This window comes from Mustela lutreola, chromosome 3, assembly GCF_030435805.1.
Source record: "Mustela lutreola isolate mMusLut2 chromosome 3, mMusLut2.pri, whole genome shotgun sequence".
NCBI classification, from domain to species: Eukaryota; Metazoa; Chordata; class Mammalia; order Carnivora; family Mustelidae; genus Mustela; species Mustela lutreola.
Window position 1 is genome coordinate 68,338,093 of NC_081292.1, and position 121,891 is coordinate 68,459,983.

Below are 121,891 nucleotides of genomic sequence, written 5' to 3' on the forward strand. Positions count from 1 at the left end.
CCTTTATCCGCTTTCTAAAAATCAAAGCTAACAAAGAAAAACACTTTTGGTAAAAGGTCATGCAGGCTTTTCCCTTTGTCTTCTCAGTATCATCCTTTCTTTCTCATTTTTTCCAGTGCATACTCTCACTTCTTCTTTCTCAGCCTCGGTGTTTCCCCTCCACCCTTTCACCCCCTACTCACTCCCGTATTCTCCGCACCCCTCTTCTTCCCTCGGCCCCGGGGCAGCCCTGGGGCCCGCACCTGCCTGGGGAGAGCCCCAGCCTGGCCCCGCCAAGGGACTGACAGTGACGTAGCGTGGAGGACGGGGCCCGCGCGGCCCGCTGACGTCACTGCCGCAGCGGTCCCCAGCGAAGCCCAAGAATGGGAATTCAAGGAGGAAAGCACAGCGGTGACCCCGCGGTTAAGGCTGAGCGCTGCAAGTGCGCATGCTTTAGGTTTCTCGGGTCAGAAGGCCCGAGTATCTCTTGTAGCGCAGGCTGAGCCCACTTCACACCCTCAGCGCACTCGAAAACAAGAGTTTCGCGATAAGGGGAATGTCCCCACACCGTGGGGCCTCGTGCGCACGCGCCTTGGGTGGAGGACGGATAGAGGAGAGCTAGGGGGAGCTGGCGGTAGATGTTGGTGGGGGAGGAGGGAGGGCGGCGTGTGGCGGGAGAGGACAGCTACCGAGCTTAGCGTGCAGAACTGGAGAAAGGCAGTTTACCCCCTCCGCCGCTAGTCCGTCTCCCTGGGCGCTGCGGTGGCGCGGGGCCTGCGGCGCGGCGTCCTGACGTCACGGTGGCGGCGGCCGTGGTTGGCGCTCCGTCCGCGGCTGCAAAGTGTGAATTACGCCGGGCTCGCGCCGGCGGCGGAGTGAAGTCAGGCTCCGGGGGAGGGGAGGGGCTGGACGGTGGTGGCGGCCCGAGCTGGTGGCTGGTCCCAAGCCCGGCGCTCCTTGGGTCTCGCCGCTGGCTCCGGCAGTCTTTTCTTGCACCGCTTTCTTCTGTCCTTGCTCCGCTCCTGCTCTGCCTTCCCCGGACCCGCTCCTCCCGGCCGAGGAGCCCCTGGGCGGCAGGGTTCCCCCTCCGACTTTGCCTGTGCTGACCCCGCTTGCACCCCGGAGCCGGGCGCGCGCCGGTCCTCGTAACTGTCGCCGCGGCCGCCGCAGCGTCTTCCCGCCGGCGGCCCGGGCGGAGTGTTGGGGTGGGGAAGGCGTGAGTGCGGCTTCCCGGCCCGGGGTCGGCGGCCGCCGGCCCTGCCCCCGCCTCGGCCCGGCGCCCCCGAGCCGCGGCCCCTTCCCAGCGCAGGGGCCGGCAGCCGCGGCTGGGCGGGCGCCGCGCGGGGGCAGGGCGGGCGTATTCAATGGAAGTATGTTACCAGCTGCCGGTGCTGCCCCTGGACAGGCCGGTCCCCCAGCACGTCCTCAGCCGCCGAGGAGCCATCAGCTTCAGCTCCAGCTCCGCGCTCTTCGGCTGCCCCAATCCCCGGCAACTCTCACAGGTAATTGCCGCCGCCGCCGCCGGGGACCCACACTTGGGGGCTTCTCTCTTTTGTTTCCCTCTTCTCACCCGGCTTCACCTTCGCGACACCCGCAGTCTCCTAGCCATTTACCTCAGACCCAACATTGTCCATTGTTGGGGATTTCTAGGCTGGCCTCTTGGTTCGAGAGCCTTCTCTTTTATCCTCGAGCTTTGCACACTAAGTCCCCCGGCCTTCTCTGATTTCCTCCCCGCGCCCAACCCGGGTGGGCTTTGAAAGCCCTTCAGACCTTCTCCAGGTCCGCCCCCTCCGTGCTCAGCGGTTTAAGCTTTGGGAATGACCGTTTTCCTCCCTTTCTCGAAGTCTGGATCTCGAAGTCGGGCCTCTCCAACCTTAGTTGTGGCCGCGGGCACACCTGTCCCCCTTCCCCCATGCACACACCTGTGCAGCGTTTGCGCCTCGCCTCCCCCCTGCTCCCGCGCGCCCCGTGGCGTTCGGTTGGTCCTGCGGTTCTCTGAACAATAGGCCAATTCCTCGTCGCTGTTCCCCAGCCCCTTCTATTCTGTGATGGACATGAAGTGCTAGCAAAGGAACAAGAATCGGGAGTGCTTCCCCGAAGAGCTTCGGTTTCTGCAAAGTTGATAAACAGGCATCAGTTTTGTTTTAATTTGATAAGGAGATTTTAGGAGAGAAACTGCTAATGAGCACTCACAGGGAGACTTTATTTTGAATGGTCCAATACCAGTCGCTCCTGAGAATTTCGGTTTTCTCCTTTGGTGATGCCGTTGGCCCAACTCCTTAGTTCTGGGTTTTTGATTGCCAGGTTTAAAATAGGCAAAAACAATTTTGTTTACATTTGAACCAAGTACCCTGCATTTCTGCTGCCAGAATGTTACCTGTTCATGATCAATTTTTAATTCAAATATATTTGTTTTTCCTCTTGGTTAGTATCTTTTATGAAGCATATTTTCTCTCCACTTGTAATTATCTTGAGCCGGGTCTATGTATGTATATATATGTTTAAACCCGTAGTGTGGATAGCACCTGGTAGAGATTTTGCGTATGATAGGTGAGTCCAGTAAATATTTGTCATTTGCTTTTTTGCCTGAATGGTAGAGAAAGCAAGAGACCATCTGGATTTCTCTGTAAATTGTTTTTATTTGAAATGAGACTTATTTCACAGGACAAGATGGTATGTTAATGAGGTCAGAGCCAAATTTGTGATTACTATAGTAGTTTAAATAATACTACATTGTTATTTTGAAAGTTAGGTCCATGCTCTGCCTTTATAGTATTTAAGCTTTAAGGCATTTTCAGGTTTCAAAATTAATGTTGAAGAAATGTTAATGCATTGCTGGAAAAGGATTTTAATGTAATTTTTTTCACTTCACAATATTATTTTACCTTCTCAGATCACAGGCACATAACTAATACGCATTTCCAGGTCAGTATAACTAATAAGGATGATCAGTAGTTCTTTATAAAATAATAAAATACCAATAAAGTTACTTGTGCTCCCTGAGGAGAAAATGAATGAGAAAGGAGATTCCAAGAGCATTAAAACAAGCCTCATACCAGGGTTTTACCTGTTGTCGTAATTAATCCTCAGAGACCAATTTGAAGCCCTGCTCCTTCTTGACTCATTTCCTAGCCTTGGGTTTAAATGGGTAATGGAATTTTAAAACTATGGTTGTGGCAGATAAAGCAAATATTGTAGATTTACACCATATTTTACTAATTCCTAAAGCTTAAAAAAAATAAAAAAACTAAACCTCCAAGTGAAATATATAGGAATTTACAAAAATTTGGACAGAAAGTTTCTTGAATTATAACATTTTTTCTAAACATTGTTGCCCAGCATTAAAATGATGTTAAACTTACCATGCGCTGAAATGGGTGTGTATCTATCATTACCAAGACTTAGACTGTTTATCATTACCAAGACTCATGTTGCTAGTGATTTATTTAGGGCTAGATGGGAATGTGTAATAGAAAAAAAAAAGAAAATTTGGGAATCTTTTTCAGAGCTTTATACAATAAATGTTTGATTAAATCAAAACCCTTGAATTTTCAGTTCCTAAGTCTAAAGGTACAAAATTTTTAAAAAGCTGAGGTGGTTTGGTAGTTTCATTTAATACTTAAAAAAGAAAAACCCAAAAAACAAAAAACCCCTCCAAACCTGGCTTCCTTTCTTTTTTTTTAGGTGCTACGAAATTATTTTTCTGAATCCATTTTAGAATATGTTCAAAGGTAGCAATCTTTTCAGTTCTTCAGTTTCACCGTACCGCTGGAGACTATCTCCTAGTAGGTACTTAATACTTGTTGGATGAGTGAATAAGTAATGAAGTTACCTCTGACTGTGCATCAGTTTTAAATATGAAAACAATGCAAGGACTTTTATCAAGGTATAGCACTCCTTTATCCTGAACCTGGTTTGGAACTTGTAACTGCAGACTTCAAAAAGATTCAGGAAATAAGCAGAAGACTGAGCAACCAAAATATAGATTTGATGATCCTCTCAAAGTCTGTGTGTTTTAGGTAAAGTTCTGACAAACTTGTGTTGCAAGCAGTGCAAATTTAAAGGGGTTGGAGGCTGCTAGGATCAGTTTCTCACTGATAATGGCAAAAGTTGAGAACGGACACACCAAAGCTGGAGATCAGAAGAAAAACTCTTCAAAGCCAGCAACTTTTAAAAGGGAACCCTGGGGACATATACTTTAGGAGCTTGAGTGTTATACAACCCAATAATTATTAGTCAAAATAATACTTAATTGAATCTGCTTTTAAAAATGGAAAGATTCCCACTTAAAAAAATCTCCATGCCAAACCAGTGTTGGTGCTTAAATGGGTAAGGGTGAGTTGTCTGAAAAATTCATTTCTGTGGAATACCAACTAACTGTCCCAAGAATGCCAAGTAAATGAGGCATTAACTTTTTGTTTTAAACCAGGTCAGGTACTACTTTCTCAAATGGTTAATATGAGTTCTTTGAATTATTTGAAAAATCAGAATAATAAGAGAAGCTTGTTTTTGCCATTTTAGGGTATCTGTTGTTGATAACTGATATTAAAGTTATCCAAGATTTTTTATCCAAGGTTTTTTCTTGGAGAATAAAGTTCTTACTTAGGTAAAATATTGTGAGAGCAGAACTTGTCTTGCTTGGGGTGCCTGGGTAGCTCAGTCGGTTAAGCATCTGCCTTGGACTAGACTAGGTCATGATCTCAGGGTCCTGGGATCAAGTCCCAGGCTCTCTGCTCAACAGGGAGTCTGCTTCTCCCTCTCACTCTACTTCTCTCTCTCTCTCAAATAAATTTTAAAAACTTTAAAAAAAGAAGAAGAAATTGTCTAGTTCACTACTATGTCCATCGTGCTTTGCTTGGGTAAGTACTTAGTAAGTGTGGAAGCTGAGTTAGTGTATTGATAACATACCAAAGCACTGTGCCTGTGATTATTTTAGTCAGATTTTCTTTTTTTTTTAAAGATTTTATTTATCTATTTGACAGAGTTCACAAGTAGGCAGAGAGGCAGGCAGAGAGAGAGAGAGAAGAGGAAGCAGGCTCCCTGCAGAGCAGACAGCCCGATGTGGGGCTCCATCCCAGGACCCTGGGATCATGACCCAAGCCGAAGGCAGTGGCTTAACCCACTGAGCCACCCAGGCGTCCCTTAGTCAGATTTTCTATGCACTGGAGAGAAATATTATTTAGGTTAGAAATTTGTGATCTTATTTTTAAAATTTATCATAAATTGATGGTATGTATTATTGAACAAAATATTAGGGTCTCTTTCCTGAAGACAGTATCTTTTTAGAGCAGTTTTAAGTTCACAGCACAATCGAGTGCAAGGTAAAGAGATCTCCCATATGCTTTCTGGCCTGGTACATGCATAGCCTCCCCATTATTAGCATCCCCCATCAGAGTAATACATTTGTTACAATTGCTGAACCTACATTGCCTCATCATTACCACCCTGAGTCCATAGTTTACATTAGGGTTCCTTCTTGGTGTCTTTTTCTCCTTTTTTTTAAATACAGAAACTATTCCATAAATATTTACTAAACACCTTCTGAGAATGAGATTCCTTGTATTGAGTACTAAGAAAATGCAAAGAATTAGTAATTGAAAAAAAGAAAAATGACTTGTGAGCCTGCCAACCTAACCACATTTTTCTTTGATGCATTATGTTCCTTATACATAAACATTTTTTACTTACAGTATACATCTCTGTTGTCTTTAGCAATGTTCTTAGTATATGACAATTTTTCAAGTTTCTAGATGTGCCAGAACAGTTCAAAGTCCCTTGGATAAAAGTTGGTTCTTAAAGAAGCCTACAGGATTATGTTGGGGGAAAATGGTATGATTATATGTGACATAATTTTTATATTGGAGTTATCAAGGCATAATGAGACTACAGGAAGGTAAACCCAAATTTCCTGAATGAATCGGGGGAAGCCTCACATAGTAGTTGAGGCTTCAGCCAAAGCCTGAAGATTATGTAGATGTTTCTAGATCAGTGGGTGCATGTTGTGGGGGCGGTTAGAGGATGGTCCGAGAAATTGTGTAGGGCAGCACTATCCAACAGAACTTTTTGTGATGATGGAAAATTTCTCTGCAGTATCCAGTGTAATAGTCACTATCCATATATACCTAGATAAGCACTTGAAATGTGGCTAGTCTGAGGAACTGAATTGTAAATTTAGTTTTATTTAAATAGCTGCATATGGCTAGTGGCTACTATGCTGTCAGAGATCAGCATGGTTTTATGTATATTTAATGATCATTAGTGGTGATGTCATGTTGATCTATGAGTATCACATTATCTGAATGGTGAACGTTAGAACTATTTCAGGTCTTGATGTTGTACACAAAACCTTAACACCTTCATACATGTTTGATAAAATCATTAGAATGGTATCACTGGGTTGGGTCAAGAAGTAAGAACATTTTTTGGCTTTCTAGAATGCTCTGTCCTTTTACAATACTAAGAAAAATGATTATCACTCTTTCATCACCAATCATAGATTACTAGATTATAATATTATATAATTAGTAAGAATTTTATGAATGTTTTATAAACATTTATAGAAATGTTCTTCTAGGGGCACATGGGTGGCTCAGTGGGTTAAAGCCTTTGCCTTCAGCTCAGGTCATGATTCCAGGGTCCTGGGATCGAGCCCCGCATCGGGCTCTCTTCTCCGCGGGGAGCCTGCTTCCTCCTCTCTCTCTCTCTGCCTGCCTCTCTGCCTACTTGTGCTCTCTGTCTGTCGAATAAATAAATAAAATCTTTATTAAAAAAAAAAAATGTTCTTCTATGTTAGATGCACTATGGTATGCTGAGTTTGTTTCAACTTAGACTAAGCAATAATATACACTTTCTGAAGTGTCTGTGCATTTACATTTCCTCTTTTGTCAGATTTCATTTGCATGTCTTGTGCTTGTTTGTAAGGACTGTTATACATCTAATGTCAGTTTGTAATAGTTCATTACTCCAAATTACTGTTAAGATAGTAGTTGCCTCTTCACAAATCTACATTCAGAAGCCAGTACACAGGAAATCATGTGAACAGTCAGTGGGACATCCTGGAGTGGTTCATTTGCTGGGAACTTCCTCCCTATCTACTCCCAAAACACTTGTGTTGGGATCTTGGTTTGATTTTTCTATTTTCAGAAATTTTTCTTTGATTTAAATTTAATAGTATCATATTTTGGCTTTTACTTCTGAAGTAATATGTATCTATGCTATAATTCACATATATGTTCAAACATAATATTAATGTAAATTTATAGTGTATTTGGAGTGTTGTTCTGATTGAGGAGTAGGGTGTTCAAATTGCTAGTTTATAAGTTGTCATCAGGAACACGTTTAGTCTGTGGGATGTGATTGGAAGAGGTTTTAGACCTATGCCCAGGTTTTGTTGCCTTGTTGCTATGCTTAGAGTTTCATCAGCTGTACATACTCTCTATTTAAGAATTCTTTTTTAAAACACAAATGTCCCACGAAAGGTAAAATATTAAGCCTTTTCAGGGAGTTATGAAGAGTAGGGAATTCACTGGATGGAAAGGAGAGGTACCATCCATTCTCTTTGAGGCAATTTGATAAGATGTCTGCTTATACTTTAAGTTTCAACCATTCTTTCCTTCCTTCCTTTTTTTTTGCCCCCTCTTTTCTTTTCATGAAGGACCAGAGTAATTTTAGAGAATTAACTTCTTTCTAGTGATGGTTATAGAGACAAGTTTGGGAGGAGAAGAGCTAAAGAAAAAGGAAGTCGATAAAGATTAGCTTAATTCAGATTTTTGCCTGGGACCATTGATACCCATTTAGTTGGACTAAAGACACTTAGGAAATTTAGGTGATAAGAGAATTCTCATTGCATGCAGATCTTAAGGAATTTTAATTTAATTTTCTGTGTTTATATAAAATCTAATTTTGTTAGAAGTGTCATTCCCTTTGGAATTCCCAAAAACATCAACTATTAATTTTTAATCTTCTGATTTAGAAACAACTTAAAACTTTTTTATTCTACAGATTGTTCATATCTTGTTTAATTTGAATTGAGAGAAAATTGAGTATTTATTCTTTCCCATATTTAACTAGCCTGTTCTTGCCTAAACTCAATATAGACTTTGTTGATTTTTTATATTATTGTTAAAAATATTTTTCAAAGGTTACTCACAAATAAATGATACTTTCACGTATTTGCATTCAGGTACACTATATATACACTATATGAGGTAGTAGTATATGAGGAAAGGAACAAAAACATTTGCAGATGAGCTTTTGAAGCTTACAGAGCTTCATTTTGGCTGCTAGCAAGTTCCCTTCCTAATGGATCTGTTCCAGTGATCAGAAGTTTCTCCTGCTTGTAATTTTAAGTAGGAATTTTGGATTATTGCTCCATGCCTCCACCTACTGGTAGGGAGGGCTCTTCATTTTCTGAAGATGATGGCAAGAGGAGGAGAGGATGAAAGCAGGGCCGGGAGAGTTGGGGGAAGAAGATGAATTGTTAATTGGCTAAGTTTCAGCCAAGCCTCTCTCTCATCCGCGTTTCGGGTAGACCAAACTCGAGCTCAGGACCACGTAAAGTACTTGACAAATGGTGCTTAATAAAGGTGCAGTACTCTTGTTTCAGTCATAATTGTTTCTATTTATTGAGTACCTCTCACATGCCAGATACTGTAATTGATGTATTTAATCTTTACAAAAACTCTATATAAGTGCTGTTACTCCCATTTTTACCTTTTTTTCCCAAGGAGTAAATTGACTTTAGACACAATACATTATTTGCCCAAGGCATCACAAGAACTTTGAGAAAGGCCTCTCATGTTTCATACCCTTACTTTGTATCCTAGTCTGTCTCCCGTGAAGGTGAGTAGAATGTAGTTAGTCTTTATGTTTAATGATTATAGATTTTTGTTGGCTCATAGATGTGGATAAAGAAAACACATTTGATGGTTTGAGGTGATTATTTGAAGTGATAACCTTTATTTTGGTTGTTTCAAATCATATCTGGATTTGGTTCTAGTTGCCACTTTCTAGGAGGACATGACTAAGTTAAATCATACTCTGAAGATATTCACCAAGGTGATGAAGTGATTTCAAAGCACATTGTTTGATATGTGAATGAAGAAATTGGAGACATTAAGTTGGAAAAGGAAAGCCTTAGGATTTGGGCCAAGAACTTGGGGGTGGAGGTGGAAGAGTGGTTGGTAAAAGATGATAGAGCATTGCTCTCTTCCAGTATGTGAATTACTACCATGTGAATGAGAAAAAGGAGGGAATGGTTAAGATTTTGATTGGTTGGGTGTTCTTGATTGGCACACCCTGTTCTACTTGATGAGGGCAGTTGCTAATATATCAGAGAAGATACAAGCTTAAAGTCGTCCCTTGTCCAAAGTAACACAACTAGATAGTAGAAATGGATTAAGCTCTGGGGGCCTTAAAGACTATGTGTTCTCTCCTTCCTTTTATGACACGAGAAAAGGATGTTTCTGTAGAGAGTAGAATAAGACTAATACGTTGAAACAATAGGGACATAGATCTTATGTTTAATCACACTAATAATTAAAGAAACGCAAACTAAAAGAAAGATAAAATAAGTATATAACGTGAAGATTACAAAGTGCCAGTAGGATATAAATTGTAAATTTGCTGAAAAGTAATTGAGCAGTTGAATAAAAAAATTAATACATTGCCTTCACTTTTAATACCGATCATCTATAGTTTGTCCCAATTTTGTTTAAAACTAAATAACAAAATGTATACATATCTATACACCATGCTTACTCACAAAAAAAGAAAAATAAAGGTATAGGTATCCCCAGATGCTAATGGAAGCCATCTCTGGATGTTAAACTAGAACTTAATTTTAACTTTTTGTTTAGAATTTTGTGTAATTTTTCCAATGTCCTTCTTTTAGCATGAATCTTCTTTTTAATCACAATAACCCTAGAAAAAGCGAAACAAGTTGTATTTGGGTTCAAATCTCTGACAGAGATATCCAGAGAGAGAACAGGCTACTTCATGAGATTATAAATTGAGATAGCAGTTTGAAAGATATGGTCAAAGGGATTGACTCTTCCGGTTCCTTCCAATTTCATGATTTTGTAATTTCTTTGGCTAACTCAATTATGCACATTACAGGTAATTTTGCATAGCTCTGACAATTATAAAGTAGTTTCACTCTCCATGGGAGTTGTTGAGAAGTAAATTTAAGTGTAATTATTGTTAGAAAAACAAAGCTAGAGGTATCACAGTTCCAGATTTCAAGTTATACTACAAAGCTGTAGTAGTCAAAACAGTAAGGTACTGGCTCAAAAATAGATCACTGGAACAGAGAATAAACGCCTGAAATAAACTCTTGATTATATGGTCAACTAATCTATGACAAAGGAGGCAGGAATATGGGGAAAAGACTAAGACTTTTCAATAGATGGTGCTGGGAACACTGGATAACTACATGTAAAAGAATAAAATTGGACTACATTTTAACACTATACATAAAAATAATCAAAATGGATTAAAGACATAAATGTAAGACCTGAAACCATAAAAATCTTAGAAGACAACATAGGCAGTAATCTCTTCCACATCGGTTGTAGCAACATTTTCCTAGGTATGTCTCATTAGGGCAATGAAAACAAAAACAAAAATAAACTATTGACAACACATCAAAATAAGCTGTTGCACAGTGAAGGAAACCATCAATAAAACAAAAAGGCAACCTACTGAATAGGAGAAGATATTTGCAAATTATATCTGTGACAAGTGGTTAATATCCAAGATATATAAAGGACTTATACAACTCATCTAAAAAAAATCCAATTAGGAAATGGGCAGAGGACCTAAATAGACATTTTTCCCAAAGAAGACATGTAGCTGGCCAACAGACACATGAAAAGATGCTTAACATTACTCATCATTAGGGAAATGCAAATCAAAACTAATGAGAGATCACCATACACCTGTCAGAAAGGCTAAAATCAAAATGATGAGAAATAAGTGTTGGCAAGGGTGTGGAGAAAAAGTAATTCCTGTGCACTGTTGGTGAAATGTAAATTTAAGTAGCCTCTGTAGAAAACAGTATGGAGGTTCCTTGAAAAATTAAAAATAGAAATGCCATATGATCGGGTAATTCCACTACTTGATATTTACCCAAAGAAAACAAAAGCACTAATTTGAAAAGGTTGAGGTTTCTTGTATCATTAGTTACAATAACCAAGATATGGAAGCAGCCTAAGTGTCCACTGATAGACAAATGGATAAGGAAGGTGTATGCATGTGTATGCGCGCGCATGTGTGTGCACACATACACACACAAACACACACACAGGAATATTGCTTAGCCATAAAAAAAGATGAGATCATGCCATTTGAGACAACATGGATGGACCTAGAGGATATAATGCTGAGTGAAATAAGTCAGAGAAAGACAAATACTGTATGATTTCACTCAGAAGTGAAATCTTTTTATAAAAAAAGAATAAACAAAAAGTAGAATCAGACCTATAAATATAGAGAACAAATTAGTGGTTGCCACAGGGGAGGTGAGTGAGGGGTTGGGCAAAATGGGCAGTAGGAGTGGGAGATACAGGTTTTCAGTAATGAAGAATTCACAGAAGTAAAAGGCATAGCATAAGGAATATAGTCACTGATATTGTAATAGGGATGTTTGGGAGCAGATGGTAGCTACACTTGTTGTGAGCCCCGCATAATGTATAATCTTGTTAAATCGCTATGTTATGCACCTGAAACTAACATTGTATGTCAACTATACTAAAAACAACAACAACAATAACAACAAAACATAGTTACTGTTTTGAAAAGCTATTTGATGATAACCCATGAGGAGATGCTAAACAATGACTGTGGCACAAGGACTAGAAAGTTAGGAGTTAGGACCTAGGAACTGGTTTGATGTGGGAAGTAATTAAAAAAAAAAAAAAATTCCTACTTTTTTTAGTCTTGGAGACCAGGTAGATCATGAAGCTAATAACAAAAATACAGATAGGAAGAGGAGACAGGTTTTGTTTTTTGTGGGGGGGTACTAGGGGGGAAGAGATAATACATTTGCTTTGAATATATTGAGTTCAAGTATCTGGGGATTTTCCAGGTGGGGATATCGAGTAGGCAATATCTTAGGAAGGTTAGGACAAATGATACGTTCTAACTTTCACTCAGAGTTTTTTGCTCATGTACCCCCTTCAAAGAACTGGAAAAACAAACACAAAACTATATACCTTCTCACATATTAAGAATTTTTCCTTTAGGGGTGCCTGGGTGGCTTAGTTGAGCATCTGAATCTTGATCTCACCCCAGGTCTTGGATCTCGGGGTCATGGGTTTAAGCCCCATGTTGAGTTCCGTGCTGGATGTGGAGTCTACTTAAACAAACAAACAAACAAAACAACCTTTCCTCCAAGTTTCAGTATTTGTAAATGATATAATTTTTGGTGTATTACTTAAATCACTATTTAAAATACATCCAGGGAGTTTTTGACAACTTGATACTTTCCACATCTGTTTCAAAAAATATGTGAACAATATCTTAATTTTAACAGTCAGAATTTTTATATTTATTTTTCTCTTGAACTCATTTCTATTTTTCTGTCACTACATATTTTATACTTGGAAGCATTGTACCAATCACACTATCATACTTTTCTACAATTAAAGTGAGTAAATTCATGAATTTAGTGAATGGGAATAAAAAATGTTTAGTATTAATTGTCACCCAGTTCTTCTGAGTTCTGTGCAAAAACAATTATAATTAAAAACATTCAAACTTCCCTAAGTTTGGGGTGCCTAGGTAGCTAAGTCAGTTAATCATCTGGTTTTGGCTTAGGTCATGATATTAGGGTCCTGGGATTGAGTCCTGCATGCAGGGATTCTTCCTCTCCCTTTGCCCCTCCCTGCTCATGCTCTCTCTCTGTTTCTCAAATAAGTCAAAACTTAAATTGCTTTTTTACTTTAATAGTGAACCTGTTGAGAAATCTCATGAATAAAAAGTGCTTTATTTTAGCAATATCACCCATTCTTCCAAGTTGACAATGAAGTGATTGGTCAAATTTATTTTTAATACTTTGTCAGGTAGCAACTGCATTTGGTTTAACTTCTGTATTCATGAAAGTCAGAATTGGTGACCCCTTTACTTGAAAAAAAAAAAAAAAAAAAGGATATCCCAGTCTGTAAAGTCATTAACTTTCTCGCCATGGGTATTTTGAACTCTCCTTTTGGCTCTTTAGATGTTGTTAGACAACAGCTCCACAGTAAGTATAGGGAAGTGTTGAGTGTTGCAGGTTCCTTTGTGAGGTGGTAGAGGAATAGGGATGAAAGGGGAGTGGAGGTAAATAAAAACTGCTATACTGGATTAGCGGAATGGTTCTAGAAAATTGTATATATGGAAGTTGAGTGCTGAGAAATTAATTTCTTTCAAATTCTCCATGCTCTTGTACTTCTAAGGGCTATACGTGCATGCCCCAGTTTGCAGACCACTGGTTTTGTATATTCCACCTTGTTATTATCTTCTGGTTGTATTTTACTCTTTTCCACAGGCATATAGAAATAATATTTCATACATCAATTTTTTTCCCATGGTATATGTTTGCTTCTAATCTTGGTCTTCATGCTTAATCACTTTAGGACTTCTTTGGAAATGGAATCAGGATATTAATGCTTGAAAGGAATCCTGGAAGTCATTTTAAAGATTTGATGGTTGAGATTCAGAAAGATTAAGTGATTTCTCCAAGATCCCACAATTTAGACAGTGGAGAAATTAGAGTTTTAAAACTAGTTCTTCCCAACTTTGTTGCTTCTCTCACTATATCCCCAACTTCCTTGTGAAAGGATTGACCTTTGAATTTCCTTAAATATCAGTCTATCATTACTGAACATTATTCTTTGAATAGCAACTATGTATAATCCAGTGATTATGTAAACAAATCAGAGTACAAACACATTCAATTTAAAACATATGTGAGTTATTTCTTAAAACGTAGTAAGAGATAAAGCCAAACCATTATTAGAAGTGTAATGGGCCAGTTGGGAAGATACCATTTGATTTGTTGAAATGAGAGTTATATACAACAGGAACAACCTTTTATAAAGAAAGATGTATTTCACCTATACTTTAAAAATTAAGAATAACATTTTTTCACATTGAGGAATAAAATAATTAATATTCCTGTTATACAAATTGCTCACTCTATAGCCTTTTATATATGAAATGGTGGGTGATGGAATTTTTTGATAATTTTTTTACTTCATTTTACTTTTTTCATTGAACTCTTTATAGTGGACATTTTAATAAAATTTTAAGAAAAACAGTGAAGCTATTCCAGATAGCAGACCTTTTTTAAAGAGTTAATTTTTTTAGAGCAGTTTTAAGGTCACAGTAAATTTAAGAGGAATGTACAGAGATTTTCCACATGCCTGTAGCCCCAGCACATTTTTAGTCTTCTCCAACTTTATCAACACCCTCCACTAGACAGCCACATCTGTAACAATTGATGAATCTACATTGATATAATCATGCAAATCCATACTATATGTTAGGTTCACTCTCGGTGTTGTACATTCTATGAGTCATATAGTCATATATATCATATATGTCATATAGTTGGATATAGTTGCATTCATATAATCCCCAGATTGGCTTCAGATTGGCTTCTTTCACTTAATAACATGCATTTAAGGTTCTTCCCATTTTGTTTTTGTTTTTGTTTTTTTGTTTTGTTTTGTTTTTTTTTAATGGCCTGATAGCTCAGTTCTTTTTAGCACTGTTTGTTGTCTGGTTGTACCACAGTCTTTCCATTCACCTACTAAAGGACATCTTGATTGCTTCTAAATTTTGGCACTCAGGAGTAAAACTACTACAAACCACTGTGTGCAGATAACTTACTGGAATTTTGATTGGAATTGCATTGAAACTAGATCAAGTTAGGAAGAACTGACATTTTGACAATGTTAAGTCTTCCCATCCATGAATATGCAGTAACTCTCCATTTATTTAGTTCTTCTTTTATTCATCTGAGTTTTGTTATTTTCTCATAGATCTTGTGCATTTTTTGTTAGATATATGCTTAAGTATTTCATTTTTGGAAGTGATAATGTAAATGGTAATTTCACTTTTTCATTCTGATATACAGGAAAGAAGTTGGTTTTGTGTATTAACCTTTTATCTTTTAATTTTGCTATAGCATTCATTTGTTCCAGGTGGATTTTTTCCCCCTATTCTTACAGATTTTCTCTGTAGACAGTCATGTCATCTGTGAACAAAGACAGTTTTATCTCTTCCAGTCTCTACTGTGATCCCTTTTTGTTTTGTCTTACTACATTAGCTAGGATATCTAGTGTGACATTGAAAAGGAGGGGGGAAAGGAAATAACCTTTACCTTGTTCCTAAAGGATTCTTTTAACAGAGCAAGAGCAGTAAGATTTACAGGGAAAAAGAAAAAAAAAAACCTTTAGGAAAATATAAGACTACTCATTAGAAAATTGGTAGAACACTCATCTCCAGGAAGAAATACAAATATAGGAAAACATGTTTAGCTTTGGTAGTAATAAAGGAAATGCCGGAAGAAAGAATGAAAGAAAGAAAGAGTATTTTTGGTGAGGGGAATCATATTTTCATATTGATAAAGACTGGCAAAACCCAGTGTTAGCAGGGTCTGAGAAAAATGGCTTATTCTTATATAAAGAGCTAGGAGCATCATTTGATTCAGCATTTTGGGAAGGCAGCACATCTTTACAAATCCAAATTTTAAGTGTGAATACTACCGTTTGCAGTCATGGAATTTGTCTAAAGGGGTAGTTGCAAAAAATTTGCTAAAACAAATGCACAGAAATTTTTTTGGTAATAATTTGTAACACTGGAATGATGGGTATTTAGATTATTCCAGTGCTCATCAGTGTGGTGGTTGGTTAGAATATGTTGTTTTAATTCAGCATAAAATTCTATCCAGTAAAGTGATGCCATATATCCATATTCGTCTTGGAAAGGTATGCATAACGATTTGGGAAAAAGACTACCTGCAGAGTAACATGTGTATTAGCCTGTTTATGTAACTTTCTACATAACATCTGAGTTTTGTAAATAAAAATATGAAGGATATTATATACACCAGTGTATGCATACATACAAGTCTGATGGGCTGGTCAGCAAAATGTTAACAGTGGCTATCTTTGGGACTGGGACTTCTGGTGATTTTTACTATCTTTGTACTCGTGAAATTTTTTTTTTTTTAATTTTTTCTTTATTTAACAGAGGGAGTGAGAGAGGGAACATAAGCAAGGGGAGTGCGAGAGGGAGAAGCAGGCTCCCCACTGAGCAGGGCTTGATCCCAGGACTCTGGGATTGTGACCCGAGCTGAAGACAGACTCTTAATGGCAGAGCCACCCAGGTGCCTTGTGAATTTTTTTTAAGAGTAAAAATATATCACTTTTGTAATAGAAATCAGTAAAGCTTTTTTTTTTTTTTTTTAACTTACCATTAAGTGACATGTCTGTTATGTAGAAATAATGAAGAAAGGTCTAGCTAGTATAAATAAGTATAAATAGGTGGTTCAGAAGTGGGTTGTTCACTGGCACATACTAGGTATTCAAAGTGGTTTATTAAAATGGAAGTCTAGTGCTTTGATGTGTAGAGGAATACATTGCATTTTTAATGGGAAAATGAAGTAAGTTCGGTGGGAGATAGTTTACAAAAACTATTTTGCCTATCTCAGAACTGAGAAGTTAAGCTTTCTGCTATAGTTTAATTTATTCACATATTTAAGGGTCTCTTTATTAGCATAACATATTTATAAAATGTAAAAAGTCATCAAGAAAATTTATGACCCAGAATCAGAACATTTATGTTAGAAGAGACTATAAAAATGAGTTTACTCAACATACAGTTAAGTAAACTGAAACCACAGAGGTTTTAAAGGACACACAGAGGCAATATAGAAACCTCTTCTTTTGGGTGCCTGGGTGGCTCAGTGGGTTAAAGCCCCTGCCTTCAGCTCAGATCATGATCCCTGGGTCCTGGGATCGAGCCACATATCAGGCTCTCTGCTCAGCAGGGAGCCTTCTCCCCCACCCCCCGCCCCCCAACCCACCGCCTGCCTCTCTGCCTACTTGTGATCTCTGTCTGTCAAGTAAATAAATAAAATCTTTTTTTTTTTTTAAATCTCTTCTGTTGAACATCCATTTTGGCTACTCAGTTTTTGCTTGAACATTTTTGGAATAAGATTACCACTTTATAAGGCAATCCATTGTGGTGTTGAATGGCATGGTGGGTTGAATAGTGTCCACCAGAAATTCATATCTACTTGGAACCTCAAAATGTAACCTTACTTGGTATAAGGACCTTTGCAGATGTAATCAAGTTGAGGTCATATGGGATTAGGACAGGCCCTAAATCCAATGACTGATGTCTTTCTAAAAGGAAAGGATGCACAGAGACCGAGACACACACAGGGAAGACCATGTGAAGATAGAACAGATTGGAGTGATGCAGTATATAAGCCAGAAATGCAAAGGATTGCTGTGATACACCAGAAACTCCTAAGAGGCAAAGAAGGATTCTTCCCTAAAGCCTTCAGAGGTAACAAGCCCTTCCCGGCCAACACTTGATTTTGGACTTCAAGCCTGCAGAACTGAGAGAAAATAAGGTTCTTTTGTTTTAAGCCACAAAGTTTGTGTTATTTCAGTAGCCGTAGGAAATGACTACAAATGGCTTTGATTATTTTAAATGTATTTGTTCATCCTTTGAATTGGCAGACATTAATTGAGCACATTTATATGCCAGGTACTCTGCTAGGTATATCAAAGAGAAATAAAACATGTTTCCTGCCTTGGTTCTTGGAGCTTGGTCTAGTAGGAGGGATAGCTATGTAAATCTAAAATTATAATACACTTTGATGTATGTTCTCATTATGATAGTATGTGAAGTTTAGTAATGGCACAGTTGAGATGGGAGAACCAGGGCAGGTTTTAGAAAGAGAAATCTTTGTGCTGGTCTGAAAGAGTTTGAAAGATAGGTCTGAAGATCAGCCTCTATGGGAATTCTGCACGATTCCACCCCAACTCATGCTATCAGTCCTGCCTAGTTCGAGGCATGTTTGGCCTGCTGTCATAGCATCCTGTCACTAGAATTCTCTCTCCACAAATCTGTCGAAGTAATTTTTTAAATACAGTCAGCTCATGCCACTCTGCCGAAACATCAGTGGGTTCTTACCACAGTGAAAATAAAACCCAAACTCCTTTTCATGCTGTGGCTCCATGTAATCTCACACCTGCTAACTTTTCAGTTCCCTCTTCCACAGTGGGCTTTTTGCTGTGAACACTCCAGGTTTGTTCCCATCTTTGACTTCGCTCTTGTTCTCCTCTCAGCCTCAAGATCCTGTCTTGGCTTTTTGTCCTTCCAGTCGCAGCCCATTCTGCAGAGCAATCTTCTCTGACCACCCTATTTAAAACATCACCCCATCCTCCAGCTGTCCTCTTACCTTGTTTTATTTGTGGCGCACACCGCCAACTTGATTCATTTGTCTGTCTCCGCCTCCCACCCCCACCTGACTCCCCACCCCTGCTACCACAGAATGTGTGGTCAGGAAGCAGGGATCTTGTTTACCCTGTTCAGTGCAGTGTCCCTAGTGTGCAACACACAGGAAATGTTCAATACAGAAGACTGAAGAAAAATTTACTCTTTTACTCTTTTTAGTCTCATGCTATCATGTCAGATCATATGTCACCATAACTCTTTCTGGGATGAATCCCAAATTGTATTCCTGTAATTTCATTTTATAGTCCCACCTACTCCCTCCCCTTAAAATTCCACCTTCATCTTTATACCCTTTCTGAGCTGCCCACTGTGGTATGAAACTATCTTAATCTCTAAATTTATGTAATCTTATTTAAGAATTCTCTGAAGTTTAGAAAACTTGCCCAAAGTAACACAATGTAAATGGTGTTTCTAGGATTTGAACTTAGATCTGTCGTTGACTAGAGCTCCTCTCTGCTGTGCTTTAGTTGGGGGCTGAATGCTTTTGATGAGGGGGAGGTAAAAATCAAGGATTAGAATAGGAGCCCTCTCTTACTTGAAATAGAAATAGCAGATACTTACTTGTTTGAGAGGATCTGAGTGATATTTGTTAAAAGGAATTCTAAAAAGAAACTTGAATTTTGGGAGGATTAAATTTAATACATGCTTATTATTTAAACAGAATATACAAAAAAAAAAAGAAAAGAAAAAAGGAAGGTAAACACAACTTATAGCCCTACCACCGAGGGATAAACACTGTTAACATTTTAGAAAACTTTCATCCAATCATTTCCTGTACAGAAATAAAATATTGTGATGTAATTTTCATATATAAATTTTTCTCCAAATTTTGAAATAATTTCCTAATGTAATTGCTAAATCAGAGCATACTTTCAGATTTCCTTTCCAGAAAGGTGATGATATCAGTTTATATTTCTGTGAGCAGTATGTGAGTGCCTTTTCATACCTTGCTAATATTTTTAGTTTCCTTTTCTTAGATTTTTATTGATAATAAACTTGAAGTAGATGTTTATTACTAATTACCTGCTAGCTATTTTGTTTGACTTGTCTATATCCATTACCTATTTTTCTGGAACTGAAATGTGAAATTGGAGGCAAAAAATTTTATGCTTGGAAAAGTATATTGAAAACAATTGACTTGAGAGCTTCTGAAGGTACTACAGAAGCACTCTCAGTGTTAAAACAGCACAAAATCTCTCCCTCAAGCAATAATTTAAATTTAGTGATACTACCTCAAATTTTTTACTAGTAAAAAAAAAAAAATCAAATAGAACTCATTTTACACAGCTTTTCTAAAAGTCTTGATTTTTAAAGATAATTTCTATCTTAACATTTAGAAGGTTTTTTAGGGCATTAAAATATTAACATGAAGGAGAACAAACTGAAGATAAAAGCAAAGTATATATTATCTGACATGTGTAGAACCAACATTTTAAGAATGTTTCCTTTGTTTCAGAGTGAAAATGCTCCATTCATTTTCAGAGAAAAACTTTCTGGAAGTGACTTAAAGGATTTTTGTGGTTGACCTTAACTCATCTCCAGTTGAGGTGTAGTTTTAGTAACTGTCCAGGCTTTTTTTTTAAATTTCCTTTAGAGTAGGATTCATGTGGGCTATGCAAGAAAAGCCATTGAAGATATAAAAATAAAATTTTAGAACTTTTATTTATATTTTTAGCCTTATTGTTTTAGATCCTAATTTTATTCATGTTGCATAGAGTACATAAAAGTAGGTATATACAGTTCATAAAAAAATTACAAGTTTGGAGACCATTACTTCAGAGCATCTGTTGATTGCTATGAATTCTCCCCCCCCACCCCATCTCACACACACACACACACACACACACATACACATGCATGTGCGCCCCAAATGTAACATTTCAAAGGGTTCTCGGAGTCCATTCATCATGATACCCATTTAACCATAACCTTCTTTACCTCCTGAATCTATTTAGCAGCAACATTTTGTCTACTGATTTGACTTTATTAACCATCTCTGATTTTCGTCCTTGAGATTATAGCTCAGGATTAACTGTCAAAACAGCTGGCCTTGTACACTGATCTGTCCTGACTTCAGTTTGATTAGATTATGAGCTTCTTAAGAGTGGACACTGTTTATTTAGCTGTGTTAATCCTAGTGCTTTACATAAGTAGATACTAAGCAAATGTAAAAAGTAAGTCAGTCAGACCCTTATGAAGTCCTATCTGTGACTCCTACAAAGTCCAGCTTTCTGCTTTACTCACACTCCCTCCCATCCTTTCCTTCCCACAGTGCCTCCTCACACCCTGCTGTGCAAGTTAGTCATTTCTGCCTTAAATCCTCTTATGCCATCCTAAGGTGGTCACTTTTAACTCTTTGATGGCTGAAGGATTTCTGGAGAGTCTCTTGAAGTGGTATTGGGATTCACATTCCCTCATAGAAAGCTGGTAAGTGAGTTGGTTTGAGTGAGGATTAGCTTTCCAGGCTCTGAAGACTTTATAAAAGGTACCTGGCTTTCTTTTGGGCCTTGGTTGTGGTAATAGGTTAGATTCCTGTTGTTGAATAGCCAGATGACTATAGGCAGCCCTTATTTTCAATACCACGCCGGATACAGACCCAGGTTAACATACCCTTTTTGTTTTTAGGATAGGAATATGGAACTAGAGAGTACCAAACCAAAAGAAAATGGTTATAAAATTTTGCTGGTTAGAAATTGGAATGGTTTGCTCAGGTAGAACACCAGGGATAATAAAAAAAAACCATGGCCCCATATGTAATTTGAAGTTTTCCTGGAGCCACATTTTAAACAAGAAAATGAAACAGGTCAAATTAGTTTTAACGTATTTTATTAACCTGCTATATATTAACATGTAATCGGTATTAAGAAGGATTAATTGATGAAGTCCCAGAACCTAAGTCAAGTTCGGTGGGGTGAGGAGGTTCGGAGCCGACGACTAAAGAAAGAATTCTTAAGACGTCGTTGGTGCAAAAGGTGATTTATTAAAGCACGGGGACAGGGCCCGTGGGCAGGCAGAGATGCGGCTGCCCCAGGTTGTTAGGAGTGGTTGGTTATATACACAGGAGTTGGGTAGGTGAGGACAAAGGGGTGTCCAGAAGGGCTATTGGGGCAAAGAATACTACCAGGATATTGAAGGCTTAGTTGCTCCTTGTTAATGAGATTTAGGTTTAGAAGAAATTTGACTTTATTTACTTTTCCTTCTACTTCCACCTCCTTCGGTTTTTTTATGGAGGGGAGGGTGACATTAGGCTTGAGGAACTGAGTTCTGTGTCTTTGGAAATTGGGCTATTGATAAGGTAACTTCTTTGTTGTAATCTCAAGGACATTTGCAAACCAAGGGAGACTCCTGTCTTGCAGGATTGTGATCTCAGCAAGTTAACTATTTATCATTTTATGGCAGTCAGGGGTGCCTGAGGAATGCTACACATATGGAGGGGAGCGGATGAAGGGGGGGATGCAAGGCGCCAGCTCTTGCTTTGTTTTCAGCCAGCCTCCTGCTCCCTCATCATTAATGACCTATTTTTATTATTATATTTTTGGAGAGCGCATTTCAGTTCTAACAAGCACTATCTCACGTACTCTGGAGCCACAGGTGGCTAGTGATTGATGTTTTGTGGTACGTCTTGTTGGAGTCAGGACCGCTTTTTTTTTTTTTTTTTTTTTTAATAATTAGAGAAATGTGTAGTTATATTTTGTGAGTTCTGTACATTTCCCTTGTTCAAGCCTTAAATTTAATTATTAGGAAGTTTGGACATATTAAAACACTGTAAGTTAGCTGCATTTTTAGAGATTGTATAGTTTCAAATATGAGAGGACAGCGAAGTTTTTAGCAGCTCTGTTTTGCTTTCTTTGGCCTTGGGGTTTTTGGGGGGCTCTAGCTTTAATCTTAAAAGCTATGCTTTTCATAGTGGGGCCAGCTTTCATCCTTCTTAAGATATATTTTTAGGTTGATGGAAGCTGCTGGATGAGAAAACACAAAGCTTTTTGTTGGGTCAGTTTCCAGTATATCCCTTTGCATTGAAACTTTGTTTTCTCTTAAGAAATACAGGTATAAAAGATGAAATGAAAAGACTTTTTTTTTTTTTTTAAGTAGAAAAAGTTCACTTAGTTATACAGAGTCAGTCTTACTTGGCTAAGGTTCTAGCTAGTAGTGCCCTTGAGGAACATGAATAGATAATTTTTCATTTATTAAAGAAAGAACACAGTGGCTGGATTGCAGACCAGGCATCTTGGATTAGAACACTGGCCAGAAGATCTGTGTTTTCTACAAATAATGAAATTTTATAGGATAAAGATTCCTTAAATCTCTTGAAATGTAAAAATGATTTTGAAATATTTAATTAACCGGGGCGCCTGGGTGACTCAGTGGGTTAAGCCGCTGCCTTCGGCTCAGGTCATGATCTCAGGGTCCTGGGATCGAGTCCCGCATCGCATCGGGCTCTCTGCTCAGCGGGGAGCCTGCTTCCTCCTCTCTCTGCCTGCCTCTCCGCCTACTTGTGATCTCTCTCTGTCAAATAAATAAATAAAATCTTTAAAAAAAATATTTAATTAACCAATTTAATTAATTTAAATAATTTCAGTGTATAAAATTATCAAAATAATTTAAACAATATTTTTTAAAGTTTGAAAAGGAATAATTCATAATCCCACCATTACATTGTTATTTTTATGTATTTGCCCTATTTACATACATATTTTAAGGTAGCTGTGATGAATCAGTACATTTAATTTTGTAGCTTTTTGGAATGTATTTCTTTTAAAAGTGTGGTTTTGTAATGTCACTTAGTAATATAACATTTTATTTTGTTGTGATATAATTGCCTAGAAATAGGTACAGGTTGGTGAAGTGATTCCATTTCATGGGGTAACACAGGGATCCATTTGTTGTGGCTGTGAGTTGCTTGCAATACAAACTTAGGCCTTAGGGCAGGGGAAAGAGAAGTGGTTCAGGGCCATTTACTGTGGGGGAGGGGGATGGTATCTCTTCTATTCTTCTATTCTTTGTGAGGACTTAGTCACAGGGCTCCACCTAGCTGTGAGGGAGGCACTAAAGGAGAAAACATTGTAGGAACATGCTTTATTTCCACAGCTTTCTCCATGATTTTGGGTTATTTCTTTCGGATGGTTTTATGTAACTGGGATTACTGGTCCAAAACAATATGAATATGTGAATAGATTTTTTATTTCTATGTAACTTTTCAGTACTTGAGAGGTTAACCAGAGGCCAATTGTATGAAACTTTCAAGTATTATGCTGTTGAACTTCAAGTAAGAAAAATGGGAATCTATGGCCTTCTGGCTTGGGACTACTTACTTTCCACCCCACTCTGACCTAGCTTGACTGGCATGGAGGTTCTGCCAGCAAGAAGCAGGGCAGAAAGACCTCAGCTTGAAGAGGGCTCAGTTCTCAGAGTGGTGGGTGATGCCCAGTGGCATCATTTTCGAAGTACAAGGAAGGGCCAATGGCTCAGCTCAAATAGCAGGGGCCTACAGTAATATTTGAGGCAAACATTCTTGATTGAGCCTCCACATAAGCACAGAAAAGCTCTGGGAAGGCTCAAGGTATTCACATACTTTTGATTGACCCTAAAATTGCAGTCATGCACCAGGAGACTTGAAAAGGCCCTATGGAACCTGGGGCAAACTTGAAAACTTGAAAAAAGACTGAACTCAAATGAGCTTACCCACACACATATCCATTGGCAGGGGTGGGAGCCTTAGTAGCTTGAGGTGTTTTGAGATAAACTCTGTCTAACCACAGATTAACCCCTAAGTAATGCAAAGGGATAACCCCTAGGAGACCAGGCTTAAAAATAAAAACAGTATATTTAAAACTGAGCAGAGATATCAGTGAGTGCATACCTCAGGGAGAAAGATTTTACATATTTATTAGCCTAGACGTGATACTAAACAAAATGACAGAAGCAAACAAAAAGAAAGAAGCAACAACACCTATAAGTGGGTAAAGAATAAGAATCCTGAGTTGCTACATTATATTATATAAAATTCTAAGGTTTAACAACAACAAAATTATAAGCCATGTAAAGAAGCAGTGAAGTATGACTCATGCACTGGGAAAAAAAGAAGTGAAAAAGAATCTTCTCTTAATGTCCCCAAATGTTAGAGTTTAATAAAGACTTAAACTATTAAAAATTTGTTACAAAAACTAAAGGAAACCATGTTTAAACATAGGAAATTATAACATAAGTCAACAAATGAAGTTTCTGGATGAGGGTCTAGAAATAATAAAAACAATAACAACAACAACAACAAAACCCTGTACCCTTGATATGATGTCGTGAGAGAGTACTTCACTTCTGTAGTAGTCTTTTCCAAGACTTATAGCCTGAGGCTGATCTTGAAAAACAAAAAACAGGCAAAATGAAACTTAGGACCACTCTGTAAGAGCACCTGACCAGTACTCTTAAAATCTGTCAAGGTCATGAAAATCAAGGAAAAACTGAGAATCTGTTACAAATCAGAGGAGATCAAGGAGACATGATGACTGAATGCAGTAGTCCCGCATTTGGATCCTAGATCAGAAAAAGGAAAGATTAGTGGGGAAACCTATGAAATCTGAACAAAGACTGTAGTTTTGAACCAACGTTAGTTTCTTACTTTTGACATATTGTACCATGTTTATGTAAGACATTAACATTAGGGAAAGCTGGGTGAAGCATATACAGGAACTCTCTGTACTATCTTTGCAACTTTTCTGTAAATCTAAATTATTCCAAAGCAAAAAGTTAAAAAAAATCAAATGGAAATTCTAGACTTGAAGAATATAATGCCTGAAATGAAAAATTCACTTGAGGGGTTCAATAGTAGTCTCAGGGTGCCAATAAAAATAATTAGTGAATTTAAAGAGACCAAGGGGCTCCTGGGTGGCTCAGTGGGTTAAGCCGCTGCCTTCGGCTCAGGTCATGATCTCAGGGTCCTGGGATCGAGTCCCGCATCAGGCTCTCTGCTCAGCGGGGAGCCTGCTTCCTCCTCTCTCTGCCTGCTTCTCTGCCTACTTGTGATTTCTCTCTGTCAAATAAATAAATAAAATCTTTAAAAAAAAAAAATAAATAAAGAGACCAAGAGATATGATTCAGTCTGAAAAACCAATGAAGAAAAAGGGACCAGAGCCTCAGAGATTTGGGGAAAACATCAAGCATACAACATGTCTGTGCTGGGACCCCCAAATGGAGAGAGAGAAAGGTGCAAAAAATAGCCTTTTGGAAAATTTTCCAAATTTGATGAAAAACTATACATCCAGAAGTTCATTGAACTTTAGTTGGATAAATATGAAGGACCTGTGCCCAGAAACAGCATAGTCAGTCTGTAAAAAGATAAGACAAAATCTAGAAAATAAAGAGAAAAATTACTTGTTTCATACAGGGGAGTATCAGTATGATTGATCACTGCCTTCTCATCAGAAACACTGGGAGCTAGCATGGGGTGACATATACAGGTGCTGAAAGAAAGAAAAAACTGTCTATGAATAGTTCTGTATTTAGCAAAACTGTCCTTCAAAAATAAAGGTGAAACAAATACAGTGATATGCAAAGACCGAGACAATTTGTAGCAAGCAGACCTTTACAAGAAATACTCAAAGAAGGAAATGATACCTCATGGTAACTCAGATCCACAAGAAGAAGGGAAGACACTGGAAACGTAAATATATAGGTTAATATAAAAACTTGAAATACTTCTTTTTCTCGTTAATTTTAACAAAAATAACTTGAATCCCATCTGAAAACAAATTCAGTATCTGTAATATTTCATTACCCCCACCCCACATGTTACAGTTCATTCATCCCTGTTGTAAACAAATTGTTCACAGCTGTTTGCCTTTTGGTCTGTAGAATGTCAAAATTTTTGGTTTTGGAACTCCTTTCCATTTTAAGAAGTTACTGAAGACTCCAGAGAGTTTTTGCTTAAATGAGCTTTATGTACTGATATTTTTTGTGTTAGGAAATAAAACTGAGAAAAAATTCAAATGCTGTTTATTTACAAGTAACCATACCAGTTATCTGTTAACATAAATAACATGTTTTTTAATTAGAAGGTGACTATTCACAAGCAAAAAAGAAGAATGGTATTGATTTTATACTTTTCAAATCTCTTTATTGTCTGGTTTTAATAGAAAACTGCTGGGTTCTCATATAGGCTTCTGCATTGAATTTATCAAAATATGTTCATTTGGTGGAAGTATATAAAGAAAATCTGGGGCGCCTGGGTGGCTCAGTTGAAAGCATCTGCCTTCAGCTCAGGTCATGATCTCAGTGCCTGGAATTAGGCACTGCTTAGGACTCCTTGCTCACCAGGGAGCCTGCTTCTCCTTCTTCCTCTGGGGGTCCCCTTGCTCATGTTCTCTTTCTCTCTGTATCTCATATATATAAATAAAATCTTAAAAAAAAAGAAAGACAATCTGGCCCCACTCAGATGTAGTTGGAAAAGGGAGGTGTATAATCATAGCCTTTAATTATAGTTATGGATATTTTTCTTTGATATGATGCCAGAATTCAAGAAATGGTAGTTTTGTAAAGGTTAGTTGCAGTGTGGAATCTGAAACATAAACCAGTGGATTTTTTTGATTCATTGTTATATTAAGCAGTGTACTTTGGTACATCAGAATCCATCCTTCCTATTTAACTCTAAAGGATAAAGGAAAAAACAAAAGTTTTCTGACTGAAATAATCTGGAAAAAAAACTGTTAGGATAATTGAGTGTTGCATAAGAATATCTTGAAATGGCTTTTATTAGTCTTTGAGTTTTCTGAATGTAATGGCTTCTGTAAGTTAGGGCTTAATTTAAAACTACTGGAAGCTGGGACCACAGATTATTATTACTATATATTTAATTTAAATCCTACTTATCTATATATATATCATCATCATCATTGTAAAAGTTACACCTCCTTGTGTAAAGCTAAATAACTTAGAAGGGTGTAAAATGTAATTAGAGTAAACCTCACCTTACCAATTCCCAAGACATAAGCAATGTGAATAGTTTCTTGAGTGCTTTTCCTGAAAATATGTTCACATATAGGTATCTTGGTATGTATTATCTGTATATGTCTTACACATATACATATGAAAATCTGTTTAAGCAAATGGAATCATACATATTGTTTTGTTCTGTAAATATATAAATTTTAGATATTTTTATATAAGTATATATGTCATTCTTTTTAATAATTTATTCAGTTCAGAAAGAGAGCAGTCCCTGCTGAACTGGGAGTCCAATGTGGGACTTGATCCCAGAACCTGGAGATCATGACCTGAGCTGAAGGCAGATGCTTAACCAACTAAGCCACCCAGGCCCCGCATTTCATTCTTTTTTAATGGCTGATTAATATATATGTTACTAGATTGGTTATTATGGGAAAAGTTTTAGTAATGAAAATGTTACTTTTAAAGTTAAAAATTTAATTCTTTCAGTTGTTGCTCCTGATCCTTTGTTAACATTTTTATTGGTCAAAAATAACTCATCACTTGCAAACAAAGCAAAGTCACCTGTAAACTGAAATTGGATGTCTTGGAAAGTGTGCAAATTTTTATGAAGTTCATGGATATGATATTAAAAAATCAGAGCTACTGATAGATAAATGAAACAAAATTCTTAAGGATGACATATGCTTTGAAGGGAGCCTGATTTGATTACAGTGACTTTTGATGTAAGTGATTAAAGAGAGGGCTCCTAGGAAAAATGGCTGAAGCGATTCAGTATTTCTGAAAATAAGATCTTTGCAATCATCTCCAAAGAGAAAAACATGAAAGATGTGGCATATTGTGTTATCATGCAATTTTGTTGAAAAGATTATGCTAAAGAATAAAGTCAATACCTAACTCTTTTTTATTCTAAGAAATTTGTGCATAGTTGAAATTATAACAAGTCTTGTCAAATGTAAGATAACTTAAAACTTATTTTTATATTTTTGTTTTATTTTTCAAGTCAAAATCTTGAAAATCCTATATCATTTTCAATATTTACAATTACATTCTGGTCCTTAGCTTAAATAATTCACTTAAGTGATCTTTTCTCAAAATCTTTTATGTTTAGAAATCTAGGAACACGTGAATTCCATTTGTATGGGTGTACTGTATGTCATTTATCAGGTCCCTGCCAATCAAGGGTATTTAGATCAGCAGTATTTGTGTGTGTGTGTGTGTCTGTCTGTCTGTCTGTCTGTCTATCTTCCGAACAGTGCTATAGAGAATATCATGTACATAATCTTTACATTCCCATGTGAGTGTGTCTGTGGATTACATATCTAGAAGGGGAAGAACTTGGGTCAAGAGCTATGACCATTTTCAATTTTGTTATCTCTAAAAGGATTACATGAATTTACAAACTCACTACAAAACTCTGTATGTACTTTCAGTGTATTCCTTATTTTCCAAACCTTTCCTTGAATTAGCACAGTGAGAATTTGTAGTGTGAGAGTTTGTACAGTGAGAGTTTGGATGTTATCCCAATCTGTTTACTTCCTGAGATTTGGGAAGCTAGAGTAGGAACAGTCCAGATAATAAGAGGTTCATTCGAAAATCTATCCTAATCTGTTTAGCTCCTCAGTTGGATAGTGGGAGTTTGAATAACACAGGGTACCTGTTGTCTCATCATTGATGCTGATGTATTATCAGGCTTTGTAAGTCCTTGCCAGTGTGTGATAGGTTAAAATAAAAATGTCTCATTACTGTGGACTCAGAAACAAACTGAGGATTTTGAAGGGGAGTGGGGTGGGGTGTTGGGTGAGCCTGGTGGTGGGTATTATGGAGGGCATGTATTGCATTGGAGCACTGGGTGTGGTGCATAAACAATGAATTTTGGAAAACTGAAAATAAAATAAAATGAGTCTCTTATAGGCAGCAAAAAAAAAAGTCTCATTAAGTTTGTTTTGCTTCTCTTTAATTGTAAGTCACACTATGCATATTTTAATTTTAATGGCCTTTGTATTTAAGATGTACCTTCCAATTACTTTCTTATTATGAGAGTGGTATTTCCAATATTAGGGAAATAAAGACTTATTACAGTATTACTAATAACCTTATGGTAAATTTTTATGTATTTTGTATCTATTTAGTGAACTGTCTCATTTTATCCTCTTATAAGGCTTCTGGTTCTATATTATAGTTAGACTATTATTTTCTGTGCTTCAGGATAATAAATATATTCTTTCTTGTAATCTTCTATAGCCTTTTACACTGTTCTCTTGATAATTCTATTTCCACAGTTTATTCCTTATGTTTTGATCTTTGCTCCATGTGGGATTTATTGTTATATAAGAAATAAGGCAAGAATCTAGTGCTTTTTTCCTCCACTCACTATCTAGTTTCTCCTAAATCATTTATTATATAATATATCTTTTCCCCATTTATTTAAAGTGTTACCGCTACCATATGTGAAATTCTTGCATCTGTTTGGTCTATTTCTGGACTCTAATTCTGTTTCATTGATCAGTCTATTCATGTGCTAGCATTAAACTTTTAATTATTACAGCTTAATAACATTTTAATATTTAATAGGACCATTCTTTCCCCTCTTTTTTTCCCTGCCTAATCTTGCATTTGTGTTTATTATTCTAGAAGAACTTATTGGTAGTCAGAAACTCCCCTCTGCCCCCTCACTACCCATAAAATATCCTGTTGGTATTTTTACTGGGATTGTTTGATTTTGTAGTTTGGGCAAATTGACATTATGAGAATTAATCCACCTAAAGTGGTTAGAGCAGTGCCTGGCGTAGAGTAAACAGCCAAGAGACTAGCTCTTGTGCTGGATATTCTTTGTGCCTCATCAGATATATTCTTCACTTTCTCTGTCTTGCTCTATGCCCCAGGAGGCTGACCTGTGGAATGCATCATCCAAGCTCTCCAGCCCTCTGGCTTCTTGTTGGATTTGGCCAGTGGGAGGTCTTGTAGGAGATGATGAGTGCGTGGGAGGAAAGAGGGTAGATTTCCCAGCCTCTTACCCTATAGAGTTGTGTTTGTTTACCTAAGGCCACACTTTCTGCCAGGGTTGGTTCCTCTCCCATACCGAGAGACCTTACTAGGGTCTAGTAGTGACAGTGATAACAGCTCCCTGCTGTTGCTAGCCCTGTGAATGTGCCATCATTTTCCTGCTGGGAGCCTGAGTGTTGAAACTGCTCTTATCTTCCCCTTTCTCCTCCTCCTCATTACTACTAATACTGAATCTCCCTATTCCAGTCTTCTTTGAGATCCTTCAGATTAAAATTTTCTTTATAATGCCCTTTATCATTTATTGTTTATACAGAGGTTTACTTTTACTCAGTTGCAGCTATAAATGGAATCTTTTCTCTCATTATGTTTTCTACCTAATTGGATATAAGCAAACTATTCATTTTTGTAGTTAATTTTATAATAACTGTATACTGAATTTTCATACTGTTTCTAACAGTTTTTCAATACCTTATTTCATGATCATCAGCAGTGTATCACTTTCAAACAGTAATTTTGCTATTTTTTATTCATTTGGAGTATTTATTTGGGAATGGTTATATAATACAAATACATTTTTGCACATCTATTGAGATGCTTAAAGTTTTTCACCTTCAGTCTACTAATTTAGTAAATTATCTTAATAGGTAGACTAATATTAACTTACCCTTATATTCCTGGAATAATACTTAATTGGTTGAACTGTATTATTTTTAGGAGTCTACCTGCCAGTGTCGTGGTTTGGATCTTTGCAACAGTATTTCTTACTGAAAATGATCTATAGTTTTCTCTCTCCAACCAATGTCATGTTGTGGTACCAGTGCTTTGTTTACTTCATTCCATTATTTTTAGAGGCAAGTTAAAAACAGTAAAGCAGCAAAGAAAAGGGATTTTACACACATACGCAAATATCTTTGAAGCAGTGTGGAAGTTAACTTGTTACCAGGGAAACTGGCATCATACCTTGCTGATTGTAAGGCTGACTTTTTAATCAGTGTGGAACAAAGTACAATTGTTACCAGACTTAAGATGTGTAGGAAATGCTTTGGTGACGTAAAATACCATCTTTCACTTGATCTTTCATCTACCTTTCCTCATCCTGTGAGGAGAAATGGGTAGGTCTTTGCCCCATTTAACAGATAAGGTTTTGATTCAGAGAGATTGCTGCTTGCCAGAGGCCACATGACTAATCAGGTTTATCTCTAGACCTAGAAAATAAATCTTGTGACACCTGGTCAATGCTCCTTTGCTTCATTACCTTTAGGAGTAGAGTCAGTGAAATCCGATCACGTGCATATTTCAAAATAGGAGAGACCTTGGCTCAGATCTTATTTCCAAAGTGATTGTGTGAACAATGTAGCACTCTTCTTACAATGCAGATTATAATTCAATTTAAGCCTACAACTTCTTTTTGAGGTGGTCAGAGAACATGTATAGCTTAATACTATACATGTCACAATCACCCAATTTTAAAACTACGTACAAGGTTTATATAGGCTCTTCCCAGACAAAAATGGAAGAAAAAATAGTGTGTCTTCATTTACTCATGAATAAAAAATACTGAAATTTTTCCTTTTAAAAGAATGAATTACATTTTTTCTTTATTACTAAGTTAATGCATATTTATGAAGGAAAATTTAGGGAAAAATAAAACAGGCAAAAATATCAAAGTTCTCTGTAATCCTACCACCAGAGATAACAGTGTGAACATATTGGTGTTGAGCCCAACAATTCTAGTATCTATCTAAATGTATTCTTTTTCTCTGCCTCTTACTGTGCATAATGTTTTATAATCAGTTTTTTAAACTTATAGTAATTTTTCATATTATGAAATATAGCAGTATTTCAAATACTAGAGAATTTTTTCTAAATAAAGTCTTATTAGAAACCCAAATTAATGCAGTGTTTTATTGGTAAAATTTTTATATTGCTAATTTACAACTTTACTATGGGAATAAAAATGATTTGATGAACAAAAAAATTTGAAATAGGGTTGTATCCAGTGGTTTTCTAGTAAATGCTTATTACCTACAACTTGGATGAACCTAGAAAATGTTATGCTAACTAAAATAAGCCAGACTCAAAAGATCACTTAGTGTAATGATTCCATTTATATAACAACTATCCAGGGAATACATATAATATATATATAATATAATATAAGGATAAGATGCCTTGGGATCTCTGAAGGAAAAAACCTACCTGATATGTGGTGCTTGCCGATTTCTGCAGTATATTTACAGTAAGATTGAGTGGTTCCAGATTTGGTTAATTTGGCAGCTCAGCAGCATCATCACTGACCTATGTTCGTTCTTTCTATTTTGCTGTCTTCAGTATGTCGGAGTTGTCCTCACGGCAGATTTTGTCATGGTTGCAAAGTGATACAGTTCCATGTATCCAGACATGACAACTTCCAGGGGAAGAGAGGGCTCTTTCCTTTTGTATCATTTTAAGTGCAAAAAAAGAAAAACAAAAACAAAAACCCAAAAAAACAAACAACAACAACAAATTCCATGGGGCTCCTTTAGCAGAGTTTCCATCACACCTGATTATATCACATTGCCATTTTCAAACTAGCCTCTGGCAAGCAAGATGGAACCATTATGATTTGTTTGGACCAGTCGTGGTCCACTCTTCAGGTCTAAAGCTACAGCCGCACCCCCCTGAAGCACATGGATGCTAGACATCTGAACAAAATGTTGATCCTTTTAGGGAGAAGAAGAAAGTGGGTACTGGTCGTATAACCAACAGGGTCTGCTGCACTGGTGTTGGGAATGTCACTTCCAGTTGTATTATCAGCTTCAGTATTTATGTTTCTATTCTGATTGTGTGGTAAGTTTTTCATTTATTCAGAAAAGTTGCAAATGTTTAAAGTATTCTTCCCACCTATTTCTATGAGGCCAATATACCAAAACCCAACAACAAAAAAAATCACAAGGAGACTAAGACCAATATCTGTTATGAATATGGACACAAAAATCCTAAACAAAATACTAACTGAAAATAGCAACATAAAAGAGAATTATATACCATGACCAAGTAGGAATTCAAGGTTGGCTTAGCATCCAGAAATTATTATAAATCATTGTAATGCACCATGTCAGTAGAATAATAAAAGCCAAATGCGTGTATAAATAGATACAAAAAAAGCACTTGGCAAAAATCCAACATCCTTTCATAACAAAACACTCAAACCTAGGAGTAGAGGTGCATTTCCTTAACCTGATCAAAAGGCACCTATGAAAAACCCACAGCTAATATCATACATGATGATAAAAGACTGGTTGCTTTTGCTCATAACATCTGGAACAAGACAAGGATATCCACTCATGCTGCTTCTGTTCAACATTGTGCTAGAGGTTCTAACCAGATCAATTAGGCAAGAAAAAGAAAAGACATCCAAATTGGAAAAGAAGTAGTAAAATCCTACTCACAAATGACATGGTCTATATAGAAAATAATGAAGGAATCTACTAAAGAATTATTAGAACTAATAAATGAGTTCAGCAGTGTTGCAGGATATAAGATCAATATGCAAAATCAGTTATGTGTATTTGAGGGAAAGAAATCAGTTATGTTTCTTTACACTTGAGATGAGTAACCCAAAAGTGAACTTAGAACAATTCCATTTACAGCAACATTTAAAAGAATAAAATACCTAGGAATAAATTTAACCAAAGCAGTATAAAACTTACTCTTTGAAAACCAGAAAAGATTATTTAAAGAACTTGAAGATCCATGTAAGTTGAAAAGTACCCCATGTTCATAAATTAAAATACCCATTTTTGTTAAGGTGGCAGTACTCCTCAGATTGATCTTCAGATTCAGCACAGTCTTCTTTAGAATCTCCGTTAACTTCTCTGTAGAAGTTGAAAAGCTAATTTGAAAATTTATATGGGGGATGCTTGGGTAGCTCAGTTGGTTAAGTGCTTGCCTTTGGCTCAGGTGGTCCTGGGATCAGTTCCCACATGGGGCTCCCAGCTTAGCAGGAGTCTGCTGCTCTCTCTGCTCCCTCTGGCCTCCCCTGCCTCCGTTGTTCTCATGCTCCCTCTCTCTCTTGCAAAAATAAATAGAATCTTAAAAAAAGAACATTGATGTGGAATTGCAAGGGACCCCAAAACAATCTCAAAGAACAAAGTAGAAAGACCCATAGTCTCTAATTTTACAACTTACTACAAAGCCACAGTGATCCAGACAGTATGATAACTCGCACTTATAGTCCTTAACTTAAATACTTACGTTGGAGACCCAGGGATCAGTGAAATAGAATTGAGAGTGGAGAAATAAACCCATGGTCAACTGATTTTTGAGAAGAGTGCAAGACAATTCCATGGGGGAAAGAAATAGCTTTTTCAGTAATTGTGGTAGAACAGTTGTGTAGCCACAGGGAAGAGGATGAAGTTGATCCTTATGACTTAAATTGGATCCAGAACTAATTGTAAGAACTAAACTATAAAAGTCTTAGAAGAAAACATAGAGTAAATTTTTATGACCTTGGATTTGGCAAAGGATTTTTAAATATGACACCAAAAGTATGAGCAACAAAAGAAAAAATAGATGTGTTAGACTTCATCAAAATTAAACACTTGTGCTTTAGAGGACACTATCAAGAAGGTAAAAAGGCCACAAAATGGGAGAAAAATCATTGCAAACATATAAGGGACTTACATCTAGAGTGTATAAGGAACTCTTACGTTCAATAGTAAAAAAGACAACTCAATTTAAAAAATGGGCCAAGGATCTGAATAGGCATTTCTCAAAAAAGATAAATAAATGACTGATAAGCACATGAAGAGATGCTTCCCACATCATTTGCATCAGGGAAATGCAAATCAAAACCACAATGAGAGACAGCTAGAATAAAAAATAATAAGTGCTGGCAAGGATGTGGAGAAATCAGAACCCTCATACACTGCTGTTTGGAATGTAAAATGGTGCAGCCACTTTGGAAAACATTTTGGCAGTTCCTCAAAATGCTAAACATAGAGTTACCAAATGACACAGCAATTTCACTTCTAAGGGAGATGAAAAGAGGTCCACACAAAAACTTATACTTGAGTGTTTATAGGAGTGTTTTTCAAATAGCCAAGAAGTAGAAATAACCCAAATGTCCATCACATGATGAATAAACGAAATGTGGTATATCCATACAGTGGAATGTTATTCAACCATAAAAAGGAATGAATTACTAATACTTGTTACAACTTGGATGAACCTAGAAAACTTTTTCTAAGTGAAATAAACCAGACACAAAAGGTGACAGTGTATGATTCCATTTATATGAAATATCTAGAATGTCCTTACCGGAATAAGGACAAAAAGCAGATTGGTGTTTGCCAGGGACTGGGGGGGAGGGAGGGGGAATGGAGAATAACTGCTTATGAGTATGAGGTTTCCTTTGGGTTGATGAAATATTCTAAAATTAACAGTGATGATGTTTGCACCTATCTAAGTATACTGAAAACCATTGTACTGTGTATTTAAATGGGTGAATTGTATGGTTTGTGCACTGTATCTCAAGAAAGCTGTTTTAAAAAGGTTAATTAGTATTTAAAGCTTCCCTCATGGTTTCAGAATACTTATAAATTAGTGACCCAGAAGTTTGAAGGAAAAAGTCAGAAATTTTGGTTTCACTGTGGAGTCAGTAATAATTATCTAAAATTCCATCCATTTTATTTGTCATGAATATAAAAGTTTGAGAAGTATGCCACAGTGCAATAAGCATTTAAAATTATACAATCCCAATGGTGCTCTTGCATGTTCATCTGTTAGTATAAAATCACTTTGTTATAGTGAAATATGTGAACAGATGCATGTGAGCTTTGCCTTGCATTTGTTTGAGGAGTTCATTTGCTTTAGCAGAGCATAATTTTACATGAGGAATCACGCAGTCCTAAATGAAAATAGAAGGTCCATTCAGAGACCAACTTTGCTCATGAGTTACACACATATAAAACATTCAGATACATGCGCAGATGCCAATGGATGGCCTACTTTAAGATTTGTGTAAAGTATATCCGTATTTATAATTTATACTTTAATATATAACATATGTAACAGTTAAGAATTTTAAATGTTTGAGGGGTGCCTGGGTGGCTCATTCAGTTAAGTGTCTGCCTTTGGCTCAGTTCATGATCCAAGGGCCATGGGATTGAGCCCACATCAGGCTCCCTACTGGGCAGGGAGCCTGCTTCTCCTGGCCTGTGCTGTCCCTCGCTGTCCTCAAATACATAAATAAAATCTTAAAAAAAATTTTTTTAATGTTTGAATATGTACATATTTTTGAGAAATAATTCACGTACCTTTCAAATCCACTCTTCTAGAATGTACAGTGGTTTTTATTCAAAGTTGTGCAATATTGCACACCTTCACTACTATCTAATTTTAGAATACTTTCATCACCTAAAACTACCTGTTAACAATCACTTATCACGCTCTCCTTCCCTAGCCCCTGAGAACTAGTCTTCCATTTCTGCCTCTATGCACTTACATATTAAATATGTGCATTACTATTACTACAGATTTTAGATAGTTAAAAGTATCCGAGTTATAGGCAGTTTCAAAACAGTTTGAGGATGTATGTTTTACGGCAGTCACTTTAAATGATTTAAATATTCTGTATTTCTATTTTTATAATTAGCTAATCAATCTCTTACTGTCAGATATTTAGAAGTTTCAGTTTTTCATTATAAACAATGCTGTGATGAAAACTTTATAGCTAAATCTTCATGCTTATTCATGATAATTTCCTTAAGATTAATTCCTGGAAGAGGTATGGCTGGTTAAAACGTTAGATTTAGTTTCAAATCTTGATATACATTGCCAAATTACTTTCCGGAAAGATTGTATCAATTTACATTCAAATAATAATGTAAGAAAGACTTAAAAAGTTGTAAAGTATAATAATACAATAAAAAATTTTTTATGTATAGGGTGATAGCTGTCTACTAGTTAAATGTTCACCTAATTTTGGAAATTGTTTTATACTTGAAACTTTACAGACTTTTCACTGAACAAGAGTCATCATTTAAAAGTCAACTGTACTTCAGGGGCACCTGTGTAGCTGAGTCAGTTAAGCATCTGCCTTCCACTCAGGTCATGATCTCAGGGTCCTGGGATCGAGCCCCACATTGGGCTCCGCACTCTCTGCTTCTCTCTCTCCCTCTGCCTGCTGCTACCCCTGCTTGTATACTCTACCTCTCCCTCTCTCAAATAAATAAATAAATAAATAAATAATCAACTGTACTTGAAATATTTGCTCAAATTAATAAAATTCCTATGCTACCAGTCTATATTCTAGGTTCTAAACAAGAGGCTCTTTAATTTTATTTATTTCATTTGTTGTAATTACCCATATTACACTTAACTGGTTCTTAATTGTTCATGGAATGAACTAAAATCTTCAACTGTATCAAATTACCCATTTTAGTTTTTTTAAGTTTTCCAGTAAATCTTGAAATAAGCCATTGCTATAGCCAAAAATGACTGGGTTTCATTTTTGTCTTTCTGCAAATATGTGTTGGAGGTGTTAATAGTGACATTTCCTAATAGGAAATCCAGTCTATATTGAGGAAATGAGTGTACAAGTATGGCAGCAGTAATGTCTAGACTGGGTGTAGGAAATCTTGATGAATTGGTTAGAATTAGGATATGTAGAGGGGGAAATGAGATTGAAGAAAAGGTTAAATTTGTGCCATAAAAGACAAATATTAAGTGGTTTTCTATATCTTCTTGGTAATACAACATGCTATGAGGTAAGGAAAGATGTATGATAAAGTGCTGTGTATACGATGAGAGGGTTAGTTAGTCTATGCTCTTCGGTGTGTCCCCTTTCAACACTTTTTTTTCTTATATCAGCTTTTTAAAAGAGAGATGATGGTATATGAATGGGCGTATTTCTTCCAGAAGTGTGTGTCAGAGGTGGGGATATGGGGCGGATTGGGGTGGGGGAGCAGGGTTGTGCATATACATACATACCTTGCCTTATCATCCTCTGGCCAGTGGTTCCCAAATGATAATGGCAAATCCCAGGAAAATCTGGGAATTTAGCAAGGGATTCATGAGTCCACATGTATTGAAATATTAGTTGAATATGTATTTGAAATAATTAACTTAAAAATATAAATCCCAAACATATAGTACTAGTGTGTTTCTTATATAAGTAGATACTGTTGTGATTAAGTAAAATTATTTAAACATAACTACTGAACTCAAAATAATGTTTTGTATTTTCTCAATCAGTGGATGTGTTTTATATTCTTTGCTGATAGGTGCAGCCACAAGAAGAGACACAGGAAAGGCTTGAGGAAATACAAAGTTTATTATACTCAGAGGTCCTAGAGACAGGAGACAGAGCACACCCTGCAGGGCCACAGGGAAAGCACAAGGTGATCAGCAGGCAGAAGACAGGAATGAAAGGAGAGCCTTAGAGCCACAGTCTTAGTTGGGGGTTCCCAGGGAAAGGCAGGGAAGAGTGAATGATTTATGGTTGGCAGATTTAAATAACTTTGGTGTGCTTTGGGCTGGAGTGGTCCTAGATGCCTAGTACCTGGCTCTGGGTGATTAAGGCCTTTGGGGAAAAGGATCTGATGGAGAAGGTCTGTGAATTAGTACGCACATCAAGGGCAAGCTCCTGGCTGGGCCCTTTGCTGCCTCCAAGAATTGGCTATCTCTGGGACAGGCAGTCTCTTCCCAGCTAGAATGGTTTCTTAAGATTGTCAGACATCATAATAGGCAGATTTTTAAAAAAATGCAATTCAGGGTATGAGAAGATTAACTTGTATCATGTGGGGGTATGCAAAATATTTGATACTTAAGAAGATTAACCACCACCTATGCCAACTGGTTTAATATTGTTAAGTGCATGCCTGTTGTTGATAGAGATGACTGTAAATGGACTATTAGCATTGGGTGGCAGCTGGCAAAAAATTGAAAAGGAGAGTATTTATAGTCATTTCTTTTACTTAACAATAAGTTGTTTGTTTTGTTTTTTAATACTCCTGACTGCTTCATATTGTAACTTAGAGAAACTGGCAATTTAGATAAGAACTGGGTTCAGGGGAGCCTGAGTGTGGGTGTCCAGCTCGTGATTTTGGCTCAGGTCATCATCTCAGGGTCCTGGGATTGAGGCCCACTTCAGGCACTACATTCAGTGGGGAGTCTGCTTGAGTTTCTCTCCCTCCGCCCCTCCCCACCACATTCATTCTCTCTCTCTCTCTCTCTCTCTCTCTCAAATAAATAAATAAATCTTTTTTTTAAAAAAAGTAAGAGCTGATTGATAAACAGAGAGGGAAAAGCCATTTTAAAGAATTTGAATCAAGTTTCATATGCCTGAATATATTATCAAGCACTGCTTAAAGGGTGATAGGTGATTTTTAAAGGTTTGTATATTTTAGTTAATAACTCTTAATATGAAAAAGAACTGAATAAAAATCCCTTGGTGTGAAGTTTCTGGATTATCTTCATGCATACTGCAGTTATCTGCTGTAATGCTTACTAAAACTTTGTGTCCAAGTACTTTCCCATTTTCCAGGTGGAGGAAACAGGCTTTTAGAATGTAACATGTATCAAGGGTCTGTGGTTAGGAAGGGTAGATTTGAATCTACCTCAGATTTGAATCTATGATTATGATTACATAACCCAAAGCCTCTTCTTTTCTAGTCCCAATTTTTAGAGGATACTTATTTACATGAATTTTAGACTTAAGAGAATTCCAAACTTTAAGGAAAATTACATGAAAATAGTTTTTTGTATGTATTTTCTTTTAATCATGCTAAACTGTACCTAACCTAGAATTTGCTATTTAAACCATTTTGGGAAGCACAAGTCAGTTGAATTAAGTATACTCACAGTATTCTACAACCATCACCAGTGTCTATTTCCCAACTTTTTCATCATGCCACACAAAGACTGTATGCCCATAAAACAGTAATTTGCTCCCCTCTTTCCCCAGCTGTGGTAACCTCTATTCTACTTTATGTCTCTATGAAGAAAAGATTTTTTAGTGAGAGTTACGTTGATGTTAGGTGATACAAGTTAGACTTTAAATTTCTTTGTGGAATGTTGATTATAAATGCATTTCTTTTGAATAAGTACTGTGTACTTCAATGCAAATTAAAAGTTATTTTTGTCTTTTTAAGTCTTTGTCTATTCTGTTTTAAACAAAGCATTATAATTATATGTGCTAAGTACAGAAGGTTTCCTTTTCTCTTCATTTTATTAAATGTAAACAATTGGTGTTAATTTAAGAGAAAGTAACTCTTTTCTCTGAACCTCAATAAACTGCTTTTATATGTTGTTCTAGTTAGAGCTTCTTGAGGTAGCATTAGTTAATCTTAACTGCCTTTGCAGTCAAGTTCAGAATTGTAGCAAATCCAAAATATGGCAGTCTTTTTGCCAGCCTACATAAATTTGTTGTTTTCCTAGCGGATGGTTGTTGTCAAACTGCATATGATTTGATTCAAGCTATTTTTTTTTAATGAACATAGAATGTAATTGTTGCCCATTTTATATTCTATTAGTTAAAAGTACTCGGACATGCTCTGTACTTTGGCCAGACCCTGGACTTTGGTGGTTTTTGTTCCATATACCCATGCATCTGTGAAAAATCCAAAGCTCAGCTGTACCCCCTCTACCCTCTCCTTTGACCTTGAAATGAAAGCCAGTTTCAGTACTCTGCTTATCTTTGTGCATTCCTGCTTTTAAGTAGTTTTTGCCTGAGTTTTCCTTATATTCTTACCAGTTCATGGACTCATTTCAGTAGATATTTTCTGCATTTTCCACTATTTTCAGTTTTCAGTGGTAGGAGCATTTCTTTGAACTAGTCCACCATTGGAAAAGTGATCTAAGAGACTTTGACAAGAGATTCATTCACTATACCTAGTCAATAATATAATAGGAACATGGGTTTTTGTCTTGGTTAGCCACTATTTATCTCAACAGCTTCTTCCAAATCAGTGTCAGTTACAGAACTGGATGGAAGAAGTTTCAATATTAGCTGCTGTGCCTTGCTTTCATCTTCTATGAAGATGAAGGAGCCTAGATTAGGGAGAGCTGAACCAAAAATTCTTTCTCTAGCCTAAGTCTGTAAGAAACTTTAAACCCTAAAAGGGAATTTGATTTGAGTTTTGTTGAGCTTACTTCTCACTTGCTTTTTGTTCTTTATCAAAGCTGTTTCTTACTGGCTTTAATGTTACTGATGTATAGAGGGAATATTATTTGCATATATGTGTGAAAGGGGGGTAAAAAAAAAAAAAACCAGAATGGGGAGGTGCTATTTAATCTGAATGTTACCATTTGTAAATTTTGGCCTTTTGCCTTCGCAGGCCTCCCCTGCTTGAGAGCCTTAAGATTTGGTTTTAACCATCTTGTCTTCTCTCATTTGGTAATTTTACTCAGTGGTATAGATTAATAGAGGTTTGCTACCAAATCGCTCTCTTTCGCTCACTTCTCTTTCAAGGCCTTTATGAAACCCTTGATGCACCTTGAATTTGCATCTTTCACAAATCCCTGAGATAAATTCATTCTCCGTGGGCACCACAGGTTTTGTATTAGTTTCCTAGGGCTGCTATCACAGAGTATCACAGAGTGTGTGGTTTAAGATGATTGAAAATGATTATCTCACAGTTCTGGAAGCTAGAAATCTGAGGTTAAGGTGTTGGCACGACCAAGCTGTCTCTAGGGCTTTAGGGGAGAATATCTTCCCCACCTAACTTCTGATATTGCCGGCAGTCCTTGGCATTCCTTGTCTTGTAGATGCATTACTCTAGTCTCCATCTTTGTATGGTTTTCTCCTCTGTGTGGTTGTGTGTCTGTGTCCAAATTTCTCTCTCTCTCTTTTTTAATATTTATTTATTTGACAGAGATCATAAGTAGGCAGAGAGGCAGGCAGAGGGGCGGGGGGTGAGGGGGAGAAGCAGGCTCCCTGCTGAGCAGAGAGCCCGAGGCTCAATCCCAGGACCCTGAGATCATGACCAGAGCCGAAGGCAGAGGCTTAACCCACTGATCCACCCAGGCATCCCTAAATTTCTCTCTTCTTATAAGAACACCAGTTATACTGGATTCAGAACTTATTCTAACTCATTATGCCCTCATCTTAATTACATGTGCAGAGAACCTATTTCCAAATAAAGTCACAGGTATCCAGGGTTAGGAGTTCAGCATATCTCTTGTGGGAACACAGTTCACTCCTGTAACAACATAGTATATTTCTCCATTTATCTAGCTCTTTAATTTCTCTCAAAAATGTTTTACAGTTTTCACTGTACAGATTTCGTTGCATGCATTCTGTTACGTTTTTCCTTTAGTAGTTCACGTTTGTGGATGCTATTGGAAATATTTTTAAAATTTCATGTTCTAAACATTTTTCATTAATATATGGAAATACAATTGATTTTGTATATTGGTCTTGTGACCTTGGTAAATACTAGTTACAGTAGTTTTTTTGTAGAGTCTTAAGGATTTTCTGCATAAATAAGCTGTCCTGCAAATAAAGATAGATTTTCTTCTTCCTTTCCAATTTGTATGCCTTATGTTTCTTTCTCTTGCCTTAATGCATTGGTTTTTAATACTATGTTAAAGTAGTAAAACAGATATCCTTGCCTTGTTCATGATGTTAGAGCAAAAACATTGTTTTCTGTTGCTGAGTATGAGAATGGCTATAGATTTTTCATAGATATTCTTTATTGGGTAAGGAAGTTTTTATTTATTCCTATTTTAGTAAGTGTTTATCATAATTGGCATTGAATTTTGTTAAATGTTTTTTCTTTGTCAGTTGAAATAATTGATGTTTTTAATTCTATTACTATGTTAGATTACATTTATTGTGTTTTTGGTATCAGTTGATTTTCAGCAACTTTATTATCATGTATCTTGTGGTTTTGTGTTTTTCTTATTTGAAGTTCATTGAGCTTTGACATCTGGATTAATAGTTCTCTATCAAATTTGGAAAATGTTTGTAATTCCCACTGATCTCTTTTTCTACAGTGTTTACTCTGCTGTTAAGCTCAACTGTAAATTTTGCAATTTGGATACTGTATTTATCAGTTATAAGTAATCCATTTTTAAAAATAAGTTTTAATTTCTTTTTTCATTGTGTGTATGTTTTCCTTTAAATCTTTGGATATATTAAAATAGGATTTTAGAAGTTCTTTTCTACTAATTCCATCATCTTGATCATTTCCAGGTTTGTTCTTATTGACTGTTTTTACCCCTTGGATTGGGTTACCTTTTCTTGTTTATTCTCTTAATTTGTAATTTTTTTTTTGTCATTCTTAAAAGAGTGTTAAATTTTGATCTGGCAGGTAATTTAGTTACTTTCTGATCAGCCTGATCCTTTTTTGGCATATTATGAACTTTGTTAGTGTGGCTCTAGACCAGTATTGTTTAAAAGAATTTTCTGCATTGATGAAGTTTTGCCCTTCTCCTAAGGTATGACATTTCTGAGGTCTCTCTGGAATGTCCCAGGTATTTCGTGAGTGCTTTTTATAGTGCATGTTTGGGTGGGACTCATGTCTCCTAGCTCCCCTGTAGTAGTTCTTACCCTGGTGTTCTTCTGGCCTCATGGAATCTCATACTATACATAACTAACTTAATATTTAGCCAAAGACTAAAGGAGACACACTTTCAGCCTTTTGGAGCCCATTTTCTTAACACTTTTTTTCTCTGGTACTCTACCCTACAAATTTCAAGTGCCTTAGCCTCCCTGAATTCCGGTCTCTGTTTCAGTTAGAGTACTGTGGAATTTTGGAATTGGAAGAGAACTTGAAAGTTGGTTGTTCCAGCCTGTCCCACAGCCTCCTTGACAGAGGCGTTTGAAGCACCTTTTTTCAATTTACATAGCTTAAGTTGTAGAAAGTTCTTAGATAGTAATATTGAGTCAAGATCTATTTTCTGCAAACTTACTGCCCGTTGGTCTTATTTCACCTTCTATAATTTTGCAGAGTAAAGCTAAACCCCTTTATTTTATCTCATAGCTCTTTAACACCTGTCTGTCTCTGTTTCTCTGCCTGAAGCATCTCAGTTCATAATACTATTATTCCTTGTGTATATTATTTCTTTTTTAAGATTTTATTTATTTATTTGACAGAAAAAGGTCACAAGTAGGCAGAGAGGCAGGCAGGGAGAGAGGGGGAAGCAGGCTCCCCGCTAAGCAGAGAGCCCGATATGGGGCTCTATCCCAGGACCCTGGGACCATGACCTGAGCAAAAGTCAGAGGCTTAACCTACTGAACCACCGAGGCACCCCTGTATATTATTCTTATCTGTATTTTAAAATGCCATCTATATATGCATCTTCCAGTGTGTTTTCAGAATTGAACTGAGTCTTTAAAATGTGTCCTGTGTTGAGAATAGTGGAACATCCTTGATCTGGATACTTAGCTGACTTTCAGTGCCTTTAATTACCGTCTCTTATTAATTTAGAGATTAAATATCCTAATTAAGCATGCTGGTTTATCCTTTGCATTTTATATGCAGATTTGATATGCATTTGTCTGATGTGCACCCCATCCCAGTGAATAACTGTGGAACAAGATAAGTTCAGATGCAGAGTTCTGTTAGTTACCTCTAGAATTCTTCCACTTGTTTGCTATCAAGCACTTAATTTCGGGGTATGTTTGTTTAGCCAGCTTGTAGTCTGCCTAACTGTAGTATGGGACTCACATTGTTCTGTTTTAAGGTTGCCACCAGAGACTTTGTGTGCAACTTTGCTAAAATTAAGGTGTCCCATCTTTGTGACATTCTCCTGGTCTAATAACATACTAGTAGCCTTACACTTACAGCATGCACACTGAATGCTCCTTTTTTAAGTTCCCATTCTGCAGATCTACACTACTGTTTTTTCCATCTAAAAATTGTGACTACTTCCATTTTTCTGTAATTTTTAATATATTAAGAACAGTTGTTCAATAAGCAAATCTCTAAGTTCTTTTTAATGTCATGAGGTAGTTGTCTATAACAGACTATCTAACAGACTATTGTTAGACTTAACAAGTCTAAACAGACTTGAAGCTTTGTAAAGTATCAAAGTATTTTTACTCTTTCTTTCATACCAGGACTAACCATATGCCTGCTGTCATCAGCTACTATGATACTGTATAACAAAAAACTTAATTCAGAGCTCTAAATCAGTATGACAGAAAGGTATTGATTGACAGGTAAAATTCCCATGTTACCATAGTTTTAAAATATTTGTTGTTATCAAAGTTTATTTTTTTATCAGTTCCATATCTCTTGAAACTCATACTATTTGAAGAATAAGAAGCCCTGATATGTGGATTTTAATGAAAGAAATGAACCAAAAACCCTGCTTTGCTTTATAGCTTGATATTAAAATGAGCTGGAATTCAAAATGATAAAAGTACAATTGGAGGGCTTTAACTATAGTGTTCACGTTTTTCTATTATAAAATTGGTTATAGTTTTCCACAGACACAACATTTGTATAAAGAACTCTGGGATAGGCTATTTCTGTCCATGAGAATCCAAAATTATAGACACTGATGTCAATGCAGATGAGGTTAGCCTAATTTGGTCAAGGGAAGGACATGCTGAGTCTCTATATGGATAGCTAAAGACTATTGCCAAGATTGACAGGTGTCCTGTGGGTGGCAGAGAGCCCCAGGAATAAGATTTGCACTTGCATTACTTATCTAAAACACAGTGATCAAAGTCATGTCTTTTCTTTCTATTGATCACAGTTTTAAAATAGTGAGGTCTTCTTTTAATACTTTCATTTTTCAGAGACTAGTTTTATTAGACGCAGAAAGGTAAAAAGTCTTATGCTTTTTTTTCTTAAAGTATTGAATTCTGGTTTTGAAGCTTAGTTGTATCCTGTGCACTAATTTTTCTAGTATAGTTTTTTTTGTTGTTGTTACTCTGCCATGTTTCAATAAGGCAGAGGTGAGAAAAGTTAATGTAAAAGGATACATTTGTTATTAGTGTGAGAGACACAGCTATTTCTCTATGGAATAATAAGTTATGTGATTCAAACTGGGAAGATTAATTTTAAGGAGAATTTTCTATGAAGTGAACATAATGCAAAGAAGTATTCACAATAGCTTGATAACAGCTTTTGCTTTTATTTCATCTTATCGACATATTTTCATTATTAAAGGAAGTCGTTGTAACCAATACACATAAATTAGTGGTAAATATTTCATATCTTAAAATAAGGAAAACATTTAAAGCTATTAGAGCCATGCCACTAAGAAAGTTAAGTGTACTGTGTTAAGAAAAGAATTGCATAGGGGCGCCTGGGTGACTCAGTGGGTTGGGCCACTGCCTTCGGCTTGGGTCATGTTTTCAGGGTCCTGGGATCGAGCCCCGCATCGGACTCTCTGCTCAGCAGGGAGCCTGCTTCCCCTTCTCTCTCTGCCTGCCTCTCTGCCTACTTGTGATCTCTCTCTCTCTCTCTCTGTAAAATAAATAAATAAAATCTTAAAAAAAAAAAAAAAGAATTGCATTGCCTGAGATTTTTGTAAGATTGAGTGATGTGTATGCATCATTAGCAATGATCTATGGGGTTTTTAGGCATAAATTCAATAGCTCTTTCTATTCAAACAGAGAATTTTCTAATCTGGGAGGATCGTGTCTTGATTATCTCTGTATGTCACTGTCAGACACAGAGTACAAATTTAAAAAGATGTTGGTGAAACCACTTTAGGGAGCCAACCTGTTCCTAGTGTGAAAAATGAAAGCTAAGACCCTCACTCTCCTAGGACTCAGAAAAATGTTTCTGAGGGCCCTAGGCAAGCATGAGCAGGTTCCCTTCATGGACCAGTGTGATTTCAGTTCAGTCTATTGTTAGGTTGAAGCTGGAGTGATTTGTTCAGTATCATTCTTAAGTAAGTCTTAAGTGTTTAATTCTCATTTGGCTAAAATTTATTGAGAGCCTACTATGAGCAAGGTATTCTTGTACAGATGTTATCTAAGTCCTGCAAAGGTGAGGAAAATAAGGCCCAGCAAAGTGATAACTTACCCAGTGTCACTCAGCTCTTGGCATTAAAGCCTGGAAAGAAACCCAGGCTCTTGTCTCTAAACCCAGGAGAGTTTTGAGGTGGTGGAAATAAACTTGACAGAAATTCACTTAAGTGACAGAACTTCTGGGATTGCCTTTCTTACAACCTTTTTTCCCCCCTTAATTTTTGTCTCAATTCTGATTCTTTCCTTTTTTTCCTGATCGATCCTTTTTAGACTATATGACAGTGCAGATTCTTGAGCTCACCTTTAATCAAAAAGACTTTTATAAAAATATTAAAGTACTGTACCCAAAACAGCAATCTTGTATTTGCTTCTCAAAAGTTGACTCCTTAAGCAGCTGATTGGAAAGGAAGTGTGAAACTGAGAAGTCCTCCTGGGCTGAGCATCATGGTGATGGGCTAATTCGGAGTGTGCGGCTAGGGATAGAGCAGCAAATAGCGACCTCAAGCCCGTGTTAGCCCTGGCCCGGGCTGCACAGCCCCTCACCCATGGCCACCAGCATTGCTCCTGAGACAGGCTAATACGCATTCTGCAGCTCGATCCTATTCCTGGGCATCCTTTCAGTTTTGTTGCTGGAGTCCTACTAGAATACAGAGAATAATGAAAGACTCTGCCAATCTCATCTCACACCTAGTTCCCCGACAAAAAATTCTCCGTTTGTGCAAGGATTGCATTACAGCTTGTTGCTTCGGTAGCAGGAAGAGACATACATAATGTATAAGGTAGAGTGAGAAATGTATGACCATGTGTTCTGAACGGTTTCAATTTAGGAAAATTTTGATTTAGATCTGCTAATTTAATTTATGCTTCTTCTTGACAGGTCTCGAATTAACTTTTCTTTTAAATAAACTTCTTTGTACTGAGGATTGGATCGTGAAAATAGCATTACGTTAGTATTTGACCTGTTAGGGCTATTTCAAATACTTCAGAACCATTCTTGATGGACTGTTGCCTTGCAGACACCTCTGTCTTGTCACAGACTACAGTCTGTGACAGTCCTGTCATGTCCCGAGTATTTCTCCAGCCAGCCACTCCCTTCCCCTCCACTTCATCTCTAGCACCCAGCTCAGGCTCTTCGCTCCTCTCCTGGACCTCTGCGGTGGCCCTGCCCATCCAGCTCCCCCCCACACAGCTGTCCTTGACCAGAACCTGCAAAAGTTCTTTAGGTTGGGATTAGGCGTTAGGATGAAGGTAAAACACTTGCGCATGGCTTGCACTTGACTCGCCCTGCTTTCCAGCCTCCCCCTGGTCTTCCTGTCTCTTTTTACCTTGCTCTGTTTTCATAGCTGCTTGGCCGTCAGGTGTTGTCGTGCCTGCCCCGATCATTCTGCCTGTCCTCTTTATGTGCTTGCCCCTTCGTTTCAGGAACTGTGAGGACGTCCCACTCCTCTGAATTAGGTCAGATCCAGACTGTGTTTGCAGTTCTTCTCCCCACTTCACTATACTTGTTACACTTGCAATTTTATATTTACGTTTGAGACTTGGATTAAAGTAGACTCTAACTGAACCGTAAGCTTCACAAGGGTAGGGGCCATTTCTGTTTTTACTGAAGGATTGTGGCCCTGGCATCTAGCACAGGGCCTGGTACATAGTAGAAAGTTAACAAATATTTGCAGAATGGGGCGCCTGGGTGGCTTAGTGGGTTAAAGCTTTACTCTGCCTTCGGCTCAGGTCATGATCCCAGGGTCTTGGGATCGAGCCCCGCGTCGGGCTCTCTGCTCAGCAGGAAGCCTGCTTCCTCCTCCTCTTTCTCTGCCTGCCTCTCAGCCTACTTGTAATCTCTGCCTGTCAAATAAATAAATAAAATCTTAAAAAAAAAATATTTGCAGAATACTTGAATGGGAGTTTCATGACAGACTTTCTCAGCAGTACTACTTGCAGCCTGCTAGCTGCTGTGAGGTCATGAAGGTGGAGGAGTATAGGCCCACCTGGCTGCGAGAGAGTTCACTCACCAGCCAAGAGAAGGTGACATGTACCCAAAATATGGTAATGTAAGCTAGAAGGCAGTGAAGACTTAGAAATAATATACTTTTAGTTAGAAATTGCATGTGAGATTGGCCTTTGCCGGTAAATCTAAAATGAATGAATTACAGTGTTAAATAGGGCACACAGCATTTATAAATGATTCTAACATTCATAAAATAGTCCTAGCCTTAAAAGAAATAAAAAGTTGAACAAATTCAGTGTTAAAATTTGAAAAGATAGAATAAAATGCATTAATATTTTCAAGTGCTGGAACATCGTACCTGTGAAGCTTGTCTGTGTGTTTGAGGCTAGCGTGAGACCTCTCTTGTTTATATCTTGTGAGACTGTTAGGTCAGCCCTCACTAAGGTTTTCTTTCCTTTCCTCTTCCAACATTACTCAAGCTGTTCCACCCCAACCCTGGGGTTGTGGCATTAAGCACGCGCTGAGGGAAGGCTGGCTGGCAGCGCATTCTCAGATGAGTCAGGTGATCGTTGTTTGAAGGCAGCTGCTTGAGGTTCAAGGCAGTCAGTGTCCCCTCTCCTCTGCCTCGGGACAGCTGGTGATTATCAAACTTGTAACAAGTCTTCCTTGCTTATTGCCTGCTGGAAGAGGAGGGAGATTATGCAGTGGGCTTTTGATTGATCCAATGGGAATTACATTGATCTGGTGTCTGGCTGTGGTTGTTCTCAAGTGGATCGCCTCTAAGGTAGGCCATCTTTATTTTTAGGATTGTGACATTAATCATTAGTTTATGTATTTGGTTGGAATGGAATTGCTAGGAGTTTCTTCTTTTGCTTCGGCTTTTACTTCTCTGATTAAAAGAGCTATGAGTTTTATCTGTCAGCTGAAAAGGTTAATTGTCATTAAGTGTGGACTTTTTATTTCTTTTCCCACCTTATTTCTCCTTTCACGGGCTTTTTAAGGGTATCATTCCTTGATATCGAGTAGCTTCCCTCAGTATCATTCTCTTAAAGAAGTTTATGATTAAAGATATACTTCTAAGATTAATTATTAATTTATACTTTTGGTGTACATATTTTAAATATTCTCTTTGGAAGTAAAGAATTTACTAATATGTTAAGTGTGTAGTTGTTGTGAATTTCTAAGCAGTTATGAACTTTTTTAAAACTAAATACTCCTCCTATCATGTTCTCTATTAAAGTCTTGCTGCTACTAAAATGTATACCTTCTAATATGTTGGAAAAAAATGTAAGATTATTATGTATCTGTTGTTTTTGAACTTTAATTCTGAGTATCAGGCTAGCTAGAAAGCTAGCTAGCCATTTGCCATCTGGACAAAAGTCTAACACTAATGTAGGAAATATTTAAGATGATACTATGTGAAATTATTTTTCTATACTTGTATAAAAATGATTATATCTTTAGTCCAAAATGCAGCTTTTTTTCTTCCTGCATTAATTTTTTTTTCTTCCTGCCTTAAGAAATTGAAGAATATTAACTTAATTTTTCACATAATGTTTTAAACATAATGGTCTTTTATTGAAGTAATCTTGATTTCTTAGTGAATATGATTGAAGAAATCTCTTAAAGAAAAACAGTGTGCTCAAATTTTTTAAATCCTTGTGTTTTGTAAGTTAAGAATTAATTTTGTTGCTCTGACAGCTATTTACTCATTGTTTTTAAAGGGTTAGTTAGCTCACCAGGTTATTGAATGAAGGTCAAGTTAATATTAATAATTTATTGAGTTGTGAATGTTTTCAGAGAGTTCTTATTTTCTAACGAGCAAAAAAATATATATATATTTTTTTTATGACAGTGAGAGAGCAAGAGCAGGATAAAGGGAGGACATGGTGGTGGGTAGGGCAAAGGGAAAGATTCAGTCTTAAGCAGGTTCCATGCCCAATGCAGAGCCTGACAGGGAGCTTCTTTTCAAAGCCCCGAGACCATGACCTGAGCCAAAATTAAGAGTTGGATGCTTAACTGACTGAGCCACCCAGGTGCCCCCCAAATTAAGCTTTTAAACAAAAAGAATGTTGATATTTTAAGTTTGTGATATTTTTGAAAAACATATTGTTTGCATAGACAGGAAGAATGGATGGATACTATTGAGTAGATTTATGCAGTGTTTTAATAGACAAACATCAGCATGTTTTTCTAGAATGTGTAAGATGAGTATATTTTGAAAAAGCTCATTTAACTACATCAGTGAAAACTGCTTTTAAAACTGCACTTCCATCTTTCATATTCTGTTATTCTTGTTTGGTAATGTTACCAAAAAATTTATTTAGTGCTACTGTGGTTAAGCCCTTTGATCATCAGTTTACTTATCCACCAGATGGGGCCAACAAAACCTATCTTATAAAGGTCTTGTCTGGTTAAGTGAGATTTTATATGAAAGCACCTGAAACATTTTCTGACACAAAGTAGGAGTTCAGCAAGTGTTAATTAATAATATTACTACTTTTCCCATGTTAAGGGAAATAAACATGCTTTTGCACAGTAGATCATTTTAGTGGAAAACTTGAACAAGATAAAAACAGAGGCACTTAGGGGCGCCTGGGTCGCTCAGTGGGTTAAGCTGCCTTAGGCTCAGGTCATGATCTCAGGGTCCTGGGATCGAGTCCCGCATCGGGCTCTCTGCTCAGCAGGGAGCCTGCTTCCTCCTCTCTCTCTCTCTCTCTCTCTGCCTGCCTCTCTGCCTACTTGTGATCTCTCTCTGTCAAATAAATAAATAAAATCTTTAAAAAAAAAAAAAAACAGAGGCACTTAAAATATATTTGCTCAGTTTTTTAAAATGTTTGTTTTTAAAAGCGTCGTTATTAACTAATATCAGAACACCATTTACACCTCTGTCATTCACTTTGTAAGTGAGATCTTTTGTGGAAGAATGATTCATCCTGATTGACGGTTAGTGAGTGACTTACCAGGGCACTCAGAAGTCTGTTAGCGTGGCTGTGGATCCTTGGAACCTTACAGTTGAACTTGTTTATGCTGCTGCTGTCAGTTTCTGATTAGCTCAGCCTCGCCCATGTTTTGACCTATACCAGTTTGCTTTACAAGCTGTTCCCAGGATGGCTAAATTAGAAGAGTCACGAGTAGAAGCGTCTCAGTTATTTCCATTCACTGGTGAGGTGAGGTGGGAATGTCGATAATAGTACAGAGTGTTTTGTGACTGACTGCAACACAGGATTGATATTAAATTTGTTTTACTAGTTTATTAAAAATGAGATTTTACTGGTATATGGCTTTGAAATGTTGTATGTTAGGTTTGTGATGCAGTGTTGGTGTATAAAGCACATATGACCTTTGTATAAAGTAACTAATTCTAACATTTAAATCAGATTTTTACAATTCATAATTTATAGTGTATTTTAACAAATTGAGTTACTTTATTCTACCACGATTGTTTAGTAAGAGAATTTAATATTCATTTTAATCTTGGTCGGTGAGATGAATGAATGAAGTATCATTCGGGATGTATTTGCTGATGGGTTTAAATCTATTTTAAAGTCTATCCTTTGAAAAAGGATATTTTTTTGGATTTATTTGGATTTATTTTATAAGACTTATGTCTTGTTTAATATAGCTTTTGACCAGACTTACTTAAATTAGTAATGAACAAAATAACTTGAAAAAGTTGTACTTCACTAAGTAATTTGTTAATCTATTTAAAATTAAATTCTAGTCTTTTGCCAGGTTTTTATTATGATTAATATAGACCTTATCATTTTTATATCTAAATTAATGCTTCTATAAATAAGTCTGAAAGGATTACCTTAAAATATTTTTAGTATGTCATAGTTATAATGTAGATTATGTTCACTAATAAGTTTTTGGCTTACACTATTTTATTTAACAGAAAGCTGATACTAGTCTTTCTCAGTCCTTAATATGTGAAGTGATAAATGAGATTTTTACATTCCTCATTAGTGACTCTTTTAGTAAATAGTCATCGTACATTAAAAAAAATGTCAATCACTCTCTTAAAGAGGGTCGGTTAGTGATGGCAAGTCACTATTCGTTTTCACAACCTATTTATCCAAGTTTTTACTGGATAGCAGGTAGATAGGTATTGACCATGACAAGCTATTACATAGTGATACCTTAGCTTCATTCATATATCTTGGCTGAGAGAAATATTTATTTCCACATACATGCTCTCCAGGCTGTTAGGTTTTCTTCTAATATAGTAGTATTAAGGGGAGGCCTGTCATCTAATAAGCTAAATATCTTAGAGGGGATCAAACAGCAGGTCCAAGAGGTGCCTTTTAATACCAAGTGATTACAGTGGCTGTTGGCTCCAAAATAAATAGTTTACCCTGAAACTGTTTTAGTTTACACTGCAGTCGGCTTCCTTATGAGAGATATTCTATTGGTAGAAGACACTTTAAGCGTGATGCTGTCGGAAATGTATTCTATATGATCTAGTGCCTTGGGATTTGACATAAATTGTGCTTTTCTTTATATTTCTTTGTAGTAGATTCTTATTTTACTTTTTAATTTTAATTTGGTTTATTTTGAGAGTAGATAATAACTACACATACTACAAAATCCAATGGGTAAGTCCTCCTGCTACTTCTGTGTCCCTCAGGCTCCCTAGAGACAACCAGTGTTGAAAACGAGAATTTTATTTCTCTTTGAAACTTCTGTTCCTTTTACATTTCCTGAACTGTTGTTTTTCATTTTTGTAAGGATACATGAAATTATGTAAGAGTGTAACTGACATTTTTCTCTTACACAATAAGCATTAAGGAGATTATAACAGTGATTGGGGAGTTACTTTGCAAACTACATTCCAATAAGGGTTTTAAATAAAGCAAATTTCTTTATAGTGATAGTGGGAAAAAAAAAAGATTATTTTTCCTTGAGATTTCTAGGTATGTCTTGAGGAATTGCAAATCTCATGCCGGAGTTTCATGAGGGAAGAAGATCATTAATCTGATATATAAAAATATCTTATTGTCTTAATGTTTATTTCTTTTGTTAATGAAGTTGAGCTTCTTGTGTTTATGGGCTTATTGTTTCTTTCCCTGTGAATAGTACGTTTATGTCCTACCTGTTTTTCTACACTGCTATTCAGCATTTTCTAATTGATTTGTAAGGCACTTTTCGTTCCTTTCATTTTTAGATAGAATGGGGGGGAATTTGCCCATTGTCATTCATACCTGTCGCACTCATTTTGATCCATCTTTCATGACTTCTAGACATGTTTTATAGAATGGTTAGAAAGGCTTTTCTAATAGGAGGTTTGGTCAGTTTCATCTTCTTGATTTTTAAATCTGTCTTTGTGAATTCTGTTATTCATGCGTTTATTCATTGACTTAATAAACTATTCACCATTTGTAGTAAATCCACTCAATCGCTCATTTATGATACTTATTTAGAATCTACTAAAAGCTACTGTTTTAGGGGCCGGGGCTATGGCAGTGAATAAAGCACACAGTTCCTGCTCCTGTCTGTTTTCGAACAAGCAAATGGTATAATCGCAGCTAAGTGCCAGTGCGGTAACAGGGCGGGAAGATGAGGCTGTGGGAGAGGCTGGCTCTCATGTGTCCTTAGATTCGATAGCCTTGGAATGCCTCTCTGAAGAGATGACGTTTCATCTAGAACTGGAGAGCTAAGAAGGGAACAGTGGTGCTGTGATCCTGGACAGGGGAACAACGAATATAAAGGTTGAAACTATGGAGCACCTGAGGGACAGCAAGGGAACAGTACAGGGGCCCTGTGGCGGTGAGGAGAGGGTGGGGGGCCCAGATCATGGTGGCCTTTGGAAATCAGTGTGCTGTTGGGCCTTATTCCAAGTGTATGAAAAGCCTTTTGGAGGCTTTTGAGCAGTAGCCAAGTTGTTCACTGTTGCTTTTTTTTTTTAAAGATTTTATTTGACAGACAGAGATCACCGGTAGAGAGAGAGGAGGAAGCAGGCTCCCCGCTGAGCAGAGAGCCCCATGCAGGGCTCGATCCCAGGACCCTGGGAACATGACCTGAGCCGAAGGCAGAGGCCTTAACCCACTGAACCACCCAGGTGCCCCTCACTGTTGCTTCTATGTGAAGAGAGCACCGGGGGCCACATGATGCAGCAGGAAGCAGTCAGCAGCTTGGTTAGAGGTGGTGGTGCCCGAGACCGAAGGAAGAAGTGGAGCTAGAGAACAGGAGAGATGTGCGCAGGGAGAGGTGGCAGAGCTTGTCGGGGGTATTGCAGTGCTTCCGGTTTATTTTGTTTTGGGATGTACATTTTAAACTTGTAGTATTTGTTATTCTTTATAATAGCTTTATTGAACCACACAATTCACAGGCCACACAGTTTACCCATTTAAAGTACACAATTCAATAATTTTTAGTCATATTCACGGAATTGTGCAGTCCTTGCCATAGATAATTTGAGAACACTTTCAGCCCTGTAAGTAGAAACATGGTACCATTGGCACCCACTCCCCATTTCTCGCCAGCTCTCCTCACTTTAGACTACCACTAGTCGACTTCCTGCTTCTGTGGATTTGCCTGTATGGGACATTTCATACCAATGGAACCATACACTCTGTGGTCCTTTGTGACTGGCTCTTGTCACTCAACACGTTATTGCGGGTTGGCCATATTGTAGCTTGCAAGTACTTCCTGCCTGTATGTGTCTGAATAATGCCTCTTTGTATGGATATACTGCATTTTTATTCATCCATTTATTCCTTGCTGGATATTCAGGCTGTTTTTCGTTTGGGGCTACTATGAATAATGTTTCAAAGATGCATTTTTGTATCTGTTTACTTTTTTTTTTTTTTTTAAGTTTTTTAAGACTTTATTTGAGAGAGGTAAAGAGAGAGCACAAGTAGGCAGAGCACCAGGCAGAGGGAGAGGGAGACACAGGCTCCCTGCTGGGTAGGGAGCCCGATGCGATGCGTGGCTCGATTCCAGGACCCTGAGATCATGACCTGAGCTGAAGGTAGATGCTTAACCGACTGAGCCACCCCGGCGTCCCTGTATCTGTTTACTTTTAAACACAAAATATATTTTAAAACTTCTGTTTCAATGGTACCTTGTTTTTTTGTGTTACAGATTCAGTGTCCTCTCAAATCTCTTTGCGTATATTAATTATTTTTTAAAAATTCTCTTATTTCTTGCCAGCCTCTGGTCCATTTGGTTTTTCATTTTGTTCCATTTATTTCCAGCCTGATGGTTTTCTTCAAATGATGATTCTTGTTTGCTTATTCATTCATGTTTAAATTAAGGGAATGGTAGATATTGAATCATATCTCCTCTTCATTTCTGTCTACCTCTGCAGAAAGTCTCTCCCCAAGTGAGCTAGTCTGACCGACATTAGCTTTCTACGTATTGCATGTTCCTTGCTCTGTATCCACTCTGTGGTATTGCTTAATCATATTATAATTGTCTTCTTCACAACTAGAGATTTTAAGAGCAAATGTCATATCTAATTTCATTTTGTATATTCAGCTTCTTTTGTACAGTGCTTTACAAAGAATAAATAATAAATGTTGGTTAAATTTCATATCCCATGTAATTGCCATGCATTAAAAATGTGTGTATTTTTTTTTCTAGAGGCGTGGAGCTATTTCCTATGACAGTTCTGATCAGACTGCGTTGTACATTCGTATGCTAGGTAAGCAGTATTTATTTTGTACCCATGTCCATTAATTTTATTATCGTGTAGATTACTTTAGATTAAGATAATTTTAATTCCGTTGCTTTTCATCACTATTTGCTATAGGAATAATTTATTATTTTGATGTTTAAAAGTCTTAAAACAAGTCTTGAATGTTATGTGAATAAAGAGGCATTTTAGAGTAATTAAGAAGTCTCTGATTTAATAACTGGATCTCTCTCATTAGTACACAATTTTATTTTTTTATTAAGATTTTATTTATTTATTTGACAGAGAGATATAAAGAGAGCACAAGTGGACAGAGCAGCAGGAAGAGGGAGAGGGAGAAGCAGGCTCTCTGCCAAGCAGGGAGCCTGACGTGGGGCTCTCTCCCAGGATCCTGGGATCCTGACCTGAGCTGAAGGCAGATGCTTAATGACTAAGCCACCCAGGTGTCCCAGGAACCAATTTTAAATTGAACTTTGAATATTCTTCATAAAAAAGGGTCTGGACTTGTAGAGTTGATGAACTCCTAAAAAGATGTGCATGTTAATGTGGACAAAGATGAGGCTGTAAAGTACCTGAACACATAGTCCTGTCGCTGTGTGCATTCTCCTTTTGCTCGACTGGCGAGGAACACCGTGTGTTTTCTTCCAGTCTCAGCTCTTAAATTTTTTGTGTATCACTCAAGTCCATAATGTAAAATGAATTTAGATTGTGTATATATGTATCAGTTTTTTCTCTTCTTCCTCTTTGCCAGATTTCTCTCATCACACACTCCTTGATCCCTTGTACTTAATGTACAGTTAAGATTCCAGTAGGCATATTTACTTCTCTTTTCTTAAAGGAGTCTTCTGTGACTCCTTTCCTCATGCTCAGAATTCCTTAATCAACTTCTAAGATATTGAGCAATCCATATTCTCCACGTTCCTCTGGGTTTTTTTATTTGTTTTTGCCTCTTTCACTAATTCATTCTTATCCTCTTAAGCCTAACTGTTCTCCAGTGCCCTGTTTTTGCTTTTCTTCCCTTTTTTCCCTCTTTAATTTACCTTGTGTGTCTGCCTTAACTCCATTCTACTGTAGTATGAATTGTTTCCTCACTAGTGTGTGGTATATTCCTCTTTACTGTCTCTGTCTCTCTCTCTCTGCAAACATGTTTGGGATTCTGTTCTCCTGAAAACAACTTTAGATTCATATTTATTTTTTTAACTCTGTAGAACATCTCCACATGGGTGTATTGTGGGTACCTCACATTTAATCAAGCAGAAGCACATTGGAGAGGCAGGGAGACTAGCTAAGGAGCAAGGTGCAAGAACAAAACATTTGTGTTCCCAAGTCTGTTCGTTTTTCAGTCTTTTGGCATCTCAGAGCATTAACTCCATTCTTCTGGTGTCAGGTCAGAAACCTTAGTCATTTTTGACTATTTCTTATCCACTTCATGTCTACTTCATCAGCACATTCTCTTGGCTGAGACCTTCAGACTATATCCAGAATTTCACCACCCTGATGCTGTTATCATCACGATCTAAGCCATAGTTATTTTTTTATAGTCACATTGTTGTACGTTAGATCTACGGAACTTAACCTGCATAACTGACACGTGGTTCCCCTTGAATAGCATCTCCCCATAGCGACCCCTCACCAAGCCATAGATTGCATTTCTTGTACTCACTCCTTAGCTAATCTGCCTGCCTCTACCTATGTGCCTCTGCTTGATTCTTGTCTGTGTGGCCAAAGTGAACCTTTTGAGACCTAAGTTAAATCTGTCTCACTCCTCCATTCAGAATCTTCTGATGGTTTTCTTAGACAAACAGCCAGAGCTGCTATTATGGCCCATGAAGGTCCAACATGAACTGGCCCTACCACTTCTCTGATCTTCTCTCTCACCTCACTCCAGCCATGCTGGCTTCTTTGCTTAACCTTGAACATGTCAAGCATGCCACCCATTTCAGGGTATATTATTCTTTCTTATGCCCGGAAGGTCACTGCCTCACTTCTTTTAGGCCTCTGCTCAAATATGTTTTTTTTTCAGCCAGGGCTTCTCTGACCACACTAGTGAGTCCATTCTCCCATACTTTCCCCTCCACACCCCCACCATTCTTCTTTCCTTGCTTTAGTTTTTTCCAGGTTGCTTATTAACATCTTCCATAGAATGAAATTCTTATTTGTTACAATATTTATCTCTGTGAAAGGATAAGCTTCATGAAGACAGGGACTTTATGTGTTTTACTCACTGCTGTATTTGCAGTGCCTGACGTGTGGTGGATGTTCAGTAAGAATTTGTTGCAGGTTGCAGGAATCCCCCCATGAAAGAGTTGATTCATCATTGTGGGAATGACATGAACCTTGACAGAAATTGTGGCATTACTTAGAGAAACAACGAGTGAATAGGAAGGCCTTCTAGGCAAGCAGAATTCAAGGGCACAGGGCCAAGGACTGAAGACCTAAAGGTTATAGGTCCATCCCAAGATGAATTTGGAAGCTGTGGAAGTGTAGTAGGGAAAGTGCTGTCTTTGGAGTCCACAGAGCTAGGTTTGTATCCCGACTCACCCTTTACTAGCTTAGTAGCATGGACAGGCTACTTAACTTCTCAAAGTCTCAGTTTCTTCATCTGTAAAATGGAGACTAAGATTCCTACCTCCCGGAGTTGCTTAGAGAATCACATAAAATAGTGCCTATACGGCACAAAAATAAGTCTGGTACATGCCTCCCATGGTTATTTTGCTATGTGTAGAAGTAGATCTGAAAGTCGTATGAATACAGGTAGAAACAATATTGAACTTATAAAGGCCAAAGTTTAAGACCCAGCTAAAGGCCTTGGGTATATCCGCTATCAATGAGAAAAGAGAAGATTGGCCAAATTAAACATGTAAGGCAAAATCTTTAACATTTTATTTTTCTGTACATTCATAAAATTGTAAGGTGCTTGAGAATGGGTCATCTATTTTCTTTCATATCTCTTATAATCTGGTATGGTCCTGGGCATGGGGTAGACAATATTTTTCTGTCTGGAGGTTCAGTTGCTACATACTTGTCATGTTTCTGAATGCTAACTTTAAAATTTAGATTGTTATTATTATTATTACTATTATTGAGGTATAGTAAAAAAAAAAAAAAAAAAGTCTATCTAGCCTTACAATTCAATATTGTATTGTAATTGAATTTGTAAATCCCTTTAAATAGATAAACTCTTAACTCCTTACTCCATATATTTATCATTAGTGAGTCAGTACTTTTGAGTATTATACCACATAAACCCTTGTTACATATGGGAGCTCCTTCCCAAAATGGCAGCCTTCTAAGCTTATGTTTTCTTGGTTTTGTCCAGGAGATGTACGTGTAAGGAGTCGAGCAGGATTTGAATCAGAAAGAAGAGGTTCTCATCCATATATTGATTTTCGTATTTTTCATGGTAAGTGTTGGGATATACAGTATTTCTCTTAGGCTTCCAGCAAACTTCAGATTTTCATAAAATAATATAATTTTTCAAAGGAAAAAGAAAGCTATATTTGGAATGTTTTAAAAACACTGGGTCATTGGGGCGCCTGGGTGGCTCAGTGGGTTAAGCCGCTGCCTTCGGCTCAGGTCATGATCTCGGAGTCCTGGGATCGAGTCCCACATCGGGCTCTCTGCTCAGCAGGGAGCCTGCTTCCTCCTCTCTGCCTGCCTCTCTGCCTACTTGTGATCTCTCTCTGTCAAATAAATAAATAAAAATCTAAAAAAAAAAAAAAAAAAAAAAAAACACTGGGTCATGATAAACGACACTTTATTTCTAGATAGTATTAGTAAATGCTTAGAGGCAATTAGAATTGTAAAGTATAAAATATGAAAGCTGATACAGTTTTTCTTCTCCTTTTCAATTTAAATGTGAAATTACTTTGGTACATTTTTTCCCCTGATATATATATATACAAAAAAAAAAATGTTTAAAGTTGTTTTATTCCGTGTTTTGTCTTTACTACTCTATAAAAAATGTTTTTGTGCAAATGACATTTCATAAGGTATTTTCATAGTTAGGTATATCCTGGTTCATTTGAAAATACACTGCCAACTTTAAAGATGTTCCATAGGATGCATATCTTGAAAACAAACATTATGTGGGTCTGGCTCATAATGGAGAAAATGGAAAAAACAGAATTTATAAAACTCTTTAATAGTAAACAATATTATCTGCTTTTGGAGAAGCTCCACTTTTGGTAATGTTGGATAAATTATTTAGATTAACACTCCAGTTTAAAAAACTAGAAAAACTGTATAAATACATGGAAGACATGTATTGAGTATATCAGAATGCTGTTAAGGTGGAGATGAACCTGGCGTTAGGGCTACTTTCCTCCTTAGTAGCATCTGGCAATTCTGGGAAAGGTTGTCAAGAAGCTGAGCAGAGTTTCTGATGGATACTTAAGGCTGAAAAAACAAAACGGCTGTTGATACACCACCAGGGTTGGGGCATTGATCCTGGTAAGCCCTCTGCTCGAGTTGGAACCCCAAAGTACTGTACCTTAGAAATAAATCCCAGCTATGAAATACCTGAGTCAGTGATTAGATCAAGGTGATCTGTGACGTCAGTACCTCTAGCCACCTACTTGAAGTAAAATGTTAATCAATCCTCTTTGAAGGAAGGTAACATTATCCTAAGTCTCATATTACCTCTAAATTTTTCATGTACAGTGTCAAGCACTGAATTAAAAATAAAGGCAAAAGGAGGTTAGACAGTGTGACCAAAAATAAAAAGGAAACAACAGTAGAAAAATCCACAGGAAATTCCTATGTTGGAATTATTTTACCTGAACTTCAAAATTACTAAACATGATTTGCAGATGGGAAAAAAGACCTGCTTGAGAATATCAATAGAGGACCGCAAATCGTGAAGAAAAACAAAACAAAACAAAAAAACAACGAATCAAATGGAAATTTAAGACTGAAAAAATAACATACCTTAAATAAGAACTCATTGGAGGTGGTTTTAACAGCCAATAAGACCAAAGTGCAGAGAGAATTAATGGTTTGGAATATTAAGTCAGAAGGAAATAATTTAGAATGAAATACAAATAAAAAGTAGAAAATAAATAAAATGGAGTATGATCTACTTATTGATTGCTCTGAATCTGTCAGGAATCGTGACAAATCTAAGATTCTACTTTATAAGTTAACAAATAAGTTACTGCTTCCTGGATGCTAGTGGAAGAAACAAGACTCCTAGGTCAGAGACAAAGGACTTTATTATTCATGGCACAGCAAGCAGCGTGAACATTCTATTATGTCAGTTCTTCTAGCCCCAGCACATCCTGCAGTGACAACACAGAAGGTTTTATGTGGATATTGTGCACACAGTGAATTTGCATTGCCTCCATGAATTTAGGGAATATACCCCCTTTTAGAGTCATACTGCTCTTTGTCCCAGAAAAAGATGTTCCTTGTCCCTCAAAGTTGCTAGCTGCAAATGCAAGAAATGGCCTGGATAGGGATCTGGTCAGGGCTTGGGGTTCTTGGCACACCCAGGAAGAACATGCAGAGGCACTCAGGAGAATACTCTGTGAATACTCTGTGGAGGATTACCGCTCCCAATAGTATGACTCCCAAATTACTGGCATAAAACAACAGCTTTTTTTTTTTTATGTTCATGATTCTGAGGGTCAGGAATGTAGTCTGCATATCAGGTTGGATTTGTCTTTGTTCCACAGTGTTTTGATCTTCAGCTGGGATAGTTCAAACAGCTAGAGGTGGCTGGGATGGCTCCACGAGGTCCGTATGTCTAGGGCCTTGCTTTTTCTGCACATGTCCTCTGCTGGGGCTAGAACATCTCAGATGACTTCTGCACTCTTATATCTGGTGCCAGGGTAGGGTGGCTGGAATTTCTGGGGCTGGCCAGCGTTTCTTTCCATAAATGGCCATCTCAGGGGAGTTGGACCTCTTCCATGGCAGCTGTTGCCTTCCCCCAGAGCAAGCATTCCGAGAGGGAGGAAGTATGGGAACACCTGGTGTCCGAAGATGTGGGCATGGACAGGGGCACAACTTCACATTTTCCTATTCTATTGATCAGCTGTGTCACACAGCTTGCCCTGATTCATGCACAGGGGACATAGGTCCCACTTGTCAAAGGGAGTGAGGTCAAAAAAATTGTTAGTCTTCTAACCTTAATTTGGCACAAAATGTGTTGAATAGGTCATCAGGGTCCTAGGAAAGGTATGGGAAATTAGAGTAGAAGTAGTCTTTGAAAAGATGATGACCAAGATATCTCCAAAGCTTGAAAAAAGCACATTAAGGTACAAATTCAAGAAACATTATGAATTTTAAATACAGAACCATTAAAAGAAATCACAGTATATTAGCATAGTATAACTGAAAACCAAAATCATAGAGAAATACTTTCACTCATCTGTGGAATTCAAGAAACAGAACAAAAGAACAAAGTGGGGGGAAGAGGGAGCAAACCAAGAAACAGACTCTTAACTATAGAGAACAAATTGATGGTTACTGGAGGGGAAGTGGGTGCAGGTTGGGGAGGATGGGTGAAATAGAAGATGGGGATTAAGGAGGGCCTTGTTGTGATGAGCACTGGGTGATGTATGGAAGTGTTGAATCACCATATTGTACATCTGAAACTAATACTACACTGTATGTTAGCTAACACATTTAAATAAAAACTTTAAAAATATGCATGGGGTATTTTAAGCCTGAGAATAAATTCTTTTCCAAAATGGAAAGGTAAAAGAAATAAATAAATTTTAAAAATATAAAGTAGTGAGAAGAAAAAAAATGTAGTGAGAGAGAAAAAAAATGATTACCTCCAAAGGAACAGCTATGAGATTGCCAGAAACAGATTCTGTTTCATTTTCAACAGAAGGAAAGATAGCTTCAAAGTGATGGAAAAAAATAAATGTCAAACTAAGATTTCACCCACAAACTCTTCTAAAGAATAAGAGGAAAAGGACATACTTCACAACTTATTATGTAAAGCCAGCTTAATCTTGATACTAAAACCTGACAAGGATAGGACAAGAATAGAAAATCATAGCCACTATCACTCACGAATATAGATGAGACATTCTAAGTAACATACTATCAAATTAAATCTGTAATTTATAGGAAAAAATATATTTTGGCCCAATTTGTGTTTTCCCAGAAATAGAAGGTTGGCTTTAACATTCAAAAACCAGTCATTGTAATTCATCATATTAGTAGAATAAAGGAAAAAAGTCACAGAAAGACCAATATATAAAGGTATCACTTATCACCTTTCTATTCAGTATTGTTTTGGTGTATCTAGCCAGTACGATAATTCAAGGAAAAGAAATAGAAGATATAAGGATTAGGAAAGAAGAAGTATAAGTGTCATTATTTATGGATGACATGATTCTATACTTAGAAAACTATTGGGAGTAATAAGTGAATTTAGCAAGTTTGCTTGGTAAGAAGACAGTATGTAGTTGTATTTTTATAAAGCAGCATTGACGAAAATTGAAATAACAAATTAACAAAAGGTCAAATATGTAGGGATCACTCTTAACAAAAGATGTGCATGACTCTTCATAGAAAACTGCATAGAAAAAAGATGCTACAGAAGAAACAGAAGACCTGAATAAATGGAAATATATACTATTGTTCATGGATTGGAAGATATTCCGTATTTTGAAGATGTTGGTTTTTCTTGAATTGACCTGTAGGTTTAGTGAAACCATAGTAAAAATCCCAGTAGGTTTTTTTCCTCCTTTGGTCGAATTGACACACTGATTGTAAAACCTATATAAAAATTGAAAAAGCCTAGGGGAGCCTGGCTGGCTTAGTCAGTGGAGCATGTGACCCTTGATCTCAGGGTTGTGAGTTTGAGCCCTGGTTTGGGTTTAGAGATCACTTTAAAAAAAAAACAAAAACAAAAAAAAACCAAACAAACAAGAAAAACCTAAATAAAATCTTAAGAAAAGAGAGGGAGGAGGAAAGGAGAGGAAAGAAAGGAGGAAGGAAGGGCAAGCCCAAATTTTAGTCAAGACAATCAGAAAAATAGTAAGAACCATGTTGCAAAATTTGCTTCTCCCAGGGGTGCCCCGGGTGGTTCAGTCAATTAAATGTCTGACTCTTGATCTCAGCTCAGGTCTTAATCCCAGGGTCATGAGTTCAAGCTGCACACTGAGCATAGAGCCTACTTAAAAAAAATAAAAATAAAAGAGTTACTCCTCCCAGATATAAAGTCTTATTATAAGCAATAGTTATAATTTTAAACTAGGGTGATGTTGGTTCAAAGCCTGACAAATAGGATAACAAAACACTGTAAAATAAAGTTCAGAAACAGATTCACACATATTGTGGGTGTTTGATTGGTGACAAATATGGTAATGCAGCATGGAAAAGATTATCTTTTAAATAAATGGTGCTGAATCAGCTGGCTACCCATGTGGTGGAAAAAAAAATGAATCTTAACCCATTATTCACACAATATGTGAAAAAATCAAATTTGGATGTATTTAGTTTTCCATCTTGTACTGGTAAGTCAGATAATATGAGGAGTAAGAATTGATTTAGTGATATGGAAATAGTGATGGGGGAAACCTTATGATTAAATGAATTTAAGAGAACAAGAAGATAGATGTAGCCAGTAAAGACAATCCTTTAGAGACTTGCGCTGCAAAGAAAAGGAAAGAGAGTGAGGCAGCTGACAGGGGAAGTGGGATCACTAAAGCTGGAAATTAATAGCCAAGGCTAGAAAACCATGGAAAACACCTGGAAATTTGTAAGTTCTGAATAAATACTTCTTGAGTCAAAGAGGCGATGGAAACTGACTTTGCAGACTTTTTAAAAAGTGATGAAGACTACATATAAAAACCTGTGAAAATTCAGGCAAAATTCAGTTATAAAGCAGTGCTTACAGGAAAATTCATAGCTTTAAAAATATTTACATTAATAAATGAGAAAGTGAAACAAGTGCATTAAATAGTCAAGTTCAAGAAGTTAGAACAAGAAAGTACACCTAAAAAGAGATGAAGAGAGCAATTAGTAAAGATTAAAACCAGAAATTAATGAGTTAAGAAACTAAAATAAAAATAAACTAAGAACTAGTTCTTTACAACAAAGTAGATAAACTGCTGGCTGACTTAATGAATTAAATAAAGCGAATATGAATACTTAAAAACTAAGCAGACGCAGGAAGGAATCCTTATAGATACAAGGGAAATTAAAGAATAAAAATAGACCACTGTGCTTACTCTTATTAATTTGTGTTTAGGAAACTACTGTTTTCAAGTAAAAATGTTGTTTATGTTAACATGGGTTTATTATGTTTTCTTTTAAAAAACAAATTTTTTTTAGAGCATTTTTAGGTTGAAAGCAAATTTGAGAGGAAGTACAGAGATTTCCCACATATCCTCACACCACGAATGCATAGTTTCCTCTACTGTCAACATCACAAGACTGTGATGTTATAATTGATGAACGTACATTGACACATCATAATCACCCAAAGTCCATAGTTTACATTAGGATTCATTCCAGGTGGTGTATGTTCAATGGGCTTGGACAAATATCCATTGTTACAGCATATAGAGTATTTTCACTTCCCTAAAAATCCTTTATGCTCCACTTATTCATCCCCCCTTTTCCCAGCCATTGGCAACTGCTGATCTTTTTACTTTATCCATGGCTTTGCCTTTTCCAGAATGTCATATAGTTGGAATCATACTGTTAGTGGCCTTCTCAGATTGGCTTTTTTCACATGGATAATATGCTATTTAGGTTACACGTAATCTTTTCATGACTTGATAGCTTATTTCTTTTTAACACTGAATAATGTTCCATTGTCTGGATGTACCACAGCTCATTTATCCATTCACCTACTGAAAGACATCTTGGTTGCTTCCAGGTTTTGTCACTTATGAATAAAGCTGTTACAAACATCCATGTGTGGGGTTTTGTGTGGATGTGACTTCTATGGGTGAATATCAAGGAGTGTGATTGCTGGATTATATGGCAAAAAGTACGTTTAGCTTTGTAAGAAACTGAGAAATTGTCTTCCAAAGTGGCTATATACCTTTTTGTATTCCTACCAGTAATGAATGGGAATTTCTGTTGCTCCATATTCACATCAGTATTTGGTGGTGTGTTCTGGATTTTAGCCATTCTAATAAGTATATAGTGGTATCTCATTTTAATTAAAAATTCCCTGTGGGTGATCTTTTCATATGATTGTTTGCCATCTGTGTATCTTCTTTAATGAGGTGTCTGTTCAGGTTTTGGCTCCTTTTTTTAAAATCACTGTTTTTCTTGTAGAATTTTGAGTTCTTTGTGCACTTTGAGTATCGGTCCTTTATCAGATGTGACTTTTGCAAATATCTTCTTCCATTCTGTGGCTTGTCTTCTTATTCTCTTGGCACTGTCTTTTGCAGAGCAGAAGTTTTTAAATTTAATGAAGTCCATCTAAAACCAATTTTCTTTCATGGATCATGCATGTCTTTGATATTGGTTCTAAAAAGGCATTTCAGTACCCAAGGTTGTCTAGATTTTCTCCTCTGTTGTCTTCTTAGGAGTTCTTTAGTTTTGTCTTTTATACATATACATACAGGTCTGTGATCCATTTTGAATTAGTTTTTGTGAAGGTCTGTGTTTAGATTCATTTTTTTGCATGTGGATGTCCAGTTGTTCCAGCACCTTTTGTTTGAAGAGACTGTGTTTGCTAGTGTATTGCTTTTACTCCTTTGTCAAAGATTAGTTGGCTGTATTTACGTGGGTTTATTTCTGGGCTTTTTACTTTGTTCTACGATCTGTTTGTCTCTTCTTTTGACAATACCACACTCTTGATCGTTGTAGCTTTATAGTAAGTCTGGAAGTCGGGTCAATTCAGTCTTCTAGCTTAGTTTTTCTCCTTCAGTAATGAGTTGTCCGGTCTGGGTCTTTTGCCACTTTTTATAAATTTTAGAATTAATTTGTTGGTATCCATAAGATAACTTACTGGGATTTTGATTGGGATTGCATTAAAACTATGGATCAAGTTGAGAGGAACTGACATGTTGATAGTAATGAGTCTTCCTATCCATGAACATGGAATATCTCCATTTATTTACTTCTTTTCTGATTTCTTTCATCCCAGTTTTGTAGTTTTCCTCATGTAGGTCTTATGCATATTTTATTAGATTTATATCTAAGTATTTCACGTTGGGGGGATGCTAATGTAAATAGTATTGTGTTTTTAATTTCAAATATCATTTGTTTATTGTTGGTATATAAGAAAGCAATGGACTTTTCTTTATTAACCTGTATCCTACAATCTTGCTATAATTATTAGTTTCAAGAGGTTTCTTTGTTTATTCTTTCAGATTTTCTGTATAGACAGTCATGTCATCTGTGAGCAAAAGTTTTTGTTTCTTCTTTCCCCATCTGCTTATGTCTTATTTTCTTTCTTTTCTTACTGCATTAGCTAGGATTTCTAATATGATTTTAAAAAGAATGGTGAGAGGGGATATCCTTACCTTCTACCTAATCTTAGTGGGAAACTTTCAAGTTTCTCACCATTAATTCTCATCAAAATACCACAACGTATTTTTGTTGTGGGGTTTTTGTAGACATTTTGAGGGCATTCCCCATATTCCTAGTTTTCTAAGAGTTTTTAATCAAGAACGAGTGTTGGATTTTGTCAAGTGCTTTTTCTGCATTTATTGGTATGATCATGTGTTTTTTTCTAAGTCTGTTGACTTGTTGGATTACTTTAATTGATTTTTTAATATTGAACCAGGCCTGCATGCTTGAGTTAAATTCCACATGGTTATGGTGTATAATTCTTTTAATACTTTTTTGGATTTGATTTGCTAATATTTTGTTGAGGATTTTTGCACCTGTACACATGAGATACTGGCCTGTAGTTTTCTTTTTCTTAGAACACCCGTGCCTGATTTTAGTAGTGGAATAATGCTGGCTAATAGATTGAATTAGAAGTATTCCTTCCCTCTCTTTCAGTTTTCTGAAAGGGATTGTGGAGAATTGGTATAACTTCTTCCTTAAGGGTTCACCAGATTTTACCAGTGAACCCATCTGGGCCTGATATTTTCTGTTTTGGAAGATTACTAATTAATGATTCCATTTCTTAAATACAGGCCTATTCAGATTGTCTATTTATTCTTGTGTGAGTTTTGGCAGACATTTACCGTGAGAACTTAAACCACTGGAAGTAAATCACAAAATGTTGGGCCTCCCATGACTGGATTTCAGCATTGTCTGCACTAGGCTTTCAGAAATTCATCAGTATAGTGCAGATTTCCCTACCCTGGCATTGGTTCCCAACCAGATTTCTGTGAGTCTGTGCTCTAGTAAATTGTTACTGTCTCTAATCATCTGTTGGTCTCTCCATTCTTGAGGGCAGTGGTTTTTCCTGTGCCCTCCACCTCTCGTGAATACTAGAAGAGTTGTTGATTTTTCAATCTTGCACTTTTTACTATTGTTAAAACAGAGCAAAAGCTTCCAAGTTTCTTTTATGTGGATACAGAAACTCAAAGTCCTATTATTGTATTTTAAAGCGAAGTGACAAATAAGTATTTGCAAATTTTGTTTAATTTCTATCATGGTAAATATCAGTAGCTCTAACTCAAATAAGCTAAAACTCTTTGATGCAGTCAGTAATTGGGAGTTGGGAAAAGCAGCATGTTTGAGAAAGTTGCAGAACAGTTACCTCTCTAAAATCATGAGGTGTAAAGATTTTGCAGGCATATTCTTTTGGGATCTTTAAAAGACTGATGATTGTTTATAAGAAGCAAGTATACTCTTACTATAAATGTCTATAAAAAATATTCAAAAAATATTAACAAAAAGGAGTCCAACAGCATGAAAAGAACAATCGTCCAGCCTTAGTGAGTTTGTTTCAGGGAGGAAAACAAGCATGATTTAATATCTAGATTTTGTGGGGTTTTTTTTGGATAACATTCATTGCTTCTAGGAGGAAATGGGTGGCTTGGGAAGATGAAAGAAAAAGAGATTTTTTTGTTGTAGACTCTTTTGAATATTGATTCATGTGAATGTATTATTGAAAAGCTTAAATAAAATTACTTATAAATATTGTAATATACAAAGATTGGCTATGAATAGGGATATCAGTAAAAAGGTTAAGTCTGAATATTGACAGTATTATATAGAAAGGTACAGTTGTCTTGGTAGTCTCTAGTATAACCCCTTGCCTTTCACTGAATTTAATGAAATAGAGAATTTGGAAAATATAATTGTTATAAAGTGTCGATTTAAATGAGGGACATAGGGTGCCTGGGTGGCTCAGTGGTTTAAGCCACTGCCTTCGGCTCAGGTCATGATCTCTGGGTCCTGGGATTGAGTCCCACATTGGGCTCTCTGCTCAGCGGGGAGCCTGCTCCCTCCTCTCTCTCTCTGTCTACTTGTGATCTCTCTCTCTTCAAATAAATAAATAAAATCTTTAAAAAAAATAAAATAAAAAATAAATGAGGGACATAGTGGGACATGTTGGGAGAGGGAAGTTACAAATGACGAAATTGTTGGAAGTACTTTCTAGTGGAATTAAAATAGGATGGGTACCTTCTAAATCATAACAAAACCAGGAGCAAGTAATACAACATCTGAAGGACAAAATGAGAGCAGACCAAAGATACTGATGATAGTAATAAAGGTAAAGGGATGAGATATTCCTTCTAAGAGATGAAGATGCTCAGACTAGGTAAAAAATGAAACCTAATGACATAGAATGGTTGAAAACAGTATGAAGCAGTACCAGGCTTGAAGGTGTTAAATTGGATTTGGGGACTTACACTTGGATCCTGATCTGGTGATTTAGACCCATTGTAGGAACCGTGTGGTATGGTGTCTTATAACTCTTGACCTCATTACACTGATTGTTTACAGAAAGTGACAAAAGTCTAAGAGTCTGGGTTGTAAGTTGGAAAATTGGCTCACTTTAGAATTGGTTCTATAGTTACTGCAAAACAGTGTCTCTAAGCTAAGACAATAATAAAATTTGGAGGGTTTTTTTTTTTTTTAATGAAAAAAATGAATCATTTTTTCCTACTGGTAGTGTGGGTGCTGTTTATTGCAGAGCTCAGAATTCTTAAAAGAAAAAACCTTAATCTAGTATGTTTTGTGAAATGTGATCTAATCTGAGTGAGCACATGCTGCTGCTATGACTAAAACCTATGAGCCATCTCCAGGAGCCTTCTCTTCTGCAGACTTGGCGGAAGGTACCTACCTACCCTTAAGTAGCTTTCCAGGATAAGTTTAAACCTTCAGAGGGACTGAAGCACTTGAAAGACTTTAGTAATGTGTCTTCTCCCATATATATATAATTAAAAATAACATCTTATTTTTCACAGAGGCACAAAACATTGCAAGCTCAAGTTACAATAGTTTTTAGATGTTCGGATTGCAAACTTCTAGATATGTGTATTAAATTGATTAAATTAGAATTCTCTCTATATAGAGCTCCTAAATACCTCTTCTGTGCATCTCTGTGGTTGTAACTTGAAGTCACTCGTAATTTCCCTATTGTAAAATTCCTGTTTCTTTCTGCTCTTCTGTTGCTTATATGCAGTCTGTATTAAATTCCATGTAATCTCTAGCCAGAAATAACTGCCATAATTCTTTCCTCTCTGTCCTCTTCTATCTCTTCTCCTGCTTGATTCAGACCTTCATCACTCCTGTCTGGGATTATTCTGGCATTATCTTAAACATTAAGATTTCTCTCCTGCAATCTGTCCTGTACTCTGTACCCAAAGTTGGGTCTTTCTAAAGAGAGGGAAAGCTTAAGAAATAGGGGGAAATGCATCACAATTGGTAAAGAGATGTAGTATGCTATTAGCATATTAAGTAATACTATTTTTTTGTCAGTAATTTTGTGTTCTCTGAGTTTTATCTGTGAGGTGCTAATATTTAAATGCTGGAATATACCTGGGAATTAGAAATCTACACTGTAATATTGAGCTTTTCTATTAATGTTTTTTATAATACAGTTTATAATAAAGTGTTTAGGTTTACAATATCAATGTGACTTCTCTCTCTCTGTGTGTCTCTCTCTCTTTTTGGGGGGGGGGGGGTGCCGAAACCCCGGATCAAACTCAGGGTGACTTCTCAAGAGAGATGCCTAGTTAGGGAAAATTCTGTAGATATTACAGGTTTTTCTGCCTTGAGTTTTTGTTGTTTGGATTGTCTTTTGTCATAAATCCATCTTCTATTAAGGCTTATAAATTTATTTTCACAATAGGCTTTTGAGTCTTTCTGAAAGGCTGTAAAGAAACAACAGAAGAAAATCAGTTCAACACAGAATTACCTTAAATGCAGAAAGAATGCTCAGCCTTACTTCTAAACAGACAAATTCCTGTCAAATTTAGGAGGTTTAACTGTCTGTTTCAGTGCTGGTGATAGTAACATTGTGACGGGCTCTAGGGGGCAGTTCCTCAGTCTGCATCAAGAGTTTTAAACAGATTTTTCCTTTGATTTCACCACTAGAAATTATGCAAAGGGAATAATCACATGTAAATGTTAATGTATGTCCAAAGATGTTCAGTTTGGCTTTGTTTATATGGGAAATGCATTAAATTGTGGTATTATTGACTGAAATATTCAGAAGTAAAAAGCCAGAATGTTTATAACCTGCTCTCACATGTTCAGAAGGAGAATAGTGTACACACACACACACACACACACACACGCTGTGCAGATGTTAAAGTAATGTAATAAAATGTTAACAATGACAAATCTGAATAAAGGGTATTCTTTGTACTATTTAGTTTGCAAATTTTTGTATTTTAGATCTGTATTTTGAAATGATTTCTAAATAGAAAGTTTGGTAATCATGTGCTTATTAAAAAGGATGGGTTTTTATTCAGATTATGTATTCATTAAATAACTGGTAGTAGACCAGTGCTGTGGTTGTGCCTACAGAACTGAGAGAGTCCAAACTTTGGGAGGATGATTTGAAACTTACTTACATTCATTGCTACAGAGGATGGAGGGATTTCGATGATCATGAATCCTCCTTGCCAAGAAGTGTTTCCCAAAAATCTGGAATAAATCTGGAGTCAGGGTTATTAGTCTGGCATCTTTGTTGCAATGATTCTGCTTTAATCAATAAATTCTGCTGTATCTTTAAGTTTTTCCTGAAATGGATGTATTGCACAGAAACTTTTATTCTTAACCAGATTTTACTTTTTCTCTTTTGTCTCTGATGCTTTAGTGGGCAGCTCATGCTAACTTCTGTGTGCATTTATTAGGTATTATTGTGGTTCTGTGGGACAAGAAATCAAAAATTTTTCCCAGGTATCATTTCTCACTGAAGGGAATTTCTGAAGCATTCTTTTACCTTTGTTTTTTGTTCTTATTAACTTTTACATTATAGAACAAGAGGTAATATGTATCATATATATGAAAATGTTGGTATTAACACTTTCTTGAGACCCACTGAGAAACTTGAGCTTTCATCCCATTTTTAAAAGATCCCTGGAGTGCCTGGGTGCCTCAGTTGGTCAAGAGTCTACCTTCAACTCAGGTCATGATCCCAGCATCCTGGGATCAAGCCCTACATCGGGCTCCCTGCTCATCAGGGAGTCTGCCACTCCTTCTGCTTGTGCGCTCTCTCTCTCTGTGTGTGTCAAAAAAATAAAGAAATAATTTTTAAAAATAGGTTAAAAGATCCCTAACGCTCAGACCTGCTGTGTCTGGGAATTATATTCACGAAGGTACAGATTTCTGGTCCTCCGGCTTTTAAAAACTGCTTCTGGATGTCCTTCATTTAACTAAGTTTAACCTAGGTAGTCTCCTGATTTTATGTTGTGAAAAGTCTACGTTTGAGGCACCTAGTGACACTAAGTGATATATAGCATTAACACACTGGGAGGAAAAGCTGAAGTGGGGGGGGGGGGGAGAAAAAATTGTTTGATTAGATAGAGTGAGAGACATGAGCCCCACAGGAGAGTAGTTTACACGGTAAGGTGCCCAGAGCTGTGTCTCCCTACCCTGGGCTCCTGTGCTCTTGAGCGTCCTTTCTTAATGTGCCTCTCTTCCCCAGGCTCTCTCAAGTTTATTGCTTTCACTCAACTCTAGAGAGCACCAGAAGCCTCCTCATTTCACTTTCTTCCTTTTGAGTATACAGTGGCTTACTTTGAGCAGGCTGGATTAACAGCCCCAAATATTCCTACAGATATTCTCCTAATACCTGGTCTGTTGAATTATAATATTTTGAGACTTCAGTTTACGGGACCTGATGAAATGAATTCTCTGTTGACATTCTGTCACACTTTATCTCGTGTTTGCTGCTAAAACTCTGTGTCCCTGAATTTAATGAATCATTCTTTTAGTTACACATGATTTTTGGCTTATATAATACCAATACTAGTGTCTTTAAAATGTACAGAACTGCTATAACTCTCTGTGTGCACTTAGAAAATCTGATGAGGTTTGGTTTTTTGGGTTTGTTTGGGGGGGTTTTGCTTTGTTTTTTGAAAGATTTCTGGCATCATTATTAAATAGTAACAGAAGCTTCCAGCTTGACAGTTACTTCTTTTCATGGAATTCACTAGAGCTTACTGACGTCATCCAGACTGGAAGGCATGTTCTCTCTGCCAATATCAGACAAGATGTAATACAAGGAATATGCTCTTTATACAGGTGTTTTTTTTTTTTCATGTCCACGTAAATGCAGTTCTTTCCATTTTCTTTTCCTTCTGGCACATGGTCATGTTCCAGTCCATGTGTGTTTTACCCATTATCTAGAGCTTTGTGTTCATTTTAGCACTTTACTCTCCTCTTACTAGGGCAGCAAGGGAACTTGTCAGGATACTTAAATTGTAGCCTAAAAGCTTTTAGGTTTTCTAGGCTTTTAGTCTTATTCATCTCTTTGTTTCTAGCCTCTGGCAGGGTCTGGCTCCTTGGCATCAAGTTGTCTAAAACTATCTTCCACAGGTAGGTTTTATAGGGTCCCACTTGTCGTTCCCTAAATATAATCTGAAACTATGAACTAAATTCAGGCTGGTTGCTGCCATTCTGCTGAACCAAATGTCTTCTATTGTCTTTATTGTAACGACTCACTATGAAAACCTACAAACTCCTTAAATTTGTTCTTAGATCCTCATGTGTGTTTGATTTGGGGTTGTTTCCTGTCTTCCTAACAGGGCTGTGTCGGACTTCAGTACTTGTTTTATACTGTTACATGATCAGAAAGAACGTTTCTATGTGTATTTTGAGTTTAAAAGTCAGTGTCTTACTGATTTTATTGTCTTAGATTACCTGAGTCTTTAATGTCTAACAACTTACACACAAGAGTAGATGCTATGCTTTTTGGTAGCTTTCCCCGCATCTTTTCTTTAGGCTTAAAAGTTGTTGCTCGGTGTTTCACTCAGCCATGACTTTTTCTTTGTTACAGTCTTTTTCCTATTACCACCTGGCCAGTACTTTTGCTGTTTACAACCATATTTTCTTCAGCCATTATTTGTTTGATCTGCTAACATAGCTATTCACCACTTGTAATTTGGTCTCATTACAAATATAGCATCCCAGCCTCTACTTAAATTGTGGTATTGTAGACTAAGGTCCCATTTTGTGTGGGGTTTCTGTTAAATTTTAGTTGGTTCCCAGTCATCCATTTGTCTTGAGATCATGTCTATGGTATGTAATATAAACAACATATTTATAATAGTGCACAATAGTGTACTGTTGTGATACAGTAGTATCACAGTTATACAATAGTATCACAGTTCTCTGTGATATCACAGAGATATCACAGGAAACGATTATCTTATGTCTTTATTTTTTCTCTGCTTTTTTGTCATGAATGATCCTGCTTCCTGTAAGAATCCCCTTATGAACCAGTGCGTGTAGAGAGGAGCACAGCTGTGTTGAATTGAATTAGGAAACAGAGCACTCTGCCCCATGTTTATGTATTTTTTTTTTTAAAGATTTATTTATTTATTTATTTGACAGACAGAGATCACAAGTAGGCAGAGAGGCAGGTAGAGAGAGAGGAGGAAGCAGGCTCCCTGCCGAGCAGAGAGCCCGATGTGGGGCTCGATCCCAGGACCCTGAGATCATGACCTGAGCCGAAGGCAGCGGCTTAACCCACTGAGCCACCCAGGTGCCCCCCATGTTTATGTATTTTTAAAAATTTACCTAGTTTCGGGCACCTGGGTGGCTCAGTGAGTTAAAGCTCTGCCTTCGGCTCAGGTCATGATCCTGGGGTACTAGGATCAAGCCCTGCATCGGGCTCTCTGCTTAGCAGGGAGCCTGCTTCCTCCCCCACCCCCTCTCTGCCTGCCTCTCTGCCTACTTGTGATCTGTCTGTTAAATAAATAAAATCTTGTAAAAAAATTTTACCTAGTTTCCAGGTGCTTGTGAAATGTCTACATTTGAAAACCACTGATTTTTGTTGTTTCTTTGTCCCAAACTGATAGAATATTCTGTCCTCTAGCTATCTTCTTGAACTTCATAGCACAAATTAGGGAACTGATGTGGAATGGACCTTAATACAGTTTAATGGTATTTTAATTCTAATTGTGCTTGGAAGAATTGGGGGGTATAGAATATTTAACTTTAGGCTTTATTTTTTATGTTACACTTTAAATCTTTTTGTACTTTCTTTTCTTTCTCAGTTTACTGAGAAGGTAATTAAAAATGTAATCAATAAGGAGCTATGTTCAAGTCCTTAGTTTGAACATAAGAGAGATCCAACATATCACATATCCTACTATGGAAATGCCTAATCCAGAACAATAATAAGAATAATCTTTAAAAGAGTTTCATATTAATTATTATATCAAATCCTGTCAAAGTGAACTTTGTATTCCATAAACTCTAAGAATTCCCTAAGGGAAAGAATATTGATTTTACAGCTTAACATTGATCTGATTTTAGATTATGAGTAGCAGGTTTATTTCTTTTATTTATATTGAAGCCTGGGCTTCAATATACTCATTTTAAAGTAAGGAAATTGGGTGGGGCACCTGGGTGGCTCAGTGGGTTAAGCCGCTGCCTTCGGCTCAGGTCATGATCTCAGGGTCCTGGGATCGAGTCCCGCATCGGGCTCTCTGCTCAGCAGAGAGCCTGCTTCCCTCTCTCTCTCTCTCTGCCTGCCTCTCCATCTACTTGTGATTTCTGTCAAATAAATAAATAAAATCTTTAAAAAAAAAAAAAAGTAAATGTCCCTTCCCTTCTTAAACTGAAACTGGGCTCTCCTTTTACATTGGGCTCTGCGCTGGGCATGGAGCCTACTTAAATACATACATTCAGACACACATGGTTACATACACAAATAAAGTAATAAAATTGTATGCATATTGAAATCTTTTAAATATGAGCATTTATTTTGATAGTATATAAAAGTATACAGTGGTCTGGGACGCCTGGGTGGCTCAGTTGGTTAAGCGGCTGCCTTTGGCTCAGGTCATGATCCCAGCGTCCTGGGATCGAGTCCCACATCGGGCTCCTTGCTCCGCAGGGAGCCTGCTTCTCCCTCTGACTCTTCCTTCCACTCTGTCTGCCTGTGCTCGCTCTCATTCACTCTCTCTCTGACAAATAAATAAATAAAATCTTTAAAAAAAAAAAAAGTATACAGTGGTCTTCAGGATGAAGTTATGCTGTCACAAAGAATAAGTTTGGTTTTGTTAAAATAAGTAGTGTGAAGTCATGTGTTTAAAAATATTTGAACTTGAAAATAATGTTACAGACCAGTTATACCTACAGTAAAAAAATATTTGATATGTATGATAATTGTAGCCATTAATGTTGAAGTGTTTATTCTTTCCCAGAAAGACATATTTCATGTATTATCTCATTTAATTTTCACAACAGTCCTATGAAGCCTATTTTACAGTGAGGAAAGTGTTAATAATTTTCCTAATGTCACAAAACTAGTAAAAGTGGCAGAGCTGGGATTCAAACTCAGGTGTGTGACTCCCAAGCCCATGTGTTTTACCCACTCGGCTGTATTGTTTACTACAAGACTTCACTGTGGCTTTATGTACTTTGCTCTTCTCCATGTGTCCACACATGCTCAATGTAAATATTCTTCCAAGCAGTTTCCCCCATAGACATTGATAAATGTAATTATTCAATATTAATACTAGGTTTTCAGATACGGTTCTGTGTGTGTGTGTTTAGGAAAATTAAAGGGAGATTAGAATATAGAATTTCTTCAGGGTTTTTTTTTTTAAGATATTTTATTTATTTATTTGACAGAGATTACAAGCAGACAGAGAGGCAGGCAGAGAGAGAGGAAGGGAAGCAGGCTCCCCGCTGAGCAGAGAGCCTGATGCGAGACTCGATCCCAGGACCTTGGGATCATGACCTGAGCCAAAGGCAGAGGCTTTATTTAATCCACTGAGCAATCCAGGCTCCCCCAGGTTTTTTATTCCATTACCATTCAGCATGACATTGCCCTAGGCTTAAGTTGGAACTGAATTTAAAAAACATTTTTTAAATAATCTCCAAGGATAATTCGTGATTACATGCATGCATCTAAGTTGATTTTTACTACTTTAAGGTGGAGATACAGTGACTACAGGGCTCCCTCTTGTGGACCATTACGGCAAGTAGCGATCAAGTCTCAAGATCCCAAGACTTTCTGTTAAAAACATTTTTGTCTAATAACTAAGTATCAGTGACATCCTTTGCCATGCAACTTGGATGATAGAGAGTCTGGGACTGTCGGGAGTAATACTGCTCAACGTGTGTGATTCTCCAGCCCTTTTGTTTCCTTGACCTATTGCTTGTATTCCTGTCTACTTTCTAGTATTAGGGGGAAAAATTGCTTCTTAATGTGCTTCCTATCCCACTTTTCAGTTTTTTGGCCCAGAGACTCTAAGAGTGGATGGCTGGAAGTAACTCCCATGAACATTTAGTAACAACACTCACTAAGTTTTTGGAGGCTGATTAGTTTGTTCATGGTCACATAGTGAGGTAATGTGATATTTTAGAAGAGAACCAGCAGAGCTAACAGCTCTTTAATAGTAACTTGATTAATTCAGTGAGCCTTGTTGGCTTTCTAAGCTGGTTTGGAATGTAGGTAACCATGTAAACTAGAACAAGCCTGGGACTTAAAATAAATAGTCCTAGCCTGGTAGAAGCTGGGCTTTAATAAAGACAGTTTTAATCTATTGTGTGTTTTGCCATGAAATAACTAGTGCCTGCCTCAAGTTACAGAACAAGCTCAGGACGGTATTGGTAGTAGGGTCAGATTTTATGTGGTATGGTCAGAGGGTGAGCTTTTTAGTTAATTGTCTGAGTAAAGAGTACTGATCAAATTCTCACAGTCACTCATTCTTGTTTCTAGTTCCCCATGTAACCTTTTTTATATATTCCTAAATGATAACTATTTGTAGTTATCATCCCTAAATGATAACTATTTGTAGTTATCATTTAGTTAACTTGATATTCTTTTTTTTTCCCCTGCAGTGCTCTTTTCTTGTTTCAGTATAAGAATTTTATGTCTGATCATTATGGGGAATCCATTTGTGTGTGTGTGTGCGCGCGCGCGCAAGGGAGAAGAATGGGAGGAGAGCAAACCTGATGAAACTAAAAATTTCCATCTTAAAATGACATCATCATGCTTCATCCTTGATTTATAGTCACTGATGCCTTTTCTTAGATCACATTTTGGAAGCTATCCTAGGACAGTTCTGGAAGCCTCTCTAATTTTCTTTTAGAAAACTTATTCTCCAGTTTGGCAGTGTGTTTTAGAAGCCATTGAAATGTGCTCTTTTGTGCTTGTTCTACTTCTGAGGGTTTTTTCCAAACCAGGATTTGTGCAAAGATTTAGTTCTATGAATGTTTATCACAGAGCGGCACCTGGTGGCTTAGTTGGTTAAACATCTGCGTTCGGCTCAGGTCATGATCCCAGGGTCCTGGGATCAGGTCCTGTGTCGGGCTCCCTGCTTGGTAGGGAGCCTGCTTCTTCCTCTCCCTCACCTGCCACTCCCCCTGCTTGTGTGCTTTCTCTCTTTCTCTCTGTCAAATAAATAAGTATTTTTTTAAAAGAATGTTTATTACAGAATTGTAAGAAAAATAAAAGTTAGAAACAACCAAAAAGCAAAAAAATTAATTATGATAGTTTCATACTTTAGAATAATTTTATAATATATAACTAGTAAAAAGGTAATGATGGTACTTATTTTTTTTTTAAGATTTTATTTATTTATTTAACAGACAGAGATCACAGGTAGGCAGAGAGGCAGGCAGAGAGAGAGACGGGAGGAAGCAGGGTCCCTGCAGAGCAGAGAGCCTGATGCGGGACTCTATCCCAGGACCCTGGGATCATGACCTGAGCCGAAGGCAGAGGCTTTAACCCACTGAGCCACCCAGGTGCCCTAATGATGGTACTTACGTTACTTATTGAAAAGATGTTCATGAATTTGTAAGTAAAAAATTACTATGAATTGTCTTGGATAAAAGAAAAACTAGACATACACATGCATATAGAAAATGATTCATAGAAAAATATCCAGAGTGCCAGACTGTTAACATTGGTTGTTTCTATACAGATAAGTCTTCCCATGCAAATTCTCCCTCCCTTTCAAACTTTGGTTGAACAGAAGAGATGGTTTAGGGCAGCTGCTTCCAGAAAGGACCAAGAAAAACACATCTTGTTAAAAGAAAGGGTCAGATCTCACTCAAAATGACAGGGTAGGAAGATCAAGGGGTTTATCTCTCTACCAAAGCAACCACTAAACTGGAGAAAAAGACCAGAGTCTACTATTTCGGTCTCTGGATCCTGTTTGGACACTTACAAGAACCTTGGGAGTACTTGATGAAGGAAGAAGCTGCTATTTGGCAGTTTGTGGACAAACCAGTGATCATTCCCCATTCCTCAGCCCTTTATCCTTTGGGGACAGTGGCCTATATTCCTGGAGGGGCTTGCTGAAACCAGGGTAGGCACTGGGGACTTTGTTCTCCAAAACTTTGGAGTTTTATGTTTAAGTCAGTCTGTCAGACCCCTGAGTGCTAAGCACAGATATTTGCCCTCATTTCAGCCTTTCAGCTGCAGAGATTTCACCCAGCAGTGTCTACTGGAAGATTTAAAGAATCTGTTCCTCCTCTCCATTCCTCCTTTTGGAGCCACACATTTAAGGAAATCTGTGTTGGATCACTGTGTTGGCAATGACTGCAGAGATAATGGATCAGGAACTTCAGTGACCACACACAACAAGAAACACACAAAGGCAAATAGATATGCAAAAGTGAAAATAGTTTGAAAATGTCAAAACAGATGGCTTCAGCCCACAATAAGCAAAAGTAAGCAGTACTGGAGGAGTAAGAGAATAGATTTCCAGTATAATAGTCAAACTATCGTCTTCTCAAAAAAAAAAACAAAAAAAAAACTATAAAATATACAAAGAAACCAGAGAGTATGGCCCATACATACAACAGGAGAATTTCACAGAAGCCACCCCTGAGGAAACCCATACTTAGGAACTGCTAGTCAAAGATGTTGAATCAAGTATCTTAAATGCTTAAAGCAAACCATGGACAAAGAACTAAAGGAATTCGGGAAAACATTGTCTGAACAAAACCAGAATCTCAGTAGATAGTAATTACAAAAAGGAGCCAAACTCTGGGGCTAAAAAGCATAATGACTGAAATGAAAAATTCACTAGAGGGATTCAACAACGGATTTGAGTAGACAGAAGAGGATCAGTGAACTTAAAGACCATTGAAATGATTCAAACTGAGAAACAGAAAAATGAACAGAGCCCAATAAACTGGTGGGAGATCATCATATGTACCAATGTATGAATCTAGGAGTCCCAGTAGCAGGAAGAAGAAAGGAGCAGAAAAGGAATTTGAAGGAAAAAAAAAAAAGAAAAGATGGAAAAATTCCAAATCTGAAAACATGAAATATATACATCTAAGCTTAGTGAACTCCAAGCAGGAGAAACTCAGAGATCCACACTGAGACATAATACAGTCAAATTGTTGAAACCCAAAGACAGAATTATGAAAGCAGCAAAAGAGAAGCAATTTGTCATAACAGGGGATCCGTAGTAAAATTAACAACTGATTTCTCATTATAGAAATGTTGGAAGCCAGAAGGGGTAGGTAAGATAACATATTTAGAATCCTGAAGGAGGAGGGGGCTAGCCATCAAGAATTTTCTGGCAAAACTATACTTCATGAATGCAGAAGAGATACATTTCCAGACAAAAGTTGAGGGAGTTCATGTACAGTAAACATGTGCTATAAGAAATGCTGGAGGCAGTCCTTCAGGATGAGCTGAAAGGACCTTAGAGAATAACCTGAAACCATAAAAAGAAGTAAAGAATACCGGCTTGAGTAACTATATAGGTAAATACAAAAGTAGTATTATACATCTGGTTTGTTAATATTTTATAAATCTGTGTGTGCTTACACAGTAAAGATGCAGTCTATGACAATAGCAAGGTAAAATGGAACAGTTGGAGAATATCGGAGTGGGGAGTGTTTGTATAATAAGTTGGTACTGTGCAAACTAGGTTGTTGTAACTTGAAGACATTAATTGTAATGCCCAAGATAATACTATGGAACTAAAAAATATACAGAGAAGGAAAGAAGAAGGAGTCAAAATGGTACACTACAAAATACCAGCTAAATGAAAAAAAAGAGGCAATAATTGATGAATTAAGGAACAAAAACATACAAAACATACCCAAAATAATATCACAATGCCAGAAGTAAATCCTTCTTTATCAATAATCACCTTAAATGTAAATAGATTAAATTCTACTTAAAAGTGGAGATTGGCAAACTAAATTTAAAAAACCCCACAGAGTCCATCTATATGCTGTATAGAAGGGACTGACTTTAGGTATGAAGAAACAAAGAGGTTCAAAGTAAAAGGATGGGGGTGATACTCCATCTAAATAGTGACCAAAAGAGAGCTTTGTGGCTTTATTATTGTCACACAAAGTAGACTTGAAATTAAAAAAAAATTACAAGAGATAGAGGACATTATACATTGATAAATATATAAGAAGATGCAAATTATAAATTCATAAATATAAACATATATACATTTAAACGCAGAACCCCAAAATATATGAACACAAACTGACAGAATTGAAGGGAGAAATTTTATGCTAATGGAGACTCTAATAAACATTTTCTATAATGAGTAGAATGATGAGACGGAAGATCAGTAAGGAATTAGAGGACCTAAACAGCACTATAATCAGTCAGACCTATCAGATGTATACAGAACTCTCCACCCAAGAGCAGAATACATGTTCTTTTCACATGCACATGAACATTATCCAGAATAGACCATAAGCCACAAAAGAAGTCTTAATAAACTTCTCTTAGGGGCTCACCAGAAAGTGTAAGGTTGAATATTTTACTTGCCTCATCTGGTCTGTGATCTGGGTTGAGCAGAGTTAGGTGCACTCCCCCAGGTTCTATTACAGAAAGAGCAGAGATATGTTTGTAAGAAGCAGTCTGTCTCTTTGGCAGAAAAGGAGAGATCCATTTGAGTAAGGAAGCTGAGAGAGCTCCTTTGCCCTCTCTTAAGACTTTACTTCTATCCCTATTAAGAGTGCGGTGTAGGGGCACCTGGCTGGCTCAGTTGGAAGAACGTGGGACTCTCCATCTCAGGATTGTGAGTTTGAGACCCTTGTTGGGTGCAGAGATTACTTAAAATCTTAAAAAAAAAAAAAAAATGGTGTAGAGTGTTAGTTCACAAAAATTTAGTGCATTCAGTGATGATTCTTGTAAAAAAGAAACTAGCCCATCGGGTCATTGAATTATGCAGAGCAGTAGAAGAGAATAGCAGAACTTAGTTAGCAATGATTAAAGAACAGCTCACAGGAAAATGCTGCCTTTAAGCCAATGAAAACTGTGACTGTATTTTCTGCTGCTCTAAAAATTAAATGAAGCAATAGCTTTACTGTAAAGCTTTACTGTAAAGCACAAATTGAAGAACTCGGGGACTAGATGATAAATAAGGCAAGACAACGAAAGTAGCTGAAACCTATACATTCAGAATCAAGAAGTAGTTGAAAAAAAGTTGAATAGAGGGGGGCCTGGGTGGCTCAGTGGGTTGAGCCTCTGCCATCTTGATTTAGGTCATGATCTCAGGGTCCTGGGATCGAGTCCTGCATCGGGCTCTCTGCTCAGCGGGGAGCCTGCTTCTCCCTCACCTCCCTGCTCATGCTTTCTCTCGCTATTTCTGTCTCTCTCAAATAAATAAAATCTTTAAAAAAAAAAAAAAAAGCGCTTGGGTGGCTCAGTCAGTGAGCATCTGTCTTCTGCTCTGGTCGCTGCCCCAGGGTCATGGGATTGAGCTCGCATTCAGCTCTCTGCTCAGTGGGAGGCCTGCTTTTCCCTCTTTCATTCCCTCTATGTTTCCTCTCACTGTGTCTCCCTGAGAAATGAATAAATAAAATCTTTAAAGGAAAAAAGAAGAAGTGAATGTTTAAATAGATCACAGAAGTGAAGGCACTTGGTAGGAGCACAAAGTGTAAAATACGCACTAACCAAGGTAATGGGCACAGGTAGAAATGAGAATAGCTGTCCGCGGCCATCCTCCCCTACAGGTGAGATCAGTCTCATCTGATCGCAGAAGCTGGGCAGGGTTGGGCAGGGTTAGTACTTGGATGGGAAAAATGAGAAAGCAAACAAATAAAAAATTAAAAAGAATGGAGAGGAATTGAGATACAGATGATAGGTAAAGGCATTTTGACAGAACAGTCCAGTCTCAGAATAATAAAGCTAAAATAGTGGAACACAAGTATTTAGAGATATAATTCAAGGAAGCTCTTCAGAAGTAACAGAAGAGTTAAATTTACATATAAAAGGAGCACCCCTTGTATCTGGGGAAAATGACCCAGAATGATTAACAGTAGGGTATATCCTTGCAAAGTTACTGGACTTTAAGATCAAGAGAGATTGGATGCCCATGCCAAAAAACCATATCACTTATAAATAAAGATTCGTTTGCTCAGACTTTGCAGATCTCAGTGCCAGAAAGTAATGAATCAATACCTTCATTTTCCTGTCTTCACTCAAAGAAGGAAAATGAGAGCCAAGATTTTATATCCAGTCTAGCTGTCTGTCAAATACAAAGACTACCGAAAGAAGTTGTTTATGAGCTCCATAGTTTTCATGAGCCCTGAAGAAACTGCTAAAGGATGAACCAAAACAAACAAAAGATTAAAGTGAGAATTGGAATGAAAGGAAAAGTGTGTACTCTGCTAACTCACATTGGGAAAGGAAAAAGGAGGGAAGGTAGAGTATAGAGTGGTGTCCTCATGTGTGATAAAATATTAAAGGACAATGCCCTAAGCTGACAGATCAAGAAGTGGAAATATAAGCATATTTCGCAAAATGAAGGTATTTTTGAAGATTTAAAAATTGTAGCAATGCTGTTCAGTAAAGGTTCAATAGATTATGGTCCATCCATATTATGGAATACTTTACAACCTTGTGAAAGAACGAGGAAGGTCTCTGTGTACCGGTAGGGACGGAACGCTAAGAAAAATGAAAAAGCAAGGTGCAGAACATACAATGGAATATGCCACCGTTTATGTAAAAGAAGGAGAAAAATAGTATGCGATGTTTCTTACATTTGCCCAAACTCAGGAAAGGTACACAGAATACTTTAAGAAAAAGATGATCACTTTGGGGGAGGGCTTGGGCCGTAGCTGCATGGATGACTGGGTAGGGTTAGGTTTTTCGCTGTGTTCCCTTCTGCCTTCTCTCCCGCCGTCCCTCCTCCTCGTATTCTTTCCCTGCTTTTCTTCGTCCTATCTTGCTTCGTCTTCCATTTTTTAGACATGTGAATGCATGACATATTCAATAACTAGCCTAATAGAAAAATCAATGTTCTCTTCCCTTTTCCCCCAAATTCTGGTTCAACATAAAGTCTTAGGCAAAGCTTAGGGGTAGTTTTAGCTGCTGTCTCTATAGGATCTTATGGGATTTTCAGTCTTCCACAACGTAATCTTCTTAAGTAATCTTCCCCAGGCCTTCTAAGTGAAGAAAAACACTTTGGTGATTTGCTGTTTCATCTGGACAGGTTCTCCCCTTTCTTACGTTGTCTGTGAAATACTCAGTACTTGTTAAGTCTGGTTCTGTGGTTAAATGAAGCTCTGTTTCTGATCCTTTGTATAGGTTATTTATGGGATTAGTCTTGCTGGATGGTTCTAGGCTCTTGTGAGAGAGCATTTTCCCTTGAGTCAGTGTCTAATATTCATTCTCAACTCAGTATAGTCAAACCAGAATTCCGGATAATGTGTACCAACTTCAGGACTCTGGGAAACAGAAGACATGAATTATGTTTAGTTGTTTGTTTTGGTTTGTTTCAGTTAAGGAAAATGGGGCAACAAGAGGTTGTGACTTGTCAGAAATTACCCAGAAAATAGGAGTAAAGCAGGCGCATACAGCTCTGATCTTGTGAATAGGGCTCTGGCTACCAGGCTGCCAGATGTCTTAACCATTGACACTGTGAATCCTGCTGTGTTGATAGGAGGACTCAGCATAGTGTGTTGAGTCATTAGGGTTTTCCTCTCAAATGAAGCTCATTAATTTTTTGGTCCTTGTGCAGCTATCCTCCCAAAGAGATTCTCACATTTATTTCTGGGGTGCATGAGTTTGGATATAGAATTTGAAAGCAGCGATGCTACTGTTACTTATACATGCATGCAAACACGCACACTGGGATGCAGTGTAATTGCCAGTGATAAAATTGTTACCTTTTGTGTGTGATTTAAGATAAATTGAAGGGATTGCTCATGAAGGCATGCTCATGACCTTGAACTCTTTTAGGTTACTTTTCCATAATGGATAGAATACATGTATTCTGCAACATTTTCTAGAATTTTCTAAGGGCTTTAGCTCCTACAGATTAATTGTATTGCATTTCTACTTTGGTTTTCAAGGTTGTAACTATAAAATGGGGTGATAATCTTGTCATCTTCATATTATTCTGATTACTGAATGGGATAGCTGATGTGAATGGAATGCACTTTTGTAAAACTGTAAGGTGCCTTATGAACACAAGAGATGGTAGTGCTAGTATCGTATTAATTAGATCTCATCTGCTCCCCATATATTCGTACCATTCAACTCTGTCCCTTCCAGATTTGCTCTTTTCTAAGAATAGGACTAGAAGGATCATATCAGGCATAAATTCTTATACAGTAGCATTTTTCCCCTCTGTTTCTTTTTCTGCATGCTTTCGTCTAAGTAAACACAGTTTTGAATAATTTTATACACAAAATTTTTACAATTAATAATCAATAAATAATACTGTAGAGATATAAAAACTTAGGAGTCATAATGTGGACATAGGCTTTATAAGCAAACAGTTCTGTGTTTTAAAATCCACTTGCATCCTGTATTGGCTGTGTGACCTTGGGCGAGTTACTTAATCTCTTGTTGATTCAGTGTTTTCATGTGTAAAGTGAAGGATAATATTTATCTTTTGAGATTACTAAGGACTAAATGAGGAACTTTTTGCAAAGCACTTGGGAACACTGTTTTCACAGAATTTAGTCTACCTTAATTTCCTCAAACTTGCTAATTCTACTTGGACATTATCACTTGATATTAATAGTTTTACCATTTTGGTTCCAGTCCTTTTACTGTAAGTTACATTGATAAAGACCAGGAATTTGATTCCACAGTTGTTGTAGATACTTTCTATTTTAGATTTGGTGGAATGAAAAATGAATACATTGTGAAATATGTGCATAAGAGCGTATATTATTTTGTTTCTGGCTTATGTGAGTATATGGGAATCTGAAAACTCATCAGGTATTTCAAAAATAGGATGCATTTATTTAGTATATTTTTCACATATCTACCTGGTGCTATTATTAGGCTTTGGAATAAAGAGCTGAAGAGTTCTTGCCTACATTGGAGGTCATCATTTATTGGAGACAGGTAAATAAGCAGTTATAATCAAATCTGAGTCAAATCTGAAGAGAGCTAGAACCTGGAGCATGAATGAAACCTTTTCTTCCAGAATAAGGAGATGGAGTTTATTTTAAGATGATGAGGAATTGGTAGATACTTATATTTAGAGCAACATGAATAGACTGGGAACTTAGGATAATTACCTGGAAGCATACAGTGGCTTCAACATCAATTTTTATCATCTTCTACACTGCAGCCATTTACTTAAAACCTATTACATATCTACCTCATGTATATATTATCTCATTTAATCTAGCACCATTTGAATTAGATATTCTTGCCATTATTTTATAGATAGGAAAACAGAAGTACTAGAGGTTAATAAAGGAGTTAGATAGTGACTGGACACACAAGGGAGAGTATGTTTGATTACCTACCATTCTACATGGTGATTTTAATCTAATAGAAGTTAAGATGAGAGGTGATGAGTTGTTGATCATTAGTCTCCATTTTCATGTGTTTTATTTTATGAACATTTCACTGAATTTAGTTTGATTCTAGAGTTTGAAGATAACATGTGTTCCCTGGGAGGTGGATTTAAACCCAAGTCCATTACTTCATCTGGTTAAGGAAACACTCTGGTTTGTTCTAAAACTAGAGGGGAAAAAATGGTTGTGTCAGACTTGCTCCTTCTTGAGCTTTTCTATCTTACAGGATTTTGGTTCCTATTCTGTAGAACTCTTATAGACTAGAAATTACTTATTTCTCCAGCCCATCTCCTTTTCCTCTAAGTAAAATTATCTTAGTATTTGAAATGATACCTCATGAGGATTAAACTTGGGACCTGGCTCCTCACTATGAAGGATAGGTAAACAAGGTTTTATCTTTCTGCTCCATAAAGTTTATATAGTATACTCAAGCAATGGAATGAGAGGTTAATAATTCTTCAGAGTTTTAAAAAAAATAAATCTGATTATTAATCCAGTCACACTCATTATTAGCTAAGTACTGTCAAAATTGACCATTTACCCCTTCATTCCTAGTTCTTTAGTTGAAAATATAAAGTATTTCTTCTCTCCCAGAAATGTGGTATAATGAGTTATTTTTATTTATATATAACTAGAAAGGGGTGATACAAAGATAGTGTATGCACAGTTTTGACTTGCTTTACTTACCTTTTACTTCTTCTATTTCAGCTCAATCTGAAATCGAAGTTTCTGTGTCTGCAAGGAATATCAGAAGGTTGCTAAGTTTCCAGCGGTATCTTAGATCTTCACGCTTTTTTCGTGGTACTACTGTTTCAAATTCTCTCAACATTTTAGATGATGATTATAATGGACAAGCCAAGGTGTGTATTGCTTTTTCAAGAAAACATTAATTTTTGATAAGTTTAATGAAGCCTTCCCCACCATGTGGTATTGAATTATTAGAACCTCTCTTTGTATGCAAAAATCACTTAAGCCCATTTTTCAGGTTTTTTCCTTTAGAGCACATGTTCATTTTGTAAGTAGGTATTACAGAGCAAGGGAAATTTCTCTAAGTTACTAAAATAGTGAAAATGTTTTCATTTATTATAACATTAACAAGTAGCTCAGTAGGGCATTAAACTATGCAATCACACAGATTCTTAACTCTGAGAAGAATATTATAGCTGTTCTAGAAATTAGACTAAATTAAACTATTCTGTAGGCAAGGACTCTGTGGCCTGAAGAGCATCAGAGACCAGTTTGAGGTTGCCTCCTGGCTAGAGGTATACCCAGGCCTCACGACTTCCAGTCAGATTACTTTTCAGAGTCTCTTCTATCACTGAGCTATTTGAGGATTTATACGTTTTGGTTTTTTCTTTTCTTTTCTTTTCTTTTTAAATCTTATTCCTATTTTATTTTATTAAGAAAATTCTTTTTTTATTATCATGTTCAGTTATCCAGCATATAGTACATCATTAGCAATTCATTAGTTGTGTAAAACACCCAGTGCTCATCTCCACATGTGCCCTCCCTAATACCCATCACCCGGTTACCCCATCCCTCCACCCTCTGCCCTTCTGTAACCCTTGATTTGGTTCCCAGAGTCCAGAGTCTCTCGTGGTTTGTCTCCCTTTCTGATTTCTTCCCATTCAGTTTTCCCTCCCTGCCCCTGTGGTCCTCTATGCTATTCCTTAGGTTTTCTAATTAAATCCAGTGATTATAAGCATTATTTTCTATTTCCACAGTTTAAAAGAAATGTCTTAATGAGGTGAAGCTCTGAGCAACTTGGTTTTGACCAAGTGAGGGTTTTTTAATAATCTTATGTTTCTAGTGTTTTTAAAAATCATTTTTTGATTTAATATATATAGGCCAGATTTTCCAAGTGTGTGTATCTACATAGGGCGAAGGCATCTTCTTTATGATTACATTTAAAGCAAAAAGATTGCTTCCTGGTTTGATGAAGGAAATTAATAGAAGGTGTTCATGCTTTCTTTGAATTTGAAAAATTTACATGTTCTTCTTTTTAAAATGAGAATATTGATCTGTGTATGATTGTATGATATGTAAATAGTTTCTACCGGTAATATATTAGTATTATTTATGTCAGTTTATTCATAAATATATACAACGGTGAACTTTCCATAAAAGTTTCAGGTTACAAATATATGGTTTAAAAAATTCAATTAATTTCATTTTGGGGTTGTTACGGGATTTATTTGTTTAACTGAAATACACATCACCTTAAAAATAAATGTAGTAAATGCTATTACTTATTGTATAAGGATAGTTAAAGAATATAAATGAGTGCCTGCAAGTTGGGAGTGTTTTTTAAGAAAATGACTAACCAATAATTTAAGCATAGTGTAAAATAGATGTCAAGTGCCTCATTTTCAGAGTTAGACCACCTGATTTTCGATCGCAGCTCTGTTACTTTCTAGCTGCTCAAGGCAGTTACTTTTAGCTTGTTTCTCCATCTGTAAATGAATATTGAAAACAGTGCCGTCTTCACAGTGTTGATACGAATATTAAAAGAGAACTAGCACTTTTAACAGCATGGAATATATTAAGTACTCAGCTATTGTAACTTATTTTTACTAAACTTTTAAAATCTAGTTTCTAGACCCATGCAGTGTATGAACCACACTTCCGTGGTATTAAATTAAAATTCTTGAAAAGTTCATGGGAGTGAGTTGAAAAAAGCATTAACCTTACCTGTACATTCATTACTTGGAAAGCAAATAATATTTGGTTTTCCAAATGAAGCATACATTTGGATAGTTTTTAGAGTCAGCTGGAAATGTCATGATTAAAAAGAAAATGATACTTAGCATTTCTCAGATCACTTTCCATTTTCACTAACTGCTCTATGGGCTATCTACAAGAGACAGACTGTTATTGAAATTAAATTACAGTAGGAATGTTTGGTTTTCATTTCAGTGTATGCTGGAAAAAGTTGGAAATTGGAATTTTGATATCTTTCTATTTGATAGACTAACAAATGGTAAGTGAAGAATTTGACTCAAATTACTGTGTACTCTAGACTGCTGCCTTGATGGTATAGGCCCGTTGCTTTTGTTTCTTTTCTTTAGGTCGTGAGCCCTCTGCTGGCAGAAGAACACCATTTTGTCCCTTTTCTTAGTTACTGATTTCTAAGCCAGAGAATCGCTGTCATAGTTTTATTTTTTCATTCCTCTTAGCAGTAATCAAAAGTTATAATTATCACCCTAATTCATGTTACTATTATGGATAACCCAAAGTGAAATTATTACCTCATTATGTTCTTTATTTTTCTGTTTTGGTTTCTTTTGGATTGTGGCTATTTACAGTGAATCTTCTCATACTGTATTCCAGCTTTGATAGCCACAGATATGTGGTAGATTAATGACATTTTGAAAGATATCCTTTCCTCTGACTTTGTGGTCCTCGGGCTTTTCTTTCTGTGAACACTTGAGAGAGAGGATTTATTCTAATCAGTGGTTCCCTCTGACACTGCTTCTCCATGGTTGAATGGGGATGAGCTTGTAGCTTCTTTGGAGTCTTATCAGAATCTATAGAATATGAGTGATCTGAAAACACTAGGTGATTCTAATTTGTTTACCCCCTCCTGTGTTTTGTTTTATTTTAGGGGTAGGTGTCCTATTTTCTTATTCTCTTTGGGAACAGGAAAAGGATTCCCTTTGGGAATCATTTTTATTTAGGATAAAATTTTTCGCATAAAAAATGGTACATGTTGGGACGCCTGGGTGGCTCAGTGGGTTAAGCTGCTGCCTTTGACTCAGGTCATGATCTCAGGGTCCTGGGATCGAGTCCCACATCGGGCTCTCTGCTCAGCGGGGAGCCTGCTTCCCTCTCTCTCTCTCTGGCTGCTTCTCTGTCTACTTGTGATTTCTCTCTGTCAAATAAATAAATCTTTAAAAAAAAAAAATGGTACATGTTGTTCAACTGGACTTTGTCCCTGTCTAAGCATCTTTTTAGTAAGTGAAGCAGAGTTGGAAGTGCACTGAGAGAAAGTCACTTCTGAGTGTTTAGGATGAAGTAATGGCTCTGTAGTTCACTACGATATACTTCAACATCACCATTTTTTTTTTCTTAATTTACTTTGGAGTGAAGTTCATTTCATAAGGAAGACATGGAAAATGGTCAAGGAGATACAACTTTATTCATCTTGAGAATCAAAGAGGATCTAGTTTTTTAGAATTACTATGTTATTACCTATAATATGTATGGCTATGTAAGGTGAAAATAGCTTTGTAATCACCTTCTGTTTGTCTGTACACTTTTGACAGAAAATAAATTTGACTGTTCTGGGTAAAACGATAAAGATCATGAACTCTGTCTTATCTTCTTACCTCTTTCCCGCTTCCCTGCCCCACCCCCCTTTTTCCTTTCCTTTTCTGTTTCTCTTCCACCTCCCTTTTGCCCTTTGGTGACTCTTCTGTTCCTCTCCCTGCCCCCACTTTGGTATGTCCACACAGAAAATTCTCTAGTATCTTTCACACAGTTGTACTTCTTTTTTTTAAATATTATGTGCAGTAAAGTATCAGTTGACTTATCTTCTAAGATATAGGAAATACCTTTTTTTCTAACTTAATATGAATATTATTTCAGTTGTTATCTCAAGATAAACGTAAATAAAATACTGCCACCCTTAGCACCTTCAAAATTTAGCCTTATATAAACTGTAATAGCTAATAGCCTATTATTAGTCTACTGGGACACTTGTCACTCATCGAAATAAGTGATTGTTCTCTAAATTTTATTTCTAAAAAGCACATATCCTGCTTGTTAGGGATCTTGGTGATAAAAGTAGAGTGAGGTTGACAGTGTGTGGGATGGGCAGAATAGCCACTAGCTACATTAGTTAATTTAATACTTTGCTTTCACTTTAATCATCTCGTTACTTTTTGTGGAGTTGGCCAGATGGTTTCTTCTTAAGATTGATTGTTAGGAGTTAGCTACCCACCTATGATTTTACAGATGGTGATATTCATATTCAGTTAAATACAGCCACCGAAAAGTTATAGGAATGCTGTCCATGAAGAGAGATTATTGAGAAGCAAATGGGCCAAAGAAGAGTTTTTTTCTTCACAATTTAATTGGAAGTGCTTTGCTTTTAAAACCGCTTAGCCTGAAATGAATTCTGGATGATACATGTATATGGTATCCAAGTATATAGTTTTCCTGTCTTGTTTATTGATCCAGTGCTTTCTGTATTCCTTACTTTGGGCATTTCACCAGAGGACATTGTGGGGAGGTCGGGGAAGAGGCAAAACTCAGTGATTCCCGCAAAGACAAATGGCCCCAGCTTGCCCACAGCAAGCAATAAAGTACTTGCCATCTGGTAGAGTACATTCCTTTTATAGGAATGAGAGATTATGTGTGAAATAGCAAGATATGATTTGTCACCCCGAAATCTGTCTGGTATGTGAGGGACCTTTGTTGCCAAGCCTGTGTTATGGCCTTATTCCTTCACAACCTAGATGCCTTTATATTTTTTTATTTTCTTGTCTGATTGCTGTGATCCCTACTTCCAGCACGGTACTGAATGAAAGTGGCATGTGTGGGGATTCTTTTTTTGTTGTTCCTGATCTTACAGGGAAAGCTTTCAGCTTTTCACCATTGACTGTGATGTTATTTGTGGGTTTGTCGTGTTTGGTCTTTTTTATATTGAGGTATGTTCCCTCTATACCCATTTTTTGAGAGTTATCATAAATGGATGTTGAATTTTTCTAATGGTTTCTGTGCATCTATTGAGAGGATAATGTGATTTTTATCCTTTATTTTGTTAATGTGATGTATCATGTTGATTCATTTGCAATGTTAAACCATCCTTACATTCTGGAATAAAACACTGATCTTAGTATGTAATGCTTTTAATATATTGTTGAGTTCGGTTTGGTAGTATTTGGTTGAGTGTTTTGCATATATGTTCATCAAGAATATTAGACTGTAGTTTTCTGTTTTTGTAGTGTCTGTCTAATTTTGGTGTCAGGGTAATGCTGGCCTGGTACAGAAACATTCCTTCCTCTTAATTTTTTGAAATAGTTTGAGAAGGATAGGTACTTCCTTTTCTCTGAATGCTTGGTGGAATTCTGTGAAACCGTCTGGTCCTGGACTCATTAGTTGGGGGGGTTTTGATTCCCAATTCATTTTATTGCTAATAATTAGACTGTTCAGATTTCCTGTTTCTTTGTGATTTAGTCTTAGAAGATTAAATGTGTCTAGGAATTTATCCATTTCTTCTAGGTTGTCCAGTTTTTTGGCATATGCTTGTTTTTTTAGTCTCCTAAAATCTGTATTGTGGTGGTGTCTATTGTATCTTCTTCTCTTTCATTTCTGATAGTACTTACTTGAGTCCTGTCTCTTTTTTTCTTGATGAACCTGGCCAAAGTTTTATCAACTTTATTTATCATTTCAAAGAATCAACTCTCAGGTTTATTGATCTTTTCTATTATTTTTAAAGTCCCATTTCATTTATTTCCACTATGATCTTTATTATCTCCTTCATTTTATTAACTTTGGGCTTTGTTTTTTCCTTTTTCTTGTTCCTTTAACTGTAAGCTTAGATGGTTTCCTTGATAATTTTCTTAGTGCTTTTGGTATGTTTTATCACTCTGAACTTCCCTCTTAGTACTGCTTTTGCTGTGTCTCCTATTTCGAAACATTGTATTTTCATTTTCATTTGACTCAAGGTATGTTTGAATTTCTCTTGATGTTTTTCTTTTACCCCTTGGCTGTTTTTTAACATGTTGCTTAGCCTCCACATGTTTGTTTTTTCCCCAGGTTTGGTTTGGTTTGGTTTGGTTTGGTTTGGTTTTTGTTTTTGTTTTTGTTTTGTAATCTAGTTTCGTACTGTTGTGATTGGAAAAGATACTTGGTATGATGTCAGTGTTCTTACATTTACTGAGACTTGTTTTGTGGCCTGACATGTGATCTGTCCTGGAGAATACAATGTGTTCACCTCAGAAGAGGTGTATTCTGCTGTTTTTAGATGGAATGTTCTGTGTATATATATACATTCAGTCCATCTGGTCTAAGGTGTCATTTAAGATCACTGTTCCTTATTGATTTCTGTCTGGATGACCCATCTACTGATATTAAGTGAGGGGTATTAAAGTCCCCTACTAATATTGTATTACTGTTAGTTTCTCCCTTGATGTCTATTTATATTTGCTTTGTATATTTAGGTCCTTCTATGTTGGATGCATAGATATTTACCATTTCTTTTTATCCTTTTGTTGGATTGATCCCTTCATCATTATGTTTCTTTTTTTTTTTTTTTTTTTTTTAAGATTTTATTTATTTATTTGACAGAGAGAGATCATAAGTAGGCAGAGAGGCAGGCAGAGAGAGAGAGGAGGAAGCAGGCTCCCCGCTGAGCAGAGAGCCCGATGCGGGACTCGATCCCAGGATCCTGAGATCATGACCTGAGCCGAAGGCAGCGGCTTAACCCACTGAGCCACCCAGGCGCCCCAATGTTTCTTTTTTCTTATTCTTCATTCCTTTCTTGTCACTTGTTAGAGGTTTTCTTTTTAAGTTTACTCTTTTGTCTGATATAAGTATTGCTACCCAAGCATTTTTTCATTTGTGTTTTCATGGAATATTTTTTCTCTCTTTTTTTTTTTCCTTGTGTATTTTTTCTATCTCTTGACTTCCAGTCTATATATGTCTTCAGGTCTTAAATGAGCCTCTTGCAGGCTGTTTATAGGTTGGTCTTGATTTTTTATCCATTGAGTCACCCTGTGTCATTTGATTGGAACATTTGGTCCATCCACATTTGAAGTAATTGTTAATAGGTATATATTGCCATTTTGTTGTTTTCTTGTTGTTTTATAGTTCTCAGTTTTCTTCTGTTGCTGTCTTCCCTTTGGTTTGATTACTTTCTTTAGTGTTGTGTTTTTATTCCTTTTTATTTTCTGTGTATCTCTTAGAGGTTTTTGGCTCCTGGTTACCATATATAACACCTCATGTATACAGCAGTCTGTTTTAAGAGGACAGTCACTTAAGTTTGAACACATTCTAAAAGAACTACATTTCTACTCTCCCCATGACATTTTGTTTCTTTAATGTCATATTGTATGTATTTCCTAAGTAAATCCTGTAGATACAGTTGATTTTTACTATTTTTGATTTTTAACCTTAATATAAGCTTTATATGTGGCAGGTCCACTACCCTTTACATTTTTGCTTTTACTAGTAAGACTTTTTTCCTTCATAATTTTCTTCTATTTTTGACCTTTTCTTTCTGCTCAAAGAAATCCCGTTAACATTTCTTACAAGGCCTGTTTAGTGGTGATGAACTTCTTTAACTTTTGTTTGGGAAACTTTATCTCTCCCTCAATTCTGAATGATGTCCTTGCTGGGTAGAGTATTCTTCTTTATAGGTTTTTTCCTCTCAGTACTTTGAATATATCATGCCATTCTGTTCTGGCCTGCAAAGTTTCTGCTGAAAAATCAGTTTTATGGCGTTCCATTTGTTCATAACTAGTTGCTGTTCTCTTGCTGTTTTTAAGATTCTCTCTTCATCTTTAATTTTTGACATTTTAATTATTTGTCATGATGTGGGACTTCCTTGGGCTCATCTTGTTTGGGACTCTCTGTGCATCCTGGACCTAGATGTCCATTTTCTTCCCCCAAGTTAGGGAAGTTTTCAACTGTTATTTTTTCAAATAAGTTTTCTGCCCCTTCCCTTTCTGTTTTCTCCTTCTGGGACCCTTATAATATGAATATTAGTATGCTTGATATTGTCCCAGAGGTCCCTGAAACCTTTCTCATTTTTAATTTTTTTTTCATTATTGCTGTTCAGTTTAAATGGTGTCTACTACCCTGAATTCCACATCACTGATCTGTTCTTCTGTTTCATCCAATCTGCTATTGATTCCCTCTACTGAATTTTTCATTTTAATGTATCTTCAGCTCTGATACGTTCTTTTTTATATTTTCTGTCTCTGTTGAAATTGTCACTGAGTTCATCCACTTTTCTCTCAAGTTTGGTGAGCATCTTTATGACCATTACTTTGAAGTCTTCGTGAGGTAGACTGCTTAATTTCATTTCATTTAGATTTTTTTTTTTGAGGTTTTGTCTTGTTCTGTCATTTGAAACATGTTGCTCTCTTCCTTTCCCTGTTTTTGCTTGTATATATTAGATAAATCAGCTGTGTCTCCTGGTCTTGAACATGTGGCCTTATGTAGAAGACATCTTGTGGGGCCCATTAGTGCATTACCTGCAGGTCACTATAAGCAGGAGCTCCAGGGTTTTCCCCTGTGTGGGCTATATGTGCCGCCTTTTGTGGCTGGACCCTGGGACTAGTTGGGGAGCAGGGCTAGCCCCCAGTGTGGCTGGCTGTGACTGTAGGGGAGGGACCACTTTGGTGGGATGCCAGTCCCAGCTGAGGCCATTCACTGAGTGTGGCAGGACAGTAGTCACTTTGTGAGGGACAGATACCAATCCCAGTTAAGGCTGCCTGCTATGTACAACAGGATGGAAGCCACATTGGAGGGGTATTCTCTGTGCTGGGTAGGTTGAACCGGACAGGTACACAGGGGAACACCTGGCCAGGGTGAGCAGTGTTATCATAGTGTCAGAACTGGTGTCCACCAGCATCAGGCTGGCTAGACAGGAGGAGGGCAAGAAAAATGCTTTCATTCCTGGAGAAAGTACCCGCAGATCCCTGACCCTACTGCATAATGTATGGCCCAAGCACTCAAGTGAGTTTGTGTGCAGGCCCTTTAAGAGTGGAATCTTGGCTTCAGATAGCCCTGCAGCTCTCCTGGAGTTAAGCTTTGTTGATTTTCAAAGCTTTGGGACCTACAACCTGCTGTAGAGCCAGAGGTTGTGGAGGACTGTCTTCCTGGTGCAGATCCCCAGGGCAGGGGGTGCCTGATGTGGTGCTTGAACCCTTCACTTCTCAGGGAGGATCACTACACCTATGATATTCCTCCTGCTTGTGGGTCACCAAGCTGGGGGTGTGGGTTCTGACCAGCCCACATCTCTGCTTCTCCTACCCCTCACAATGTGGCTTTTTCTTTGTATCTTTAGCTGTGGAAAAGCTATTCTGCTAGTCTTCAGGTCGTTCTCAGAGGCTTGCTCTGTGTGTACTTGCTTTTGGTGTATTCTTTGTAAGAGGTGATCTCAGGATTCTACTACTATGCCATTTTCAGAAACTCCTGCCCATTTTTTAAATTGAGATACAACTGACATACATAACATTATATTAGCTTGACGTATACAGTGTAATGCTTTAATATATGTATATATTTAAAACAATTACAGAAAGTCTTTAACATCTATCACTGTACATAGTTACAATTTTTTTCTTGTGATAACTTTTAAGGTCTCCTCTCTTAGCAATTTCCAAATATGTAATACAGTATCTTTATTTTATTGTTTTAAGTAAGCTCCATACCCAGCTTGGAGGCCAACACAGAGCTTGAAGTCATAACCCTGTGATCAAGACTTGAGCTGAGATCAAGAGTCAGACACTTAACTGACTGAGGCACCAAGGCACCCCTACAATACAGTATCATTAATTATAGTCACCATGCTGTACATAGCATCCCCCAGACTTATTTTCTAGCTGGAGATTTGTACCTTTTGACCCCTCACTCACTTTCTCAACATTACCAACCCTTGACTCCAACAACCACCAATTTATTCTCTCTCTATGAGCTTGGCTTTTTGTTTAAGATTGCACATACAGGGGCACCTGGGTGGCTCAGTGGGTTAAAGCCTCTGCTTTCGGCTCAGGTCATGGTCCCAGGGTCCTGGGATCGAGCCTCGCATCGGGCTCTCTGCTGAGCAGGGAGCCTGCTTCCCTTCCTCTCTCTGCCTGCCTCTCTGCCTACTTGTGATCTGTCAAATAAATAAATAAAATCTTTAAAAAAAAAAAAAAAAAAGATTGCACATACAAGTTAGATCATGTGGCGTTTGTCTTTCTCTGTCTGACTTACTTCACTCAGCTTAATGTCCATAAAATTAATCCATGTTGTTGCAAGTGGCAAGATTTCCTTCATTTTCATGGCCGAATAATATTCCTTTATATATGTATACCACATCGTCTTCATCCATTCATCTGTCTGTGGACTCTTAGGTTGCTTCCGTAACTTGTTGTTGTAAATAATGCTGCACTGAACATAGGGATGCATATATCTTTTTGAATTAGTGTTTCCTTTTCTTGGGATGAATATCCAGAAGTGGAATTGGTAATATGTTAGTTCTCTTTGTAATTCTTTGAGGATCCTCTTACTGTTCTCCAGAGGGGCTGCCCCAATTTATCTTCCCATCAACAGAGCAAGAGGGTTTCCTTTTCTCCACATCCTTACTGACACTTTTTATTTCTTGTCTTTTTGATAACTTTTCTGCCGGGTGTAATGTGACATCTCATTATGGTTTTGATTTGCATTCCCTGATGATTAGTGATAATTGAGCATCTTTTCATCCAACTCTTGGCCACCTATAGGTCTTCTTTGGAAAAATATCTATTCGTACCTTCTATTTTTTTAACTGGATTATTTGCTTGAACATACATTGTGAAGTATCAAGGCAATTTTTGTAAGAATCATGGATTTCTTAGAGAACACTAAGATCATGGTAATGTTATTCTTACTGTCTAAATGCCGGCAATAACTTTTAAGCTCATAACTCTTTAAAACTTACATTTAATTAAGCCACAACATATTTGTCTTTCTAGAGGAAATCTACAAAACCCTGAGAAATACAATAAAAGGTATCAAAAATGGAGAGTCACATCTTGGAAGGGAAACTAACCGTTACAACAGTAGTAGTTTTTCCAAATGTAATTTCTATACAAGTGTTGACTCCGCTGTCATGACAAATGAGTGGAAGTTGAGGATGAGGTAATCCCTACTGCATCAGAAAATTTAGCTGTGTAGGGGACTAGAGAAGGTGTCACTGGAGGGAGCCAAGAGAGTCAAATACAATTTATTATTTGAAAGATAAGAAAATCTAGAGCATGTCCAACTGCTCACGCTTATTGAACAATATAGGGAGCAACTGAGGAGGGATATTTTGATTTGCTGGGATGGAGGACGAGGCATGTGGGGTGGTGTGTTGGTAGGATATCCAAGCAAGGTTTCTGAGAAACTCTACGGGGGTTGGAGAGATTGGCTTTGAAAAGGAAAGGAAAGCTGTACATTTTCTGTGAAGTCTGAGCCTGTTGAGAATGAGGTGGTGAATGGGAAGTATGTCAGAAGTTTGAGAAGAGAGGGGCTCATGTCAGAATCCCAAGACCCTGGGATCAAGCCCTGCATCAGGCTCCCTGCTCGGCAGAGAGCCTGCCTCTCCCTCTATCTTTGCCTGCCGTTTTGCTTACTTGTGCTCTCTATCTCTGTGTCAAATAAATAAACACTTTTTAAAAAAAAGTTTGAGAAGAGTAGTAGAGCCTTGAAAATAGGCATTTGAGGAGGTAAATTAACCATTTTGCTAGAAAAACATAGTAAGACTGCTGTGTAGTATTGACCATGAACTTAAGAGTGATAGAATAGAATTCTGCTTAGTTTCGTGACCACTGCCCACCCCCCACCCCTTGGTGCTATTCAGATTTCTTGCTACAAGTGTGAGGGGGTCAAGTGGTCAGGTGCAAAGTTTTGATCTTGAGACCATTGATCCCTCCTCCTAGCTCTGTATCTTGAAGATTAAACACAACCTCCACCTAACACACAGTGCAGCTAAGGCAGTTGACTTTGGATGTCCTCATTCAGTTAAATGTCCTCATTCAGTGGAGGCATGGGTCGCTGAAGGGAGTGCAGCCTTGTTTTGGGTGCTTTGGGAAGCTACATTCAGCTTAGTGTGGGATAGTTTTCAAAGTTTCTATTGATTGTAATTATTTTGGTGTCTTTCAAAAAATTGATCGGTTTAAAAATGCTTATTTGGTTGTAGAAAAATGAAACAAAGCCATTTTTTTCCCTTAGAATGGAAAAAAAGAGATGTGAGATTTAAAGTTCATAGCTGGTAAAATAAAAGGATGTAAATTTTATATGGACAAAAAGTGGGAAGTGGTACTCCCCATGTTTTATATTCAAAACCCATATTTGGAAGCACAGTGCAATGATGCAAGCCTTTATTTCTTACTAATATCTCTTCTTCTTTCATTTTAGGAAATAGTCTAGTAAGTTTAACCTTTCATTTATTTAGTCTTCATGGATTAATTGAGTACTTCCATTTAGATATGATGAAACTTCGTAGATTTTTAGGTAAGTGATTCTAACCTGCTTAACAGTAATAACCAGCTACTCCAAATTTAGTGGCTTGAGATGACATGCATTCATTTAGCTCCGAGTCTGTGGGGTCACTGAATGCTTCCTGTGGTCTGGCTGAGCTCAGTTACGAGCCCGCAGCTGACCGTAGGCCAGCTACTCCTTGGGCCTTGCCTGGGACCTCACCTGAGACCTCAGCTGGGGGACACTGGGCTTCCTGGGGCTTAGCTGTCCATGGTCTCCCATTAAATTAAAAGGAGGCAGAGGAGTTTGGCACCTTAATAAATTCACATTAAAAACAAAAAAGAGGAGCACCTGGGTGGCTCAGTGGGTTAAAGCCTCTGCCTTTGGCTCAGATAATGATCCTGGGGTCCTGGGATCAAGCCCTGCATCAAGCTTTCTCCTCAGCGTTGGGGGGGGGGGGAGCCTGCTTCCTCTTCTCTCTCTGCCTGCTGCTCTGCCTACTTGTGATAACTGTCTGTCAAATAAATAAATAAAATCTTTTAAAAATTTTTAAAAATAAAAACAAAAAAGAAGGAAATATTTATTTATTTGACAACAAGCCGAACTTATTCAAGGATTAGTGGCCAGTGTCCGTGAGAGAGCTGGTGTCCCCACGACCCCCTGCACCCCGCCGGTCTCGGCACTGGCTCTCCGTCACTTCCACCACATCCTGTTGGCCAAAGCACATCAGATGGATGAGCAGCACCTCTCTGCCAGGAAGCTTTGAAGGTTCAAAGCCATGGCTGGAGGGCAAAGGGAAGAAGGTGGGACACTTCTGCAGTCGGTTTCTTACACTGACCACTGCTTTATTACAAAGATGACACTGTTTCTGTCCTTTTTAAAAAGTTTGAAAGCTCAGACTTCAAAAAATCAAGTACGTTGTATTTAGGTGTTCTTTTTCTGACCCCAGAAATCTCTTTACAGTAAATTTTAAAGATTATTTTTAACATGTTTAAACAAGTAGGGTGATATTTGCTTAGGACTGCTGTGCTAGGAAAAAAGTTGAAGTTTTTCACCAACTATGTTAAAAGAAGTGTGAGGATTATTTCTTACTCTTTTAAAGAAGAAGATAATATTTTCTTTCCTCTTAAATACCAAAGGAAGATAAATTCATTACCTAGGCCTTTGAGAAACTTCTCATGTATATTTATTTATAATTTATATGCCTGTAATATACTTATATATTGTATAAATTATAAAACACATAGAAAAATGGATACTAAGAAAAACGAAAAGATTGTTTGAAAACATGAATTAAAGTAAATATAGAATCCCAGTGCTCATTCCTTCTCACTGGTGAGTCCTGGTTTATCACTGTGGAATTGACTCACTTGACTCAGTGACCAGTAGATTAGGGTGTTATGCTGTTGGGGCTGTACTGCAGACCTGAGGGCAGTGGGGACAGCTCTACCCTAATCCTAATCTACTTTTTCATGAGCATGACAGATACTGAACAGTGAGTAGGATTAGCAGAAGGTCCAGCCCTACTACTGAAAAATTAATCCCAGATCCAGAACATACCTCACTGATGAGGCACCTGTAGGCTCATGTTCATACTCCCCCAGTAACTGTCATATTTTAGTTTCATATCGATATTTGTTCACTGGTAACTGTTTAGAATCTAAAACAGTACTTGACACAAGTATGTGTTGAATGAATTATACTATTTGTTAATTAAGCTGAGAAACTTTTAAAATTACATTGAAAAGAGGGAAGTTTGGCACAGTGATAGATTCACATTTTAAGAGAGAAAAACATTTATTGTTTTGACATGAGTACCTTCTGAAAGTTTTGAACAAGTCAGTGGTCAAATGGTATTGATTCATTGGTATGCATGTGAGTTATGAGGTGATTATCATCTCTCTGAAGCTGAACAGTTAGCTGATAGCCACATGAAAATTTTAAATGGAAAACTTGAAATCATCATAATTTTTGTACTTGTACATGTTTCTCAACTACAGTGAAATCTGGGGTCTTTTGTCTTTGATGCAGTTATGATTCAAGAGGATTACCACAGTCAGAACCCTTACCACAATGCAGTCCACGCTGCAGATGTTACTCAGGCCATGCACTGTTACTTAAAAGAACCTAAGGTAAGGTGCTGATATTTCCAGTGGGTGAAAATCCTTAGAAAACTTCCTCTGGCTTAACTTTCAAATACTTTTCCTTAAATTAGTGATTTGACTCAAAGTGAGAGTCTTTCTTCACAAGAAAGAGATCTGCCTGGATAACATTTGCCACCGTGGTTATATTTATAAGTGCAGCAGCGGAGAACTGGGTGATTGTAGAGTGCGAGGCTGAAGTCCAGGCAAGGTCCAGATCCTAGGAACCCCCTGTCCCCCCAGGGCTGTCTTAAGACACTGGCATTTACACCAAGCTCCTTGTGAGCTCCATGAAGGCTGGACAGCGTTAGTCCAGGTCAGTGAATGAATGGGGAGCTACAGAAGGGAAACCGGAGACTCTAGAAACCCCTCGTGGTTGTGGTGTAAAAATGAATCTGACAAGACCAGGAAAACAGAGGCCTGTCAGGAGCTGTTTCATTTCAATGCACCATGAACGAGCCTGGCAGCCCAAGCTAGAACAGGTAGCCTTGGGGAAGGAGAGAGGTGGGTGGTCTGTAAGGTCTCTCGGGAGTTCAAGTGCCTAGGTTATAGTGTCTGCGTGTACATGGGGGAGTGAAATAGGGAGAAGAGTCGATGAAGACCACAGTGGGCAGCGGAGTAGAAGGTGGAAGTCTGTGAGAGAAAGAGTGTAGAAAGGGAGCAAGTTTTGGGGGTTAAGGCTGGTAGAAATGATGAGTTCCATTTTGGATATGTGGAATTAAGCATCTTTGTGTGATATCCAAATGGAGATATGATAGTTGGATCAAAGACTCTGGAGCACAGGAGAGAATCTGTTGGAGCTACAGATGAGAGAATCACTGACTGAAGACGATAACAGAAAGCCACATTTGCCCGTGGACGTTTCCTACCCCTGAAGGTTCTGAAATTATGCTTGCTTACTCTAAGCTCTGCTTATAAACTCCTCTCGCCTGGGATCCAAATTCTGGCTAGATGTTAGAAAGGAAAGCAGCCTGACCGAACCAGTTTGTGCTAGTTGATGCCAACTTTGAGAATATAGCTCTGTGGTTGACAGTCTTCTGATTTTTGAAGAGATTGTGGAATATGTGAACCTTAGTTTTTAAAAGGATACACATCCTGACTTTATTTTTAAAAAGATTTTATTTATTTATTTATTTATTTATTTATTTATTTATTTGAGAGAAAGAGACACACACGGCAAGAGAGGGAACACAAGCAGGGGGAATGGGAGAGGGAGTAGCGGGTTTCCTGCTGTTCAGAGAGCCCAATTCAGGGCTCCATCCCAGGACTCTGGGATCATGACCTGAGCCGAAGGCAGATGCTTAATGACCGAGCCACCCAGGTGCCCCTCATCATGACATTTTTAAAGATTCATTTATTTTAGAGTGAGTGCACATGCATACGTGTTGGGGGGGAGGGGCAGAGGGCAAAAAAGAGGGAGAGAGTGTCCGAGGTAGACTACCCACTAAGTGTGGAGCCTGATTCAGGCCTCGATCGAACAACCCTAAGATCATGACCTAAGCTGAAATCAGGAGTCAGGCACTTAACCAACTGAGCCACCCAGGTGCCCCACATCACAACTTCTTTTAAAAAGCAATGTTATTGTGAGATCACTTATATGCAATAGTAAAATGTATACATTTCACAGATAGTTGTTTTTTTTTTTTTTTTTAAGATTTATTTCTTTATTTGCCAGAGAGAGACAGCATAAGCGGGGGGAGCAGCAGACAGAAGGAAAAGCGGGCTCCCCACTGAGCAGGGAGCCCAATGTGGGGCTCGATCACAGGACCCTGGGGTTCTGACCTGAGTCACCCAAGTGTCCTTTTGTTGTTGTTGTTTAAGATTTTATTTATTTGTCAGAGATCATGGGTAGAGTTTTGACAAATGTATACTCCCAGATGCCCCAGTTTTTTAATCGAACTTTAGAAAATCTCTGGGCCAAGACTGAAGCCTCTATTCGAGAGTTCTTTGGGAGAAATTTCTTAGTAAGTAATCACCGTACCGTAAATGGAATGGTAAATAGAATGATGAAGGTTAAGTATCCTGTTCTGTGAGTCACAGAAAGTTAATTAACCTAGGGAACGTGTCTGTGAAGGCTTCTCCCCTCCTGTCTTCCGCTGGCAGCACCCAATCCAGGGTGATGCCTGGAATCCAGGGGACAGAAGTTAACGTTGACACCAGGCAGTGGGCGTGACGAGAGAACACGCAGGATGGGAAGATCGGATAAAAATGAGTAAGGACAATCTTAACCACGCAGCTCTGGCATTACAAATTTTTAAGCCTTTTTTTTTTTTTTTTTTTTGACACCATAAGATGAACTTTATTTTAAAGCTCATAAAAGGCTTCACAATATCAGTTACAATCAACATTTCTTCCAATTTACACCTTCACATGACAATGTACTGTATAACAAGAGATATAGTTGAAAGTTTTTGTTCTGCATGCTGCTAACACATTTTACTAGCTTTTGCTTTACTCATTGATTTTTAATATCAAAGCAAAAAGTCATATTCTATTGGACAGAATTAATATTAGAAAGCCCTTATGAAATCAGACTTAGTCTTGTTTATAAACATCTGATAATTCTTTTATATAAAAACTTTTCATCGTTGACATACTCAATGAACTTAGCCAGAGCTTCACTGAAGGAGATAGATAAAATCACTGAGCCCTCAGATGCAAAAATTCCCTTCTCCTTTATTATAGTTTACATTTTAAAAGAGAATCACTCTAAGTTTTGAAAGTGCATTTTTTAAAAAAGCCTTGAGATTATATCTTTTTTATTTTCCAGGCTTTCATGTGGCTCCATGTTTTCAGGTGCTTTCGTTCATTAACTGAGTACGTTTTCCTGGTGCTAGGAATCCAGTGGTAAACAGGACAGGATAGGTCCCAGTGAGGGAAGCAGTCATTAAACAGATAAATAAATGTTGAGCTATGGGACGCCTGGGTGGCTCAGTCAGTTAAGTGTCTGCCTTTGGCTCAGGTCATGATCCTGGGGTCCTGGGATCGAGTCCCACATCGAGCTTCCTGCCCAGCAGGGAACATGCTTCTCTTTCTGCCTGCCACTCCCCCTGCTCATGCTCTTTCTCTCTCACTCTCTGAAAAATAAGTAAGTATCTTCAAAATGTTGACATGTATTTTAGTAATTGCTGCCATGGAGAAAGTGAAAGAGAGGAGTGTACTAGAAAGTGACCAGTGGATGGCAAGCATTTACAGCTTTAAGTAGAGTGGTCAGAAAACACCGAAGCTGAAAGGGAAAATTTGAGGGGGAGTCAGCGTAGAAAGATCCAGGCGCAGAGGAAATCATAAATAGAAAGGCCTAGATATAGTATTTAGTAAGAAACCTGCTTTCAGTTATTATGTATGATTTCTGTGTAAGAGCTAATTCCTGTACTCAAAGTGAAAAAAGAAATATTCAAAGCCCCCCCAAATTGCTAGAAAGTAAGGGGAAAAAGTTCCCTCTCTGCACTTGCCTCAGCTCTAACTTTAGTGTTTACTTTTTATGTTTTCGTATCTGCACTTATGTAGATTACAATTTTGTTCCAGGTAAGCCTATTAACATTTAATAGCAACAATAAAAATGGTGAGGGTTTTTATTGAACACAGGAGAACTCACTGTTACTAGTTTTCTGTTTGGTGAAGGGCCCTGCTGATAGCTTTGAGGATACAGGTGAAGCCTCGCTCACAGACGGCAGACGATTTGCAGTTTCTTAAGACTTCACGTGACTCGGCTCTGTCGGCATCACCAGATACAGTCACAGGAATGGAAAGAACACTGGCTTTTGGTTTTAATGCACTTTAGAAAAAAAAACTATTAATGTCATTGACTTCTCTGTCTTTGTTATGAAGCTCATAGTTTTCTTTCTGATGAAATTTTTTTTACAAGCTGAAGTGTTACATTTTTATTCAAAACAATTTTTTTTATGTGGATTTGTTTTCAACTTAGAACTTACTTTCCCTTCATAGGACGTTTAAAAATTCAGTTGCTCCTCCTCATGTTTCTCTTTTTAATGGTCAACTTTTGAATCTACCTGAGATCATTTGCTATCCTGTGTAATGACACATTAATTTTTTAAGTTAAGTCTTATTCTGGATTACTGTATTCTTCCGGGCTAGTGCCTGCCTGTTCTTTTGCAGCTTTCCCTCTGTTTTAGTTATCCTAAGACTATGATACCTTTGCATATTGCTTAATAAATTACTTATTCATAAGATGCCCACAGCCCTGACCACGGGTCAGGTTGTTTATTTCAGACACGTCTGTAACTAATTCTCTTGTCATACTTCAGCTTGCCAGTTCTGTAACCCCTTGGGATGTCTTGCTGAGCTTAATTGCAGCTGCCACTCACGATCTGGATCATCCGGGTGTTAATCAACCTTTCCTTATTAAAACTAACCATTACTTGGCAACTCTGTACAAGGTTAGTACAATTTTATCATGGAACTTAATATTCTTGCATTCTAGAAAATGTTTTAATGGAGTCGAAGTCATAAACAGTGTCTACGAATGTTGGAATTTTAACCAGATTAATATTACCTATCAAGAATTCTTTTTTTTTTCTAATATATATATATATATATATATTTTAAAGATTTTATTTATTTAACAGACAGATCACAGGTAGGCAGAGAGGCAGGCAGAGAGAGAGGAGGAAGCAGGCTCCCTGCGGAGCAGAGCGCCCGATGTGGGGCTCGATCCCAGGACCCAGGCATCACGACCTGAGCCGAAGGCAGAGGCTTTATAAACACTGAGCCACCCAGGCGCCCCACCTATCAAGAATTCTTTATGTTCAGGAAGAGGCTTACCATTAAATAACTCAGATATGCCTTTTTTTTTTTTGTAGAATACCTCAGTACTGGAAAATCACCACTGGAGATCTGCAGTGGGATTATTGAGAGAATCTGGTTTATTCTCACATATGCCATCAGAAAGCAGGTAGGCTGGATTTAGAGACGTTTAATTTGTTATGAACTATGGAGATTAAGCTGGCAAAACAATTTTACAAAGTTTTAAAAATTTATTCAGGTGTTCCACAGTTTTCAGTTTTTGTTAAATTTAATGACTAAGTTATTTTACAAATTTACATCAAAATTATAGTAATTTAAACATTCTACGTATAGAAAGTAATTTTTTTTGGTGAATTTTTATGGCGCACTCTGTGGATTTGAGGATTATAAAATTCACTCCCAACACACAGTGGCTCAGTCATAACTTACTACTTATTGATGTAAATAGTATTACATATTTCCATGTTACACTCATTATAATAAAACCTTACGTTCTAGGTATAAAGAAATTAATTGTTCTGTATAATAAATACACATGTTCAAATAAGTTTCAGGAAGTTTTCAAAATGGATAACAAATAAAACGAATGCCTTAAGTTTGTTAGCTTAGTCCTGGAGTGACTTCTGGAGCTATAGGATAAAATAGTGATGGAAAGGAAGGAAATACTGATTTTTTTTTTTTTTTTAAGATTTTATTTATTTGTCAGAGAGAGAGAGAGAGTGAGCCAGCACAGGCAGACAGAGTGGCAGGCAGAGGGAGAAGCAGGCTCCCTGCCAAGCAAGGAGCCCGATGTGGGACTCGATCCCAGGACGCTGGGATCATGACCTGAGCCAAAGGCAGCCGCTCAACCAACTGAGCCACCCAGTCCCTAATTTTTTAAGTAAAGGCCATTTGAAAGCCTGATAAAAAGCATCAGCGCAAATGAGCCCAATATGATGGTGGTTGACAAAATCTCTTACCATTGATCCACAGAGAAAACTTTACTAATGCCTCACTAAGAGACAATACACTTAAGAAAACCACGTAAATGGGTATAAACCATCTAACTCTAGAAAACAAGGTGAGGCATAAATATATGTTTGGGTATGAAAATCTAAGTTACTATCATAGTTCTTTCCTTTTTCCCTTTCATAATTTAAAACAACTTCATTTTAAAAACTTAAGTATCTTGTGTAATGACCACAAGAAAAAAGCTGGACTTTATTTTTTATTTTTTTAAATCTTTATTCACGGATACCATTTGGAGTTTTGACAATACTTCTGGTAAGTAAAATTGTTTCTTGCTGTAGTACAAATATAATAATTGCGTAAACCATAGTTTTTATAAATTATCTTTTTCTTGATTAAGGCAGATTAAAATGTTTGCTTTATTCCCTTTTTGTCATACTTTACATTTGATGATTAACTCTGTTGATTAAAAACTGAAAATAAGGAACACTGCATAATAGCATTCTTTCATGTTTCCTTTATTTAGGGTTTGATTTACTTAATATCCAGTATTGTGAGCCTTTTAATCTGATGACAGCTCTTTACTGATCTTTATACATAGGTTATGTTTGTTATGGCCCATTGAGGGGGAAAAAGGCAGGGTTTTATTGTTTGTTTGTTTGTTTGTTTGTTTTAGGTTTTTTTCTCTTGTTATTTGACTTGAGACAGTTTAAAAAATGATACAGTGTATTTGTATTAACACGTTACCTTTTTCTTTCCAGAAAAGTTGGATTTCATTCAGATAACTTTGATTCTTGAATTACAATTCAAGAACTGAATTGTAATTTTATCTAAACTTTATCAGATTATTTGGTGGGATTTTATCAGTGTGTAACTGGGCATCTTTGTCAAAATACCTACAGGAATTAATTGTTGAATGGGCTGTTCTTTCTCCGCTTGAACCAACCTTCGTTTGAACCAACCTTCTGGCTTTCAGATGTCAGACACCAAAAAATAGACCAGAGTTGTTTACCCTCAGCACATCCCAGCAAAGAATTTTCTAAAATAACATACCATTGCTATGTAGATTTTTTTCAAGGCAAATAATTCCTCCTTGGCTGGCAAAATAAATCTTTTTGGAATGTATGCATATTGATATTTTCCTTTAAGCTCCTTTGGTTTTAGTTTTCATTATTTTAGTGTGTTTTCTTTAATGCATTTTTTAAAATTCATGTTTTGTGATAGGTTAAAAGTTGAATGGCAATTAGAATATTAAGTTTAAGAAAAAAATCAAGGAGTAACTATTTAATTGAAAGTCTTGTATTTTCTGTTTATATTTCTCTAATTGCAGGCAACAAATGGAGACTCAGATAGGTGCTTTGATACTAGCCACAGACATCAGTCGCCAAAATGAGTATCTGTCATTGTTTAGGTCCCATTTGGACAGAGGTGACTTACAACTAGAAGATGCCAGGCATAGGCATTTGGTTTTACAGGTAAAATGGGGCTGGGAAAGATTGTCTTTCTGGGCTAAATCACATACCCATTAGAATAAAAATGAATTCTTCTGGGGTAGCTTTCAGAGTGGTCAGATCTTGAGGGAAAGCTGTGGAGTCTCCTTCCGTTACGGAAACACTTTCCAGAAGTTGAATCTCCTCATTTGGAAAGCATCATTGCTTTTGTAGTTTTCATATTTGGGATTTCTAACAAAAGTGTTTTTTGTGAGATTAGGGTGCTGAGCTGCAGCGGGATCCAAATCAATTCTTGCATCTACAAATGAGAGAGAATCACGTGATTTACTTGTAGGCTCTTGGGTATTAGTAAGCATGTGTAGTTAGATGAGCAGTCCTTCCACATTCCTGCAGAAATAACTGAAAGCCCTAACAGCGTCATGAACTTAAAGATAAAAGACAATGAATTTTCTGTTGCTGTACTTTTATTAAGATGTTGTTTTTACCACAATTAGATTATGAGTGTGTTGAAGCTTAGTACAATTGAAATTTTACTTTCTCCTTAAAAGACTTTTAATATTTTGCTTGCTAGATGGCTTTGAAATGTGCTGATATTTGTAACCCATGTCGGACCTGGGAATTAAGCAAGCAGTGGAGTGAGAAAGTAACGGAGGAATTCTTCCATCAAGGCAAGTTACAGTTTTGAGTGATAAGTAGTCTGTTCAGTTCCATATTTAGCATCATGTGGATAAACTAACCCCGACATTTACAGGTGTCCAGGAAGAGATGCTTGCTATTTTTAGTGATAATTCATAGTAGATATACATAGAATAAATAATGTAACAATTGAACACCTATTTTGGAAATAAACAGTTAACTTTTGAAATGATCAGATATGTATATATGTATGGATTTGTAAATAGATGTAGAAATTTTGCTGTACAGAAAGATTTCCCTTGTTCCGTCTTTGCCCTGTGAGGAAGGTATGGCTCTATGAACGGCAGGATATGTTTAATAATTGAAAGCCAGGAACCAAGGATCTTCCTTTCAAGCCCCTTCCTTTTAGAAATCTAAGTTTTAAATTAAAATGCTGACAGAATTACAGTCTTAAGGTAACACCTAGTGAAGTTTTTTATCTCCTCCATTTAAAATAGGATATCAGCTTGGCAACTTTTTCTATCTGTGAATAACTTAAAAATTCAAAAAAGAGCTAAGTTAGAAGCCATCCTCTCAGGAGGATTAAGTATGTCATTTTTCCTAAGGAATTTACAGGTAAGATGAGGACTCTAATTATATACTTAAGCAATAGATATGTTCCACATTAATAATTCTTTTTTTTTTTTTTTTTTTTTTTTTAAATTTCAGGAGATATAGAAAAGAAGTATCACTTGGGTGTGAGTCCACTTTGTGATCGTCAGACTGAATCTATTGCCAACATCCAAATCGGTAACTCTGCTTATTTAGCTATAACTGCTTAGAAAAGTGCTGCTGACTTTAGTTTTGTCAAGAAGAGATGCACACCTGAAATATATAACATTAAAATTGTGCTTATTTCTATTTTTTAATTGAAGAAATTATACCAGTTTTTTCCATTTTCGGCTTTCATAATTTGCTCTCATTTGATCTTAGGTCCTCCAAACCATGATTCTTGCAAAACAGGTAACAGTAGCTTTGTGTCTGTTCTGACACTGAAAGAATACATGGTTTGCCCATGTGGAAGCTTCTTTTGCACGAGTCTGGCATTGCCAGTGAGAAAGGGGACCCTGAGCAAGCAGGACCATAACGTGAAGATCAGTTTCCACTACTGCTTCCTTGTCTCTTTTCACTCTGCTTTTGGCTTGTTCTTCAGCCTCCTGCACGGGGCCTCTGCTGCGCAGCATCCACCCCTCACACACCCACAGCAGCTTGGGACTCGGCCCTTTCCCCAAATCTGTGACACCCCTTCACTCTTTCCGCCTTGCCATCCTTCCCACCTGCCTGCTGGACTCATTTTTCTGGAAGAGCCGCCTCCCCCAGAAGCTGCCTTCTGCTGTCTGCAGGCAGAGTCGCCCCTTTTCCAGACATCCAGAGCCCAGGATCCATGTCTCTCCTGGTTCCCTGGCCCTTGCCCTTGGGGATGTGTTCCTGAGGGCCAGCCACGCCCCCTGGAGGCAGGGGGGCACTTGAGAACCTTACTTAAAGCGTAGCTGTCATGGAAAACACAGGGAGATGGGCTGTGACTGCAGCTTGGACAGCTTGTGCAAGAGCAGGGAGTGGCCGGTGGGGTTTTGAGTGTAAAGTAGGAGGACAGTGTGCAGTGGGGCAGGTCAGCTAGGTATTGAGGGATGAGTATAATCTTGGTAGTTGGTGTTGAGTAGGGTCTTGGGTGTGTACACAAATTTCAGAAAGAGAAAGTTTCTAGAAACTCAGACGATAATGTGCTTCTGCACCATAATACTTTGTAAAGAGGACTGTGCTGTAGGGTGAGAAATTCAGAAATCTAATGCTCACATTGTAACCACAGAGGATGCTCACATGGAAGACAGCAGGTAGGAAAGGACTTGACCGCAGAGGGAGAGGTAGGGAAGATGAAGAGCCATGCCCAGGAGAGTGGGGCGCAGGCCTTCGGGAATGGTGTGGGGGTGCTGGGGTGCCCAGAGATCTCAGGCAGCCAGGAAGCCTGAGGAACTTTACCGAGGGTGATGTTTTCTTTGGGGAGGATGAAAAGACAGGTAAGCAGCAGATCTGTTGTGTCTCAAGTAGAAAAATCTTCAAAAGCCAAAGAATGGGTGAAACCTGGGCAAAGGGGATTGAATCGAAGAGAGGAAAGTGGGTAGCAGAGTCTCCGTAGCTACCCTTCACGTTCTTTTGCCTAAGTAAATGACCCCCTCGGTTATGAGGAGACTTACAATGAGGTTTTTTAAAATTGCAGTTTTTAAAAGGGAAGAGAAGCTGGATCCCTTAAACTCTTCATTTCCATCTATAGATCTTGTCTATGTTGTCACGACAGTTCTGGGTAAGGTTATCTGAGGGACAAAGATTTCACAGAAAATGACAGTAAAAGTTGACATCTGCTGACTCCTCACAACCACCCTACAACAAAAGTACCACCAGTAGCCTCCTTTTCAGGTAGTTTGCCCAATTTGTACAGTTAACAGATACTGGTTTTTTGACATCAAATCCCAGGTAAAATGGGGATTGAAAGTTCTATTTCTAGGGTAAATCATGGAACTGTAAATACTGTGATTACTCAGAGCCAGCACAGGGTCCGTAAGTAGAAGTCATGTTTAATCCAGTTTCCTTCTCTAATAGGAATAATAGTTTGTTAAACAAGAAAAGATTATGTTCTGGGTAAGTAAGGCATTTGGCATGGTGTCCTGTGGTGTGTGTGGAGGGGAGAGAGGCCTGTGGGCTGGAACAGTAAGTGGGTTCCCGGGCAGCTGACGAATGGTGCCCCACCTTCGGAGAGGGCGCTGCGTGGCTGTCTGTGTCCAGGACCCCGGCCATCATTTTCACCAAGTACTTAAGAGCTAAAAGAATGAGGTTAACCTAGAGCCTGAAGTAATACTTCTGGATTGTTGGGTGTTACAGGCAAGATCCGGAAGCTCTCAACCAATTGGAATAATGGGTCGATCTCATTTGGGTATAAAACTCCAACTGCTCATGACTTCACTCTGGCACCTTGAAAAGACAGGGCGTTGGGTGACAGTTCAGCTTGGCACTGTGGTGTGAGGATGGCTCCCCGAACAGTGCTGCTTTGACCAGTGATGACATTTCTCTGTTTTCTCTCTTCAACCAGAACACAACTTCTTGAGGGCATATCTATTCATTGCTATCTTCCTGGCCACCCTAGAATAGTGCCTGGCAGATATTCGGTTCTCAGTTAATATGTGTGGAGGGAATGGAAGAAATAGAAGAAAGCCTTATTTCCAGTAGTAACTACTAGTTCAGATACCACAATTTATACAGTTTTCTAATGAAAAGTCAGGTGCTGATTGCTTTAACTCCAGATTTTTTTGTTACCTAAATGTAACCTATGTTGTCTGTGGTCCACATGGTCTTTTGCCAAAAAGAAGAAGTTCTGGAGGTGAAGAAAATTTAAGCACTGTGAACATAGCAATGATAGAATTTGCATTTTGTCATGAGTTTTGGCTCTATAAATTCTGACTCAAATAAAGTGGCCAGTTGTAAGCATGACCAGGTGTGAAGACTGTGCTGCTTCAGTTCCCGCCTCATCACCCAAAGGCCTTTGGAAAAGACCCCTCGTCACCTCCAGCTGTCTCAGTGGGAACAGTGTGTCCTGCTTTCTGCAGAGCTGAGAGGGCCATTGAGTGTTTGCTCAGATAGGATATGTTTGACCAGTGGAGAGGAATCGTCAGAAAAGATTGGATGTGTTTGTCAGTTCACCTTTACATAAAGTCCCATTGAGTTACTCAATAGTTCTTCAGAGAAGTTAGGTCAACTTACGCACACACATCCCTGCTGAAAACTTAAGTGATGTCCGGTTAGGACTTAAGAGAATAAACGCTGGATAGATGTTCTGAAGATAAAGTTTCAGAATATATGTTAATGCCCTTTTTCTCTTATTTTCTCAAGGTTTCATGACTTATCTAGTGGAGCCTCTATTCACAGAATGGGCCCGGTTTTCCAATACCAGGCTCTCGCAGACGATGCTCGGACATATGGGGCTGAACAAAGCCAGCTGGAAGGGGCTGCAGAGAGAACAGTCCACCAGTGAGGACACGGACGCTGCGTTCGAGGAGTTGAACTCACAGTTATTACCTCAGGAAAATCGGTTATCATAGCCCCCAGAAGCAGTGGGACAGACTGCCTCCTGCAGGTTTTTAGAAATGTGAAATGGGGTCTCGAGGCGAGAGGACGTTCTCTTGGCTGCCGAGGTTTCTGAACAAACGAGGCCAGCGTTCTTCCCAAGGTGTCGTCTCTCGGATCATGTGACCCCACTTTTTAATTACAAGACCTGAACACATAGCAATATGCATTTGGCTTTCGTGTGAAACCTTGAATATGCAAAGCCCAGCAGGAGCCCATTGGAAAGGAGTAACAGAGGAAGTTTTCCGGTGTGCCACGAGTCTTTCAAAGCATTTATTCCTCGAACCACGAAACTTGAACTGTATCTTTCAGCAGAAATCTCTTGGAATTTAACCAGTCTGATGCAACTTTGTGTATCTGTACCTTCCACTAAGTTCTGAGAAAATGGAAATGTGAAGTGCCCAGCCTCTGCTGCCTCCTGCGAGACTCGATGTTTACAAATCAACTCTGAAATATTGGTTCTAAATTGCCTTGGAGCATGATTGTGAAGGAACCACTAAGAATTTTAAAGATCAAACTGAAACTGCAGCTCTTTCCCCCTGGTTTGCCTTTTTTCTTCTTTGGATGCCACCAAAGCCTCCCATTTGCTATAGTTTTATTTTGCGCACTGGAAACTGAGCATTTATCATAGAGTACCGCCAAGCTTTCCCTCCAGTGCTGTTTGGCAATGCAATTTTTTTTAACTATTAGTTTTTCATTTGGGGCGGGAGGGGAAGAACACCAATGTCCTAGCTGTATTATGATTCTGCAGTGAAGACATTGCATGTTGTTTTCACTACTGTACACTTGACCTGCACATGCAAGAAAAAGGTGGAATGTTTAAAACACCATAATCAGCTCAGGGTATTTGCCAATCTGAAATAAAGTGGGATGGGGAAGTATGTCCTTCAGAGCAAGGGTACCTAAGTCCCTTTCGCTGCAGTGAGTGAGAGGTATGTTGTGTGTGAATGTGTGGATGTAGGTTTGCGTGCATGTCTGTGCATGTGTGACTGTGCATGTGTTATATTTATCCACGTGGGAAATTATTTATTATTTTAGAATGTGACACAATGCGCAGCCACACCGGGGGGAGGGGAAGGTAGGTGAGCTGTACCAGACTGCTCCAGTTGCCTTAAACTATGCACAAAGCTAAGTGACCAAACTTCTTGTTTTGATTTGAAAAAAGTGCATTGTTTTCTTGTCCCTCCCTTTGATGAAACGTTACCCTTTGATGGGCCTTTTGATGTGAACAGATGTTTTCTAGGACAAAATCTAAGGACTAATTTTAAACTTCAAACATTCCACTTTTGTAATTTGTTTTAAATTGTTTTATGTATAGTAAGCACAACTGTAATCTAGTTTTAAGAGAAACCGGTGCTTTCTTTTAGTTCAACTGTATTTCCCTTGTTACTGTAAAAGACTGTTTATCGATTATGTTTACAGTTTGTTGCAACAGCCATTTTCTTGGGAGAAAGCTTGAGTGTAAAGCCATTTGTAAAAGGCTTTGCCATACTCATTTTAATATGTGCCTGTTGCTGTTAACTTTTGATGAATAAAAACCTATCTTTTCGCATATTTATCTTTGATATTTAACTTCCAACTCAATCTTTTGGAAATCATGATGCTAAATTATTAGAAAGCAAAGATTCCGCTTCTTGTGCTAGCAGTCACTCTTCCACGATTTATTTAGGCAGAGCTAGGTGCAGGCGCAGTCCTCTGGGGTTCTGTGCCGTCATCTGCAGCTCACGCGGGAGCGAGCGGCCCCAGTTAGGTAGTTGGCTCAGAGTTCGGACTGATACAAGGTACAAGTCAGCTTTGAGGCCATCCTCTTGACTCCACAGCCTTACTGTTCCCACAGTTGGGAATTGCCTAAGACATCAGCACCTCTTGCAAGGACTTAAATACTAGTTATATTGGCCTTGCTTTGACTGGTACCAGTGTAAGACAGGCACCACAGGGCCTCTCCAGTGTCTTCCCCAGTCCAATTCATTAGAAAGGGTATAGTACAAACTTTAAAATCAAACATATTGCCATTATTTGCAGAGAAGAGTGATGTCCAATAGGAATATAATGTGAGCCATGTAAGTGAATTATCAATTTTTCTACTAGCCACATTTTAAGAAGGAAAAAGAAACAGATGGAATTATTTTATTAACATTTATTGCAATATATCCAAAACATTTTATCAATTCAATAGATAGTCATCATCTTAGAAAAAAACAATTGTTGAGATGTTTTACATTCTTTTGGGGGATACGAAGTCTTTGGAATCTGGTGTGCACTTTACACTTATAGCACATCTCAGTTCAGACTAGCCACATTTCAAGGGCTCAATATCCACATGTGGCTAGTGGCTACCATATTGGACAACATGGGTACAGAAGTCTGATGGTAGTCGAGTGGACTGTAGCTGGGGCAGGTCAATGGCCAGTTAAGGCGGCACCACCCTGGAAAATCTGATGCATCTAGAGTCTGATGAGATCTTTACAGGCTCTGAGAAGATCTTTACAGACCTAGTATGTCAGCACATGGAAAGTGGAACTTTCTCAGGAAACACATTAACCAAACTCACAGTAACTGATATTTTACTTAAAAGTTAGTATTTTTTTCAATTTACAATGGAAATATAACTATCAATCATTCTCTCCCTTTAGGCAAACCTTGGGAAGTCAATTTATGATCAGCGGTTACTTGGTGAGCATGGATTCTGAGCAAAGGAAGCAAGTTGCCTCATGCATCCATCTCCCTGTGGGGATATACCTGCTGATATCCATGTGTGTCGACCAGGGTACGCTCTTCCCCCGGATGATGCTAGAGATTCTCTGCCAGTAGTTGCTTCTCCACATCAGCTTCTGATTGGCACACCCAGTAGATCTGTCAGTACCTTCGGCTTTGTTTCTGTTGGGCCTGCCCGGGCTCCATCTGCTGGCGTATGATTGCTTCTACCCTGATCCATTTTGTGTTTCTTACTGTTTGATAGTCAAAGGATTTTCTTCTTATTTCCATTCTTGGGAGAGACACCTCAGTATTGCTCCCATTTCCTGCCTACGCATATCATAAACCCACTGAAAAATCATGTTTTGTTACATGTACGTGGAGGTCACAGTCTACAGCCCTACTCCTTAAATATAACCTATATTCCTTGAACATTGATTTTCTAGAAGAAATTTGAAGAAACAGTTCAATAATTTAGAAGATTAGACTTACATAAATGTTATGGAACAGAATTAAAATTCACATGAATTTTTAAAACGGGAGACTTCAAAGAATTGTTGAGCGTGTAGCAGCCTTTTGGGTCTCTAGGCCCAATACTTCAGTAGCGAGGGTGGGGGGCATCTCCTCTGTTCTGGGGGTAGAAATTTTGGCACAAGCCTTAGCTTAACGAAAAATAATCTGGTACATGGTCAGTATTTGTATTCTGTAAATGCGATGGTTTATAATGATCCTCTTTGTATAAAAGTAGCAAATATTTTATGTCCTTTGCAAACCTGGGAAATATATTTGTACCTGAGGTACAGGTTAGAGGTGCTAGTAATTCTTTGAAGATTCCTATATTGATTTCTTTTTCCAAAATGCTTTCCTGGCTCTTTAAGCTTTAAGTTTTCTTAAAACTCTCTAACTTTCGCATCAGAGGTTTACGATGTTTTCATGTGAACTTTTTTTACTGTATAAATACTAAATCCTCTCCCAATCAGTATCTCCTGCTTGAGAAAACAGTGACAGACAGCTAATACGCATTCACTAATGTTTTTAAATAAACATGCAAGAGTTCATCTGAACCATTCCTTGCTTGCTAAGGATCTACAGACAACCTGTGTCTTTTGGAAAGCCCCCAAGTGTCCAAGGTCTGTAGGTAGAATGACCACTACTTGAAGGTGAGTTGATGGGGAGCACACAGCAGGTCTCATTCACCTTCTAGTCTCCTGTGCTTGGCACAGGGCTAGCGTAAATTGGGCCATTAATAAATGTTTGTTGAACAAACTTATTTGGTATTGATGTCTTTCCTCTTTAGCCATCAGTCTAATATTGAACAATTATATCAAAACTAGTTTGTCTGTGGTGAATCATGTGGTCAGCAACACCTGGGTTCCTGTTGTGTGCAGAGAGCACGGCACTCGATGTAATAAAGGTATTAAAAATGACAAAACCCTGGTCTCTGTTCTCAAAATGTTTGGGTGGCAAAATTATGTGTGAAAAGCATTCTATATTATGGCAGTTTCTGTATTACACAAAGTAGGTGCAAAATATTAGGGTGTGGTTTAGGAGAATGGTTTTAGTTTGGTTAATGATGAAAATGACACCATTTCTAGTAATTCTTGAATTTTTTTAACATGACAGGCAAAATCATTTAACCTTCAAATTTGATTCTAATATACATTCTCCACATCTTCACCAACACTTGTTGATGCTGGTCAGTCTGATGGTATGAAGTGACACTGTGGTTTCAATTTGACGACGACGAACATCATTTCGTGCACCTCTTGGCCATCTGTATGTCTTCTCTGGAAAAATATCCAAGTCCTCTGCCCATTTTTTTAATCAGGTTATTTGGTTTTTTGATAGAAGTTGTATAATTCTTTATGTTTTGGATAACCCCTTATCAGATGTACAGTTTGTAAGTAACAACTCCCACTAAGTGGCTGCCTTCACATTTTGTTGATGGGGTTTCCTTTGCTGTGTACAACCCTTTAGTTTGATATGATCATGTTTGTTATTATAGCTTTTATTGCCCCTGCCTAAGGAGACTGATCCAAAAAGCCTATTTCTAAGACCAGTGTTAAAGACGTTACTGCCTGTGGTATCTTCTAGGAGATTATGGTTTTAGGCCTCATATTCAAGTCTTTAATCCATTTGAATTTTTGTATACGGTATAAGTGAACCAGTTTTCCCAATACCACTTATGAAGATATTGTACATCCTTGGCTCCTTTGTCATAGATTGATTGACCCATATATGCCTGGCTTTATTTCTGGGCTCTTTATTCTGTTTCATTAATCTATAGGTCTGTTTTTATGCCAGTATCATACTGTTTTAATTACTAGAGTTTTGTAATAGGTTTTGAAATCAGCACAGTGCCTCCAGCTTTGTTCTTTCTCAAGACTGCTTTGGCTATTGGAAGGTCTTTTGTGATTCCATACAAATCTTAGGATTATTTGTTCTAGTTCTGTTTAAAAAAAAAAAAAAGAAAAATGCAGTTGGCACTTTGATAGGGATTGCACTGAACCTGTAGATTGCTTTGGGTAGTTTGAGCATTTTAACAATCCCAAGTTTTCCAGTCCATGAGCATGGTATGTGTCATCTTCAGTTTCTTTCATCAGTTATAATTTTCACAGTATAGGTGTCACTTCCTTAGTTAAATTTATTCCCAGGTATCTTCTTCTTTTTAATGCAGTTATACATGGGATTATTTTCTCAACTTTTTTTCTAATAGGTCCTTATTAGTATATAGAACTACAACTAATTTCTGTAGGTTACTTTTGTATACTGTTTTTAAAAAGATTTATTTCAGGGGTGAGAGATGGAGAATCTCAAGCAGACTCCCTGCTGAGCATGGAGCCCAACAAGAGGCTCAGTCCCAAACCTGAGATCATGATTGAGCCAAAATCAAAAGTTGGATGCTTAACCAACTGAGCAACCCAGGTGCCCCTGTCTAAAATTTCATAACTGAATTCATTTCTAGTTATGATGGTGTTTTGGTAGATCCTTTTAGTTTTTTATATATAGTATGTCAACTGCAAATATTGAGTTTTACTACTTTTCTGTTTGGATGCCTTTTCTTTTTTTTTTCCTGATTGCTATGGCTAGACTTCCCAATACTATATTGAATAAAAGTGGTGAGGGTGGGTATCCCTATCTTGATCTTAGAAGAAAAGCTTTAAACTTTTCAACATTGAGGATGATGTTACCTGTGAGTCAGTCATACGTGGCCTTTATTATGTTCAGGTACGTTCCCTCTACACCCACTTTGTTTTTATCACAAATGGCCATCAAATTTTGTCAAGTGTTTCTTTTTCCTGCATCTGTTGCATACATTTTTATCCTTGTATTATTAATGTGGTATATCACATTGATTTGCAGATGTCAAATCATCCTTGCTCCCCTGGAATAAATCCCATTTGATCATGTGTATGACCCTTTTAACATACTAAATTCTGGGGGCGCCTGGGTGGCTCAGTGGGTTGGGCCGCTGCCTTCGGCTCAGGTCATGATCTCAGGGTCCTGGGATCGAGCCCCACATCGGGTTCTCTGCTCGGCAGGGAGCCTGCCTCCCCCTCTCTCTCTGCCTGCCTCTCTGCCTACTTGTGATCTATCGAATAAATAAAATCTTTAAAAAAAAAAAAAAAAAAAAAAAAAAAAAAAAACATACTAAATTCTGTTTGCTAGTACTTTGTTCAGGATTTTTGCATCATTTGCATTGGGGATAGTGACCTGTAGTTTTCT

General features: G+C 37.5%; 1 protein-coding gene across 6 annotated transcripts; it reads left to right on the plus strand.

Moving 5' to 3' along the window:
* Window positions 1–1,246: 1,246 nt before the first annotated feature.
* PDE7A (phosphodiesterase 7A) lies at window positions 1,247–117,025 on the plus strand. 6 transcript variants are annotated; one of them, XR_009351735.1, is made up of 14 exons: window positions 1,247–1,481; window positions 56,889–56,949; window positions 60,260–60,343; window positions 88,930–89,081; window positions 91,138–91,201; window positions 101,317–101,412; window positions 103,411–103,511; window positions 107,786–107,917; window positions 108,341–108,432; window positions 110,563–110,707; window positions 111,255–111,351; window positions 111,817–111,934; window positions 112,028–112,108; window positions 115,238–115,279. XR_009351735.1 is itself a non-coding variant. In XM_059166337.1 (13 exons), the coding sequence occupies exons 1-13, from the start codon at window positions 1,344–1,346 to the stop codon at window positions 115,444–115,446; spliced, it is 1,452 nt and encodes a 483-aa protein (XP_059022320.1). In that variant the 5' UTR covers window positions 1,247–1,343; the 3' UTR covers window positions 115,447–117,025. The 6 variants fall into 6 exon arrangements, 5 of the variants coding, with proteins under 5 accessions (XP_059022320.1, XP_059022322.1, XP_059022323.1 ...); XM_059166337.1 differs by lacking the exon at window positions 111,817–111,934 and having other exon boundaries at window positions 115,238–117,025; XM_059166339.1 differs by lacking the exon at window positions 111,817–111,934 and having other exon boundaries at window positions 110,644–110,707; window positions 115,238–117,025.
* Window positions 117,026–121,891: the final 4,866 nt, after the last annotated feature.

Coding starts and splice junctions, on each gene's coding strand:
- PDE7A (XM_059166337.1), top strand. CDS start 1,344: ATGGAAGTATGTTACCAGCTGCCGGTGCTGCCCCTGGACAGGCCGGTC. Junction 89,082..91,137: donor ATTATAATGGACAAGCCAAG/GTGTGTATTGCT, acceptor TTTTCATTTCAG/TGTATGCTGGAAAAAGTTGG. Junction 110,708..111,254: donor ATAGGCATTTGGTTTTACAG/GTAAAATGGGGC, acceptor TTTGCTTGCTAG/ATGGCTTTGAAATGTGCTGA.